The sequence below is a fragment of the Oncorhynchus kisutch genome, linkage group LG4 (genome assembly GCF_002021735.2).
Source record: "Oncorhynchus kisutch isolate 150728-3 linkage group LG4, Okis_V2, whole genome shotgun sequence".
Taxonomy (NCBI): domain Eukaryota; kingdom Metazoa; phylum Chordata; class Actinopteri; order Salmoniformes; family Salmonidae; genus Oncorhynchus; species Oncorhynchus kisutch.
This window is the reverse complement of record NC_034177.2, coordinates 61022924-61167102: the sequence shown is the minus strand read 5'-3', so window position 1 is coordinate 61167102 and position 144179 is coordinate 61022924. Positions and strand designations below refer to the sequence as shown.

The window sequence follows — 144179 nt, the reverse complement described above, 5'->3', positions numbered from 1 at the left end:
AAATGAATCACCTGGGACAAGCTCAGAGCAGGTTCAACTTGCCCGGCAGCTCAGTTCACTTTCCCCAGGCAATAGAGCAACCCTTAGGTCAATACCTTTAACACATTACTATATGGTCGCAGTGATCAGCTCTCCGAGCAGCTGTGTGAACTATTATGTGTTCGGATCCTATGTCATCAGTCTGATCTGCGGACCGTTCACGACCCTGATAAATGGTTTAAGACTATAGAATGAATGGGACAACTCTTCCATTGATGTAGGCCTATTTTGTCCTACCATCATTAGGGAAAATGATCCCTTTGTCGCATTCCTCTTTCACAAGTTTATTCCAAATCTGTTCATGTAGCCTATACAAAAACTTTGACTTGCAAGGTTTTGCATGCTCTTCAGGCTCACCCACACCACGGACGACGATAACTATAACGATAGACAAAGCTATACTTCTTTGGCGAGCTTTCACACTTGAGGACAGGACAGTTTATCGTTTTACAGTAGCCTACACCTGTCAACCAAGTGATCAACACATTCTACTGCAAGCTGTATAAGGTGTTTTCAGACCAAACAGTGCTTTCAGGGTGGTCTGTAAACAGTCAACTAAAAATAATACTAATAATAAATAATACACAAAATAATCATAAAATAATAATGTACATAATAAAAACATTATATGGAAACTCGTATTTAAATGTATCAAGAACAGCCCACTGGGTAAAAATATCTGATGGCGTTGAGTTAATGTGAAAAACTGATTGGATTTGCAAAAAGTCATCAAGCGAAGGGCTTTTGGTCTTTTTTTTCACCCGACTTATAACCAATCAAATTATATTGTGACATTTTTTTGTTGATTTCACGTTGAATTCCCGTTAGTTGAAAACTCAATCAAATGTAACAGGTGATGGGCAGGAGCATCATATTTGCTTTAGTTTTTGAGATGACCGGTCCCTTGCGGGGGAAGAGCTGTTTTTTTACATAGTGTATATTTAGTTATTACCTACCCACATCCTGGTTTACTCTCTCCACCTGCCCATTACTCTCGGGGTGAAACCCTGAAGTAAGGCTGATCGAGACCCCCAGATGTTCCATGAACGCCTTCCAGACCCTAGACGTGAACTGGGGACCCTGATCAGACACTATGTCCTCAGGCACCCCGTAGTGCCGGAATTTCCGGATTTCGCAGTCTGTAGGGCCGTAGGGAGACTGGGCAGAGGGAAGAGATGACAGGACTTAGAGAAATTATCCACAACGACCAGGATCACAGTGTTACCCTGTGAGAGTGGAAGATCAGTTAGAAAATCCACCGAAGGTGCAACTAAGGCCGTTGTGGAACGGGTAAGGGATGTAGCTTACCTCTGGGCAGGTGCCTAGGAGCCTTACGCTGGGCGCACACCAAGCAGAAGGAAACATAAACCTTCACGTCCTTAGCCAAGGTTGGCCACCAGTACCCCCCACTCAAACAGAGCACTGTCCGACCGATCCCAGGATGACCAGAGGAGGGTGTCGTGTGGGCCCAATAGATCAACCGGTCACAAACAGCAGACGGGATGTACAGACGCCCAGCGGGACACTGGAGGGGAGCGGGTTCTGCACGTAACGCCTGCTCTATGTCCGTGTCCAGCTCCCACACTACCGGTGCCACCAGGCAGGGGGCGGGGAGTATGGGAGTGGGATCCATGGGCCACTCCTCTGTGTCATACAGCCGGGACAATGCGTCTGCCTTCACGTTCTGGGAGCCTGGTCTGTAGGACAGGGTAAACACAAAACGGGTGAAAAACATGGCCCACCTTGCCTGGAGAGGTGCCCGGATGTAATCCAGATTGCGGTGGTCAGTCCAGATGAGAAAAGGGTGTCTAGCCCCCTCAAGCCAGTGTCTCCACTCCTTCAAGGCCTTGACGACAGCCAACAGCTCCCGGTCCCCCACGTCATAGTTTCGCTCTCCGCTGGGCTGAGCTTCTTCGAGAAGATGGCACAGGGGCGAAGCTTCGGTGGCGTACCCGAGCGCTGAGAGAGCACTGCAGCCCTCAGTTGACTAAAAGCCCTGTCCGCCTCAGCCGAGGTAATGGGTGCCACTACCTGACCAAAACCTTGGATAATCCTCCGGTAGTAGTTGACAAACCCTAAGAACCGCTGCACCTCCTTTACCGTGGTGAGTGTCGGCCAATTACGCACGGCTGAAATGCAGTCTCCATCTCCACCCCTGAGGTGGAAATGCAATACCCTAGGAAGGAGACGGATTGCTGGAAAAACAAGCATTTCCCAGCCTTGACGTACAGGTCATGCTCCAACAGGCAACCAAGCACCCTGCGCACCAGGGACACATGCTCGGCGCGTGTAGCGGAGTATATCAGAATGTCATCAATATACACTACACCTAAAAAGGCTTGGAAGACTGATGGCGCATTCATCAACCTGTATGGCATAACAAGGTACTCATAGTGCCCTGAGGTGGTAATGAAAGCCGTCTTCCACTCGTCTCCCTCTCAGATACGCACCAGGTTGTAAGCGCTCCTGAGATCTAGTTTGGTGAAGAAGCGCGCCCCGTGCCTTGACTCAATCGCTGTGGCTATGAGTGGTAGCGGGTAACTATACCTCACAGTGATCTGGTTCAGACCCCAATAGTCAATGCACGGGCGTAGACTTCCCTCCTTCTTCACAAAAAAGAAACTCGAGGAGACGGGTGAAGTGGAGGACAGAATGTACCCCTGACGCAGGGATTCGGAGACATATGTTTCCATGGCCTCTGTCTCCGCCTGTGAGAGTGGATACATGTGACTCTTGGGAAGTGCAGCGTCTACCAGGAGATTTATCGCGCAATCGCCCCGTCAATCGGGTGGTACCTCTGCAGGCCAACTCCCGACGGATGTCCTCGCGCAGACTGCAGCAGTAATGGTCGATCAGGGCCCTGTCGGTCCATCCCGCGCCGGCAGCCAGGGTTCTAAACTCCAGGGCGAACTACTGGGCGCTCCTCGTCTCCTGCCTCAGCCGCTCTACCCTCAGGCGGGTGGTCGAAGACAGTGGGTGAATTCCTCAAACTGGTCCAACGCTGCATCTCCCTCTCTCCACACGGCGTTGGCCCACTCCAGGACTTTCCAGGTGAGGCAAGAGACGAGGGCGGATACCTTCTCACGGCCCTACGGAGCCGGGTGGACGGTGGCCAGGTATAGATCCAGTTGTAGAAGGAATCCCTGGCAGTTCACAGCCTTTCCATCGTATTCCTGGGGCAGGGAGAGACAAATCCCACTGGGACCAGGATGAGGAGGGGAGCTCAGTGGAGACCCTGGTTGTGCTGGTGGAGGTGCTGGAAGAAGTCCCTGTCTCTCCCAGCGGTCGATTGTCTGGACAACGTGGTCCATGGTGGTGCCAAGATGTTGGAGCATTGCTGCATGCTCTCGGACGCGCTCCTCCTCCCCGATACCCGGGGTACCTGCTCCTGCTGACTCCATAGTTTTGGTCCGTAATTCTGTAATGCGATGCTACTGGCGGCAGAGAAGTCAGGCACAGGAGAGCAGAAACTGATTTACAATGGTTGTGTTTAATAACCACAATCCACCGTCAACAGAACAATACAAATGGGTCAAACAAAACCCGGTACATACCAGCAGACCGTGCATAAGCACTACAACAAACAATTACGGACAAGGACATGGGGGGAACAGAGGGTTAAATACACAACATGTAATTGATGGAATTGGAACCAGGTGTGATGGAAGACAAGACAAAACCAATGAAAAGTGGATCGGCGATGGCTAGAAAGTTGGTGACGTCGACCGCCGAAGTCGTGACAATTGTTCTTTAATTGCGCCGTGATTGACTCAGTGTTCTGTCACTTATGGGGACACTACACTGTTAGTAGCCCATGTGCCTCACCCTAATAATTTGGTCCTTTCCCCCACATGACGCCTATAGCCTATTTTAGAGAAATGTAAACATTGAATATTGTAAGAGCTTTCATTGTCTGCTTATTTACTCCTTTTGTACAGGGAGAATACTTGTAAGAATGGACAATTTTCTGAATTCTGCTCGTTGTCCCCTTATGCCATAGTTTGTACTTCTCTATTGTCAGTAGAAACCACATTTGTTTAAGCCAGCCAGCTGTACCAGCTATTTTTTTTTTAAAGGCCGTAAATAAGGCTGAATGAACTGTTTTGCTGCCAGACAAGGCTCCGCTGATAGTCAGGTGTAGCAGTGGTAAGGATTCACTACATGGTGATGAAAATAAAGCTCTGCTGTTGGGACAGATTTATGTAGACACTATTTAAAGTGCAATTAATGTATTGTTTAGTGTTGTGTTGTGCAGTGGCTTTGCTGGCATCGATTTATTTGTTTTTTTTGTTTGACCCACCAAGATATACATGCTAAAATCCCCACTGGACACCACACTCCAAAAAGCAGTTTCTGCAGGCTCCAGATGAGGTCTTATCTTGATTATTGTCCAGTCGTGTGGTTGAGTGCTGCAAGGAAAGACCTAGTTAAGCTGCAGCTGGCCCAGAACAGAGCGAAATGTCTTGTTCTTCATTGTAATCAGAGGACATGTATAAATACGATGCATGCCAGTCTCTCTTGGCTAAGAGTTGAGGAGAGACCGACTGCATCACTTCTTATTTTTATAAGAAACATTTGTCACTCCCTGACCTGAGATATCTCTGTTTTCTTTATATTTTGGTTAGGTCAGGGTGTGACTTGGGTGGATATTTGTATTTGTATTGTCTAGGGGTTTTGTATTGTCTAGGGTTTTTTGTATGTCTAGGGTTTTGTAGGTTTATGTATTTGTATGTTTATGGTGGCCTGATATGGTTCCCAATCAGAGGCAGCTGTTTATTGTTGTCTCTGATTGGGGATCATATTTAGGTAGCCGTTTCCAGCAGCATACCACCCTGCATACCACTGCTGGCTTGCCTCTGAAGCTAAGCAGTGTTGGTCCTAGTCAGTCCCTGGATGGGAGACTAGATGCTGCTGGAAGTGGTGTTGGAGAGCCAGTAGGAGGCACTCTTTCCTCTGGTCTAAAAAATATCCCAATGCCCCAGGCCAGTGATTGGGGACACTGCCCTTTGTAGGGTGCCGTCTTTCAGATGGGATGTTTTCTGTGCAACTGGTGATTGAAAATCGGCACCTGGTAACCCAAAATGAAAAAAAAATTGTTCTAAATGCATTTACCGGGGTTCCTCATCTTCAACCCTACTACGGCCCTTTATCAATGGGTGCCGGCCTGAGTGATTTATGGAAGGTTTCAAAAAAGTCTAGACATGTTTTCTGTGCCCCTTGCGAGACCCATGGCACTTATTGTAAGAGTAGGGGTGTTAACCCTGGTGTCCTGGCTAAATTCCCAATCTGGCCATCAAACCATCACGGTCACCTAATAATCCCCAGTTTACAATTGGCTCATTCATCCCCCTCCTCTCCCCTGTAACTATTCCCCAGGTCATTGCTGCAAATGAGAATGTGTTCTCAGTCAACTTACCTAGTAAAATAACGGATAAAAAATAATATTTCCCCTGTATGTATTGATGTGTAGGCTACATGTGTCTTTTAAACATTTTAATGTAGTTCTGTCCTTGAGCTGTTCTTGTCTATTGATGTTCTGTATTCTGTCATGTTTCATGTTTCGTGTGGACCCCAGGAAGAGTAGCTGCTGGTTTTGCAACAGCTAATGGGGAAGCTACTAAAATACCAAATATGAAAGTTTTGCTTTGAAATGTTTTTTTTCGCCTGATCACAGCCAACGTATGTGATGTGCACTAAAGTCCACAAGTGAATGGAAAAGGTAAGAGGAGGAGAGAGTGTATATGTGAGAAAAGATTCTAAAATGGCCAAATTGATCATGCTGTTTGTATGTGGCTGCTATGAAAGTGAATTGTGTTTGCATGTGATCAGGGGTGTATTCATTTAGCTGATTCTGTTTAAAAACTGTTCTTAAACGGAAGCAAACAAAATGAAACAGGGATAAATGTACCTGAATTTTTCCAATGGAAACTCTTTTGCAACTGTTGCACTAATGATTCCACACTAGATCGGCAAGAGTGCCCAAGGCGGTATTGAATGTCTCACTGTCTGTCACCTTGATTACTCAAATTTTTCTCTCAATATGTGCAGCTACGTAGTAAACTTTCGTTCATAGGCTAGGATGTAGCAACCTCATGATAGGCACACAGAAAATTTGAGTATCATGTAGTAGCCTAAACCTATCGATGCTACATTGAGCTGGGTGAATGGAATATAATTGACAGTCATCCAATGGGCTGTAAGGCCATGCTCATACATTTTTTTAATCATCCTCCCTCATCTTTAACATCACTGACCACCATTGCCGTGCATATAGCCAAGTTATCGTTACTCATTGTGTATATAAGGGCCTATACGTAAGCATTTCACTGTTAGTCTACACCTGTTGTTTACGAAGCATAGGACCAGTAACATTTGATTTGAACAAGGCCTCTTTAGTTCAACTAAAATGTCCATGTCTTCATCTTGCAAACATTTTGCTAAAGTATTTCTCTATCTTCCTACCTTTCAACGTCTATTTTTAGTCAACATGTTTATTTGACACATTTCTTCCACCATGTGTTATGTTTCTCTTACTCCCTAATGTAAAAAAAAATATGAAGATAAGGCCATTTCCATTTGGCCTTGAAATGTTATGTGGGAAAACCTAATGAACCTCTGTTCATTCCCAAGCGCCAGTGTTCATTTCCATTTTATATTTCTCCTGAAGTTTGTTGCTATATACAGATAGGGAATAGCACCAGCTAGTCAATATCCTGATGGTGACATCAACAGAGTTTCTATCAAGCATTCTGACACGTCCCTGCCACTCTCCCAGAGTCCCTCTCCAGATGCTGTGACGACGCTGATGTTTACACCTGTACCAGTGTTGCCACATTATTGTCAGACTAGAGGAGGAAAAGAGGGAAAGTAAGGCAGAAACAATAACAAAGAGCCTTGGCCTGTATTTTTAAAAAACAACACAGAGTAGGAGTGCTGATCTACACTAGGATCTGGTTTACAGTGTCTGGTTTTTGGGGATGGATCTCTTTATAAGAGACCAGAAATGTCAAGAGATTAAGCCTAACATAACATTCCCCCACAATCTCTACTCTCTGGGGGTTCAGGGAAATATGCTTTTAATTATTTTTTTACTGAGAATTATGGTGACATTCCTGAATAAGTTAGGATTTATTTTACATGTGCAATGTGTTCTCTCTGTCTGTCTTAAATTTACAGTTTGTAAATGTATATAGGCTTGAGGCCAGCTTTGGAAGGCCAGCTCTGCCCTCGGCCTCCGTTACTGGAGGGTCTAATGTGCACATTCATTCTCAGGCTGAGAGTAAACATTTCACAATGTTCTCCACTGTACTGTACTTAGGTAGGGACCAACACAATGTGGTTATTGGTCAATTCTCTAAAAGTGAGCAGAGAGGAGCAAAGAGTTGTAAGAGGGTCTGGAGAAAGGGGGGCATTGTGTGTAGTAAACACTATCTTGCTTTGCGGCCATGTCCCAAAATGATTTGCATGGTGACCTGCCATCTTATAACTGGTCAATAGACCACACATTGTGACCTACACTGCCTTGCAAAAGCATTCATCCCCCTTGGCGTTTTTCCTATTTTTTTGCATTACAACCTGTAATTTAAATGGATTTTTATTTGGATTTCATGTAACGGACATACACAAACAAGTCCAAATTGGTGAAGTGAAATTAAGAAAAAAAATATATTAAAACTATTTCAAAACAGAAAAGTGGTGTGTGCATATATATTCACCCCCTTTGTTATGAAGCCCCTGAAGAAGATCTGGTGCAACCAATTATTTTCAGAAGTCACATAATTAGTTAAATAAAGTCCACCTGTGTGTCATCTAAGTGTCACATGATCTGTCACATGATCTCAGTACATATACACCTGTTCTGAAAGGCCCCAGAATCTGCAATGACTTAAATATTGCTCGACACCTGCGGAACCCATCCTATTTGAAGGAGCATGAGCAGTTTTGCCTCGAAGAATGGGCAAAAATCCCAGTGGCTAGATGTGCCAAGCTTATAGAGACATACCCCAAGACTGCTGCAAAAGGTGGCTCTACAAAGTATTGAGTTTGCGGGGGTGAATAGTTATGCACGCTGAAGTTTTCATTTTTTTGTCTCATTTCTTATTTGTTTCACAATAAAAACGAATTTGCATCTTCAAAGTGGTAGGCATGTTGTGTATATCAAATGATACACCCCCCCCCCCCCCCCCAAAAAAAAACATTTTAATTCCAGGTTGTAAGGCAACAAAATAAGAAAAATGCCTTAGTGGGTGAATCCTTTCGCAAGCCACTGTATATCTATCTACAGTACTACTGTAATGGAGCTACTGTACAATAGTGTGCTACTGTATTTACAGTTTTGCTGTCATCAGTGGCGGATGTTGATTTAAAGCTGGTCCTTAACTATGCTAATTGCTACTAAAGTATACTGAACAAAAATGTAAAACGCAACATGTTGGTCCCATGTTTTATAACCTGAAATAAAAGATCCCAGAAATGTTCCATACGCACAAAAAGCTTATTCCATTCCTCCCAAATGTTTTTACATCCCTGTCCGTGAGCATTTCTCCTTTTCCAGTCCATCCACCTGACAGGTGTGGCATATCAAGAAGCTGATTAAACAGCATGATAATTACACAGGTGCACCTTGTGCTTGGGACAATAAAAGGCCACTCTAAAATGTGCAGTTTTGACACACAACACAATGCGCTATACATCCAATCGGCCTCACAACTGCAGACCACGTGGATGGCGTTGTGTGGGCGAGCGGTTTGATAATGTCAATGTTTTGAACAGATTGCCATATGGTGGTGGTGGGGTTATGGTATGGGCAGGCATAAGCTACGGACAACTAACAATTGCAATTTATCGATGATCATTTGAATCCACAGAGATACAGGGATTAGCTCCTGAAGTCCATTGTCATGCCATTCATTGGTCACCATCACCTCATGTTTTAACATGATAATGCACAGTCCCATGTCGCAAGGATCTGTACACAATTCCTGGAAGGTGAAAATGTCCCTGTTCTTCCATGGCCTGCATACTCACCAGACATGTCACCCATTGAGCAAGTTTGGGATGCTCTGGATCTAAATGTGCACGACAGCGTGTTCCAGTTCCAGCCAATATCCCACCACTTCGCACAGCCATTGAAGAGGAGTGGGACAGTATTCCACAGGCCACAATCAACAGCCTGATCAACACTATGCGAAGTAGATGTGTCGCGCTGCATGAAGCAAATGATGGTCACACCAGATACTGACTGTTTTTTTTTAAAGGTATCTGTAACCAACAGATACCAATCTGTATTCCCAGTCATGTGAAATCCATAGATTAGGGCCTAATGAATTGATTTAAATTGACTGATTACCTTATATGAACTGTAACTCAGTAAAATCTTTGAAATTGTTGCATGTTGCGTTTATAGTTTTGCTCAGTATAAGATGGCACAGTGATGTCTGGCACACATCTGCAAGAGAAAAAAGAAATACAGTAGTAATCTGTGAAATGAATGAGTGAGCCATCCCATAAGAATGACTGTGGTTGTCCGGTGGTACCACTCCGTAACTGCTATTTTGCCATGGGAATTGGCAGGATAGTCTTGATGGTGTGGTAGAGTGGTGACAGTGCACTAGGCTAAGTGAGGCTTCAGGCTAGTGTCACAGTGAGGCCAAACCAAGGCCCTGACTTTAGCTCTGACTCAGAGAACCATGGAAATCTGGAAGCTGGTAAACTGTTGCAGAGAGTTAAAGGTGCCTTCGGTTGGGTCGTAGATTTACTCCTGTAAACTCTTGGCCCCAAGCAAAGTCTGGTTCTCATTAGATATGTGTTAAAGTCTCAGGGAACATGCTTTTCTAACATTCTTCAGTTTAGGAATTCTGCTTATATTGAGATGTTGGACAAACTACTGTCAGGCCTCCCACTGGGCACACACACACTGGTTGAATCAACGTTGTTTCCACATCATTTCAATGAAATTACATTGAACCAATGTGGAATACACATTGAATTGACGTTGGTGCCCAGGGGGCTGTTCCTACATCTGTTAGTGGCATCTTATGATAATTGTTGCTAAGACAGCGCAAACAGATCTGTGACCAGGCTATGCCAGGCCTACAACCCCCCCCCTCAATACCACTTCTAAAAAACATTATTTTGGATAAGCCTCCTGAAATACATTTGTGTGGAGTTATCCCTGATATGATCATACTGAGGCTTCCTGTTTCTCTGCAAGCATGCTAGGATGTCCGTGGGGACCTCATTTGTCATTCCAGTTGGTATTTACGGAAGTCCCCTCCCTCCCCCCTCTTATCAGTATGGTCAGTAAATAATTCCAAGGATGGAGAAAAATGACCATGGGATCATTTTGTTTCTGCAGTCTCCCTAAATTCCTTCCTGACCTAAAGCACAACCACTGGTATCACTTGTGCCATCAGGTCATCTTGAACAGAAATCCATGAATTCCTCCATATACCGCACATTCAAACTTAGTAGGCCACCATCTTCACATTTTGTCCAACCTGAACTTCGTCAGACGGTCTCCATGTATGCCTTATCTGCTTTAGATTGCCGTATTGTGTGGTTTCACTCGCAGTAAAGCAATATGCCTGGGACATCTGGTATTGTATCCTCAGCCGCTTCGACTCAGGCAGAGGGCTCAACAGTTCATTAGCAGTCATGGCAGCTTCCAGCTGCCAGCTCACAGACACGTTTATTAAACGTGGTACTTTTTAGTCCTTCTGTCCTTTTTAACCATGGGGTTGTGTTATCTGAGAAAGTCATGCACAATCTACAAAAACAGTTTGTTTTATGCTTCATGTCACAAAATTAGATTACTGTCTCAGACAGGATTGACTAAAAAAAGGCATGGAAATATTTGAGCCACAAAATATGCTTTCATCTAAATGCATATATTCAATCTCCAAACGTATTCCATGTTGTTGCCATGCACTGACAATGCCTTTGCAATTAATTGTCTCTTGGGGATTACAGTCAAATTGAATTAAATTGAGCAAAAAAAGCAGCATCTGCTGTGTACGTATACTGTAGGAGTTTACATTCCATAAACAGTGGTCTTAATTGGGGAGTAGGCAATATTCTCCACAGGTGGCTGGTGGCGCCTTAATTTGGGAGAACATTATAGTAACAGCTGGATCTCCATTCCAGACATTATTATGAACCATCCTCCCCTCATTAGGTTTCTGTGATATTCACAAATTTATGTGATATTCACTCATTTATATAGACTACTAATTTTTTAAATATTTTTTTTATTGAACTAGGCAAGTCAATGACGGCCTACCCTGGCCAAACCCTAACCCAGACAACACTGGGCCAATTGTGCACCGCCCTATGGGACTCCCAGTCATGGCCGGTTGTGATACAGCCTAGAATTGAACCACCGTCTGTACTGACGCCTCTAGCACTGAGATGCAGTGCCTTAGATCACTACGCCACTCGGGAGACCCCTACTAAACATGACTCAGCATGCAGCCATCCATTACTGTTGCATTCTATCTCCTATATTCATCTCCAGTAGGCTGCCGTGAGACGCTGGGTGTTCACTTCCCAGGGCTGGTAATCTACCATGTACATGTAGATGCATGAAAAAGGACCTGTACAAAAAACAAAGTGAGATATTTTGGATGGGGGGGGGGGGGGGGGGGGGGGGGGGGTTGTACCTGCCCTAACTTGTCTAGTGCACCCAAGAACACTCAAAAGGACCACATGACCTATAGAACAGACTTTACCTAAATAGACAATAGATACTTTCAGTTTACGCCTGTAGTGGTGTTATTTCTGTCCTGACCCGTGAAACGAACAGACCGACATTATCTTTCAAATTTAGTATAAGCTGATAGGCATAGACACAAGAACTAGTAAAAAAATGTTTTACAATCATACATTATTCACAAAGCATGTCATTATCACTCAATAGTGACTGGGACAGAAGTGTAAATGTATTTTCCCTTAAACTCCAGTATGTGTCAGAGGCAATCTGAGCGGGGGTTACTAGGTGCACGCTACAGATACTTCAGCCTTTTATTTTATTCAGAGCCAGTGAGGGTGTGCAGAAGAACAGAGACAATGAGCACGTGCGGTGAAACTGAGTGTGTGCAAAAGACAGGAGCACTGAGAGGGTATACAAATGAACTGATCATGCACAAGTAAGGGGATTTGATGGGTACCCACTGGGCACAGACGTCAATTCAACGTCTATTCCATGTCGGTTCACATGGAAACAATGTTTGATTAAACTAGTGTGTGTCCACTGGGTAGGGGCATTAGCGTAGGTTATCAACGCAGGGCATGAAAGGGGGCATTGATAGCAAGTCTGTCTTATAATTGAGAGACAAATACATTCTTATCTTCACTATCTGACTTACAATATTAGAACTGTTCATTGAGTTATATTATTAGAATAAAGACCATTTGATTATTCAACCCAAGATCCAATGGTTCATCCAAGCATCCCATTATCAGGCTTACACCATTACACCAGCCCTGGACGTGCATTCATAAAGCATCTCAGAGTAAGAAGGCTGATATAGAATCAGTTTAACCTTTTAAATCATAATGAATAAGATCATATGGACATGGGGGGGGGGCTGATTCTAGATCAGAACTCTTTCTTTGAGACGTTTTATAAATACGGGCCTTAGTTAACTGTGGTTTTATGGTATTTATGATGGGGTGGGTGAGGGATTGCACTTTTATAGTTTGTTTTAGTACACTAGGCCCAGTGACAAACAATCCTAGTTAACTTAATGGTTCAAAATCACTCCTTTGGGCACAGGTAAGGAATGTGCACAAGAACATTCATACAGTCTATCAACAAGTTCCCATGTTGTGCATATCCTACCAAGAGAAGACAGCTCTAAGTAGTGAACCATCAATACGAATCAAAAGGTAATAGCATAACTGTCCAAATGGACAGAGGTCATGTATTCTCTTGAGGGCAAATGTAATCAGCGGTATGACAGATGTATTGAATAACATGAAAACAGACATACAGGGCTCTATTTTAAGAAACCTAAAGGAATGGTAATTGTAAGTGCTGGTAAATCTTAAGTGCTGGCGGCAGTGCTATAGGTCAGGGGGTGTGACTAAAATATTTTATTTTGCTATTTTCACAGCTGGAATTAGAAGTGCAATATTTTGAGCTGGGTTTTGATGAATAAACATGTTACTGGTCAATCAACGCATTCCATGGCTTAGTACTGCATGCGTTTGTCTCAACTTCTGCAGGTTATTGACGGTCTTTGCGTTGTCATCACCTCTAATTCGACAGGGGGCACGGACTATGCTACAGTTTATTAAAAAACATAGACAAGTAATAGCAAAAGTTTAAAAAAAGAAAACTCCAGTGGTTACTCAATAGCCTATGTCTGGAGTGTTGGCAGGATATTGTTGTAATTGGCTTCAACGAGCCTAGCCTACATGTCTTTACGCCTCGCACTTCCCTTAAAATAAAATCAAAATAAGCTCACGTAAATTGTATTGTATGTGTGACGCACATAATGAGCAAAATATACACAGGCTTGTGACGTCAAAATTTGCTGCCGGTAGCAACTAAATTAGCCTCAAACTCAGTCTGTGTGTGATTTTAAAGTAATCGTTTGAAGGACATACAGTACATACATTTGGTGAAATAAAAAAATACAATTTTTCTTTAAATATTATATCTCCACGAAAATCACCATACTCCAATTGACTATAATGAAGGATCTTGTTTTCTGGAAACAATTGTCTGAAGTAGCACAGTTGGCCTTGAACATGAAATCCTTACTGCGAGGGGGCAGTCATTCTCCCCTGATCCAACCATTTACAGATTGGATTAATTTAGAAACATTTTAGTTATTTATCTTTGTATAGCATAAGTTCAATGAATTAATCAATGTGCATGAGGAAACTGATATTAAAACAAACTATTCGAGAAATGAACCTGCAACAAAGCATGCTGGGAAATATGATAATGTGGCCCCTTCCCTTTTCACTCAGAGAGTTAATGGAAATGAACTCAACACAGTCGAGGAACAACACAATGCAATTGAAAATATTTATGGAATCAAATGTCCTGTTCAGTTGTGCTGAAATGTAGGTAAGGTGACAGACATTCCTAACATTGATTTGAATAAAAGGCATGGAAAGTCACATACTTTTTCGAATGACTAAATGCACTCTAAACAAGACAGTAAACACAAAACACAAAAAAAGTCAACACAAAATCGGAACACTTAGGTGATATAGGTGTTCTCCTGGTTGGAAACAGACTGGAAAAATGGACTAATCATGTTTCATCTTGCATTCTAAACGTCTGTGTTTAAGATGAGAACACTTCTTTGCAAATCTAAATACCTAACGTTTAAGTTTTAAGCACTGATGTTTAGGTTATAAAAGTGTCACGTTTCATGGTATTACGGAAAACAAGCAATCGTTTTTTTTTAAACAAGAAGATTAGGCCCATTTCTAAATGTGGTCAAAAGCATGATTTCATACTCGCTTTTCTCGTTCCATGGCACTGTGTGCATATGTAGGCCTAAATGTCTTTACACATAACATTCACACATCTATGCAAAATACTAGGCTCCTGTCAATTGTATCGCTGCCTATGTGCTTGGTAGATTCTCCCAAAGAAATCTGTTGTTGATATGGCATTATAGGAGGACTGAATGGTTTGGAGTAGCGTGCCTTTGGTAATCAGATGAGGGGCACTCTATGAAATTGGGATGGAGATCCTACTTGCCTATGAAATGAAGTATACAGGTATGTGAATTGTGAATAATGAAAAAGCACGAGGGCCAAAACCATCAAAATCTTTCAAAGCAGTCTCAGTTGACTATTTAAAACCCCTTTATTCATATGCTAATTGGCTATGACCAGGGAAAAAATATACACCTATGAGATTAAGGGGAAGGTAGGTTATACTTTTTTTATTTTTGTCAAGTTAAAGGAAATGGTGGGAACCCAATCTTTTTTTAATGTTTCTAAATACGAGATTCACCTCCATGATCTCTCGTTCATGGGTACTGTGCGTCACGGCTGGATAGGCTGTGCTTCCGCTCTCAAAATCCAAGCCTTTATCAACTGCGTTATTGTTAAGATCTGTGTTTTGTGGGTCTTAAAACTTCCCATTAGTGGTCCATGAAATTGTCACTTTTGCGTTTGTTTTTAAAGACACACCTCATATTATGGCAATTCTTACACCTCAGTGCAAGCGAACTGATGTTAGGTGTTAGACAGGTAACCCACTAAGCATTTTCCGACGGCTACGTCTTTTTTTGGTCCTGCCCTGACTTGATTCAGTCCGGACCGGCCCATATTTGGCCCAAACACAGACGTCTATGATTGGTTCAGATTTGGTCTGGTCCGGACCAAATCTAATCCAATCATATACATCTACTCTACCGGTCAAAAGGTTTTGAAGACCTACTCCCGAGTGGCATAACGGTCTAAGGCACTGCATCTCAGTGCTAGAGGTGTCAATACAGACACCCTGGTTTGAATCCAGGCTGTATTACAACCGGCCGTGATTGTGAGTCCCATAGGTCGGTGCACAATTGGCCCAGCGTCATCCGGGTTCGGCCGGTGTAGGCCTTCATTGTAAATAAGAATTTGTTCTTATTTTAAAAAAATACTCATTGAAGGGTTTTTCTTTATGATGACTATTTTGTACATTGCAGAATAATAGTTAAGACATCAAAACTATAAAATAACACATATGGAATCATGTAGTAACCAAAAAACAAATAAAAATATATTTTAGATTTCAGATTCTTCAAATATCCCCCCTTTGCCTTCATGACAGCTTTGTCATCAAGCATCCTCTCAACCAGCTTCATGAAGAAGTCACCTGGAATGCATTTCAATTAACAGGTGTGCTTTCTTAAAAGTTATTTTGTGGAATTTCTTTCATTCTTAATTATTTTTTTACCTTTATTTAACCAGGCAAGTCAGTTAAGAACAAATTCTTATTTTTAATGACAGCCTAGGAACAGTGGGTTAACTGCCTGTTCAGGGGCAGAACAACTGATATGTACCTTGTTAGCTTGGGGATTTGAACTTACAAACATGTGGTTACTAGTTCAATGCTCTAACCACTAGGCTACCCTGCCACCCCAGGTTAATGGGTTTGAGCCAATCAATTTTGTTGTGACAAGGTAGGGGGGTATACAGAAGATAGCCCTATTTGGTAAAAGACCAAGTCCATATTATGGCAAGAACAGCTCAAATAAGCAAAGACAAACAACAGTCCATCATTACTTTAATACATGAAGGTCAGTCAATACAGAACATTTCAAGAACTTTGAAAGTTTCTCCAAGTGCAGTCGCAAAAACCATCAAGCACTATGATGAAACTGGCTCTCATGAGGACCACCACTGCAATGGAAGACCCAGAGTTACCTATGCTGCAGAGGATACGTTCATTAGACCAAATAAATGCTTCACAGAGTTCAAGTAACAGACACATCTCAAAATCAACTGTTCAGAGGAGACTGTGAGAATCAGGCCTTTATTTCACCTTTATTTAACCAGGTAGGCTAGTTGAGAACAAGTTCTCCTTTACAACTGCGACCTGGCCAAGATAAAGCAATTCGACACAAACAACAACACAGAGTTACACATGGAATAAACAAACATACAGTCAATAATACAGCGGAACAAAGTCTATATACAGTGAGTGCAAATGAGGTAGGATAAGGGAGGTAAGGCAATAAATAGGCCATGGTGGCGAAGTAATTACAATATAGCAATTACTTGATAGCATTTGTTTGAATTGCTGCAAAGAAACCACTACTAAAGGACACCAATAATAAGAAGAGACTTGCTTTGGCCAAGAAACACGAGCAATGGACATTAGACAGATGGATATTTGTCCTTTGGTCTGAAGTCCAAACTGGAGATTTTTGTTTCCAACCACTGTGTCTTTGTGAAACGTAGTGTTGGTGAACGGAGGATCTCGGCACGTGTATTTCCCACCGTGAAGCATGGAGGAGGAGGTGTTATGGTGTGGGGGTGCTTTCCTGGTGACATTGTCTGTGATTTATTTAGAATTCAAGGCACACTTAACCAGCATGGCTACTACACCATTCTGCAGCGATACTCCATCCCATCTGGTTTGGGCTTAGTGGGACTATTGTTTGTTTTTCAACAGGATAATGACCCAATACACCTCCAGGCTGTGTAAGGGCTATTTTACCAAGAAGGAGAGTGATGGTGTGCTGCATCAAATGACCAGGCCTCCACAGTCCCCCGACCTCAACCAAATTGAGATGGTTGGGGATGAGTTGGACCACAGAATGAATGAAAAGCAGCCCATAAGGGCACAGCATTTGTGGGAACTCCTTCAAGACTAGAAAAGCATTCCAGGTGAAGCTGATTGAGAGAATGCCAAGAGTGTGCAAAGCTGTCAAGGCAAAGCGTGGCTATTAGAAGAATCTCAAAGAAAAAATATATTTTGATTTGTTTAACACTTTTTTGGTTACTACATGATTCCATATGTGTTATTTCATAGTGTTTATGTCTTCACAATTATTCTACAATGTAGAAAATAGTAAAATAAAGAAAAACCCATGAATGAGTAGGTGTTCTAAAACTTTTGACTGGTACTGTCCAGTATATATTTAATTATTTCATCTATTAACTATTTTTCTTCAATCACAGTATTTTCAGTATACAGTTATTAGGAGCGCTATTTAGCGGATTTTGTTGATTTATGAGCATAACGTTCTTCACCAAGAAAATGGGCAAAATTTCAGGATTGACAATGAAAAAGGTGAGACTGTTGTTCCCTTGTCATATAATTGGTACATGTCATATTATCAATATAGCATTAAAAACGTTTTACAGACTGCACTTTGTCAACAATAAAAAATTGCGATCCGAATTTAGATCGCAACTGAGACAACCTGCTTCAATTGGGGTCCCGAGGCAAAACCAGTTGAGAACCACAGGTTTATTCTACAGTATTCACACACCCATTTACACAAAAGTATGTGGACACCTGCTCGTTGAACTTCTCATTCCAAAATCATGGGCATTATTTAACAGCCTACACTCTTCTGGAAAGGCTTTCCACTAGATGTTGGAACATTGCTGCGGGGACTTGCTTCCATTCAGCCACAAGAGCATTAGAGCGATGGGGACCAATGCTGGGCGATTAGGCCTAGTCAGTGTGGAACAAAGGTGTTTGATGGGGTTGAGGTCAGGGCTCTTTGCAGGCCAGTGAAGTTCTTCCACACCGATATCGACAAACCATTATGGACCTCGCTTTATGAACATGCTGAAACTGTTGGGACAAAGTTGGGAGCACAGAATCGTCTAGAGTGTCATTATATGCTGTAGCATTAAGATTTCCCTTCAATGGAACTAAGGGGCCTAGACCGAACCATGAAAAACAGCCCCAGACCATTATTCCTCCTCCACTAAACTTTACAGTTGGCACTATGCATTGGGGCAGGTTGCGTTTTCCTGGCATCTGCCAAACCCAGATTGGTCCGTCGGACGGACAGATGGTGAAGCATGATTCATTACTCCAGAGAACGCATTTCCACTGCTCCAGAGTCCAATGGCGGCGAGCTTTACACCACTCCAGCCAACGCTTCGCATTGCGCATGGTGATCTTAGGCTTGTGTGTGGCTGCTCAGCCATGGAAACCCATTTTACAAAGCTCCCGAGGAACAGTTCTTGTGCTGACGTTGTTTTCAGAGGCAGTTTCTAACTCGGTAGTGAGTGTTGCAACCGAGGACAGACAATTTTTACACGCTACGCATTTCAGCACTCGGCGGCCCAGTTCTGTAAACTTGTGTGGCCTAACACTTTGTGGCTGAGCCGTTGTTGCTCCTAGACGTTCAATACTTTACAATTACAGCACTTGCAGTTGACCGGGGCAGCTCCAGCAGGGCAGAAATCTGAACAACTGACTTGTTTGAAAGGTGGAATCCTATGACCGTACCAGGTTGAAAGACACTGAGCCCTTCAGTACAGGCCATCCTACTGCCAATGTTTGACTATGGAGATTGCATTGCTGGTGTGCTCGATTTTATACACCTGTCAACAATGGGTGTGGCAGAAATAGCCGAATCCACTCATTTGAAGGGGTGTCCTCATACTTTTGTATATATAGTGTATGTCATTCAGCTACCATCTGGATACTTTGTTAGTCAGTCAGCTACAGTCCATATGTAGAGATGCCTTATAAAATGCCCAGTCATCCATGACTCAGTTTCCATCTGTCTTATTATAAACAGATCATGTCTGGAAGTCCCATTATGGGTTTATTACAGTGTAAACTATCACAACCTCATAAGCTGACTGTTCATAGAATCTGCCACAGCCCAGGCAGGAAGGGAGCCGCTAGATGGGATATCCTGATTCTCCCACAGGACAGATCAAAAGGACATCTAAACCTCTCCCATGTGGTTTGGATTTGCCCTGGGCTGGGGGTTGGGGTGTGGCGCTATGGGTGCCGGTCTAGTCCCCTCGCCCTGCCCTGTCCAAGGCCCGGGAGTAAATCAGTGGGGCAGACACATCCGACCTGCTCCATCTGGACCTGGTTATCTGGAACTCTGGATCCAAGAGATGCTGTCAGTCAACACCGTCACCACTGACACAAGGAAAGGGATCTCTGGAAATGTATTTTATACAGAGAGAGTTTCATTTCAAGACTGTGAGAATGTGTGTGTGTGTTATTAAGGGGTTTCAAGGGGGGGGGGGGGGGGGGGTGGCTTTTAAATCAAATCATAATCAAATCTAATTTGGCACATGCCTAGTAAACAACAGATGTAGACGAGTAGTGAAGTACTTACCTACAGGCCCTCCCCAACAATGGAGAGAAAAAGAAAGAAATGATAGAAAAAGTAATACATAATGAATAAAGATAACTAGGCTATATACACAGGGTACCAGTGGCTGTGTGTGTGTGTATGTATGTGTGTGTTACATACTGTAGATGCGTGCCTGTAAATCTTGTGTGTCTGTGTATGTGCGTCATTGGAAGTCTGGAGTTTATCTGAGTGGACATGAAGCAGAAAAATTCACTCTAATGTTCTCGCCGTCCTTTTCAGAACCATACAACACATTTAACTCACTCAGGAATGCTTGAGTATTATACAAATGTTCTCTCAGTTCAAACAATACTGCTCTGTGCAAAGTTCAACCACTTACCAATCTGCTCTCTTTGCCTGATTGTGAATTAATATGTTCCATTTGGTTTGATTCAATGAGCCACTTCCACGTTTAAACAAAAGGAATGTTTTACATTTCTTTGAAATGATGTGGCTCTCTGCTCTGTTCTTCCTGAAGGCTTATTGGTCAGAGTAGTCTTAAATCACTTAATGTTCCTGAGTTATCAGGAACATTAAGGTCCATGAAATGTCTTACCAGTTCTTAATCTGTGTGGTGCGAGTGCAGCTGAACTTGGAGAGAGAGGAAGAGACAGAAATAGCGGAGGGTGTGTAGGCAGGGCACTGACCACTGGCATGCATGAGGAAGCAGCAGCCTCCATTCCACTGACCAGAGTATGGTTGAGAAACACTAAAGAGAACCAAGTCAGTGGCCCACATGCAAGTATACAGCCCTTCCCCACCTTCTGCTATCCTGGGCCACGCTGCCACTGTGGTAGTTCTAGTCAGCAACCACAGAAAGAGAGCGAGTGAGAGAAAAACATGAACTAGATGTAACAGAATTACTATAAATAATTTGCGGAAAGAACATTATTTTCTCAATTCACATGGGTACACTAAATTATGTTATGTGTGTAGGACACTTTTAGCCGTTGACACTTCAAGCTGAAAAAAATGTTATTTGGAAGATGTTTTGCTTAGTGTCAAAGACAGTTAGCTCAAGTCATTCTTCTTCTTATTTTGTACATGTCTTCACAACGCTACGTGGAGCAGTTTGGGTTGCGGGTAGACATGTCTTCACCTTGGACTGCAGGTGTTCCACAGCAGTTCACGAGTTATGCTGACGCAAAGCCGCTCTAGTGTTTATGACAGCCCCTTCTCCTTCATTCAGGCAAGGCTTTGTCTGGGTCGTATTCATTAGGGCGCACCATAGCAAAATGTTTCAAAGTGTCGTGCAACAGAAAATGGAAGAGCATTTGTAATTGGACAGGTGTAGGTAGTCCCTCCCCGTTTCAGTTTGTTTTCTTCTGTTTGTTGCCAAATGAATATGACCCTGCTGTTCTGTAATGTCTAATTTAGTCCTATCTACCTGATGAATGGAGACATAACAACCCTGTGAGATCAGATGACTCAGGTCTTCTTAATCCACACAGGCAGACAGATATTTCTCATTTTGGACCAAAATGAGACAATACAGAGATGCTAAGAAGGATATGTAGAAACCTAACAAGTTGCCTATCTGCATTGTGTGTAATATCAGATTACCATAATTGTTGTCTTACCTTGCACCCAGACATAGCGTAACGGTGTCAAATTAGGGGCTGATCTGAGAAATGGTGATCACAAAATTATGATATTTTGAAAGACATGCACTCTGCGACAGTGGTCCCAGCAGGTGAGCTTTCTCAAGTCAGTTCTGTAGGCGCCACCTGGTGGTAAAGTCTGGACGACAACGACAAGCACCCCTTGTCAACTTGACTTGTCACTTACGTTTCGTGAGTGTACAGTAGGTAAAAAAAAAACTTTGGCTAAAATAATGTAGGCTATACATAATTCTGAGGAATTGTGAGTAGATTATTCCGACAGAAATTATTTTAGAAAAAAAAAAGACCCCAAAAATATTTGGTAGTCATGGTTTCTAAAATAATGCAATTTAAAGATGTATTGTTCAGCAAAATGCTGAAAAGTCTAATCAAATTGTATTGGTCACATACACATGGTTAGCAGATGTTATTTTGAGTGCAGAGATATGCTTAAGCTTCTAGTTCCGACTGTGCAGCAATATCTAACATCAAATCTAACAATTCCACTACCTAATACACACAAATCTAAGTAAAGGAACGGACTAAGAGTATATACATATAAATAAATGGATGAGCAATGACAGAGCGGCGTAGGCAAGATGCAATAGATGGTATAAAATACAGTATATACATACAGTGGCAAGAAAAAGTATGTGAACCCTTTGGAATGACCTGGATTTCTGCAAAAATAGGTCATAAAATTGAATCTGATCTTCATCTAAGTCACAACAACAAACAAACACAGTCTGCTTCAACTAATAACACACAAACAATTACACGTTTTCATGTATTTATTGAACACACCGCGTAAACATTCACATTCACTTTATCTTGGCCAGGTCGCAGTTGTAAATGAGAACTTGTTCTCAACTAGCCTACCTGGTTAAATAAAGGTGAAATAAAAAATATAAATAAATAAAGTGGAAAAGTATGTGAACCCTTGGATTTAATAACTGGTTGACCCTCCTTTGGCAGCAATAATCTCAACCAAACGTTTTCTGTAGTTGCGGAACAGACCTGCACAACGGTCAGGAGGAATTCTGGAACATTCATCTTTACAAAACTGTTTCAGTTCAGCAATATTCTTAGGATGTCCGGTGTGAACCGCTCTCGAGGTCATGCCACAGCATTTTAAATCGGGTTGAGGTCAGGACTCTGACTGGGCCACTCCGGAAGGCGTATTTTCGTCTGTTGAAGCCATTCTGTTGTTGATTTACTTCTGTGTTTTGGGTCGTTGTCCTGTTGCATCACCCAACTTCTGTTGAGCTTCAATTGGCAGACAGATAGCCTTACCTTCTCCTGCAAAATGTCTTGATAAACTTGGGAATTCATTTTTCAGTCAATAATAGCAAGATATCCAGGCCCTGAGGCAGCAAAGCAGCCCCAAACCATGATGCTCCCTTCACCATACTTCACAGTTTTGATGAGGTTTTGATGTTGGTGTGCTGTGCCTTTTTTTCTCGACACATAGTGTTGTGTGTTCCTTCCAAACAACTCAACATCAGTTTAATTTGTCCACAGAATACTTTGCCAGAAGCGCTCTTTTGCGAAATTCAGATGTTCAGCAATGTTTTTTTTGGACAGCAGTGGCTTCTTCCGTGGTGTCCTCCCATGAACACCATACTTGTTTAGTGTTTTACGTATCGTAGACTCGTCAACAGAGATGTTAGCATGTTCCAGAGATTTCTGTAAGTCTTTAGCTGACACTCTAGGATTCTTCTTAACCTCATTGAGCATTCTGCACTGTGCTCTTGCAGACATCTTTGCAGGACGGCCACTCCTAGGGAGAGTAGCAACAGTACTGAACTTTCTCCATTTATAGACAATTTGTCTAACCGTGGACTGATGAACATCAAGACTGTTAGAGAGTTTTGTAACCCTTTCCAGCTTTATGCAAGTCAACAATTCTTAATCGTAGGTCTTCTGAAATCTATTTTGTTCGAGGCATTGTTCACATCAGGCAATGCTTCTTGTGAATAGCAAACTCAAATTCAAACTCAAAAGTGTTTTTATAGGGCAGAGCAGCTCTAATCAACATCTCCAATCTTTTCTCATTGATTGGACTCAATAGCCTAGAGGTTCACATACTTTTTACAACCTACACTGTGAATGTTTAAATTATGTATTCAATATAGACAAGAAAAATACAATAAATGATCTGTTATTAGTTTAAGCACACTGTTGTTTGTCCATTGTTGTGACTAAGATGACGATCAGATCAAATTTTAGGACTGATTTATGCAGAAATCCAGGTAATCTCAAAGGGTTCACATACTTGTTCTTGCCACTGTATGAGTTGAGTAATGCAAGATATGTAAACATTATTAAAGGGGCATTATTGAAGTGACTAGTGATCCATTTATTAAAGTGGCCAATGATTTCAGGTCTGTATGTAGGCAGCAGCCTCACTGTGTTAGTGATGGCCTTGAGATTGAAAAATAGCTTCTGTCTCTCGGTCCCAGCTTTAATGCACCTGTACTGACCTCGACATCTGGATGGTAGCGGGATGAACAGGCAGTGGCTTGGGTGGATGTTGTCCTTGATGTTCTGGAGGGCAGGTAGTTTTCCCTCTGTGATGTGTTGTACAGACTGCATCACCCTCTGGAGAGCCTTGCGGTTGTGGGCGGTGCAGTTGTCGTACCAGGCGGTGATACAGCCCGACAGGATGCTCTCATTTGTGCATCTGTAAAGGTTTCTGCGGGTTTTAGGTGACAAGCCAAATCTCTTCAGCCTCCTGAGGTTGAAGAGGCGCTGTTGGACCTTATTCACAACACTGTCTGTGTGGGTGGACCATTTCAGTTTGTTCGTGATGTGTATGCTGAGGAACTTAAACTGTTCCACCTTTTCCACTACTGTCCCATCGTTGTGGATAGGGGGGTGCTCCCTCTGCTGTTTCCTGAAGTCGACGATCATGTCCTTTATTTTGTTGACATTGAGTGAGAGTTTATTGTCCTGGCCCCACTCTGCTAGGGCCCTCACCTCCTCCATGTAGGCTGTCTCGTTATTGTTTGTAATCAGGCCTACTACTGTTGTGTCGTCTGCAAACTTGATGATTGAGTTGGAGGCATGCATGGCCACGCAGTCATGGGTGATCAGGGAGCACAGGAGGGGGCTGAGAACGTACCCTTGTGGGGCCCCAGTGTTGAGGATCAGTGGAGTGGAGATATTGTTTCCTACCTTCACCACCCTGAGGTGTCCCGTCAGGAAGTCCAGGACCCAATTGCACAGGGTGGGGTTGAGACCCAGGGCCTCAAGCTTAATGTTGAGCTTGGAGGGTACTATGGTGTTGAATGCTGAGCTGTAGACAATGAACAGCATTCTTACATAGGTATTCCTCTTGTCCAGATGGGATAGGACAGTGTGCAGTGGACCTCTTGGGGTGGTATGCAAATTGAAGTGGGTCTAGGGTGTCAGGTAAGGTGGAGATGATATGATTTGATCCTTGACTAGCCTCTCAAAGCGCTTCATGATGACAGAAGTGAGTGCTACGGGGCGATAGTCATTTAGTTCAGTTACCTTTGCCTCCTTGGGTACAGGAACAATGGTGACCAACTTGAAGCATGTGGGGACAGCAGACTGGGATAGGGAGAGATTGAATATGTCCGTAAACACATCAGCCAGCTGGTCTGTGCATGCTCTGGGTGTAAAGTCCATATTCGTTTAGAAATTAATTACAGAGCCATCTCTGGCTGGTCCAAAGAGCCAGTATGAAACACATGCTTTCCGTTGTATGGCTTGGAATGTGTATGGCTAGCAATGTGTTAGCATAGAAGATTATGTTAAAGAAAATCACTTATTGTGTTTCAAATCTCTTAAAAACAATGCAAACCTGCACAAATTACCACAACCAAGTGCTGCTGCTTCTCTCTCTCTGTGTACATCCATGTATGTGTGATTTACACACACAGAGACAGACAGACGGACAGACAGAGCGAGAGAGACAGTCATGGGGAGCTCACAAAATCAAAAGTGTGGCATACGTAATTGATGTTCAATGCTGCAAGAGAAATGCAAGGCCACCGTCCCTGACCCATTGGAGAAAAGGGAAATATAAGACTCTTCATTCCCCTAAAGGCCTGCTGCCAACAGGATTCAGTCCCTTGTCTATGTCAGCGTAAGGCCACTCGCATGTACAAGTCACGGTGAGGACTCCTACATTAGACCACCGTTTATTCGGTACTTCAATTAAACGCATTGCTACTAATACCAATAGACGACAAACGTGTGCCCAGTGAAGTTACAATACATACATAACCTTCAGCAGCTGCCGCTGAAATAGCCACCTCAGCGATTCACAATGACATTGTCTGAGGTTACCTTTATGACCACTCGTTGGCATGTAGCGTGATAAGAGTAGACAGTGTATAAACTCTACTTCTCGGTCAGCCGCACCATCTGCCTGATAACAAGTCAACCCGTTTTCCTTTTCGTTGCATCTTTGCGTGTCACGTTTTAACAGTAACTGTCTGCCAAGAGAAAACGGGAGATTGGCACTGGCAGACGTTTAAGGTAGTGCAAAAATAAAGCTTTCTGTGTATATGTATCTGTGTGTGTGTGTGTGCGTGCATGCGTGCATGAGACAGATACATAGATGCAATGCCACATGCAGCCATAGACACCGAGGGGCAGTGTTGTCTTTAGTCACAGCATTGAATTGGCTTTCTCAGTACACTCCAGAGACACGGTATCAATCATACACTTGTCAGGAGCTGTCAGAGGAATTTACTGCCAAACATGTGTCACGACTTCTGCCAAAGTCGTTGCCTCTCCTTGTTCGGGTGGTGCTTGGGGGTCGACGTCACCGGTCTTCTAGCCATCATTGATCCATTTTTCATTATCCATTGGTTTTGTCTCGTCTTTCCACACACCTGTTTTCAATCCCATTCATTACCTGTTGTGTATTTAACCCTCTGTTTCCCCTCATATCTTTGTCAGAGATGGTTTATTGTCAGTTGTGTTTATTGTATAGGTGCGTGACGAGTCCTCGTACCCATGTTTGTTTATATTCATTTCTTATTAGTGTTATGGAGCATGTTACGTGGACATTCATTAAAAGACTCCATTTTACACTCTGTTTGACTCTCCTGCGCCTGACTTCCCTGCCACCTCTACACAACATGCTATTTTAACGTGCCATTTCTGCTTCATCATGTTGGACCTATGTTATTGACACAGCTCGATGGTCTATAGTTTGATTGACATGTAGTTGTGACATACACACTAATATTTAATAACACATTTTTCATGTAGAAGCTAACAGTGTTCCATAGGTTGACGCTTGAGTAATACAACATGCAGCCCTGTGACACACGGGGGCTGAAAAAGTCTGACAAATCACGTCATAACATAGGCAGGGGTGGCATGGGGCGACCTGCCACGCCAAGCTGTCCCAAGCTGTGCAGTGGGCGAGAGGGTCGGGATTACACGCATGATGTGCCCCGGTAATGGAGAGATGGCAAATAAACAATCAGGGCCCCTAATTTATGCAGTCATTGGTCAGGGGCAAGGCAAATCTACTGTAGTGTCTGGTGTGGCAGTTAAAACAAGATCATAGACATTGGACCCACTGTGCTCTGTGTGAACTCCTACATCTATGTGAATAAATATGATGGCAAACCAAGCATTTTGCCATAGATCTTTGCATATACGCCAAACCCAGATTCTTTTCATTAATTAATGGACATTTTTTGTCGGGTTTGATACATTATTCATTAGGGAAAATCAAGTTTGTCATTTTAAAGTGGACATTTCTAACTTTAGAATCCTTTTTAAACCTATTATATGCTACAAGTTTGCATTTCATGCCCTGCAGGACAATTCTCAGCAACAAAAGAGTAATCAAATGAAGTCCTACATCTGTAAAAAAAAAAATATATATATATCACAGATCCATCATTCAAGAGACCATCAAACGTCAATGTAATGCTAAAACGGTCACCTCCTCTGCCTTTGTGCTAAAGTTAATGTTTCTGCTGCTTAGATACATAATGTATATGACATTTCAAATCAAGGGGTTTGTGTATGCTGATTTTTGTTTTGGTAATGGTTGATCTAGCAACTGTACCCAACATGCAGCTTTAAAGTAAGGCTAAGATCATCAAGTTTGTTAAGACACGGATGCCCTTTGCAACCACATACCTATTTGAGAGTGGATTCTCGGCCCTCACTAGCACGAAAACTAAATACAGGCACAGACTGTGTGTGGGAAAATTGATTTAAGACTGAGACTCTCTCCAATACAACCCAACATTGTAGAGTTATGTGCATCCTTTCAAGCACACCCTTCTCATTAACCTGTGGTGAGTTAGTCACAATTTTCGATGAACAAATACGGTTTTATATGTAAGATGGCTAATTAAAGAGCAAAATTATTGATTATTATTATTAGTGCCCTGGTCCTATAATAGCTCTTTGTCACTTCCCACAAGCCAGGTTGTGACAAAAACTCACACTCAAACTTATGTTTAATAAATGTATCGTATAGTGTGTGGCAGGCTTACAATGATGCCAAAAAAACAGCGTTTGAGAGTGCACTGACCCTGGGGCTAGAGGGGGTATGGAGCTGGTGTCACGTTTTGACCTTTATTTCCTTTGTTTTGTCATTATTTAGTATGGTCAGGGCGTGAGTTGGGGTGGGCAGTCTATGTTTGTTTTTCTATGATTTGGGGATTTCTATGTTTCGGCCTAGTATGGTTCTCAATCAGAGGCAGGTGTCATTAGTTGTCTCTGATTGAGAATCATACTTAGGTAGCCTGGGTTTCACTGTTTGTTTGTGGCTGATTGTCTATGTCTATGTTAGTTACTTGTGTCTTCACAGTTCTTATTATAGCTGCACGGTCGTTATTTTGTTTATTGGTTTTGTACAGTTTACTTCGTGTTTTTCGTCATTCAAAAAAAGGAATGCATTCATACCACGCGCTTTGGTCCGCTTCATACGACGATCGTGACAGCTGGAGGTTGAATGTTTGAAGGGGTACGGGACTATAAAAAGTTAGGGAACCACTGCACTAGAGTTTTGTTCCAGGCCCACAGCCTGATTTCTTCCAGCCTGAGGGAACAAAACCCCCACCTGAAACTCAGAGGCATGGCGTAACAAAAAAAAAAAGCCTGGCCTTGGACTTGCCCCACAGACACAGATGGACTGATAAGAAGAGAGGCATCCAGCCGTGGCCTCGTCTCCATCGGGTCAAAGTCTGCAGATAAGGGGCCATCGTCAACAGACATCTATTATCCATCCACGGCAGGCAGCTGGCCAAGGCCTCATGCCACTGAGGGGGAGAGAAAGCAGTCGGATTCACCTCATGCACAGAAATAGGCTCATAACTGTTGTCAAACGATATACATGTAAGAGGATGAATTCAGCCATTGCTATCAGTCACCTGGTGAGAGACCACAAACTTTCAGGTTGAAAATCCCGCCTCAGAATCACATATTGGGGTTTCACCAACTTACATTAGGTGGGTTACCTCAGTTGACCAAACACTTCAGCATCACTTGCCTGCCATGTACTGGCGGTATTCATTTAACCATAAGGATGTGCTAGGCAGGTGTTGTAATACTACAGGCATTTTATGATCTATATTTCCCCCTCTCTGTGTTTGGGAGAAAGCATGCTCACGCTCATTCCATTGATGTCTAGCTTAACCTTACCTTTCAAAAAAGATAAATTAACTGTTTGAAAAGGTGAAGAATATGTCTAAATGTGAATCACATGTGTATTTGGCCTATTTACATGCATTGCATGTTAAAAAAAAATCGAATTTGTTTTCTATTTTCCCAAAACTTTCAGCACACGTCCAACATATATCAGGTAGACAGACGTTCAGTGCCAGAAAATGATCATACCCCTTGACTTCTTCCACATTTTGTTGTGTTACAGCCTGAATTCAAAATGGATTGAATCCATTTTTTTCCTCACTACACACAATACCCCATAATGTTTTTAGAAAAAAACAGACCATGAGTCAATACTTTGTAGAAGCACGTTTGGCAGCAATTACAGCTTTGAGTCATCTTGGGTATGTCTGTATCAGCTTTGCAACATCTGGATTTGGGGAGCAGGGTTGAACAGATTTTCAATGGGATTCAAGTCTGGGCTTTGGCTGGGCCACTCAGGGACTTTCTTGTTTGGAAGCCATTCCAGCATTGTTGGCTGTATGCTTGGGGTCATTTTTGGAATGCAAATATTCGCCCCAGTCTAAGGTTGTTTGCACTCTGAAGTAGCTCCTCAAGGATTTGCCTGTATTTGGGTCCATGTATTGTTTCCTCTATACTTACCAGTCTCCCAATCCATGCCTTTTAAAAGCATCCCCCTAGCATGATACTGCCACCACCACGCTTTACGGTAGGGATGGTGTTAAACGGGTGATGAGCTGTGCCTGGTTTTCTCCAGACATAGCGCTTTGCATTCAGGCCAAAGAATTAAATTATTGTCTCATCAGACCACAGAATCTGACCACAGAGTCTTTCACATGCCTTTTTGCAAACTCCTGGCGTGCTGTTGTGCCTTTTTCTAAGGGGCGACTTCCATCTGGTCACTCTCAAATAAAGCCAAGATTGTTGAAGTGCTGTAGAGATCATTGTCCTTTTGGCAGGTTCTCCCATCTCAGCCAAGGAAGTCTGTAGTTCTGTCAGAGTGGTCATTGGATTCTTGGTCACCTCCTTGACCATGGTTCTTCTTGCCCGGTTGCTCAATTTAGTCGGACGGCCAGCTTTATACCCTTCCCCAGATATATTCCTCATCACAATTCTCGGAGATCTACTAGTGATGTTACATTTGATACCTGAGCTCCGAGGCGTGCGTCGAAATCGCTAAACAGTGTACTCTGAAGCAGTGTGCTGATGCCTGTATCATTTTATCAGAAGCACGTGATAAATGATGTCTGAAGCTTTGTTTTGTCAAAAAACCACCTGATTGGTTAGGTATTGGTTTGGTGTAAGACAAAAAAGCTATGCTGCGCATGCGCTATGGAGTGTGGGACATCAACAATAATACTGCTAATAATAATGCTCTAAATTATTTTTACCAGCAGGTGCCACTAGTGCACACTTTTGATCAAAGCCTCAATAGTTCAAATAAAGAAAAACCCTTGAATGAGTAGGTGTGTACAAACTTTGGACTGGTACTGTATGTAAATGAGGTATTTCAGTATTTCAATGCAATGAACCAATGCAATGAACCATACACAGTAGTGATCATTTTGATTAACCTTCTATTACAGAATACTTGTAGAAATTGTATTTGCATTCCAAATTATATATTTAAAAAAGTGTTTAAAATCCATGTTATTACTACGTTGTTCATCTCTATTGTTCTCTGTAAAATGTTCAATGTTGATTGTATGATTCTGGAACTTGTTGACTGATTTACTTATGCATCTAATTAATTATGTTGCTTGATGTTTAAATTATCACATAACCTATTTTATTTTGACAAAATAACAGGTGTTTCGTTATCAATCATAGAGATAAATGGACTCTAGATGGATAACTCATTTTCAGTATAGACATTGCCATTGAGGGCTTCCACCATTTAAAAGTAGTCAACTGGGTGGGGATTTCTTTCTTTTTGGAATATGTGTGTTTTGTTTGTATTGCTACATATTAAGGCACTTTTGGAACTACAAACGAAAGCATTTTCGCTGTACCTGCAATAACATATGCTAATCTGTGTACCTGATCAATAAACGTCTAGTATTGTAGGAGTATAGTTCAGTAGCACACAGTACGTTACAGTCCAGGACATTATACACGTCTATGTTATGGCCAAATAGATTGGGTTCTTGAAGGGTTTGAGCCCCTCTGCTGGCTATGCATCTCAATATCTACATTTTTCCTGAAGTGTGCACTTGTCCGCTACCCACATGATAAGCTCAGTTGGTAGAGCAAGGCGCATGCAACTTTTAAATGGAGATAGCCTCAATGGTGCTGCCGAGCTGTTACAGATGCCATAATGGCACTGATACAAAGATGAGGCCACTATATATCTCTATGCTGTCAATTGTTTCCGTTGTGACCATTTTGGTTTGAACAATTTTGACTCTTTTTACTTTAAAAGAATCCCCATACCTAACACATGACTGGATCTCTTTAATTTGGACAAATGTACAGTGGCTTGTGAAAGTATTCATTCCCTTGGCATTTTTCCTATTTTGTTGCCTTAAAACCTGGAATTAAAATAGATTTTGGGGGGTGGTTTGCATCATTTGATTTACACAATATTCCTTGCACTTTCAGCATGCATAACTATTCACTATACAAAGTTAATAGTTTGTAGAGCCACCTTTTGGAGCAATTACAGCTGCATTCTCTTGGGGTATGTCTCTATAAACTTGGCACATCTAGCCACTGGGATTTTTGCCCATTCTTCAAGGCTCCTCCAGATCCTTCAAGTTGGATGGGTTCCACTGTTGTACAGCAATCTTTAAGACATACCACAGATTCTCAATTGGATTGAGGTCTGGGCTTTGACTAGGCCATTCCAAGACATTTAAATGTTTCCCCTTAAACCACTCAAGTGTTCCTTTAGCAGTATGCTTAGGGTCATTGTCCTGCTGGAAGGTGAACCTCTGTCCCAGTCTCAAATCTCCGGAATACTGAAACAGGTTTCCCTCAAGAGTTTCCCTGTATTTAGCACCATCCATCATTCCTTCAATTCTGACCAGTTTCCCAGTCCCTGCCGATGAAAAACATCCCCACAGTATGGTGCTTGCCACCATGTTGTTCTCGGGGTGATGAGAGGTGTTGGGTTTGCGCCAGACATAGCGTTTTTCTTGATGGCCAAAAAGCTCAATTGTAGTCTCATCTGACAAGAGTACCTTCTTCCATTTGTTTGGGGAGTCTCCACATGCCTTTTGGCGAACACCACATGGGTTTGCTTATTTTTTTTTCTTTAAGCAATGGCTTTTTTCTGGCCACTCTTCCATAAAGCCCAGCTCTGTGTAGTGTACGGCTTAAAGTGGTCCTATGGACAGATATTCCAATCTCCGCTGTGGATCTTTGCAGCTCATTCAGGGTTATCTTTGGTCTCTTTGTTGCCTCTCTGATTAATGTCCTCTTTGCCTGGTCTGTGAGTTTTGATGGACGGCCCTCTCTTGGCAGGTTTGTTGTGGTGCATATTCTTTCCATTTTTTAAATAATGGATTTAATGGTGCTCCGTAGAATGTTCAAAGTTTCTGATATTTTTTCATAACTCAACCCTGATCTGTACTTCTACACAACTTTGTCCCTGACCTGTTTGGAGAGTTCCTTGGTCATGGTGCCGCTTACTTGGTGGTGCCACTTGCTTAGTGGTGTTGCAGACCCTGGGGCCTTTCAGAACAGGTGTATATATACTGAGATCATGTGACAGATCCTGTGACACTTAGATTGCACACAGGGGGACATTATTTAACTAATTATGTGACTTCTGAAAGTAATTGGTTGCACCAGATCTTATTTAGGGGCTTCATAGCAAAGGGGGTGAATACATATGCACACACCACTTTTCCGTATTTTAATAAAAAAATAATTTTGAAACAAGTTTTTTTCACTTCACCAATTTCATGTATGTCCATTACATGAAATCCAAATAAAAATCTATTTAAATTACAGGTTGTAATGCAACAAAATAGGAAAAAATCCAGAGGGGATGAATACTTTTGCAAGGCCCTGTACATCCCAGAAAACATATATTTTAGTCCCGACAACGTACTTTACATATTTCTTGATAAATTAAATGTTCAGTAGTGACAGTTCTTAAAAATATATGAAGATTTACCAAATTGTTCACTAATTTTCTCCAAAATGTATGCAGACATGCTTCTCACCATGTGGCCATGCTGGAAAGGGGTGCAATCCCATTACCTGGTGACATTTGTAAGGGTGTGGCACATTCATTCTATAGTCTTTTAATGTGTGTGTTTCGGTAATGACATCAAAAGGTGGGACAGCATTTTTTGGAGAAAGATGTTTGAAAGATAAACAAAACTACTCAAGATGATCTATTGAAATAATATTACATTTTATATTTTCTTCAAAAATCATTAATTGCTTTATTTATTTTTTATTAACATGAAGAGTTAGGGTTTGGGACACTCACCTCTCAATAGAAATAGATGTATAAACAATGATTTTGTACTATATTAATTAAAATATATATTTGTTATTGCCTTGGATTGAATTAGAACCTAGCATGTAAATACATGTCCTAAATTAAGAGACTTAACTGTTTTTTAAAATAGACATATAACTGGGGAAGGGTATAACATAAAGTTTTTGCACCACATCTGTAGAATCACACAACCTCCAAAATAATTTTGGGTTGGTTAATTTAAAAAAGTACATTATCATTCAAGGTTATGGTTATGAAATCCATGTTATTCAAAAAAAAAACTTTTAAAAGGCTACGTCATCAAATTGAGACAGTATTATGTAAATACAATTTTAAAGGGGCTTGATTGAAATCTTCCAATGAGTACTTTGAGCCCTGTAGCAGTATTACTGTGGTGCAGGTGAGATGTAAATATGGTGGGCAGATTAACCAGGAGATAGGCAAACTGAAGTGATGTTGTGACAGACAAAGAACAATTGTGTGGGCTATTTTGCACCAAAAATAAATAAATATATATATTTAATTTTTAAATAGTACACTTTTTCAAATCTGATCCTACCACTCTTGTTTCTGATGTTTCACAGTGCAGAATGTTCCTAGAACTGTCTGTTTGAAATATCAACATTTCAATTTTGATACCATAGCGTCGCATAGGTAGCCTAATGGTTAGAGCGTTGGACTTGTAACCGAAAGGTTGCCAGATTAAATCCCTGAGTTGACAAGGTAAAAAAAATATGTCGTTCTGAACAAAGCAGGGGCAGAACCCACTGTTCCTAGGCCGTAATTGAAAATCAGAATTTGTTCGTAACTGACTTGCCTAGTTAAATAAAAGTACAAATTAAACACCCTTTTATAACCCTGAAAGGAAAAGCTGACGAGGACAGCGCCGCTTGAACTGACTGCAGGTTCAAAGTTGATCAGATTAAGTGCATTTGTGATCCTCACTCGTACACACTCTGCCTGGGCACAGTGTGAGAACAGCTCCCAGAGAGAGACAAAAATCCCTTTTGGAGGTGAGTTGCCATTGTTTGTTTTGCAATGTATTCATCTTCTTATCCCTTTTAAATGAATAAGGGGTGTTTTCCAAGTTGATCAATAACATGGCCATGATCAATAGCATGGCCTAATGGGGACTGATTTTTGTGAATATGGAATTTCAGCTGTAGGCTTCCTTGAACCTATATTCTGAATTAACTTTATTCTGCAAAAATGCTATTTTCATTAAGATAATATGATACTGATTTGTCAATGGATTCAGAGACTGATCTCATTGACTGTTCTCAGGGTGCAGTCTGGTATTCACCTAGTTAACACCGAGGTACATGGGGGTTGTTGTTGTTGTTGGAGTGCACTTTGGCCATTCAGTTGAGCCGCCGGATTAGTCTTTTGCTCAAATCTATTATGACAGTCTCTGTTTTCCAGCAGATCTTTAAACCTCAACCTCTGAACTGTTTTAGAAACGCAGTAGTCCATCATTGTAGGATCAAAGACTACAATAGTATTGTTAGTTTAAACGCCACATGTAACCTTCCCACTGAGCAAAAACTGTTTGAATCAAGGTTTCCACATCATTTCGACAAAAATAATGCAGTGATGATGTTCTGTGGAAAACGGATTGGATTTTCAAAAAGTCATCAATGTAGGGGAATTTAGTATTTTTTTTCAACAAACTTTTAACCAAATTCAAATGAGAGGGGGAAATATTTGGTTGATTTTAAGTTTCATTCGCGTTAGTTAGTAACTCAATCAAAACGAGACGTTGAACTGGCATATGTGCCCACTGTCCAGTGGGTTGAATGACATGATACAATAATTATTTGAGATATCTGGGGTTAATAATATCCAGAAAATGTATGTAGTAGACAGCTAAATATAAACACATTTAATATCAGCGATAGCTTACTCCCAATGATTACCCAATCAATGTTTTTTTATACAGAATTGGCACAGTGGTCTAAGGCGTCACTACAGACCCTGGTTCGATTCCTCTATCCCCGTGCTGTATCACGATCGGCCGTGATGGGGAGTGAACAATAATAAAAATGGTGTGGCTACTCGCTTCTATCTGAGTTGTAGAGGAACACATGTAGTACGGTTTTCAGGTTGTTACATTGCAAATGCCATAATCATCAAAGGACTTGACAGGTTTGATGCGTTAGAAAGTATCACCATATCACCCTACCTTGATCGGTAAACTGACACAGTCATTGCGGTTGAGGTCGGAACATTTCGATGGTGTTTCAACCTCTCCTGATAAGACGGAATATTTGGTTGTTGCACATAAATAATACTCAAACTACAGAAACTGCAGAGACTGCTCGCTTCTCCGCAGTAAGGTCAATGACAGCTACAATTTCTACATTTTTTGGGAGTTGAATTAATATTATTTTATTGAACCTTAATTAAAGTGTTTTACATTTAACTGTAGTCAAGTCCACAACTATGCGATAATATAAGGGGGCCACACTCAAATGCACAGCTTTATGTTGAGCTAAAGCTACTTAAGCTAGCGATCTATTTTCTCTGTGCGGTTATAGTAAACAACACATCGTGAACACCATTGCCAGGCATTAGTTCGCAAGCTCGGTGGCTCTGTCCATGCCATTACGTGCCCTTTCTTTGACATTATTCTGTTCCGCTAACTGACTAGCTTGAGTGTTAGCTGAACCAGTAGGCTTGAGGAGACGAGATCCAGGATCCTTAAATTCAGCTCTGCAAACGTTCTGACGTGAAAATACGATCGGTACTCAACAAAATATAGACTTTCCTATTGTCAATACTGCCGTTACTTCCAAAAAAGGTCTAAATTAAAATGATTGTTTTTGGCCAAGTGCGCATGCGCCAAATCTAAGGCTCTATGTACACTATCCCGAATGGATATTGATTTAATTTTTATTTAGACCTTTTTTTTCTTCCGAAGTACATGCCGCACGGAACGGCGGTAAGGACGATAGTTGCTGTGCAAAACTCAATATTCTGTTGAGTACCGAACGTATTTTGACATAACGCTTGCAGAGCTGGTTTGATGGGACTTTGAATTGAAGGATCCCTGGGTGTCAGATGAGATCTCGTCTCTTCAAGCCCAGGTACTGATTCAAGTGTTAGCTAGCTAGCTAATCCTGTTAACGTTAGCCCTTCGTGCAAACGTAACTAGCTAGTCTAACACTGAGGTGAATGGGAGGACCCAACAGAAGAGTGACTAATCCCTCCCCATGACGTTGCCAGCTTTAGCTTGACAGCTTGCTACTAGTCACTAGGTCACTTTCTCAAACTGTCACTGGCTGGTGGGTTTCAGAAGTTAAGTGGCTTTTTGCTTACATTTCTATACCCCAAAATAGTTTGCTTGACTTTTCAGCTGAGGCTCTCCACATTTGACAGCTAACCCAATCGGTCACTTTACTATGCTGTCCTAAACAATGCCCTGATTTGTCTGTTAATTAAGTGTCCTTAATTGGCTTGTGGTCCTCTTAGCTGTAGGCTTTATCAGCAGGTCTTTTCCCAGTGTTTGTGGAAACCGTTAAGAGCTTAGCCAAGTGGCCTAAATTGTATTATTTAATAGGCACAGAGAATTTAGCTGCTCGTGTGACAGGAACTATCAAATCAGTTGGCATGTAGACTGGTAGGAAATGGACATTGGACTTGTTAATGATTAGAATGGAGGTGCGAATTTGGTTAAGATCAGAGGTCAAACTCTACAAGTAACAAGAGCTAAGGGCTGACCAACTCAGCTCCTTGCTCAGTCAACTCTGATGAACCTTTTGCAACGCTTCTTTCTCTGCTGCGGGATACTCAAGTAAACAATTCCTAAAATCAGAAGTTGTCACTGCACAACAGAGCAAATTCATTATTAATATGTGTCATTTTCATTCCTCCTCTTTCTCTCCAGGTTGGCACGATGGCCCAGTCATCAGACAACAAGGTTCTGGTCCTGGGTGTGTTGGCTGGAGCGGCTGGCCTCAGCCTGGGTGCTGTGGCATTGTACAACAGCCGGAGGGCCATGCCACAGAGTGGACACAGTGAGCAGTACCTCAGCAGTAATGACCAGCGGGCGGCTGGATCCAGTATGGTGGTGGGGGGGATGCTGGGTCAGGCTGAGGTTCTAGATCGTCTCGGAGCCCTGATCCAGTGTGTGTCAGAGCTGAAAGATGAGGTGCGGGCGCTAAAGAGTGCCATCCCAAAGCTGCAAGACCACGTGAGGGATGAACTGAGAGGACGCGGGGGCGAGGGGGGCGTGGCTCGCATCAGGGCAGGCCCACCAAACCGCACTATACCCACACGCAGGAGGAGAGTAGCCAGAACTGAAGGCCAAAGCTCAGAGGAGGGGGCTGAGAGTGAAGGAGGGTGAGTCCCATCTTTTTCTCTGGCATTGTCACATGTTGGTTGTTTCAGATACAGGGGGGTGAAATCCACACATCACAATGATTTCATAGAAAAAAAACAAGGAAATGTTCACAGTATTTGAGCGCCACACGCCCAGTCATTCTCCATCTACAGCCAAATAGCTTGATCACACGACAGGCTTGAATAACATAAACAACAGATGTCTGCTTTTAAATGCACTGCCTCTTAAAATTCCTCTTTATGAAAACAATATATTAACAGGTAAGTAGTGACTATTAAAACAAGGCACTTGTGTTAACAGTCAGGCTTAACTTGCACAGCTTTTCTTGGGCATGAATGCATTCAGAATGTCTTGTCTTAAAGCTTTGTGGGAAATTTCCTGCCTATTGCTTGATATTCATATTATTCACATAGGCTACTGGACTTTTTAAAGGGCTGGATCAGCATTAATATTGCAGATAGATTGTAGCTTCCATCAATGTAATTGTCTGAATAATTTATAATCCCCCATATATTTTTGAGGTATATACAGTTGAAGTCAGAAGTTTACATACACTTAGGTTGGAGTCATTAAAACTTTTCAGCCACTCCACAAATGTCTTGTTAAAAATTATAGTTTTGGCAAGTCGGTTAGGACATCTACTTTGTGCATGACATAAGTCATTTTTCCAACAATTGTTTACAGACAGATTATTTCACTTATAATTCACTATCACAATTCCATTGTGTCAGAAGTTTACATACACTAAGTTGCCTGGGCCTTCAAACAGCTTGGAAAATTCCAGAAAATGATGTCATTTGCTTTAGAAGCTTCTGATAGGCTAATTGACATCATTTGAGTCAATTGGAGGTGTACTTGTGGATGTATTTCAAGGCCTACCTTCAAACTCAGTACCTCTTTGCTTGACATCATGGGAAAATGAAAAGAAATCAGCCAAGACCTCAGGATAAAATTGTGGACCTCCACAAGTCTGGTTCATCCTTGGGAGCAATTTCTAAATGCCTGAAGGTACCATGTTCATTTGTACAAACAATAGTACGCAAGTATAAACACCATGGGACCACACAGCCGTCATACCGCTCAGGAAGGAGATGTGTTCTGTCTCCTAGAGATGAATGTGCTTTGGCGCGAAAAGTGCAAATCAATCCCAAGACAACAGCAAAGAAACTTGTGAAGATGCTAGTGGAAATGGGTACAAAAGTATCTATATCCACAGTAAAACAAGTCCTATATCGACAACCTGAAAGGCCGCTCAGCAAGGAAGAAGCCACTGCTCCAAAACTGCCATAAAAAAGCCAGACTACGGTTTGCAACTGCACATTGGGACAAGATGGTACTTTTTGGAGAAATGTCCTCTGGTGTGATGACACAAAAATAGAACTGTTTGGCCATAATAACCATCGTTATGTTTGGAGGAGAAAGGGGGAGGCTTGCAAGCCAGAGAACACCATTCCAACCGTGAAGCACGGGGGTGGCAGCATCATGTTGTGGGGGTGCTTTGCTGCAGGATGGACTGGTGCCCTTCACAAAGTAGATGGCATCATGAGGGAGGAAAATTGTGGATATATTGAAGCAACATCTCAAGACATCAATCAGGAAGTTAAAGCTTGGTCACAAATGGGTCTTCCAAATAGACAATGACCCCAAGCATATTTCCAAAGTTGTGGCAAAATGGCTTAAGGACAAGAAAGTCAAGGTATTGGAGTGGCCATCACAAAGCCCCGACCTCAATCCTATAGAAAATTTGTGGACAGAACAGAGAAGGTGTGTGCGAGCAAGGAGGCCTACAAACCTGACTCAGTTACACCAGCTGTCAGGAGGAATGGGCCAAAATTCACCCAACTTGTGGAAGGCTACCCGAAACGTTTGACTCAAGTTAAACAATTTAAGGGCAATGCTACCAAATACTAATTGAGTGTATGTAAACTTCTAACCCACTGGGAATGTGATGAAATAAATTAAACCTGAAGTAAATATCTCTCTACTATTATTCTGACATTTCACATTCTTGAAATAAAGTGGTGATCCTAACTGACCTAAGACAGGGAATTTTTACTAGAACACACAATTTTTTACAGGAACACACAATCCCTCCATTAGTCCTCACACTGTCCGCAATAGGCTGAGAGCGGCTGGACAGAGGGCTTGTTCACCTGTTGTAAGGAAGGTCCTCACCAAACATCACTGGCAACAACGTTGTTATGGGCACAAACCCACCCATCGCTGAACCAGACAGGACTGGCAAAAAGTGCTCTTCACTGACGTGTCGCGGTTTTGTCTCACCATGGGTGATGGTCGGATTCACGTTTATTGTCGACGGAATAAGCGTTACATCGAGGCCTGTACTCTGGAGCGGGATCGATTTGGAGGTGGAGGGTACGTCATGGTCTGGGGTGGTGTGTCACTGCATCATCAGACTGAGCTTGTTGTCATTGCAGGCAATCTCAAGGCTGTGCGTTACAGGGAAGACATTCTCCTCCCTCGCGTGATACCCTTCCTGCAGGCTCATCCTGACATGACCCTCCAGCATGACAATGCCACCAGCCATACTGCTTGTTCTGTGCGTGATTTCCTGCAAGACAGGAATGTCAGTGTTCTGCCATGGCCAGCAAAGAGCCCTGATCTCATTCCCATTGAGCCCATCTGGGACCTGTTGGATCGGAGGGTGAGGGCTAGGGCCATTACCCCGAAAAATGTCCGGGAACTTGCAGGTGCCTTGGTGGAAGTGTACATTTATGCACATTTCTGTTTTGGTGAGTAGAGTAAATCTGAATGTTGCATTTTCATTCATTTATTTTACCAGGGTGAATTGACTGAGAACATATTCTCATTTACAGCATCGACCTGGGAAATAATTATAGGGGACTGAATGACCCAATTGGAAGCTGTGGATGATTAGGTAGCCATGATGGTATGCGGGCCAGATTGGGAATTTAGCCAGGACACCAGGGTTAACACTCCTACTCTTACTATAATTGCCATGGAATCTTTAGTGACCACAGAGAGTCAGAACACCCTTTTAACGTCCCGTCTGAAAGACGGCACCCTACACAGGGCAATGACCCCAATCTCTGCCCTAGGTCATTGGTATATATTTTTTCAGACCAGAGGAAAGAGTGCCTCCTACTGGCCCTCCAATACCACTTCCAGCACAGTCTCCCATCCGTTGGGTATGAGGATTACTCTGACGTTGCTACAAGAATGACCTAACGGCCATCCAAGTTATGGCTTTCCCTTTTTCATGTCCAATAAACATACATGATGTTTGTAACTACAAGCCAACACCAGATGGTTTCTAGTGGAAGACTGCAATTATGGTACTATGTCCCATTTACACAAAACAGAAAAGATGAGAGTGAGGCTATTCTGTTACGCGTATTTGCAGAATGGTCTTGATCTCTGAAAAAAAACATATGAAAGCGTGTCTGTTTTCTAGTGGTGATAGTGATGTTCCTGAGACTTCCCTGTTTTGTTTTTTTTGGCCGGGTTTATATACATTTTACGGACACGATCTATTTTACAATAGTTATATTTTGTTTTGTTTTTAGTCTACTGTGGCTTATTACTTTTGAAAAATGTTGCAGTCTGTTTTTGAATCTCTTGCGATTTAGAAAAACCTAGAATGAGGAATCTTGCATTTATGCACGTTTCTGTTCACAATGCTGTGGATTAATAACTTGTTATAGCGTCACAGGACATTGCTCTGACTATGGGAGCATCACCTGGATTGACTTTCCCCGTACTTTCGCTAAGCATGCATAATGTAGTGTTCTAAGAAAAACAAGCACCCTACCTGGCCTGGCATCCAAACCCAAAGAAAGTGGGCGGGGCAGAGGAGTGTAATGGGCTGCAGATCAGAGCTGGATCATGGCACCTCCCTCCCAGTTAGGTTAGCTCCAGATTTGTATCCTGGCAGAAATCTTGCAGCAGTCGCCTGGGAGCAAGTCTAGTTGTAACAACATAACAAGCAGGCCAACAGCCAGCCAGAACACTCTGGGTAGTTAATTACTGTTTGTGTTTTGCTGTCTTCAGTGTATCGGTCTCTTTGGCTTTGCCTCTCAGTTTACAGACTTTGAGGTCCTTAGTTTGCATTCTTACTCAGGCCATAATTTACTGTATGTTGTTGTAGTTCGACTGATGGAATCAGGCCATACTTGAGTGATACAATAATCAGGTGGTCTATGGTAAAGCGTACTACTCTCCTATCTTTGTAGTGAAAAAGCTCCTAGACTGGAAGTTTAGGCCTAATATAAGTTTCATGGGGTATAAATTACTGTACCACATGAGGACTAGGTTATATCAGGTCATTGGTTCTTCCACCTCTGTAATCAATGGAGTTTCGTTTATCCTCCTCCCTGTTGGAGAAAGAGATGCAGACCGAAGTATGGTGCCACAGCCTGCCCTCCAGCAGATCCAGCAACTTGCTTTGAGTGGCAGCTGTCGGCCCCATCAAATGTTCTAAATTACGTCCCGGGTTATTATGGTTTGAAAGAAATCAAATCACGCACACACCTACCGTAATTAAAGCGCCTTTCCCTCTCACCTGTGATTTGTTAGAGCGGGAAGGGGGGTGAAGGTGCAATGGACAAATTCTAGCCCTTAGGGAATGCTTGACACTCACCCAGAGTTGCCAGCTACACCCATAGACCTCACATCACCTACATTTAAAGAGCTTTGGTTGTCTGTTGCACCGTCGCTTGGAACTGTAGGCAATAACAGCACTTGACTATATCCTTCACTGCTGAGATATCTTTATTAGAAAACCATGCTATGGTGGTTGTGGCAGGCTTTTTAGCATTCTCGCTGATTTAAAAAAATTTTTTTATTGAGGCAATGAATTATGGAGTTTAGAATGCAATGATTTATGTAGTTTAGAGGCATGTCCTACAGCGGAGCCCCCCCCCCAAATCACCCCCTCAAAGTAATATATATATATATATATTTTTTTTTTTTCTTCTTTTTTTAAAATACTAAAATCAGGAGAGGGTTTGGGTGGCAGGGATGGCCTTGGGCGGCTTGGTTGGGTTGTGTTTCAGAGGACGCACGACTCTCAACCTTCACCTCTCCCGAGTCTGTACGGGAGTTGCAGCGATTGGAGAAGATTGTAACTACCAATTGGATACCACGAAATTGGGGAGCAAAAAAATGATATTCAAACAATGACCAGCGGTGATATATTTGCAGGTTGTGTTTGGTCTTGCTGAAACACAAAGCGGCTGTAATGGGGTACAGACAATACGGCGTACCGCACAGATATGCGACAATATATATGCCATTTAGCATACGTTTTTTTCCAGTCATTCATGTATACATTTTAACTATGGGGGGGGTCCTGGGATTCGAACCCACTACCCTGACATTACAAGCACCATGCTCTACCAACTGAGCTACAAAGGACCGCAAAGAAGAAGGATCAATTATGGAGCAGGTCAAAGTTGATAAGGATTGTGTTTGCTCAGTTTAGCAACACACACTCGCAAGGTGGATAAGCTCAAACAGTTTGCACTGTTCACTTTTCATTTGTCAAAATCGCTTCCTCGAACTTCCCACCTCAACCGAGCAGGCCCATCAATCTCCCAGTCTGTATGCCGAGCTGTCAAAGGTCTCATTGTAAAGTGTCATGTCGGAACTTGTCATTCCTCAAACAGTTCCCACTGCCGTTTATCCACGTCATGCTGTTTACCAGTAGCTAGAGGGCATTATAACGTTTTGTGTTTAAAATGATAGCGTTTGGCATTGGATAGTTGCTGATTTTTAAGGAGAAGACTTTTGTTTATTTAGTACCGGGCATGTCTGATCACACAGAGGTTTTTTCAAGGGAAAAATGACCTTGTCTGTCTTTTGTAATTAAAAGCTTAGAATGTAAAAAGTGTCATGATTTAGTGATGGGTGTCCAGGCCAGTCACATTTTGTGTCTCTCAGTCTTTCGCATTCTGAACTTCATGGAAGGCACTATTATACAGTAGTTGTTTCCTAGAAAGTGCGGCCTACATGTTATTAAATAAAAATCTTGCAATCAATGCACTGTTGACTTTCTGATACCCCCATTCCTGTGAATTTTCGGCAGTTTACCTTCTACGTATAGTATGTCAGTCTACAGGGCATGGTAGACCCCTCCACCTGCATACTGTACCACTTGGACTGTGACCACCCCCATTGTCACAGTTTCCTTTCAGTTTTCTTCTAGCGTAACACTAACGTGCTTGGCTCCAGGCTTCCCTATTATGCTCCGTTAGTATCACAGTTTATTTGTCACATGCTTTGTGTACAACCGGTGTGGACTAACCGTGAAATGCTTAGTAATGTACCCTTCCCAACAATGCAGAGAGAAAGAAAATAAAAGATAGAAAAGTAAAACACGTAAGTAATAATGGATACACAATGAGTAACGAACGATAACTTTACTTTAGTTTATCACATTGTTCTCCGCAGATCCTCGCAAGATCTGTCAGGTTAGATGGGGAGCGTCGCTGCACAGCTATTTTCAGATCTCTCCAGAGATGTTTGATCAGGTTCAAGTCCAGGCTCTGGCTGGGCCACTCAAGGACATTGAGACTTGTGCTCTTGGAAGGTGAATCTTCACCCCAGTCTGAGAACCTGCTCCAGAGTGCTCAGGACATCTGTATTTTGCTCCATTCATCTTTGCCTCTCCTGACTAGTCTCCCAGTCTCTGCCGCTGAATACAAACCTACAGCATGACGCTGCTACCACCATGCTTCACCGAAGGGATGGTATTAGCCAGATGATGAGCAGTGCATGGTTTCCTCCAGACTTGATGTTTGGCATTCATGCCAAAGATTTCAATTTTGGTTTCATCAGACCAGAGAATCTTATTTGTCATGGTCAGAGTCCTTTTGGTGACTTTTGACAAACTCCCAAGTGGGCTGTCATGTGTCTTTACCTTAGGGGTGGATTTCTTTCTGGTCACTTTACCATAAAGGCCTGATTGGTGGATTGCTGCAAAGATAGTTCTCCCATCTCCACAGAAGAACTCTAGAGCTCTGTCAGAGTGACCATCAGGTTTTTGGTCACTTCCCTGACCAAGGCCCTTTTTCCCCCGATTGCTCAGTTTGGCCGGGGGGCCAAGAGTTTTGGTGGTTCCGAACTTCTTCCATTCAAGAATGATGGAGGCCACGGTGTTCTTGGGGACCTTCAATGCTGCAGAAATGATTTGGTACCCTTCCCCAGATCTGTGCCTTGACATAATCCTGTCTCAAAGCTCTATGAACAATTCCTTCGACAGGCTTGGGCCTTTACAAATCATATCCAATCAATCATATTTACCACAGATTGTAGAAACATCTCAAGGATGATCAATGGAAACCGGATGCACCTGAGCTCAATTTCGAGTCTCCTAGCAAAGTCTGAATACTTATGTAAATAAGGTATTACTGTTTTTTATTTTTAATACATTTGCAAAAATGTCTTAACCAGTATTTGCTTTGTCATTATGGGGCGTTGGGTGTAGATTGATGAGGAAAAACATGTATTTAATCCATTCGAATAAGGCTGTAACATAACGAGATGTGGAAAAAGTGAATGGGTCTGAATACTTTCCGAATGCTCTGGATATACACTACCGGTCAAACGTTTTAGAACACCTACTCATTCAACGGTTTTACTTAATTTTTTACTATTTTTTACATTGTTGAATAATAGTGAAGACATCAAAACTATGAAATAACACTATGAAATCATGTAGTAACCAAAAAAGTGTTTAATAAATCAAAATATATTTGATTTGAATAGCCACCCTTTGCCTTGATGACAGCTTTGCACACTCTTGGCATTCTCTCAACCAGCTTCATGAGATAGTCACCTGGAATGCATTTCAAATAGCAGGTGTGCTTTCTTAAAAGTTAAGTTGTGGAATTTCTTTCCTTAATGTGTTTGAGCCAACCAGTTATGTTGTGACAAGGTAGGTGTGTATACAGAGGATAGCCCTATTTGGTAAAAGACCAAGTCCATATTATGGCAAGAAGAGCTCAAATAAGCAAAGAGAAACGACAGTGCATCATTACTTTAAGACATGAAGGTCAGTCAATACAGAAAATGTCAAGAACTTTGAAAGTTTCTTCAAGTGCATTCACAAAAACCATCAAGCGCTATGATGAAACTGGCTCTCACGAGGACAGCCACAGGAATGGAAGACCCAGAGTTACCTCTGCTGTAGAGAATAAGTTCATTGGAGTTACCAGCCTCAGAAATTACAGCCCAAATAAATGCTTCAGAGTTCAAGTAACAGACACATCTCAACATCATCTGTTCAGAGGAGACTGTGTGAATCAGGCCTTCATGGTCAAATTACTGCAAAGAAACCAATACTAAAGGACACTGTTGTGTCTTTGGCATCATTAAAACTGAAGACTTATTTATCAAATAACTCTCTCTTATTACGCAATTAAACTGATTAATCATTTAACTGTAATTAACTAGGAAGTCGGGGCACCAAGGAAAATATTCAGATTACAAAGTTATAATTGTCCTAATATAACTTTCAGATATTTTAATATCTGATCAATTAGTCTGCGAAATAATGAATTATTATTGTCTTCACTGAGTCATCCATACATCAATTGTCTTAAATCATTTGTTTAGTAACTAAGTAATTCACAGAAATGCATAAACAAACAGTAGATAGTTACAAGGAAATAACGGAGTTTCCCTAGTGGGAAAAAACGGTATCGCGGCTTGGTGGACAAAAAGGGAAATGGGGATCAACTGAGATGAGACACAACAAAGTTGATAATTATAACAATTGAAATGCTAATCCTTTGCACATGAACGTTCACTCATTCGGGAATAATTGCAATCAATATATATATTTACGCTCAGTGTGTCGTCGGGATCTCTGTTGAAAAGTTTGTTTCTGTTGGAGAGTTTGTCCACCCTCCCTTTCTCTCTCTGTCGTGGTTAGAATGGATAGTTCAGAGACATTCGTTCATGCGTTATAGAATAGATGTTTCGGCGGTTGTTGCTCTTCGCGTTCAATGATACCGAATTCCTAGCTGCGGACTAGTAATTAATATCAAAGACTTGTTCTTATTCTGTCTTTCTCGATAGTCTAAGAGTTTAACCACGTGGGATGGTTAAAAGATTCAGCAATCTACTCAAACCCTTATTTCCCTCTGCGATAGAGGTACTGGTCTGGTCTCAAACCGTGGCCCCCTCGTTATCGAGGTAAGCTGGTCTGGGGATAGAAAACCCAGGTGGGGGTTTTATTTGGAACATAGAAAGGGCTATCTCATGACGCCAGGTCCTGTCTGTGCTCCTAGGGGCGTGCCAATGACTTAGTGAAACTTTAAACAGAAATACAATTCTCACACATTAACATCATCACGTCATTTCACAAATACTATCATCTTTACTCATTCATTTTATACAACAATTAATGTAAGCCTCATAACGCTGTTTATACAATCGCCTCAGTTATGGTAATGTGGCCATATTGTCTGATGAGTTTCACAAAATTGTATCAAACGGACCAGTTCGTAGCTGGATTCTTCACCAATCTTTTATACATTCTCCAGAACATAAATACTGTTCGGATCTCCAGTGCTGTGAGGTGGAAGAAATTCCTTTGTTCTCTCTATGAAAAGTCACTCTCTCTATACTGTCTGGCCATGAGTCAGGATCTTCTCTAGGAATTTACGACCTCTCTGACCACAGCAGCCTGGGTGTGGGAGACAGAGGTAGGGGGATGGTGCATAGAAAAGGGCTGGTGCAGAGGGAGGGGGGAATAGTGCTCGCTGTACCCAAAGAGGGCAACGTCATGACAACACCAATTAAAAAGAAGAGACTTGCTTCGGCCGAGAAACACAAGCAATGGACGTTAGACCGGTGGAAATGTGTCCTTTGCTGTGGAGTCCAAATTTGATATTTTCGGTTCCAACCGCTGTGTCTTTGTGAGACGTGGTGTGGGGGAATGGATGATCTCTGCATGTGTATTTCCCACCATGGAGGAGGATGTGTTATGGTGTGGGGGTGCTTTGCTGGTGACACTGTGATTTATTTAGAATTCAAGGCGCACTTTAACCAGCATGGCTACCACAGCATTCTGCAGCAATACGCCATCACATCTGGTTTTGGCTTAGTGGGACTATCATCTGTTTTTCAACAGGACAATGATGAAGGGCTATTTGACCAAGAAGAAGAGTGATGGAGTGCTGTGTCAGATGACCTGGCCTCCACAATCCCCCGACCTCAACCCAATTGAGATGGTCTGGGATGAGTGAAGGAAAAGCAGCCAACAAGTGCTCAGCATATGTGGGAACTCCTTCAAGACTGTTGGAAAAGCATTCCAGGTAAAGCTGATTGAGAGAATGCCAAGAGTGTGCAAAGATGTCATAAAGGCAAAGGGTTATTTGATGTCTTCATTATTATTCTTCAATGTAGATAATAGTAAAAATAAAGAAAAACCCTTGAATTCGTTGTTCTAAAACTTTTGACCGGTAGTGTACATACTGTATATCTAACAAAGTGACATGGTAAAGAGTAGCACCAGCATATGCAATGTGTCATATACGTTAAATGGGTCAATGCAGAAAGTCCTGGTAGCTATTTGGTTAACTATTTAACGAACTGTGTAGCAGTCTTATGACTTGTGATAGATTCTGTTCAGGAGTTTGTCTTTGGTGGCTGGAATCTTGGACAATTTTTGACACTGCCTGTTTGCCAAGAGGTTTCCATAACAAGCGTTTAAGCAGCCAATCAAGATACTCTCAATTGTGCAGCTGTAGAATCCTTTGAGGTTCTGAGGGCCCATGTCAAATCTTTTCAGCCTCCTGAGGTGGAAGAGGTGTTCCTGTGCCCTCTGCACGACTGTGTTGGTGTGCTTGGACCATGATAGATCCTTGGTGATGTGGACACCAACGAACTTGAAGCTCTTGACCCGCTCCACTTCAGCTCCATCGATGTGAATGGGGGCGTGCTTGACCCTCTGTTTCCTGTAGTCCACGATCATCCCCTTTATCTTGCTGACGTTGAGGGAGAGGTTGTTGTCCTGGCATCACACTGTCAGGTCTCTGACCACTTCCCTATAGGCCCCCGTCATGTCTTCGGCAAACTTAATGATGGTGTTGGAGACGTGTGCGGCCACTCTGTTGTGGGTGAACAAGGAGTCCTGTCAGGATGTCAAGGATCCGGTTACAGAGGGAGTTGTTCAATCACAGGGTCCTGAGCTTAGTGATAAGCTTGGAGGGCACTATGGTGTTGAACTTTGAGTTGCAATAAACAGCATTCTAGGAAAGGGTGGTGTGGAGTGCAATATAGATTGCGTCAACTGTGGATCTGTTGGGGCGGTATGCGAATTGGAGTGGGTCCAGGGTGTCTGAGATGATGGTGTTGATGTGAGCAATGACCAGCCTTTCAAAGCACTTTCATGGCTGCTTCAAGCGTGTAGGTATTACAGACTAGGTCAAGGAGAGGTTGAACATGTCAGTGAAGACACTTGCCAGCTGGTCAGCCCATGCTCAAAGTATGTGTCCTGGTAATCTGTTTGGCCTTGTGAATGTTGATTTGTTAATGGTCTTACACACATCAACTAGGCAGAGCGTGATCACAGTCGTCGGGAGGAGCTGGTGCTCTCCTGCATGGTTCAGTGCTGCTTGCCTCCAACCAAGCATAGAAAGCATTAAGCTTGTCTGGTAGGCTCATGTCTATTCCCTTTTGTAATCTGTGATTGCGCCGACAGAGAGAAACACCTCTGAGAAGAGGAAGCACGTGGCTGTATGCTTTATGATTAACGACTCATGGTGTAATCATATTCAAATGCTGGCTTACAATCAAATCCAGGATACTATATACCTGGAATCTACATTTGTAGCTGGGGATTTTAGCAAAGCAAATTTGTGAACAAGGCTACCTAAGTTCTGTCATCATGAAGAGCTTTGAAAGACTAGTTAAGGATCATATCACCACCACCTTACCTGCCACCCTAGACCCACTTCAGTTTACATACCGCCCCAACAGGTCCACAGATGACGCAATCGCCATCACACTGCACACTGCCCTATCCCATCTGGACAAAAATAATACCTATGTAAGAATGCTGTTCATTGACTACAGCTCAGCATTCAACACCATAGTACCCTCCAAGCTCATCATCAAGCTGGAGGCCTGGGTCTCAACCCCTTCCTGTGCAACTGGGTCCTGGACTTTCTGACGGGCCGCCCCCAGGTGGTGAAGGTAGAAAACAACATCTCCACCCCGCTGACCCTCAACACTGGGAACCCACAAGGGTGTGTGCTCAGCCCTCTCCTGTACTCTCTGTTCACCCATGACTGCGTGGCCATGCACGTCTCCAACTCAATCATCAAGTTTGCAGACGACAGGAGTGGGCTTGATCACCAACGATGAGACAGCCTACAGGTAGGAGGTGAGGGCACCTCTCACTCAATGTCAACAAAACAAAGGAGATGATTGTGGACTTCTGGAAACAGCAGAGGGAGCACCCCCCTATCCACATTGAAGGGACTGCAGTGGAGAAGGTGGAAAGTTTTAAGTTCCTCGGCGTACACATCACAGACAAACTGAATTGGTCCACCCACACAGACAGTGTTGTGAAGAAGCAACAGCGCCTCTTCAACCTCAGGAGGCTGAAGAAATTTGGCTTGTCACCCAAAACCCTGACGATCTTTTACAGATGCACAATCGAGCGCATCCTGTCCGGCTGTGTCACAGCCTGGTACTGCAACTGCACCTCCCTCAACCGCAATGCTGTCCAGAGGGTGGTGCGGTCTGCACAACGCTTCACTGGGGGCAAACTACTTGCCCTCCATGTCACCTACTGCACCCGATGTCACAGGAAGGCCAAAAAGATCATCAAGGACATCAACCATCCAAGCTACTTCCTGTTCACACCGCTATCATCCAGAAGGCAAGGTCAGTACAGGGACCGAGAGATTGAAAAACAGCTTCAATCACAAGGCCATCAGACTGCTAAACAGCAATCACTAACTCAGAGAGGCTGCTGCCTACATTGAGACCTAATCACACAATGCCACTTTAAATAATGCCCCTTTAATAATGTTTAAATTATTACATTACTCATATCACATGTATATACTTTATTTTATACATATATTGTACCTTGCCTATGCCGCTCAGTTATCGCTCATCCATTTACTTATATGTACATATTCTCATTCACCCTTTTAGATTTGTGTGTATTAGGTAGTTGTTGGGGAATTGTTAGATTACTTGTTAGATATTGCTACACTGTCGGAACTAGAAGCACAAGCATAGAAACTACACTCACATTAAAATTTGCTAACCATGTGTATGTGACCAATAATATTTGATTAGTTTGCAAGCCCTGACACATCCGAGAGCATCAGAGCCGGTGTCGTAGGACTCGATCTTAGTCCAGTATAGTCGCTTTGCCTGTTTGATGGTTCGTTGGAGGGCTTAGCAGGATTTCTTATAAGCATCCAGCCTTTCGCTCAGTGCGAATGTTGTCTGTAATTCATGGCTTCTGGTTGGGATATGTACGTACGGTCACTGTGGGGATGTCATCGAGGCACTTATTAATGAAGCCTATTACTGATGTTGCTAACTTTAGCTAGCTGACAGTACGCTTTAATGTGAAATTAAAATGACTTTCTGACAAAATTATAGACTTATAATATCTCAATGTAGCTAGCTAGACTCTCTTACCCGTACACATAGATGGATGCTTCTTTCTCTCTGTCACGGATGCCATGGTTGCCCTTAGTTTGAAGATGTAATCCGGAGACAGGTGTTCTATAGAAAAGCCTTCTGTGTGTTGTCTTTTCGACTTCTGCATATTTACAATCAAATGGCAAAATGTTCTCCATCTCCGTAGCTATCATATTCCAATTCACAGGGCATTCCACTGCCTTCAAAACTTAGTCTTCCAGAAAGTGGAGAGCAACACTTTTACTGTTGTACATGATATCTTTCAATAAAGACACGTTAGAAAGGATTACCTGCACATACTGTCCAGCTCATGTTATCGACAGAAGCGTGCTACCTGGTAGACCAATCTGAACTCATCTCTCGGCATGGCCAGCCCATCCATTATCTCAGACAATCATGGCTAAAACAACTAGACTCGTAATTTAACAATTCTTACTTATTTTCAGGTGGCATACAAGTTTGTTATTAAGGCACATAAAAGTTCACATGTTCCAGAAGGCATTTCTTTCTTTTTTTACCCCCTTTTCTCACCAATTTCGTGGTATCCAATTGTTAGTAGTTACTATCTTGTCTCATCGCTACAACTCCCGTACGGGCTCGGGAGAGACGAAGGTCGAAAGCCAAGCGTCCTCCGAAACACAACCCAACCAAGCCGCACTGCTTCTTAACACAGCGCGCATTCAACCCCGAAGCCAGCCGCACCAATGTGTCGGAGGAAACACCGTGCACTTAGCGACCTGGTTAGCGTGCACTGCGCCCGGCCTGCCACAGGAGTCGCAAGTGCGCAATGAGACAAGGACATCCCTACCGGCTAAACCCTCCCTAACCCGGACAATGCTTTGCCAATTGTGTGTCGCCTCACGGACCTCCCGGTTGCGGCTGGCTGCGACAGAGTCTAGGTGCGAACCCAGAGTCTCTGGTGGCACAACTAGCTCCGCCACCCGGGAGGCCCCAGAAGGCATTTCTGAATAAAAAAGTTCATGTTCAAATGCCTCTCCTGTGACATACATAGTTCCCTTAAACGAGTCACCATATTGCAGTCTGTGCTAGCGAAAGTCCTGTAGCTTAGCATTCGTTTCATCGGACCAGTTCCATATTGTGTGTCACTGGTACTTCTTGTTTGAGTTTTTGCTTGTAAGCACGAATCAGGAGGATAGAGTTATGGTCATATTTGCTAAATGGAGTGCAAGGGAGAGCTTTGTCGTCATCTCTGTATGGAGTAAAGGTGATCTATAGTTGCACAGGTGTCATGCTGGTAGAAATTAGGTAAGACTAAGTTCAGTTTTGCTGCGTTTAAGTCACAGGCCACTAGGAGCATCGTATCTGGATGAGCATTTTCTTGTTTGCATTTGGCCCTATATACATTTTTCAATATATATGGAAACTCTTGGTAAATATTATGATCTACAGCTTATCATGAGCTATTCTAACTCCGGCGAGCAGAACCTCAAGACTTCCTTAATATTGGAGATTGTGTGCACCAGTTGTTGTTACAAAGAGACACACACAGTGCAGATGTTGCATGTAATCCATCCATCTCGACCCGTTGAAGTAGAAATATTAATCCAATCATTCTGATGTCCAGAAGCTCTTTTCGGTGGGTGGAAACATTTATGTAAAACATTTTTTTTTAAGATCAGCTCAAAAATACACACAAAATAGCAGGGACTGGTCATGAGCCCGTTTCTACTATTGCTTTAATTGGCATAGTTCGATTGTACTCTCACGTGGTCCCTGCAAAGCAATGGCATTGCTTAGAGGGGAAAAGCCTTTGTTAGTTGTTTCACTTTGTCATCTGTCTTTTTTTGCCATCATTGCACGTGCAGTAATCAAGTTGCAGGGACCCCCCCCTCTTTGTTTGTGTATTGTTGGAAAGAAGCTCTTGCCTTAAGGCCTTTTGGGAAGCCTCTTTATGAGAGTGAGGCTTCCTTTTAATAAAAGGTTCCTTTTGTAGAGGTGATCTAAGGTTAAGGCTATTTTAGACTAAAGGGTGACAAATCACTAATCAATTCAACAATCTTGTTGCCGCTCCATTGAATTGAATAATAATTATTTGGTGGGTGCTTATTTGTCCTATTTTACGTGTACAAGTGTGTACTTATGTGAATTAGAAATATGTTTTTTGCATATCCCCACTCTCCCTGAGACACCTGTGGAAGGTTGGGGTCAGAGCTGGGGGCAGCCATTATTAACGTCATCTGGAGCGAAATCGGTTAAGTGCCTTGCTCAAGGGCACAGGAGCATATTTTTCACATTGTTGGCTCTGGGATTCGAACCGGCGACCTTTTGGTTATTGGCCAAACGTTCTAACCCCAAGGAATACCTGCCAACCGTATGCTAAAACTGCCTGTAGTTGCAATCGAAAGGCTGAAGGGACAAATTACTTATCAATTTACAAGCCTGCTGGAGCTCCATTAAAGAAAACAGCCTTTAGCTGTGATTCTCAATATAGCCTAGTATTAACATAAAAGTGAAAGAAAAGGCACAGCATTATTAATGGCCTACGTACAGTAGCCTGCACATAACAATTTAACTTCCTTGTTACTGTAATGCGGTCATACGTTTGTTGTATTGGCCAGGTTCTGTGCCACAGCAAGAGGGCATGATGGCTTCACTTGAAAGGGAGTTGAGAGTAGCTGAACGCCGATACCGATTATTGGAGGACCAAAAAAGCCGATAACGATTAATCGGGTGATTTTATTTATTTATTTATTTATTTGTAATAATGACAATTACAACAATACTGAGTGAACACTTATTTTAACTTAATATAATACATCAATAAAAATCTATTTAGCCTCAAATAAATAATGAAACATTTTCAATTTGTTTAAAAAAATGCAAAAACAAAGTGTTGGGGAAGTAAAAGTGCAATATGTGCCATGTAAAAAAGCTAACGTTTGAGTTCCTTGCTCAGAACATGAGAACATATGAAAGTTGGTGGTTCTTTTTAACATGAGACTTCAATATTCCAAGGTAAGAGGTTTTTAGGTTGTAGTTAATATAGTATTTATAGGACTATTTGTCTCTACCGTTTGTATTCCATATACCTTTGACTATTGGATGTTCTTATAGGCACTATAGTATTGCCAGTGTAACATTATCTTCCGTCCCTCTCCTCGCCCCTACCTGGGCTCGAACCAGGAACACATCGACAACAGCCACATACGAAGCAGCGTTACCCATCGCTCCACAAAAGCCACGGCCCTTGCAGAGCAAGGGGAATAACTACTCCAAGTCTCAGAGCGAGTTACGTTTGAAACGCTATTAGCGTGCACCCCGCTAACTAGCTAGCTATTTCACATCTGTTACACCAGCCATTATGCTGATAGGCTTGAAGTCATAAACCACACTGTGCTTGCGAAGAGCTGGGTGGCAAAACGCAATGAAAGTGCTGTTTGAATGAATGCTTATGAGCCTGTTGCTGCCTACCATCGCTCAGTCAGACTGACAGACATCGCTCAGACAGACATCGCTCAGTCAAATCATAGACTTAACTATAACATAACGCACAGAAATACGAGCCTTTGGTCATTAATATGGTCGAATCCAGAAAATATAATTTCGAAAACAAAGCGTTTATTCTTTCAGTGAAATACGGAATCGTTCGGTATTTTATCTAACAGGTGGCATCCCTAAGTATAAATATTCTTGTTACATTGCACAATCTTCAATGTATGTCATAATTATGTAAAATTCTGGCAAATTAGTTCGCAATGAGCCAGGCTGCCCAAACTGTGAGAAAAGTTCACTGACCATTTCACTCACCCTAGCAGTGCTGGTTAGGCTGTTTTTATGTTATTCAGAGCGTCGGTGACTGTAACTGTATTGCTGGCAACAATTTAATTATGCTTTTTTTTGCCATCGTTTACTGACACTGGCCATATTCAACGGGTGTTGAGCGTTCATAAATGTGTCAGTTATTCTGCGCTCTGGTACACTCAGACAAGAGTGCGCTGAAATCGGAGAAGTCTATCGACAGTTGTCGCAGTGGCATCATGAACGTTGTATTGAAATGGTTACTTGCATAGTGGAGTCTTTTTTTGTTTAGTCCTGTAGTTAGCTAGCTAAATAATTAACCCTAATCCCCATTCATAACATTACTACCCTGCATGAATCTGCAGGTGGCTAACCAACTAGGTTCAATGTTAGCTAGCTTGCTAACATTAGGCTATAACTAGCAATGCAAATGGCTCTGAGATACAGTACATACACATAACGTTAGATAGCAAGCCAGCCAGCTAACGTTAGCTAGCTACCTAACAGTACGCTTAAACTTGAAATGTAAACTGCTTTCTGACCATTTGTAACGTGTAATATCTGAAAATGTAGCTAGCTAGACTCTTATCCGTATACATGGATGGACCCATCTCCCTCTTTCACAGATGCCATGGCTGCCTTTTTAGTTTGAAAACGAGACAGGTGTTTTTTACAGCCTTCTGTCTGTTCTCTTTTCAACTTCCTCTGCATATTTACAATCAAAGGCCAGAATTTTCTCCGTCTCCTTAGCTATCATACTATTATTCCACCATCTCGATCCACTGATTTCAAAAGTCGGTCCTCCAGAAAGTAGAGAGCAACACAAAAAATAAAAAATAAAATAAAAGTTTGTTCAAGTGGCTTATCTGTGAAGTAGTGACACGCCTAGTTTCCTGATACCAGTCACATATTCGGTCTTGGCAAGACTTTTGATTATGGCATTTACAAATACATTCATTTGGTGCAAAGGGTAATGTAGCATTACATCAAAGTACAGGCCAACTTTTGCATCATGTTTAGGCCTGTATTACACTAATTAGTGTGTGCTCTACACATACAGTGTGGTTAAAAACATTGGACCCAGAGGATCGGTGAATGGTGGCCCTAAAGGTGTTAACTACTGTCACTGTTTCATCAAAGTAGTTAAAGCAAATTTATTTCATCCTTCATCGCAAATATGCTCCACAACCACTGTGATGGCATGACAACATTACTAGAATGTTCTATGTATTCACAGTACATATCAATCTATGGAGCCAGTGCTGAAAATGGCCAGTTGGCCCCTTGAAGATTTTAGCGGTCACATGTTGCCTTACCCTTTCTCCTCGTCCCCTAACTAGACCTGAATCAAACTGTCACGGCACACAGTCAAGTTAGAGAGTGTGTGTGTGTGTGTGTGTTTAAAAAAAATTGTATTTGTTTTTTTTAACACAGTGTTGAAATAGGACCACAGGCCCTGTGATGTTTGTTCTGTATCTGTAAATGATGGGCAGATAATGATGGTATATAAACACACATAAATGCATCCTGTTTTTTTTTCTTTCTGTCTCAACTCCAGTGATTCATGGGCCATGGAATGGCGTTACAGGAATGCACTGATCACTCAGTACTACCCGTTGCTGCTTCTCTCTCACCACTTTTCATTGAGTAAACAAGCCCAGGGAGGCAAAAGAGAGGGTTGAATGAATGGAAGTATAAACGGATCAATCAGTATACGAACAAATTAATGTAAGACGATGCATTGGGGTTCTCTCCCCTAAGACAATGTTGAGAATACACTCAATGTACTACAATGTACTAACTTTTTCAGTTGGTGGCACCTGCACATGATTTTGGTCGCACCAATTTTCTTCAAATAAAATAGTTGATAATGACCTGGCCTGTATCCCATAATGTGCCTGCTTTCCATACAGATCCAAGCTAATAATGACTAGCTGTCTTTCAAGGTAGCATGCCCTTGTCTTCTTACATTGATTTGGATACTGTAACAGCAAAGACAATATACTTAAAATAAAGTGCAACATGTGTTTATTGCAGATTTCAAAGTGCCATGTTATTTTCTGTGAAATCCTCTAGGGGGCAGGATTTACCCGCAGCAACAAACAAAAAAATTGGGGAAGGATTGATTTCAATTGTTTTTTTTACATTTCTAATTTCAGAAACACGCTTTTTTAAATTATAAAAACAACTAAATTGATGTTCCAAGGCCATAGCAATACTTAAACCACATCAGGGGACCAGTTGTTATAATATCTGATGTGATCTTGTTGTGTAGTTACCTTTTTAATTCAGGTGCGCACCAGCCAGACAGTTGAGTTTGTCTAGCTGTGTTTCTGCAGCGCATTTGTAATGGAGTTTTCAAAACAAATATCCACTGGATTGATTGCAACAACCAGCTGTTTGAGAGCTGCGCGCTCTCTCCGACCAATAGATTATCTATAGGCTATATATGTGCAACGCGCATGAATGAACAGATTCGGGAATCCATATTATTATTATTATTATTATTATTATTATTTTATTTTTTTTACAATTATTTAGCCTAGAATAAAAATAACATTATTACAATATTATTTTCACTGGCCCAAGCTGGCCACTGACGGGATGACCCGGAGGGTTTCTAAAACATCCCGTGTTGAGCACAGTCTGGCATTCCTGTACTGTTGTTGCCTCTTCATAAAGTTGGTTTATTTTTGGTCATTTTCACATTTTACTGTTAGAATAAATCATGATGATAAAAAAAAGGAAATTGTGAACTAAAAGGGATGGTGCCAGGTTTCCTCCAGATGTGACCCTTGGCATTCAGGTCAAAGTGTTCAATCACTGTCTGAGAATCTTGTTTCCCAACGGTCTGAGTCCTGAGGTGCCTTTTCACATGACAGCCCAACTCCAAGTGGGCTGTCATGTGCCTACCATAAAGGCCTGATTGGTGGAGTGCTGCAGAGATGATTGTCCTTCTGTTACTGGAACTCTGTTAGAGTGACCATCGGGTTCTTGATCACCTCCATTGCCAAGGCCCTTCTCCCCCGATTGCTTAGTTTTCCAAGGCAGCCAGCTCTAGGAAGAGTCTTGGTGGTTCCAAACTTCTTCCATTTAAGAATGGCTAATGTGTTCTTGGGGACCTTAAATGTTGCAGACATGTTTTGGTACCCTTCCCCAGATCTGTGCCACAAAACAATCCTGTCTTGGAGCTCTACGGACAATTTCTTTGACCTCTTGGCTTGGTTTTTGCTCTGACATGCACTGTCAACAGTGTGACCTTTATATAGACAGGTGTGTACCATTCCAAATCATGTCCAATCAATTGAATTTACCACAGGTGCAATCCAATAAAGATAGATGTAGATGCATGTCAAGGATAATCAATGTAAACAGGATGCACCTGAGCTCAATTTCGGGTCTCGTGGCAAAGGGTCTGAATACTTATCTAAATAAGGTATTTCTGTTTTTGCTTTGTCATTGTGGGGTATTATGTGTAGATTGACGAGAGGTATTTAATACATTTTAGACTAAGGCTGAAACGTAATACAATTTGGAAAAAGTCAAGGGCTCTGTATACTTTCTGAATGCTCTGTAAAAGGGTTCAGCACCAGCCTGCATGAGCTTACTCTGAGGTCACTGTGCAGAGATTAGGAATCTGGGTTTGTAAACAAGGCCACAGCTCCAGATCCCAGGAACGCCAATAGCCAGTGAACTGTACCCTGTGGTACAACGGTTCTATGTCTATTCATTAAAATTTTGTAATCTGCGTTTTTTGGGGGGATAAAGATCGTAGATTGTCTTCCTTGTCAGATTCATTCATTCCCTGTTCGTATGTTGCCCCCAGATTTTTGTTAGAGTTTTTAGATGTTGTATTTAAACAAGTCTTACCCTATTTTGGTAACGTAAGATAATTCAGTTTAGAATGAATGTCTTGTGAATCAATCGGCCGGGCTTTTCACTGTGTGTTGTATGAGTGAGTGAGTGGGCCAGATTCTTGGCTAGGGCCGCAGTGTGTTTTCTTTCTTCTGCTGAGCGGTGTGTGTGGACAGATTAAGAGCTGTGGTCTCGAGCAAACAGCGGCAATAAAGCAACAAGCAGAGGGAGTCTGAGCTAACATGCTGGGCTCCTTGGCCACACAAATGGCAGAGGAGAGATTGACAGCAGCATAATCCCTACATAAAGCACTTCCATGATTGGGTGTGTTTCCATTTTTACTGAGTGGTCCAATTAGATTGGAAAATAGGGGAAAATAGGCCTATAGCCATGATATTCTTGCGTTGCATAGACTGTTGTCTATTTCAAGACAATAAGTGACACACTATCCCTGAAGTTTTAGGTGTTGGATTTTCTTAACTTTTCTGAGGCATTGGGTAGGCGTTGTTTGAGAAGGTTGTTATAGGCAGCCTAAGTAAGAGACCGAAGCATTCCCTCATTGCTTAGTCATGTTGTTACAACGTCATTGGATTTTACTGCGGAGAAGCAATGTTGCTGTTTTCCTGCATATACTGTACTTTAGTCTCCTCTGGCACAGACTTAAAGCTGCAATATGTAACTTTTTGGGTGACCTGACCAAATGTGCATAGAAATGCGAGTTAGGTCTGTCATTCTCATTGAAAGCAATTCTAAGAAGCGGTAGATATGTTCTATGTGCACTTTGTTTCCCGTTAAGTTTAGTTTTTTTAAACATCTTATACACTAGCTTCAAACAGCTGAAATTACAACATTTTTGGTTAAGGAAAATCTAGTTCACAGCGGTTTAAATGGTACAATGATTATCTGCACTATGCTTGCTTGTTTTCTCACAAACTGAAATTGTGCAAACTATTTTAAAATATGTAGCAACCAGGAAATGGCGGAGCGATTACTGCGTAGTGCATCTTTAAGTAATCATCTATTCAGGCCTGACCTAAGTTTTGTGAGTTGGGAGCTATTTAAGATGGGGCTTCCACCACTTGTGGGCCCACGATGTGCCGGTCAGCGGCCCACTCCAACACACCTCCCCCTAGCCCAGAACCATCGCTCGCAGACCCAAACGTTTCCTTAACCACCGATGATGTAGCTGTTGCCAGCACTTAATGGAGGCCTTTCAGGTTTAAATCTTTTCACTTTGTCTTCCATTTCTTTGAATTTCTACCTATGTCATTAATACACACTGTTTTCACCTCCCCTACTCAAGTGTTTGCTGAGGGTGTTAGTGTGTACTTACAGTAATTGAAAGGGGACATTTTTGGAAGCGGTAAACCGGGGCTAATGCAGGGACTTTATGTGCCACGCCATGACGGAGACAAACCAGTGTTCGGTACTGGAAACCCTTCAGGTATCTGTGTCAAGACTTCTTAACTAGGCAGCGTTTATACACAATTAAGTAACCCACTTGTGTAATCAAACGTGTTGCTTGTTGTTTGCGTGTAAACCAACAGGGAATGTTCATCTGTTATTGACAGCATCTGGCAGAGAGGGGGTAATTAAAGGCACTTGTTAACTAAGACTCACATTCTGAGACATTACCAGAGGGATCCCATTCTGGAGATACTCCCACCCCTCTTCACTATTTATGAATGGCCTGATGCCAGTACACTTTGTACAGTCTTGGCACACTAAGGCGTAGCCTATAGGCTACATTTTATACGGTAACCCAGTCATTGCGTAGGATCACTGGTTCCCACTCAGACCAAGTGCTCTGCTAGGAGTAGAATTGAAGCAACCACACAAGGGATTTTATGTTTTAACCGCCCACACTTTCACACTTTCAGTTTATCTTCCTAGCACTTAACTTAACTATGAAAACATGCCAAGGAAACTGAGATTTTAGGCTGTGACCCTAATGAATGCTTCCCCATGTGTTTCAGGTACATTACGGCTCTGACAGACTCTGAGGAAGAAGAGAAGAGTGAGGCTGATGAGAGTCAGGAGGAAGTGACTGTGATCGAGCCTCTGGACGAGTTCTCAGCCCTCCTGGAGAGGATGGATGCTCTACACAATGGCACGGACAGAGACAAGAGGGAGTGCCTCCGCACCATGCTGGATAAGAGGACAGAGGTGGGCTTCTTCAACCAACAGTCCTAGTCTTTAGTTTGGATGTCCTAGGCCTAGAAGAAATGTCCAAGACTGCCGCACAGAAGAAATGCCAGCCCGCGCAGCCAGAAATGCACAATATTGAAGCGTTACTGAATTTATTATAGTTCGCCCCATTATTTTACACTATACTTAGATCAACGTTTCCCTGTGAGACTTGTGAATCAACATAATATTATCCCCCTTTTTAAATTCATCAACCAAAACAAATCTTTGCAAGATTGAGTTGGTGACTTTGCTGAAGGCAACAGAGTATAATTCTACTAACCGGTAGCCTACGAGCCGTCTTCCCATCACCCGAGTTTGCGAGTTGATGCGCTTTTCAGGTCAAAGTGCAGAGCCACATACACATTAGTTAATATTCTTTGCTAGTTAGCGAGTTATTTGCCCAGTTAGGCTGTAGCTAATTATTGGTCAGAAATGGGGGAGTGACTGCTTCCTACAAGAGCACAAAACTTCTACATTTCTAGCTGTCTTTGAAAAGCAAGTCAGGTAAATGGCTTTTATACAGTGCCTTGCGAAAGTATTCGGCCCCCTTGAACTTTGCGACCTTTTGCCACATTTCAGGCTTCAAACATAAAGATATAAAACTGTATTTTTTTGTGAAGAATCAACAACAAGTGGGACACAATCATGAAGTGGAACGACATTTATTGGATATTTCAAACTTTTTTTAACAAATCAAAAACTGAAATTGGGCGTGCAAAATTATTCAGCCCCCTTAAGTTAATACTTTGTAGCGCCACCTTTTGCTGCGATTACAGCTGTAAGTTGCTTGGGGTATGTCTCTATCAGTTTTGCACATCGAGAGACTGAAATTTTTTCCCATTCCTCCTTGCAAAACAGCTCGAGCTCAGTGAGGTTGGATGGAGAGCATTTGTGAACAGCAGTTTTCAGTTCTTTCCACAAATTCTCGATTGGATTCAGGTCTGGACTTTGACTTGGCCATTCTAACACCTGGATATGTTTATTTTTGAACCATTCCATTGTAGATTTTGCTTTATGTTTTGGATCATTGTCTTGTTGGAAGACAAATCTCCGTCCCAGAATGGTCCTGTATTTGGCTCCATCCATCTTCCCATCAATTTTAACCATCTTCCCTGTCCCTGCTGAAGAAAAGCAGGCCCAAACCATGATGCTGCCACCACCATGTTTGACAGTGGGGATGTTGTGTTCAGGGTGATGAGCTGTGTTGCTTTTACGCCAAACATAACGTTTTGCATTGTTGCCAAAAATTTCAATTTTGTTTTCATCTGACCAGAGCACCTTCCACATGTTTGGTGTGTCTCCCAGGTGGCTTGTGGCAAACTTTAAACAACACTTTTTATGGATATCTTTAAGAAATGGCTTTCTTCTTGCCACTCTTCCATAAAGGCCAGATTTGTGCAATATACGACTGATTGTTGTCCTATGGACAGAGTCTCCCACCTCAGCTGTAGATCTCTGCAGTTCATCCAGAGTGATCATGGGCTGCATCTCTGATCATCATCTCTGATCAGTCTTCTCCTTGTATGAGCTGAAAGTTTAGAGGGACGGCCAGGTCTTGGTAGATTTGCAGTGGTCTGATACTCCTTCCATTTCAATATTATCACTTGCACAGTGCTCCTTGGGATGTTTAAAGCTTGGGAAATCTTTTTGTATCCAAATCCGGCTTTAAACTTCTTCACAACAGTATTTCGGACCTGCCTGGTGTGTTCCTTGTTCTTCATGATGTTCTCTGCGCTTTTAACGGACCTCTGAGACTATCACAGTGCAGGTGCATTTATACGGAGACTTGATTACACACAGGTGGATTGTATTTATCATCATTAGTCATTTAGGTCAACATTGGATCATTCAGAGATCCTCACTGAACTTCTGGAGAGAGTTTGCTGCACTGAAAGTAAAGGGGCCGAATAGTTTTGCACGCCCAATTTTTCAGTTTTTGATTTGTTAAAAAAGTTTGAAATATCCAATAAATGTCGTTCCACTTCATGATTGTGTCCCACTTGTTGTTGATTCTTCACAAAAAAATACAGTTTTATATCTTTATGTTTGAAGCCTGAAATGTGGCAAAAGGTCGCAAAGTTCAAGGGGGCCGAATACTTTCGCAAGGCACTGTATGTCTTAAAGGGGCAGTGGTGTATTTTGAGACAGGCTTGAATATGCAAAGAAGCCAATAGGCAGAGGGTAGCCTACATTTTTCTCTGATTCTCTGTATGGTAATAATAATGACTTTTATTTTGTAAAGTGGTTTCTTGCATCATATGACATAATACAATGCAATTCCCACTCACCTATTTGGCCCATGTTGTTACAGACCAAGTAAAAAAATCTCTCCTACTTGTCAAAAGGTTAACATCAAGCCCTTCATAAAACATGTTATGTCTCTAACTTAAAGGGTTACAGCCTCAGTGTTCAAAGTAAGCACATGCTGGAAGTTGCACGGAATTCTCACAACGTTCAACTTTCCACTCAAGAGACCTTAAAATTTGCTCCATGCTGACAATAATTAGATGGGATATTGCATAGAAGAAATCTATATTTTTCCAAAATAGCAAAAACAAATACTATTTGAATCCAAGTCTGAGCAGTGAAGTTCCTCGGTGAAGCCTGCCTCTTGGAAGTCAATTTGTGAAATTTATTGACACTCCTCTTTTCTTTACAGTTTGGACAGAACACTACTTTCTTATGGCGACTAGTTCGGGCCTATGTGGATGTCCACGACATCACTACCAACCTAGAGCAGAAGAAGACCCATGCAGAGACTGGTAATCACTCATTCATATATCTTTATGTACATATTCTTTATCCCCTTACACTGTGTATAAGACAGTAGTTTTTTTTTGAATTGTTAGTTAGATTACTTGTTGGTTATTACTGCATTGTCGGAACTAGAAGCACAAGCATTTCGCTACACTCGCATTAACATCTGCTAACCATGTGTATGTGACAAATAAAATTTGATTTGATTTAATAAACCACATACTGACCCCTTGATCTCCAGTATTCACAGCATGTACCAAAGATTAGGGTTATACAATTCCCAAAATTTCCCAAAATGTCTCGGTTTCTATTCCCCAAAATGCCCAGGTTTTTCAGAGAGTCTGGAAATGTGCAACCATAGCAGTTCCTGGTATTGGAGACATGTATGTTCATTTGCAGAACTGGTTCTGCAGGCCACCCACATGTTGGCAGTGTCCACATCTCAGAGTGGTCTGGAAGTAGTCCTGGTGTTAATCAGCAACTGAATGACACCTGGAAAACCAACCAGTTGGCATGAACCTCTAGTATTGATAATATGACCTCAGTAAGCCAATTTCAAATCTGGCCACAAAGATAACTAGCAGGATCTGGTGAGCTTTGGCGAAGTCTGTGAGCACAGCTGTATTCTGTCAACCGTAGGCTTATGATGAAGTGCTCTACTTACAGCTAGCTATATGTGCATTAGCAATAATGCACAATGAGCCATTCACAGGGTCTGTTGCGCCACGTTAAGTTGTCAGTAAGACACGGTTGTGCATGGACTTATTTCCCACATGCAACCTAGCACAATGGCCCATTTGGCCAAAACAACACTACATATAACAGTTCACTTTTCATGCTCTTCACATGTCTAGAATGACGTAATGCTGTTGGCAAGAAGAAGGCAACCGGCCTACATGACTATAGACCTTTAGCACCCACCTCGTCATCATGAAAAACTTTGAACACCTGGTTCTGTCCCATCTCAAAACCACCACCGACGCCCTCCTTGACCACATGCAGTTCGCCGACAGAGCCAATTGGCCTGTGGATGATGGCGTCAACATGGGCCTTCACTACATCCTTCAACACCTCAACAACCCGAGGATATTGTTTGTGGACTTTAACTCAGCCTTCAACACCATCATTCCGGACCTGCTACAGCATGAACTCACACAGCTGAACGTATCTGACTCCATCTGCCGGTGAATCACTGACTTCTTCTGACCAACAGGACACAGCACTTTAAGATGGGAAAACATCTCTCAACACAGGGGCGCCACAGGTTTGCATGCTCTCTCCTTCCTCTTCTAACTACACAAATGACTGCTCCTCCAACGACACATCCGCCAAACTACTCAAGTTTGCTGATGACACCAACCTGGTCGGTCTAATTTCTGACGACAAAAATCCAAGTACCATGGAGAGGTTGACCGCCTGGTGCAATCGCAACAACCTGGAACTCAACACAGTCAAAACCATGGAAATGGTGGTTGACTACAGGAAATTCCCCCCACCATCTTTCTCCCTCGAGATTGATGGCTCAGCCGTCAGCACTGCCGAGTCATTCAAGTTCCTGCGAACCATCATCTCTCACAGCCTCAAGTGGGCGGACAACATCAGTGGTGACCAAGAAGGCTCAACAGAGGCTATCACCGTCTGGTTCTGTCTGCTTGTTGCAAGGGCAAACTGCAGCGCATCGTCCGGTCTGCGGAGAAGGTCATCGGGCTGTCACCTTCCCTCCATGAAGGACTTGCACACCTCCAGTACAAGACCATTGCTGACCCTGCCCACCCGAAATACCCCGTCTTTCAAAGACTGGCAGACGGTTTAGGTCCACCACTTTAACCTTTTCTTCCCCAATGCTGTGGCCCTCATCAGCCGGCTATTGGGCACATAGGGATTAAGTGACTTTGCATTGGACTGATTACTGCATTGTCATCAATGACCTGAAATAGTAATCTGCATTATACTCCATTTGCCCATAATGTTTGTACCATACAGCTGTGGTGGCATATAGGGTTGTGGCGGTCATGAAATTTCATCAGCCGGTGATTGTCAATCAAATAACTGCCAGTCTCACGATAATTGACCGCTAATTAACATACACACTTAGTATCTCCTGGCTTCCACACATAGCCTACAAGCCACTACTGCAGACCTTTGGAACAAAAAGTCTAATAAATCCATGTAATATAGCCTTCAATATCAATTGAATATCCAATTTGCGCATATTAAAGATAATTGGAACAACTGTCCACGTTTATTTTTTCGTCAGCCAACAAGTTGAGTAGGCCTAACGAACAGCAAAAGCACTAGCCTATGTCAATCTACTATCCCCCATAGTACAAAAGTTGACCTATTCTGTGCGAGAAAGAAATATTACAAACATAGTCTGGGACAGTTATGGGATGGGGATAGATCCCAAAGTATTACAAACACTAGCATCCCAAAACTTTTTAAAGTAATGGGACTGACTCAACAGATCAGAAGGTTTAGCTATAAATGTTGAGAACTATTAGGCTATTTCTTCACATAAGCGCAGCAATGCGCACATGGCAGTAGGCTATAAGCACAAATGTTCCATTAGTGGGAAAACGCCATTCTCAAAAGTGACCGCAAAAGCGATTTATGCATGTAATGCTTTTATTATGAAAGGTCATTTTTACAGTGGAAATTATTTTTTTAGGTTCTACACCAGTTGTAAAGCGGATTAATGTGCTTAACTTCTTAAAATTATTTGGCAACTTTATTTGTGATACAAACCGTATCAAAACATATAGGTCTATGGGCTAGGCTACATGAGGTGTGCAACTATGATTTTTTTTTTTTGTCGTTAAAAAAGGGTATGCATTTCTTGCCTTACTGCACACAAGCTGGTGATGATATCATTCACAAGTGATAGGCTAATATTCCCTGTGGTTAATTTTCCTGCCAGCCAGGTAGACTAATAATCCTGTTGTAAAGAGAAGCAATGTGCTTAATGTTAGGAAAGTTGAGAAATAAATATAGTAAGCCTATTAACGTTGATGGGATCCTCTTTTTAATAGAGCCCAATCACTCTTTTCTCACGCAATTGCATAGCCTATTGCCTCACAAGTCCTCAACTGGCAGCTTCATTATCTAGTACCCGCAAAACACCAGTCTCAACTTCAACAGTGAAGAGGCGACTCCAGGATGCTGGCCTTCTAGGCAGAGTTCCTCTGTCCAGTGTTTGTGTTCTTTCGCCCATCTTAATCTTTTAATTTTATTGACAAGTCTGAGATATGGCTTTTTCTTTGCAACTCTGCCTAGATGGCCAGCATCCCGGAGTCGCCTCTTCACTGTTGATGTTGAGACTGGTGTTTTGCGGGTACTATTTAATGAAGCTGTCAGTTGAGGACTTGTGAGGCATCTGTTTCTCAAACTAGACACTATGATGTACTTGTCCTCTTGCTCAGTTGTGTACCGGGGCCTCCCACTCTTTCTATTCTGGTTAAAGACAGTTTGTGCTGTTCTGTGAAGGGAGTAGTACACAGCGTTGTACGAGATCTTCAGTTTCTTGGCAATTTCTCGCATGGAATAGCCTTCATTTCTCAGAACAAGAATATACTGACGAGTTTCAGAAGAAAGTTCTTTGTTTCTAGCCATTTTGAGCCTGTAATCGAACCCACAAATGCTGATGCTCCCAATACTCAACTAGTCTAAGAAGGCCAGTTGTATTGCTTCTTCAATCAGAACAACAGTTTTCAGCTGTGCTAACATAATTGAAAAAGGGTTTTCTAATGATCAATTAGCCTTCTTAAAATGATGAACTTGGATTAGCTAACAACGTGCCATTGGCACACCGGAGTGATGGTTGCTGATAATGGGCCTCTGTACGCCTATGTAGATATTCCATTAAAAGTCAACCGTTTCCAGCTACATTAGTCATTTCCAACATTAACAATGTCTACACTGTATTTCTGATCAATTTGATGTTATTTTACTGGGCAAAAAAATGTGCTTTACTATCAAGGACATTTCTAAGTGACCCCAAACTTTTGAACGGTAGTGTAGGTGTTCACTCAAATCGCTAATTTAAAAAAAAACTTTCAGCTTGCATGTTTTTATTTTCTCCCTGCCTTTTTCACATACTCCATCCCCTGCTGTGCTTGTAAGCAGAGTTACAATTAACTCACAACACTCTTTGCATGTCTCGTGTAACTGTAGCAATATGTTGGCCATGAGCCTCGGCTTATTACGTGCAGCACTATACCATTTACCATCTAGACTAGAGTCTTTCTCTTTTTCTCAACTGAGACTGTTGTGTGATTGTGCTGAAAAGTACAGACTGGCTTGACCCGTTTCTTCATACAGTAATCCTTCCTCATTAATGGGCCTCTAATCAAGGCTGGCCAGGTGCTTTCCGCAAAAGGCACCATTGTCAATTGGTTTGGAAACAGACGGAAACAGGGCGATGCAGTGTTGGCTATTTTAAAGCAACAAAGACATCAAGTTTATGGCCCTGTTGTCTTCCTGGATTATCTTTCATATCACTGTTGATTTTTATTTGTTCATCTCATGCCCAGTCTCTTCTCGCGTTTTGTGTGGCGTCTTTTTGTTTTTCGTGTGATGCGTGTTATTGAATGATGTCCATGTAATCCGTGTGGTTCTGTTGAATCTCCTCTTCTATTAAATGTAGGTACATTCCTATATGTTTGTATATACTGTATGACGTGAACAAACGTGCCAGTAGTGTGTATACTGAGCTCACGTTTCAGTGCAGTAGCTCTATTCATGTCCTCCCTCTTCACTCCCCTCAGGGAAGAAAGTTGGAGAGGAAGCCGTGAAGATGGACCCTATGTGTGCCGAAAGTCATCAGTGGTGAGTCTTTTTTTCTAATAGCCATATGTTACACATACATCCTCTTAAACCTATGTTGCAGTCCTAGTTGGGCAACTCAATTAGTTTGTAGCCATTCAGTTATGTCATTTATGGCTAGGTGCCATGTCCGTCTAGCCACTTAAATGCCAAAGAGTGAACATTGTTACCTCTCCTTGGATGTCCGCTCCACTGACTCCATGCGTAGTTGTTGCCTTGATGTTGTGTCCGTATGAGGACACAGACTACCAGGCCCTCACTTCCTCCCAACACCCATCCATGACCACATTGGCTGTGTGGTGTGTGTACTGTGCACACACACCCACCCTTGCAGAAATGGGTAAACGGAGACTAGTGTTACGATCTATTTGAAACATGGTTCGTAAAGTAGCCTAAGTGTTTGTGTGTGTCTTCCTTCTCCCTTGAACAACTGTGTGTCCCTGGAACTTTATCCAAATAAAATGTTATTTGTCACATGCTTCGTAAACAACAAGTGTAGACTTAAGGTGTATGCTTTCTTCCCAGGCGAAACAGTTTAGTAGAGTTCATGCATATAATATGACAACGTTTAGATTATTAAAAAAAATTGGACTTCGGAGCTGTTCGGGCACACATTTTTTTTTTTTCTGGAGGCAAGCTGAAGTTCGGAGCCGAAGTCTACGCCTCTTCGTCGGTGATTGGCCAACAGTAGGGATTCTTCATTATAAAGTCTTTGTTGTCGTTCAACAAGAGACAACTCGTTTGCATGCACATTTTTTCATTTGAAAAATATTTGGCCAAACCGCTTACAATAGTTAATGTAAAATTGTTCAACTAAGATTGCTTTGGCAAAAACGTCAAAATGAGCGACAGATTTCTTTGGTTAATTCAGAATTTTGAGGAAGTGTATACTGGCTATGGCATCTCAAAATGGACAAACGGTACTATTGCTACGTTTTTCAAGCGAAGGTTTCAGCTAGCCGTGGAAATCCTTACTTACTGCAGCGAGAAGAAAATATAAATAATTTTTACAAAAATAACATGAGGAATAAATAACCAATGAGTGGTCAACAGGATATATTATAAACAGGAGCAGCATATGTGATGCTTTAAAAGAGCAAAAAGGGTCAATGCAGAACGTTCAGGTAACTATTGGTTAGCTAATTAACTAACTATTTAGCAGTCTTAGAAGCTGTTCAGGGTCCTGTTGGTTCCGGACTTGGTGTATCGGTACCTCTTGCCGTGCAGTAGCAGACGGAACAATCTATGACTTGGGTGGCTGGAGTCTTTGACAATTTTTAGGGCCTTCCTCTGACACCGCCTGGTATAGAGGTCCTGGATGGCAGGTTGACTGTCTGGTGCAATCACAACAACCGGTTTTGACTGGAACTCAACAGTCAAAACCGTGGAGTGGGTGGTTGACTACAGGAAATGCCCCCCAGTGATGTACTAGGTCATACACAGTACCAGTGGTGGAAGTACCCAATTATCATACTTGAGTTAAAGTAAAGATATGTTAATAGAAAATGATTCAAGTGAAAGTCACCCAGTAAAAGTCTAAAAGTATTTGGTTTTAAATATACTTAAGTATCAAAAGTAAAAGTATGAATCATTTCATATTCCTTATATTAAGCAAACTAGACAGCACAATTTTATTTTTTAAATTTACAGATAGCAGGGGCACACTCCAACGCTCAGACATATTTACAAACAAAGCATTTGTGTTTAGTGAATCCACCAGATCAGGTAGTAGGGATGACCAAGGATGGTTTCTTTATAAGTATGTGAATTGGACCATTTTCCTGTGTTGCTACTCATTCAAAATGTAACAAGTACGTTTGGGGGTCAGGGAATATGTATGTAGTAAAAAGTACATCATTTGCTTTAGGAATGTAGTTAAATAAAAGGTAAAGTTGCCAAAAATAGTGAACTACAAATACAACAAAATCTGCATAAGTAGTACTTTAAAGTATTTTTACTGAAGTACTTTACACCACTGCGCATTACCCTCTATAGCGCCATGCAGTTTCCATACCAAGTGGTGATGCAGCCAGTCTGAAAAACAGCTTCTATCTCAAGGTCATCAGACTGTTAAATATCCATAACTAGGCGGCTACCACCCGGTTACTCAACCCTGAACCTTAGAGGCTGCTTCCCTATGTACATAGACATCACTGGTCACTTTAATAATGTTTACATACTGCTTTACTCATTTCATATGGATATACTGTATTCTACTGTATTTTAGTCAATGCCACTTAAACATTGCTCGTCCTAATATTGATATTTCCTAATTCCATTCTTTTACTTTTAGATGTGTGTACTGTTGTGAATTGTTAGATACTACTGCACTGTTGGACATAAGAACACAAGCATTTCGCTACACCTGCAATAACATCTGCTAAATATGTGTATGTGACCAATAAGATTTGACTATAACGCATTTTATCCTTGTAACTGTGAATCAAATATAATGATCATGAACGTTGATACTGTAAATGACACGTTTGGAAATATTAAGTGCACATTTGGACTCGAGGGTGTTGGGTTTTGCTTGTATGACGTCAAAGTGGTATTTATTATAATCCTCAACATCTCGTCTTTCAGAACCCATTGACTCCTCAATTTACAGCATTTCCCTCTGTCAACAACAAATGTGCAAAAGTAGCCCAATTTAGTGGGAGGGATAGGGGCATCTCGTCATGTGCGGTGCTCATGTTTAAAACGTCTGTCAGTCAAAAACTATACCGCGCTGTGAAGCGGAGAAACTGAGCTCTGACGGGGCTGTGAGTGGAAAGGCCTATGTTAATTAAGGGCCTGAGACAGAGTGAAAACATGCAGCTTGAGTTGCCTCGGGACAGAAGTTCAGAAGCCTATGGTTTTGGGTGAGTGACAGAGTTGTCCTGCGGTCCCTAGAATAGTGACTCAGGCCTTTTTGCGTTGCAATGTGTGTCCGGAATCTTGTCCTTACAAGCATCTGGGTTTAGAGTGCATTGCAATCCCTGCCAGTTAAAATAGGACAAGGCCAATCATCACAGATTCAGGAAAATATTCCCCAGACAGATTGATTTAAGATTGTGTATGCGTGCGTGTCTTCGTTATGCTGCCAAAGCACACCAGGCCATGGCAGGAGATTAGCTCATACAAATCAGACAATCTTGATGATAACCTCATTTATGTTGGGTTAACCCCATGCTAGTGAAACTGGTGCACTCTGTGTAGTATTTAATAAAGACTTAAAAATTACATCTTGCAAATGAGGGCCAATTTTGAGACAGCTGACATGTTTTGCAACGATAATAATATAGTGGTGTGTTTAACTCAACATAGCATGCAGTACATTTGGAAAGTTCATAATTTTCATACTCCTTCCCTTTTTCCACATTTTGTTACGTTAGTCTTATTTTCTAAAATGTATTAAATCATTTGTTTCCCTCATCAATCTACACACAATACCCCATAATGATAAAGCAAAAACATGTTTTTTGATATTTTTGCGAATGTATAAAAAAAATAAGAAAAACCTTTTATTTACATAAGTATTCAGACCCTTTGCTATGAGACTCAAATTGAGCTCCGGTGCATCCTGTTTCCATTGATCAACTTGATAAGAGTCCACCTGTGGTTAATTCAATTGTTTGGACATGATTTGCAAAGGCACACACCTGTCTATATACAGTGGGGCAAAAAAGTATTTAGTCAGCCACCAATTGTGCAAGTTCTCCCACTTAAAATGAGGCCTTTAATTTTCATCATAGGTACACTTCAACTATGACAGACAAAATGAGAAAAGAAAATCACATTGTAGGATTTTTAATGAATTTATTTGCAAATTATGGTGGAAAATAAACTTTTGTTATTGACCAAATACTTATCTCAATACTTTGTTATATACCCTTTGTTGGCAATGACAGAGGTCAAATGTTTTCTGTAAGTCTTCACAAGGTTTTCACACACTGTTGCTCGTATTTTGGCCCATTCCTCCATGCAGATCTCCTCTAGAGCAGTGATGTTTTGGGGCTGTTGCTGGGCAACACGGACTTTCAATTCCCTCCAAAGATTTTCTATGGGGTTGAGATCTGGAGACTGTCTAGGCCACTCCAGGACCTTGAAATGCTTCTTACAAAGCCACTCCTTTGTTGCCCGGGCGGTGTGTTTGGGATCATTGTCATGCTGAAAGACCCAGCCACGTTTCATCTTCAATGCCCTTGCTGATGGAAGGAGGTTTTCACTCAAAATCTCACGATACATGGCCCCATTCATTCTTTCCTTTACACGGATCAGTCGTCCTGGTCCCTTTGCAGAAAAAGACCCCAAAGCATGATGTTTCCACCCCCATGCTTCACAGTAGGTATGGTGTTCTTTGGATGCAACTCAGCATTCTTTGTCCTCCAAACACGACGAATTGAGTTTACCAAAAAGTTATATTTTGGTTTCATCTGACCATATGACATTCTCCCAATCTTCTTCTGGATCACCCAAATGCTCTCTAGCAAACTTCAGACCGGCCTGGACATGTACTGGCTTAAGCAGAGGGACACGTCTGGCACTGCAGGATTTGAGTCCCTGGTGGCGTAGTGTGTTACTGATGGTAGGCTATGTTACTTTGGTCCCAGCTCTCTGCAGGTCATTCACTAGGTCCCCCCGTGTGGTTCTGGGATTTTTGCTCGCTGTTCTTGTGATCATTTTGACCCCACGGGGTGAGATCTTGCGTGGAGCCCCAGATCGAGGGAGATTATCAGTGGTCTTGTATGTCTTCCATTTCCTAATAATTGCTCCCACAGTTGATTTCTTCAAACCAAGCTGCTTATCTATTGCAGATTCAGTCTTCCCAGCCTGGTGCAGGTCTACAATTTTGTTTCTGGTGTCCTTTGACAGCTCTTTGGTCTTGGCCATAGTGGAGTTTGGAGTGTGACTGTTTTTGGTTGTGGACAGGTGTCTTTTATACTGATAACAAGTTCAAACAGGTGCCATTAATACAGGTAACGAGTGGAGGACAGAGGCTCTCACAGGTCTGTGAGAGCCACAAATCTTGCTTGTTTGTAGGTGACCAAATACTTATTTTCCACCATCATTTGCAAATAAATTCATTACAAATCCTACAATGTGATTTTCTGGATTTTCTTTTTTAATTTTGTCTGTCATAGTTGAATTGTACCTATGATGAAAATTACAGGCCTCTCTCATATTTTTAAGTGGGAGAACATGCACAATTGGTGGCTGACTAAATACTTTTTTGCCCCACTGTATATAAGGTCCCACAGTTGACAGTGCATGTCAGGGCAAAAACCAAGCCATCAGGTAAAGGAATTGTCCGTAGACCTCCAAGCCAGGATTGTGTCGAGGCACAGATCTGGGGAAGGGTACCAAAACATTTTTGCAGCATTGAGGGTCCCAAAAAACACAGTGGCCTCCATAATTCCTAAATGGAAGAAGTTTGGAACTACCAAGTCTCATCCTAGAGCTGGCCGCTCGGTCAGGAGGAGAAGGGCCTTCTTCAGGGAGGTGACGAAGAATCTCATGGACAACCATCTCTGCTGCACTCCACCAATCAAGCCTTTGTGGTGGAGTGGCCAGAAGGAAGTACAGTGCCTTGCGAAAGTATTCGGGTCCCCTTGAACTTTGCGACCTTTTGCCACATTTCAGGCTTCAAACATAAAGATATAAAACTGTATTTTTTTGTGAAGAATCAACAACAAGTGGGACACAATCATGAAGTGGAACGACATTTATTGGATATTTCAAACTTTTTTAAATAAGTTCAGGACTAAAACATTTGCTTAACAACTTACATAAACGTTGGAAGGACTCGCCCGGTGTGCAATAATAGTGTTTAACATTATTTTTAAATGACTACCTCATTTCTGTACCCCACACATACAATTATCTGTAAGGTCCCTCAGTCGAGCAGTGAATTTCAACCACAGACCAGGGAGGTTTTACAATGTCTTGCAAAGAAGGCCACCTAAAAAAGAAAAGCAAAAAAGAAAAGCAGACATTGAATATCCCTTTGAGCATGGTGAAGTTATTAATTACACTTTGGATGGTGTATCAATACACCCAGTCACTACAAAGATACAGGTGTCCTTCCTAAATCAGTTGCTGAAGAGGAAGAAAACCGCTCAGGGACTGAGTTTAATGGCTGTAATAGGAGAAAACTGAGGATGAATCAACAACATTGTAGTTACTCCACAGTACTAACCTAATTGACAGAGTGAAAAGAAAGCCTGTATAGAATTTAGAAAAATATTCCAGAACATGTATCCTGTTTACAATAAAGTAATAATTGCATTGCCACACTTGTTGCAGTAACGTTTTGTGCTGAATACAACGTGTTGTGTTTGGGACAAATTCAATACAAGACATTACTGAGCACCACGCTTCATATTTTCAAACATAGTGGTGGCTGCGTCATGTTATGGCAGGGTCTGTATGGTCCTGGAAAAGTTATGGAATTTGAGAATCTTGTTTTCCAGGCCTTTATATTTTGGAAAATAATAATATCACAATGGTTTTAGAAAAGTCCTGGAAATTAGTTGAATCATTTATATTCATGTAGTTCGTTAAGACAAACTTAAGTATTTTATCAAAAAAGTGAAAATATACATAATCAGAATGAATTTTGAATTTTGGTCGATTTTTGGTTGCGCTAGCTGGTCTCCGTAGCTAGTTCTAGCTTGCTAACAAACCAACTAGCTAGCCAGGCCGGGTAAATAAATGTTCCTTCAACAATGCTTGGCTACACATGCCAAAGTAAGACTTGTGACTGGCGCAAGTTCAAAACCCAGCACATGTAAAATGCAACGTGCAGTGAAGATTTTTACGTTTCGAACATGGGGAAGGCAGCGGTAACTAGCCACATGAAAGGGGGGGGGGGGGGGGAAACACCTCAGTGCTGTTGCGCGCAAGATGACGAGCTCGACACTGACCCCCCCCCCCCATCAATAGCTTCTTCAACCCGGGGTTAGCAGCAGGATCAGCCGCCGTATCCACCACCACCTCTGTTACCAAGCAAATATCGATAGTGGTAAACAAGAATGAAGTGCTAGCAGCCAAAGTATGGTGGGCCCTGAAAGTGGCGAACTCCCACAAATTCTTAAAAGTCATGTGAAGAGGTGAATAGAAAATACATTGGCTCTGAATTCATGGGACATTCCTCTGCTGTCGATATACTTAGCTCCGATTCTTATTTTGCTAAGAACCTGCTGCAACTTTCACTTGGAAGTCCCAATGTCAACTGGAAGGTGTTCAACATACTACAGAAGAACATGTTGAGAGATGTCAACAAATCACAGATCAACATTGGGTCCTGTGTATTGTACATCCTGCATAACGCATTCCTTGATAGATGCAAAGCCGCTGACTGGGATGTAGAACACACACTCAAGTCTTTTGTATTTTTTACAATTTCCCTGCATGTAACGTAGACTTGGTAGGAGCCACAGGTTGTAGCACTAGCGTGCTTTGGTTCTGCGAGCACTGGATAGAAAATGTCAATGTTTCAGGCTGCGGACTGCTGCTCTGGCCTCACGGGAAACAGTACGTGGAGATGGTGAGAAAAGGAGAACTACCCAATCCAAAGTGCAAGTCTTTTGACTTAGTGAATGACAGCTGTGCTGCTTTCCCTGTGAAAGTAGGCATCTTCAATGGCATTGCCAGACAAATCACCCCCTTCCTCACCATGTACAAACCCAAACTGCCCTTCCTGAGTGAGGACATGTTAAAAATGACGAAAGGTAAAGAAATATGGATAATTATTGATAAGTTGACCACAATTTGTATGTGTGTGATACGATTGATACAGTATTTACGGTGCTTTGTCTTCCAAATACATGGGACAGAAAGGATCATTCCTCGTGCTGTTTACTAAAATAAAGTATTAATCAAACAATCGTCACATTGTGATTTATTTGGGCTGTTTTATGTGTACATTAATGGAATGAAAACAGTGTTAAAATGTCATCTAGAATCCAAGTTTCCTATCTGAGCTTAAACTAAAGAACAATATTCAATAGCTCACAGCTCATGGAACGCTTGTGAAGAAAAACACCTTGAAAGAAGCCACCTCAACACGGAAGCTCCTCCAAGTTCCATTTGAGGGACAGCAGTCAGCGCAAGGACAGTTCAATGATTAACACTGGATTTGCACCAGAAACAACCCTACATCAATTCAAAGTTTCCAGAAAGATTACAGAGAGGCAGGTGCTGGAGATCAAGATGGACTGCAGGAGACTCGTGATCACACTGCTGGAGAAGGTCATGAAGAAGGCTCCAGTGCACCACCATATGGTGAGAAGCATGCAGTGCTTCGAGCCAAGACGGATGGCAATATCCAAACAGCTGTGCGTACCACAGATAAAGAGAATACTGCTTACACTCGTTACTGCCAACCATGTGGAGGAGCCCGTGTGTGACGATGTTCTGAGAGAGTTCAGAGAGATTTGTGACGCTGCTGCACTCCAAGCCAGCGTCAGAGATTTTGACCCCAAGACAAACCGGGTGGACACACTCCTGCAGGAGACCATGGGATCAAAAGATGCCTTCTCCAGGCTGTGGGATGTTGTTCAGATGCTGTTTGTCCTGTCTCATGGACAGGCTAGTGTTGGAGAGGTGACTCTCAAACTATAAGGAGGTTGTGGTAGAGAATCAGAAGGAGAACACACTGGTGGCTCTGAGGCTCATTGTTGATCACGTCAGAGACGTTGGGGGTGTAACCTAGTTACAGGTAAGCTGTCGTTTTCATGAATTGTTTGTCTGTTTCAACTGTTTATGCCATGTCTCTTTTGACGTGGACATTTTCTGTACACAGAGTACGTTTCTGGAAAACAGACAAAGTAATCTACAGATCACCAAAGAGCTGTTGATGTCGGCCGCAGGAGCAAGGCTGAGGTACCATGGGTGCTTGGATGAGCAGAAAAGACTGAAGGAGAGACAAGTCATCGACCTGAAGAGAATGGGTCTTATTGATGAGCTGGATGACTTGAAGAAGAAGAGGCCCAGGGTGGGAGTGCTCTTGAAAAATCAGTTGAGGGATATGCAGAGAAGGCAGATGCTACAAGCAAACGGGCTTACATCGCAAAATCCATCCGTTTCTGAAGGCATCTCTGCTGGAGATTGAAAAACAGATCAAAGAGAAACTTGTAGCAATGAAAAACTAAGCTGCCAAATACTCTTCAGTTTATCTCTGGACATTCAAGAATAAAAAAACACTTGGAATGTGTGTTCAGTTTATCAGGCTGAAAGTTGTGTGTTTTCCAGGGGCATGAGGGTTGTCCTAACCCTATCCTTGCTGTGTGTGTGTGTGTGTGTGTGTGTGTGTGTGTGTGTGTGTGTGTGTGTGTGTGTGTGTGTGTGTGTGTGTTCCAGGAGCATGAGGTTTTTCATAACCCTACCCCCTGCTCTGTCATCAGCGTTCGTGCGTGTAAAAAATATCTCTGGCACTATCCGGGACAGTCAAAAAATGTTAATAGTAAGTTAAGTTTAAATGTGAAACAACTTCTTCAGGTTTGCGTGTGTGTTTTTAAATCCAACTGTCAGACCACAAAAAGAAAGCACTTATATTGTATCTGTTAAGGTATTCCTGTCCACAAATAATTTACAAGTGTTTATTATTTTAATCAAGCTGTTAGAAATAAGCCTTGCATCATTTGACACTCATTGACTAGTGTCAATACCATATTTTTTTATGAACACAGAGATGCCACCAATGATTGGTCATAGAAATGTGGTTAAAAGTCATGGAAAAGTCCTGAAATTTAATCTGTCAAAATATGTATGAACCCTGCATTGGTATGCTTGTAATCATTAAAGAATGGGGAGTTTTTCATGATGGAAAATAAACTGAATGGAGCTGAGCACAGTCAAAGTCATAGAGGAAAAACTGCTTCCGTCTGCTTTTTACCAGACACTGGGAGATGAATTCAACTTTCAGTAGGACAGTAACCTGAAACACAAGGCGAAATATACACTGGAGTTGCTTACCAAGTAGACAGTGAATTTTCCTAAGTGGCCAAGTTAGCTTTTCAAGCAGATTTAATTAAAAACTATGGCAAGACATGGAAATGGTTGTATAGCAATGAACAATAACCAATTTGACAGAGCTTGAAGAATTTTTGAAGAATAATCGGTATATACAGTTGTAGTTTACATACACCTTAGCCTAATACGTTTAAACTAAGTTTTTCACAATTCCTGACATTTAATCCTAGAAAGAAATTCCCTGTCAGTTAGGATCACCACTTTATTTTACAAATGTGAAATGTCAGAATAATAGTAGATAATTATTTTTATTTATTTATTTATTTATTTAACCAGGTAGGCTAGTTGAGAACAAGTTCTCATTTGCAACTGCGACCTGGCCAAGATGAAGCAAAGCAGTTCGACACATACAAAACCACAGAGTTAAACATGGATTAAACAAACACAATCAATAATACAGTAGACAAATCTTTTAACAGCATGTGCAAATGAGGTAGGATAAGAGCGGTAAGGCAATAAATAGGCCATGGTTGCAAAGTAATTACAATATAGCAATTAAACACTAGAATGGTAGGAAGATGACTGCAAGTAGAGATACTGGGGTGCAAAGGAGCAAGATAAATAACTAAATAAATACAGTATGGAGATGAGGTGGATTGGATGGGCTATTTACAGATGAGCTATGTACAGGTGCAGGGATCATTGAGCTGCTCTGACAGCTGGTGCTTAAAGCTAGTGAGGGAGGTAAGAGTCTCCAGCTTCAGAGATTTTTGCAGTTTGTTCCAGTCATTGGCAGCAGAGAACTGGAAGGAGAGGTGGCCAAAGGAGGAATTGGCTTTGGGGGTGACCAGTGAGATATACCTGCTGGAGCGCGTGCTACGGGTGGGTGCTGCTATGGTGACCAGTGAGCTGAGATAAGGCTGGGCTTTACCTAGCAGAGACTTATAGATGACCTGGAGCCAGTGGGTTTGGCGACGAGTATGAAGCGAGGGCCAGCCAACAAGAGCATCCAGGTTGCAGTGGTGGGTAGTATATGGGGCTTTGGTGACAAAACGGATGGCACTGTGATAGACTGCATCCAATTTGTTGAGTAGTGTTTGAGGCTATTTTGTAAATGACATCGCCGAAGTCGACGATCGGTAATATGGTCAATTTTACGAGGGTATGTTTGGCAGCATGAGTGAAGGATGCTTTGTTGCGAAATAGGAAGCCAATTCTAGATTTAATTTTGGATTGGAGATGTTTAATGTGAGCCTGGAAGGAGAGTTTACTGTCTAACCAGACACCTAGGTATTTGTAGTTGTCCACATATTCTAAGTCAGAACTGTCCAGAGTAGTGATGCTGGACTGGCGGGCAGGTGCAGGCAGTGAACGGCAGAAGAACATGCATTTAGTTTTACTTGCATTTAAGAGTAGTTGGAGGCCATGGAAGGAGAGTTGTATGGCATTGAAGCTCATCTGGAGGCTAGTTAACACAGTGTCCAATGAAAGGCCAGAGGTATACAAAATGGTGTCGTCTGCGTAGAGGTGGATCAAATATCTCCAGTAGTTAGAGCGACATCATTGATATATACAGAGAAGAGAGTCGGCCCGAGAATTGAACCCTGTGGCACCCCCATAGAGACTGCCAGAGGTCCGGACAACAGGTCCTCTGATTTGACATACTGAACTCTTTCGGAGAAGTAGTTGGTGAACCAAGCGAGGCAATCATTTGAAATCAAGGCTGTTGATTCTGCCAATAAGAATGTTGTGATTGACAGAGTCGAAAGCCTTAGCCAGGTCGACGAATACGGCTGCACAGTAATGTCTCTTATCAGTGGCGGTTATGATATCGTTTAGGACCTTGAGCGTGGCTGAGGTGCACCCATGACCAGCGGAGAAGGTACGGTGAGATTTGAAATGGTCGGTAATCTGGGCTTTCAAAGACCTTAGAAAGGCAGGGTAGAATAAACATAATGATGGGTCTAGAGTGTCTCCCCCTTTAAAGAGGGGGATGACCGCGGCAGCTTTCTTATCTATGGGAATCTTAGATGACACAAAAGAGGTTGGTTGAACATGCTAGTAATAGGGGTTGCAACAATTTCGGCAGATCATTTTGGAAAGAGAGGGTCCAGATTGTCTTGCCCGGCTGATTTGTAGGGGTCCAGATTTTGCAGTTCTTTCAGAACAATCAGCTATCTGGATTTGGGTGAAGGAGAAGTGGGGGAGGTTTGAGCGAGTTGCTGTGGTGAGCGCAGGGCTGTTGACCAGGGTAGCGGTAGCCAGGTGGAAAGCATGGCCAGCCGTAGAAAAATGCTTATTGAAATTCTCAATTATTGTGGATTTATCAGTAGTGACAGTGTTTCCTAGCCTCAGTGCAGTGGGCAGCTGGGAGGAGGTGCTCTTATTCTCCATGGACTTTAGTGTCCCAGAACTTTTTTGAGTTTGTACTACAGGATGCAAATTTCTGTTTAAAAAAGCTAGCCTTAACTTTCCTAACTACCTGTGCATATTGGTTCCTAACTTCCCTGAAAAGTTGCATATCACAAGGGGCTATTCAATGCTAATGCAGAACACCACGGGATGTTTTTGTGCTGGTCAAGGGCAGACCGGTCTGGAGTGAACCAAGGGCTATATCTGTTCCTGGTTCCATTTTTTGGGAATGGAGCATGCTTATTTAAGATGGTGAGGAAGGCACTTTTAAAGAATAACCAGGCATCCTCTACTGACGATGAGGTCAATGTCATTCGAGGATACCCCGGCCAGGTCGATTAGAAAAGCCTGTTCGCTGAAGTATTTTAGGGAGCGTTTGACAGTGATGAGGGGTGGTCATTTGACCTCAGACACATTACGGATGCAGGCAATGAGGCAGTGATCGCTGAGATCTTGGTTGAAAACAGCAGAGGTGTATTTGGAGGGTGAGTTATTTAGAATGATATCTATGAGGGTACCCGTGTTTACCGATTTGGGGTTGTACCTGGTAGGTTCATTGATCATTTGTGTGAGATTGAGGGCATCCAGCTTAGATTGTAGGATGGCTGGGGTGTTAAGCATGTCCCAGTTTAGGTCACCTAGCAGCACAAGCTCAGAAGATAGATGGGGGGACAATCAATTCACATATGGTGTCCCGGGCACAGCTGGTGGCAGAGGGTGGTCTATAGCAAGCGGCAATGGTGAGAGACTTGTTTCTGGAAAGGTGAATCTTTAGAAGTAGAAGCTTCAATTGTTTTGGTACAGACCTGGATAGTAAGACAGAACTCTGCAGGCTATCTCTGCAGTAGATTGCAACGCCGCCCCCTTTGGCAGTTCTATCTTGGCGGAAAATGTTATAGTTAGGGATGGAAATTTCAGGGGTTTTGGTGGTTTTCCTAAGCCAGGATTCAGACATGGCTAAGGCATCCGGGTTGGCAGAATGTGCTAAAGCAGTGAATAAAGCCAACTTAGGGAGTAGGTTTCTAATGTTAACATGCATGAAATGAATTATTTATTTCAACTTTTATTTCTTTCATCACATTCCCAGTGGGTCAGAAGCCTTTAAATTGTTTAACTTGCGTCAAACGTTTCGGGTAGCCTTCCACAAGCTTCCCACAATAAGTTGGGTGAATTTTGACCCATTCCTCCGGACAGAGCTGGTGTAACTGAGTCAGGTTTGTTGGCCTCCTTCTCGCACATGCTTTTTCAGTTCTGCCCACAAATTTTCTATAGGATGAGGTCAGGGCTTTGTGATGGCCACTCCAATACCTTGACTTTGTTGTCCTTAAGCCATTTTGCCACAACTTTGGAAGTATGCTTGGGGTCATTGTCCATTTGGAAGACCCATTTGTGACCAAGCTTTAACTTCCTGACTGATGTCTTGAGATGTTGCTTCAATATATCCACATAATTTCCCTGCCTCATGATGCCATCTATTTTGTGAAGTGCACCAGTCCCTCCTGCAGCAAAGCACCCCCAACAACATGTTGCCATCTCTGTGCTTCATGGTTGGGATGGTGTTCTTCTGCTTTCAAGCCTCCCCCTTTTTCCTCCAAACATAATGATGGTCATTATGTTCAAACAGTTCTATTTTTGTTTCATCAGACCAGAGGACATTTTTCCAAGAAGTATGATCTTTGTCCCCATGTGCAGTTGCAAACCGTAGTCTGGCTTTTTAATGGCGGTTTTTGAGCAGTGGCTTCTTACTTGCCGAGCGGGATTTCCAGGTATGCCGATATAGGACTCGTTCTACTGTGGATATAGATACTTTTATACCGGTTTCCTCCAGCATCTTTCCAAGGTCCTTTGCTGTTGTTCTGGGATTGATTTGCACTTTTCGCACCAAAGTACGTTCATCTCTAGGAGACAGAACGCGTCTCCTTCCTGAGCGGTATGACGGCTGTGTGGTCCCATGGTGTTTATACTTGCATAATATTGTTTGTGCAGATGAACGTGGTTCATTCAGGTGTTTGGAAATTGCTCCAAAGGATTAACCAAACTTGTGGAGGTCTAATTTCTTTCAAATTTCTTTTGATTTTCCCATGATGTCAAGAAAAGAGGCACTGGGTTTGAAGGTAGGCCTTGAAATACATCCACAGGTACACCTTCAATTGACTCAAATGATGTTAATTAGCCTATTAGAAGCTTCTAAAGCCATGACATCATTTTCTGGAATTTTCCAAGCTGTTTAAAGGCACAGGCGTAGCCTAGTGGTTAGAGCGTTGGACTAGTAACCGGAAGGTTGCGAGTTCAAACCCCCGAGCTGACAAGGTACAAATCTGTCGTTCTGCCCCTGAACAGGCAGTTAACCCACTGTTCCCAGGCAGTCATTGAAAATAAGAATGTGTTCTTAACTGACTTGCCTAGTTAAATAAAGGTAAAATAAAAAATAAAAAAGTATATGTAAACTTCTGGCCCACTGGAATTGTGATTCAGTGAATTATAAGTGAAATAATGTCTGTAAACAATTGTTGGAAACATTACTTGTGTCATGCACAAAGTAGATGTCCTAACCAACTTACCAAAACTATAGTTTGTTAACAAGAAATTTGTGGAGTGGTTGAAAAACGAGTTTTAATGACTCTAACCTAAGTGTATGTAAACTTCGTACTTCAACTGTAATGCAAAGCTTTTAGACTTACCCAGAAATAATCACGGCTGTAATCACTGCCAAAGGCGAACATTTATTGACTCAAAGTTGTGAGTATTTATGTGAATGTGATACTTTTGGTCATGTAGTGTATGTGGATACCTGGAATTAATATAGAATTGGTCCCACCTTTGCTGCTATAACAGTCTCCACTCTTCTGGGAAGGCTTTCCACTAGATGTTGTAACATTGCTGCGTGGACTTGCTTCCATTCAGCCACAAGAGTATTAGCGAAGTCGGGCACTGATGTTGGGCAATTAGGTCTGGCTCACAGTCTGCGTTCCAATTCATCCCAACGGTGTTCGATGGGGTTGAGGTCAGGGCTCTGTGCAGGCCAGTCACATTCTTCCACATCGATCTCGACAAGCCATTTCTGTATTGACCTCGCTTTGTGCATGGGGGCATTGTCATGCTGAAACAGGACAGGGCCTTCCCCAAACTGTTGCCACAAAGTTGGAAGCACAGAATCGTCAAGAATGATATTGTACACTATAGAGTTAAGATTTCCCTTCACTGGAGCTAAGGGGCCTAGCCTAAACCATGGATAACAGCCGCAGACCATTATTCCTCCTCCACCAAACATTACAGTTGGCACTATGCATTGGGGCAGGAAGCTTGCATGCGCCAAACCCAGATTCGTCTGTAGGATTGCCAGATGGTTAAGTGTGATTCATCACTCCAGAGAACGCGTTTCCAGTCCAATGGGGCGAGCTTTACACCACTCCAGCCGACACTTGGCATTACGCATGGTGATCTCAGGCTTGTGTGCGGCTGCTTGGCCATGGAAAACCCATTTCATGAAGCTCCTGATGAAGTGTTTATTGTGCTGACATTGTTTCCAGAGGCAGTTTAGAACTCGTTATTGCAACCGAGGACAGACAATTTTAACACGCTTCAGTGCTTGCCGGTCCCGTTCTGTGAGCTTGTGTAGCCTACCACTTCGCGGCTGATCCGTTGTTGCACCTAGACGTTTCCACTTCACAATAATAGCACTTTGACCAGGGCAGCTCTAGCAGGGCATACATTTGACTAACTGAAGAATCTTGGAAAGGTGGCATCCTATGACGGTCCTACGTGTTGGAAGTCACTGAGCTCTTCAGTAAAGCCATTCTACTGCCAATGTTTGTCTGCAGAGATTGCATGGCTGTGTGCTCGATTTTAAACACCTGTCAGCAACGGGTGTGGCAGAAATACCAGAAACCACTCATTTAAGGGGTGTCCACATACGTTCGTATATATATTTGCTAACATTTCTAAAAACATGTTTTAATTTTGTCATGGGGTACTGTGTGTAGATGGGTGAGGAGCAAAATATATCAAACCCATTTTGAATTCGGGCTGTAATGTGGAATAAGTCAAGAGGTATGAGCAGTTTCAGAAGGCATTGGCTAAATAGATTTAATGTTGTGTGGTTATACTTGTTGTTTTGGTGAAAGTTGTATTGGTTCCTCATGTGGCTCCCGTGTCGTCATCTACCTTCTTCTCAAAGAGAGTCCTTCTCAAGCAAAGTTTGATATTTAGTTAGTTTTGAAAATTCAACCACCTCTCCTTATATCACCTCTGTGGCACATCACTTCCTGAAAAGCTAAAGTAGACATAACCCCCACCTGGTTTTGATTAAAAAATGTACCACCTTGCTTGGTGATTAGAGAAAAATCCCCTTGCTTTTAATTCGTTCTCTGGAGTAGAAAGTAACCACATGGATCCTGTTTGTTTGTGGAGGCCCCAATGCTGCATTCCTCATCTGAAACACTGGGGCCTGTCCGGACTTGACTGCTCATCATAGACCAACGAATGGAATACAGCTATAGTAGATTGTACTAGATTAAGCCCTCTGATTCTCCTGAAACTGTAAAGTTATTTCCCATAATGCACTGCTGAAATATACAAATTGCCACCAATATAAATGGTTTGTGCTACACATGTTAATCATATTTTGTTGACCTGCAATATTGCTATTTATTCATCTCCCTCACATATAGCATAAGGAACCGATCAAACCTGCTATACGGTCCTCACCAGTTTTAATGTCATGACCCTAAACAAACTGCAAATGAACCTAAACGGGTTTGTAGAGTTGCAAGCGTGATGTAGTCATTGAGTGCATGGCATATGAGACCATATACTCACATTTTGACTACTTTAATACACTAATTTGTCCAAATACTTATGATTTCGTCAAACAAGGGGAGTAGATACTGTGGTATCCCGGGAGGTCTATCCCGGGAGGTATACCCCCGGAGGTTGGCTGATAGAGGGGAGTTACGTGTGACGACATTGGCTCCCTCTGCTGGGAGTAACTGTGCTGTACACCCCGATGCTGACGGCACCAATTAAGGGAGAGTGTCAACCAATACAAAACCTCCGATTTGGTCGCGTACGTAGCCCAGCTGAAAGGTGGTACATCCCAGGAGTCTAGCCCGACTCAGTTCCTGGTCAAGTTAATGGAGGAAGATGACGTGGAGACTTATTTGTGCACCTTCGAAAGGACAGCGCAGCGTGAAGGGTGGCCCAAGCGGGAAAGCCTTTTGGCACCCTACCTCTCCGGGAAGGCCCAGAAGACCTACTTCGACTTGAACGCTGACCAGGCAGAGAATTATGAGGGACTCAAACGTGTGATCCTGAGTCACCTTACTCAAGGGCTGTCTACTGACTGACGTACTGTCCCTCCCAATAATCTATAAGGTTGTCCTGGATCGGTACGTTCGGGGCCCTCTCCTACGAGCATGCAGGACCCCCAAAGCGTGGACGATTTGCTGACTGCGGTGGAAACCCACCGGAACACCCAGGACCTGCTGAAAGGGCCCCGGGCAGAGAGCGCAGACGCGGGGAGGGGGAAGAAAGGTACCGAGAGAGATGAGGGGCTGAATGGGGCCCAGATGGAACCAGCCGTGGCCGTGAAGCTTGCGTGGAGCTGCCCTGGACGGGAGGAGTCCATGCCCTCCGCGCACTGTCGCCTGTGCAACCCATACCCAGCCGCGAGAGGTCTCCACTGTGGGCCCGAGTCGGACCAGGGGGGAGACGTTATTTTGTTACGTTTATTTTATGTTTCCCAGTAAAGGCGTTTTTCCTGACTAAGAGCCTCCCTGTCTCTGTGTCCATCTCTGTGCACTCAAACCAAACACCCCACGGTTTACCACAATACATAAAGTGCTTTTATGTCTAAAGAAGATATGTATGAAAATACTTTATTATTCCCTTGTTGATCGTTCGATCTCAAATCAAAAATGCTTGAGCAGAGACAACATAAAAATGTGAGCTTCACTGTCCAAATGCATATGGCGAGGACTGTACCTTGCAGTATGTTATGTGTACTTGCAAATGCATTGTTTTAAGAAGGCTAATCTTTTCCCCAGTACGTGCATTTTCTAGGATTTACCAGTGAAATTGTCATTTGTGAACCAAACCATTCATCTTCGGTGAATGTTATTGGCCTCTATAAATTGCTCTGTGTATTTTTCCCATGGAAAAGTGTCACAGGGTGCCTTGTGCCTGCTCTGTGAGCCAACAGTCCTGTTTGCCTTGCTCGTGTGGAAATAATTAGCATTAGCTCATTTACTTGACAACAGTGCGCTGTGGTATGTGTGAGAGGGAGACATTTCCGGGTTTGTTTAGTTAATTAAGAACAACAGCTTTATGCTTAACCCTATATCCATTAATGGAGTTTGTAAGAAACTTAAAGCAGTTTGGGTCCATGTCCCGGTTTAATGGACAGATGGGAAATGAGATAAAGCTCTCAGTTTGAGGTTGGAGTGCGAGCGTAAGTGTGGGGGACGGGCAATTAGGGCCAAACAGTTCCGGTGTTGCAAGATAGTTTATAAATCTGGGTTAACAATGTTTATTCTACTTAGCATTTCCGTGAGAACTTTGTCGTTTCCTCAGACTTCTCAAACTTTCCCCTTGGCAGGTGTTGATTTTATACTTGTTAATTATGATTTACATTTCCTCACACTATAAAACGACTGTCATGGTGTTGTCCCCCCCCCCCCCCCCCACAAAAAAAATACAGAAACACTATCCACTTGTTCCATTGCTCTTTTCTAAGAACATTAGCTCATCTACTCCCAAACACAGGTTGCCCAGGATTCAGAGTTCATCCACCCCTGTGCTGTTTAGGTTTAGCCTGGGGTGCTGTCTGCCTGCTGGTCCTCTCTCTTTCAATGAGTTTTCTATGTTTGGATCTTATGGCTGAAATGAATCTGCTGCTTCTGCCAGGCAGTTGACACTTGCCCCCCCCCCCCTTTGTCTTTGGCCAGTGGAGTGGGGGATTTCAAGGAAGAAGTGGATTGTAATAACCTTGCGCAATGTCCTGGCGATGACAGTGCTTTTCTCTGTTTCATGTGACGCCCTCTACCTCTTGATCTCTCCCTCCCTCGCTTCCTTTCTGTAAAAAGTTTTGGGAGATATTGTTTCGGCAGGGGGGAAAAAAACAAAACATGGGGCAGGCCCCTGGGGCCAGGCACACCACTTCTCACCCTCGCATCCACCCCCCCCCCCCCCCCCCTCTCTGCCTCTAGAGTCAAGGTGCTGTTTCACACATCGCAAATGTAAACTTTAAGCATGGGCTTATATTTCCACTTGGGAAATTGGCTTACGGTAGAGCTGCTGCCAGAAAAAGAAAAAAAAAACGGATCTCAAATGGCAGGTGCAAATACCCTTCTTTGACACATTCTAACCTACATCCTAGAGACCTTTATCGGACAGTCATATCCAGAAAGACTCACTGTAAAGTGTCTTGATGAAGATTGTCATCAGTGGCGCGATGCAGTGCCTTCGACCGCTGCGCCACTCGGGAGGCGATATCAGTAGTTTTTGATAACTTCCCTTGTTCCAAATAGCCCTAGTCTCCCTTGTGCACTCACTGTGAATTGTGGAGTGCTAAATGCATTTAAACCTAATATTAGGAAGTTGACTGCTTTCAAAAGTGTTTTTCCCACAATTGCGGGAACCCGCTTGTTTGTGAGGAGACGCACAAGAAATGGTACTCCGTAGACTACGACAAAAAATATGTAAGGGAAGTTCTAAGATGTCACACAGGCTCTTTTCAGAGGAAAAGTCCATGTGGGCTGTTCCATATTCTCTGGGTTTTGCGACAACAGTTTGGCAGATGCGGTGCACCACTGCTAAATGAATCCAGGGAAAACACTGCGTAAGTAGCAACATGCTCGGAGTTTACCAAACATTTTCAATATGAGTTGTTCATTAGCACGGAGTGTAGGTGAAGTCTATTGGGGTCAGATCTTGATCTGAGATCTAAAGGTAGGATTATAACTGTTTAGGTGGCTGCTCTACACCAGGATGGACCTTTTAGCCTGTGCTACATGGATGAATTGATTTGCAAAAATAAACAGACCATGAAATGTAGCAATTGCTGGTGTCGCCCCACCTTTCTGGATCTCTTCCAGCCAAAATGAAAGTTCCCCCTGTAGAGGGAATCTCCAGAATGGGTTGGTGAGCCAACAACATTATGTGCTCGGCCGATCATGAGCAGCTTTGCCGTTTTGTACTGGCACCTCCAGATCCACGTACTTCTCGTTATGCACTGCCAGAAATCTGATTTAAACTCTTCTCCACCATTTACGATGGGAGTTGTGCGGCAACTAGTGTGGAGCTCCGACGTCACATAAAATTAGCACGACATTGATCTGTGTAATTGCTGTCTTTTCTTTGGGCGCTGAAATCAGTATTTCAAATCCAAATCCGTGGTATCCAATTGGTAATTGTAGTCTGGTCCCATCTCTGCAACTCCCGTACGGACTCGGGAGAGGCGAAGTTCGAGAGCCATGCGTCCTCTGAAACACCACCCTGCCAAGCCGCACTGCTCCTTGACACACTGCTCCTTGACACACTGCTCCTTGACACACTGCTCCTTGACACACTGCTCGCTTAACCCGTAAGCCAGCCGTACCAATGTGTCGAAGGAAACGCTGTCCTACTGGCGACCACCGTGTCAGTGTGCCCGCCACAGGAGTTGCTAGTGCGCAATGGGTCAAGGGCATCCCGGCCGGCCACACCCTCCCCTAACCCGGATGACTTTGGGCCAATTGTGCGCCACCTCATGGGTCTCCCGGTCGCGGCTGGCTGCGACACAGCCCAGGATCTAACCAGGGATCTGTAGTGACGCCTCTAGCACTGCGATGCAGTTCCTTAGACCGCTGCGCCACTCGGGAGGTGAAATCAGTAGTTTTTGATAACTTCATTTTATGTGACATCAGAGCTCCAGTCCGCCCACGCTTGTTGCTACTCCATTGAAAATCATGGAGTTGAGTTTAGTTGGCTATGCCAGAGCAGAGTTACATGCTGAATAATTATACTTAACTTGGCCTAACCACTGAGAGACAGGAAATTCCTGCGGTTAATATTGAGAAATCCACCATGCTCCTTCACAGCCCTCACCTGTGAGATGTTCCATATGAACTGTGATTAGTACACACCTCTGTTATGCTACTCTGTGTTTCTCAACTTCACTCCACTCTCCTGACGTCACTTTAGATTTATAGCTGTTAATCATATTATATTGAGTAGGACTACATAAAAGCAAATTCAAGAGTTGTTGTTTTACCCTAGAGTGTTTGCACTCCTGACAATCGCTAATGTTCCTCGACTAAAACTATAATTTGTACAGTTTATTCTACGCGGTTAGACACTGCTTCTTTACAGGCTTGTTAGACACTGTCACTCCATCAACTTGTGGTTATAAATATGTTATGCATGGGTAAATAGGGTTATAGGGTTTTGGGGCATGTTGGCTCTGAAAGGTGTTACCCTCGAGGCTCCCTAGATACTAACTGTTGGGACCTTTTTAGGTCATCTGGCAGACTACTTTACCTCCCCTAACCTTAATAGTCAGTATTTTATTTTGGATTAGATGTTGCAGAATCAGCAGCTACTCTTCCTGGGGTCCACACAATACATAAAACATGAAATTATGCAGAACACCAATAGACAAGAAGGTCTGAAGGACAGAACTGCACACATTTAAAATAAGAATAAAGTCCTACTGACAGTTACCCACATCAGTTACCCACATCAGTTACCCACATCAGTTACCCACACCACTGACAGTTACCCACACCACTGACAGTTACCCACACCACTGACAGTTACCCACACCACTGACAGTTACCCACACCACTGACAGTTACCCACACCACTGACAGTTACCCACATCACTGACAGTTACCCACATCACTGACAGTTACCCACACGTCAATACATACACTGAGTCTACAAAACATCAAGAACACCTGCTCATTCCGTGACAGACTGACCAGGTGAAAGCTGTGATCCCTTATTGATGTCACTTGTTAAGTCTACTTCAGTCAACGTAGATGAAGGGGAGGAGACTAGTTTAAAGAAGGGTTTCTAATCCTTGAGACAATTGAGACATGCATTGTGTGTATGTGTGGCAAGATTTAAGTGCCTTTTGAATGGAGTATGGTGGTAGGTGTAGTAGGTGCCTTGCACACCGGTTTGTGACAAGAACTGCAACGCTGCTGGGTTTTTCACGCTCAAGTTTCCCGTGTGTATCAAGAATTATCCAGCACCCAAAGGACATCCAGCCAACTTGGCACAACTGTGGGAAGCATTGCAGTCAACATGGGCAGTGTAGAGTGTGGAATCCACATGCCCTGACGAATTGGAGCAAAAGAAGGGGCGTGCCACTCTATTAGGAAGGTGTTCCTAATGTTTGGTGTACTCAGTGTATACATGTGCCTAAGATCTATCTATCTATTCAGATAGGGGAGAAGCAAACTATTTTATCATCCATCCACCAGCCGTATTTATTCATTAACAGATAGCAAGTTGGTCAGTGGTGTAGGACTTGCGAAAACATATCATCACACACCAGAATGTTTTCATTGGAAGCCAGTCGGCTAAAAGCTGCAGATAGCATCTCCGCTATCTCATCGCGCTGCCATAAGAAAATAAACAATTACAGTTTTGTTACAGTTATATACAATTCACCCGCCAATGCTTTGGCAGATAATAGATAAAGATGCTTTTGTGAGTGTGGTGTGGGTGGCACTTTATTTCTCGCTGTCTTATTTTGCAACACCCACTGTATAGGTGGTATACATTTTAAAGCACGTATGAATCACATGGAGCATATGAAAATCAGTGCACTGAGCATACACAAAATTCTAATACTTTCCTTCTAATCAGGCAACAGAATTTGAGCATTGGCGGTTGGCGCAACACACTTTTCTCAGAACCCACAGCTACAGGCTGCGGATAAAACACACACCATCTTCCACGGTTTTATTTAGCCCCTTCCTTGTTCCCAGTGTCCCTTGTATATTAAAGCTGCATTCTGGGATTCAAAAAACAACTAAACACTTCACTTGTTTTGGACTAACAATCCAAGAGATTATTTTGACCATATTTTGGAGCTATACCCTGGAAACAATTCTAGAATTGAAATGACCATTGAACAGCTTCCCAAAGTACAGATTGGAGCTTTAATTGGGATATTGAACAATGAAAAAGAGGGAAAGCAGCTGATCTTATCTCTCCTTCTCAAGTTGTTTAATGGGGAGCTTGTCTGGGAGGTTTCGCTAACATTGCTAAATGTGTACAATTTGATTTGTTGGCTTCCAGCCCCTCCTGGGTGGAGTGGTGGCTAGTGACCCAGGTATTGAGTGGTGTGAGTCAGGGGCGGCAGGTAGCCTCAAACTTAGAGTGTTGGGCCAGTAACCGAAAGGTTGCTGGTTCAAATACCAGAGCCGACAAGATGGGGTAAAAAAATCTTTCGCTGTGCCCTTGTCGGATGAGAGGGATTTTGTTTCACTGAGTCTTGGCTGAATGACGAAATCAATAACATACAGCTGGCGGGTTATACACTGTATCGGCAGGATAGAACAGCAGCCTCTGGTAAGACTAGGGGTGACGGTCTATTTATATTTGTAAACAACAGCTGGTGCACGATATCTAAGGAAGTCTCAAGGTTTTGCTCGCCTGAGGTAGAATACCTCATGATAAGCTGTAGACCACACTATCTACCTAGAGAGTTTTCATTTATATACTTCGTAGCTGTCTATTTACCACCACAAACCGATGCTGGCACTAAGACCGCACTCAATGAGCTGTATACAGCCATAAGCAAACACTCATCCAAAGGTGGCGCTCCTAGTGGCCGGTGACTTTAATGCAGGGAAACTTAAATCCGTTTGACCTAATTTCCTGCTGCGCAAAATGTGCAACCAGATGGGGAAAAAACTCTAGACCACCTTTACCCAACACACAGAGATGTGTACAAAGCTCTCCCTTGCCCTCCATTTGGCAAATCTGACCATAATTATATCCTCTTGATTCCTGCATACAAGCAAAAATTAAAGCAGGAAGCACCAGTGACTTGGTCAATAAAAAAGTGGTCAGATGAAGCAGATGCTACAGGACTGTTTTGCTAGCACAGACTGGATATGGATATTCTAGGATTCCTCCGATGGCATTGAGGAGTACAACACATCAGTCACTGGCTTCATTAATAAGTGCATTGACGACATCATCCCCACAGTGGCTGTACGTACATACCCAAACCAGAAGCCATGGATTACAGGCAACATCCGCACTGAGCTAAAGGGTAGAGCTGCCGATTTCAAGGAGTTTGACTCTAACCCGGAAGCTTATAAAAAATCCTGCTCTCTGACGAACCATTAAACGAGCAAAACATCAATACGGGACTAAGATTGAATCGTACTACACCAGCTTTGACGCTCGTCGGATGTGGCGGGGCTTGCAAACTATTACAGATTACAAAGGGAAGCACGGCTGAGAGCTGCCCATGACACGAGGCTACCAGACGAGCTAAATAACTTCTATGCTTGCTTCGAGACAAGTAACACTGAAACATGTATGAGAACATCAGCTGTTCCGGACGACTGTGTGATCACGCTCTCCACAGCCGATGTGAGTAAGACCTTTAAACAGGTCGACATTCACAAGGCCGCAGGGCCAGACTGATTACCAGGATGTGTACTCCGAGCATGCGATGACCAACTGGCAAGTGTCTTCACTGACATTTTCAACCTCTCCCTGTCTGTGTCTGTAATACCAACATGTTTCAAGCAGACCACCATAGTCCCTGTGCCCAAGAACACTAAGGTAACCTGCCTAAATGACTACCGACCCATAGCACTCACATCTGTAGCCATGAAGTGCTTTGAAAGGCTGGTCATGGCTCACATCAACACCACTATCCTAGAAATCCTAGACCCACTCCAATTTGCATGCCGCTCCAACAGATCTACAGATGATACAATCTCTATTGCACTCCATACTGCCCTTTCACACCTGGACAAAAGGAACACATATGTTAGAGTGCTATTCATTGACTACAGCTCAGTGTTCAACACCGTAGTGCCCTCTAAGCTAAGGACCCTGTGACTCAACACCTCCCTCTGCAATTGGATCCTGGACTTCTTGTCGGGCCGCCCCCAGGTGGTAAGGGTAGGTAACAACACATCCACCACGCTGATCCTCAATACAGGGGCTCCTCGGGTCGGGTGCGTGCTCAGTCCCCTTCCGTACTCCCTGTTCACTCATGACTGCACGGCCAGGCACGACTCCCAACACCATCATTTAAGTTTGCTGATGATACAACAGTGGTAGGCCTGATCACCGAGAATGACGAGACAGCCTATAGGGAGGAGATCAGACACCTGATCGTGTGGTGCAAGGACAACAACCTCTCCCTCAACATGATCTAGACAAAGGAGATGATTGTGTACTACAGGAAAAGGAGGATCGAGCAGGCCCCCATTCTCATCAACGGGGCTGTAGTGGTGCAGGTTGAGAGCTTCAAGTTCCTTGGTGTCCACATCACCAACAAACTAACATGGTCCAAGCACACCAAGATAGTTGTGAAGAGGGCACGACAAAACCTTTTCAGGAGACTAAAAAGATTTGACATGGGTCCTCAGATCCTCAAGGTTCTACAGCTGCACCATCGAGAGCATCCTGACGGGTTATATGTCTGCCTGGTATGGCAACTGTTCGTGCTCCTACATCAAGGTACTACAGAGAATAGTGCGTACGGCCCATTACGTCACTGGGGCCAAGCTTCCTGCCATCCAGGACCTTTATACCAGGCAGTGTCAGAGGAAGGCCCTAAAAATGGTCAAAGATTCCAGCCACCCTAGTCATAGACTGTTCTCTCTGCTACCGCACAGCAAGCGGTACGGGAGTGCCAAGTCTAGGTCCAAGAGGCTTCTAAACAGCTTCTGCCTCCAAGCCATAAGACTCCTGAACATCTAATCAAATGACTACCCAGACTATTTGCATTGCCCCCGCCCCCCTCTTACGCTGCTCCTACTCTGTTATTATCTATGCATAGTCACTTTAAAAACTCTACCTACATGTACATATTACCTCGACATTGACTCTGTACCTGTACCCCCTGTATATAGCCTCAATATTGTTATTTTACTGCTGCTCTTTATTTGTTATTGTAAATGTTTTCATTTAAATAGGTATTTTTGATTTGAGCAACGCACTTAGTCCTAATTGCTCCATGGGTGCTGTAAAATGGCAACGCTGGCCGTGACCCCACTCCCTACAGGTGTCTCAGGGCAAGTTGAGATATGCAAAGAAACGCATTTCAATTGCACACTTGTGTGTAACAGGACAAATATAAGCACCTCCAAATTTCTCTCTTTGTTATGGAAAGCCTAAATTAGTTCAGGAGTAAACATGTGCTTAACAAGTCACATAATAAGTTGCATGGACTCACTCTGTGTGCAATAATAGTGTTTAACATGATTTTTTGGAATGACTACCTCATCTCTGTACCCCACACATACAATTATCTGTAAGGTCCCTTTGTCCAGCAGGGAATTTCAAACACAGATTCAACCACAAAGACCAGGGAGGTTTCCAATGCCTGACTGAGCATACAAGTATCTGACTGAGCGGTGGTAGGCAGAAGCAGGCGCGTAAACATTCATTCAAACAGCACTTTCGTGCGTTTTGCCAGCAGCTCTTCGTTGTGCGTCAAACATTGCGCTGTTTATGACTTCAAGCCTATCAACTCCCAAGATGAGGCTGGTGTAACCGAAGTGAAATGGCTAGCTAGTTAGCGCGCGCTAACTAGAGGGACGGAAGCTATACTGTTACACTGGCAATACTAAAGTGCCTATAAGATTATCCAGTAGTCAAAAGGTTAATGAAATACAAATGGTATAGAGGGAAATAGTCCTATAATTCCTATAATAACTACAACCTAAAACTTCTTACCTGGAAATAAGACTCATGTTAAAAGGAACCACCAGCTTTCATATGTTCTCATGTTCTGAGCAAGGAACTGAAATGTTAGCTTTCTTACATGGCACATATTGCACTTTTACTTTCTTCTCCAAAACTTTGTTTTTGCATTATTTAAACCAAATTGAACATGTTTCATTATTTACTTGAGGCTAAATTTATTTTATTGATGTATTATATTAAGTTAAAATAAGTGTTCATTCAGTATTGTTGTAATTGTCATTATTACAAATACAGTGGAGCAAAAAGATATTTAGTCAGCCACCAATTGTGCAAGTTCTCCCACTTAAAAAGATGAGAGGCCTGTAATTTTTGTCATAGGTACACTTCAACTATGACAGACAAAATGAGAAAAAAAAATCCAGAAAATCAAAATGTAGGATTTTAATTAATTTATTTGCAAATTATGGTGGAAAATAAGTATTTGGTCACCTACAAACAAGCAAGATTTCTGGCTCTCACAGACCTGTAACTTCTTTAAGAGGCTCCTCTGTCCTCCACTCGTTCCCTGTATTAATGGCACCTGTTTGAACTTGTTATCAGTATAAAAGACACCTGTCCACAACCACAAACAGTCACACTCCAAACTCCACTATGGCCAAGACCAAAGAGCTGTCAAAGGACACCAGAAACAAAATTGTAGACCTGCACCAGGCTGGGAAGACTGAATCTGCAATAGGTAAGCAGCTTGGTTTGAAGAAATCAACTGTGGGAGCAATTATTAGGAAATGGAAGACATACAAGACCACTGATAATCTCCCTCGATCTGGGGATCCACGCAAGATCTCACCCCGTGGGGTCAAAATGATCACAAGAACAGTGAGCAAAAATCCCAGAACCACATGGGGGGGACCTAGTGAATGACCTGCAGAGAGCTGGGACCATAGTAACAAAGCCTACCATCAGTAACACACTACGCCGCCAGGGACTCAAATCCTGCAGTGCCAGACGTCCAGGCCCGTCGGAAGTTTGCTAGAGAGCATTTGGATGATCCAGAAGAAGATTGGCAGATGAAACAAAAATATAACTTTTTGGTAAACTCAACTCGTCGTGTTTGGAGGACAAAGAATGCTGAGTTGCATCCAAAGAACACCATACCTACTGTGAAGCATGGGGGTGGAAACATCATGCTTTGGGGCTGTTTTTCTGCAAAGGGACCAGGACGACTGATCCGTGTAAAGGAAAGAATGAATGGGGCCATGTATTGTGAGATTTTGAGTGAAAACCTCCTTCCATCAGCAAGGGCATTGAAGATGAAACGTGGCTGGGTCTTTCAGCATGACAATGATCCCAAACACACCGCCCGGACAACGAAGGAGTGGCTTCATAAGAGGTATTTCAAGCTCCTGGAGTGACCTAGCCAGTCTCCCGATCTCAACCCCATAGAAAATCTTTGGAGGGAGTTGAAAGTCCGTGTTGCCCAGCAACAGCCCCAAAACATCACTGCTCTAGAGGAGATCTGCATGGAGGAATGGGCCAAAATACCAGCAACAGTGTGTGAAGACTTACAGAAACCTTTTGACCTCTGTAATTGCCAACAAAGGGTATATAACAAAGTATTGAGATAAACTTTGGTTATTGACTAAATACTTATTTTCCACCATAATTTGCAAATAAATTAATAAAAAATCCTACAATGTGATTTTCTGGATTGTTTTTCTCATTTTGTCTGTCATAGTTGAAGTGTACCTATGATGAAAATTACAGGCCTCTCTCATATTTTTAAGTGGGAGAACTTGCACAATTGGTGGCTGACTAAATAATTTTGCCGCACTGTATATTTTTTTAACCAGCCGATTAATCGGTATCGGCTTTTTTGGTCCTCCAATAATCGGTATCGGTGTTGAAAAATCATAATCGGTCGACCTCTATCAATACACCCAGTCACTACAAAAGATACAGGCGTCCTTCCTAACTCACTTGCCGGAGGAAGGAAACTTCTCAAGGATTTCACCATGAGGCCAATGGTGACTTTTTAAAACAGTTACAGAGTTTAATGGCTGTAATGGTGGAAAACTGAAGATGGATCAACAACATTGTAGTTACTCCACAATACGTACCTAAATGACAGTGAATAGAAGGAAGTCTTTACAGAATACAAATATTCCAAAACATGCATCCTGTTTGGAACAAGGCACTAAAATAATACTGCCAAAAATGTGGCTTAGCAATTCACTTTTTGTCTAGAATACAAAGTGTTATGTTTTGAGCAAATCCAATGCAGCACATTCATGAGTAGCACACTCCATATTTTCAAGCGTAGTGGTGGCTGCATCATGTTATGGGTATGCTTGTAATCGTTAAGGACTGGAGTTTTTCAGAATAAAAAATAAACGTAATGGAGCTAAACACAGACAAAATCGTTGAGGAAAACCTGGTTCAGTCTGATTTCCACCAGACACTGAGTTTAATTCACCTTAATCAGAACAATAACCTTAAACACAAGGCCAAATCTACATTGGAGCTCTTTACCAAGTAGACCATGAATGTTCCTGAGTGGCTTAGTTACAGTTTGAACTTAAATCTGCTTGAAAATATATGGCAAGTTATATGAAAATGGTTGTCTAGCAATGATCAACAAACAATTTGACAGAGCTTAAAGCAATTTCAGGGAGAAAAAAAAGAGGCAAATGTTGCACAATCCAGGTGTGGAAAGCTCTTACAGACTTACCCAGAAAGACTCACAGCTGTAATCGCTGCCAAAGGTGCTTCTTCTACAAAGTATTGAAATAGGGGTGTCTCTCACTTTCAAAAGGCTTTATTGGCATGACAAAAATGACATATTCATATTGCCAAAGCAACATTGTCGAGCAATTCTCTCAATTCTCTGTTTCTCTAGGTACGCCATAATGTGTGGAATCATGACAGAGTACGAGACTGTGCAGAACAGGATAAAGAATGGCTACATCTTCAAAGTAAGTGATTTTTTTTGACGGACCGTCTACACATAAAGCCATATCTTTATGTAGTCACTGATTCAAGTGTTTGTTTTGTGTGTACTTGAAGCATGTCAGACCTTACCTACATTAGCAGCACCTGAGGTGATGGCAGGCACACAGATGGAATGGTGGAATTTAGCAATAATAAGAGAGGGTAACTGAGGTGAGGTCGGGGCGTGTGCTTTTCCAGAACTTCCCCTGTGGTCTCGCTCAGACAGTGTTGATTCCCAGCTATGTCGAGGGTCCTCCCCTGGCATACAACCACAAGTTGACAGCTGAAGAATCACCCTCGGTCTTATTTAGGTCAGGTATCCCTCAAATTAAATGTAAAAAGTGTTCCTATACATACGGTTATTGTCAGTACTTATATACACTGACTGCTGTACAGGCGTTAGCCTTATTGACTGTGGGCTCTATTCAGATCACTCCCCTCACTGTCCAGCAGCATACGACCCTACATCCCACTGCTGGCTTGCCTCTGAAGCTAAGCAGGGTTGGTCCCTGGATGGGAGTCCAGATGCTGCTGGAAAGTGGCACTCTTTCGGAGGAGGCACTCTTTCATCTGGTCTATAAAAAAAATCCCAGTGCCCCAAGGCAGTGATTGGGGACATTGCCATGTGACGGGTGCTGTCTTTCGGATGAGACGTTAAACGGGTGTCTTGACTCTCTGGTCACGGAAGATCCCATGGCACTTATAGTAAGAGTAGGGGTGTTAACCCTGGTGTCCTGTGCTAAATTCCCAATCTGGCCCTCATACCATCATGGCCACCTAATCATCCACAGCTTAAAATTGGTTGTTTTCTCTCCCCTGTAACTATTCCCCAGGTTGTTGCTGTTAATGAGAATGTGTTCTCAGTCAACTTACCTGCTAAAATAAGGGTTAAATAAATAAAACACCCAGATGCATGGGTTGCATAATGGCTGAACCGCACGCAGCATATATATATATATATATATATGAGAGAAAGAGGATTTTGCGATTGAGTGGAAAAGAACAGTGGGAGGGAGAGGGTTGCATGACAAATAGGAGCTTGTGATGCATGTGCGTGTGTGAGAGATTTTTGTGGCATAGTTGTGGGGAGCTGTGGAGCAGGGCAGATCAGGTCAGAGGAAAATGTGTGGTGTCATGAATCAACACTTAATGCTGTCTGTCCTCTTCTGTGTTCAGGATCATCTGGATAAGGCCATCGAGCTGAAACCTCAGGATCCTATGTCTTACTACCTGCTGGGCCGCTGGTGCTACGCTGTATGTGACATACACACACATTAACCCAAGTCAACCATACAGTGAGGAATACACTCCCTGAAAAGTGATCAATGTAGGAGCTTTGAGAAGGAGTCATTAGCAATACACACTCATTGACACACACTCATTGACAGACACGCACACAAGCACCCTCCACATACCCTGCCATGTGTAGCTAGCTGCAGTCAAAGATGAGTGGCTATTTCTCCGAAGAAGGAAGAAAAAGTCACACCTGATGATTTGTGAGAGTGAATTTAAAGGGCGTTCTGCTCTGTGTTCACGTTAAACATTGATCCGCTGTTTACGTTCAGGCACTGGCCCCTCTTTGAAAGGGCCCACGGGGACGGCAAGGCAGTGCTACACCTACAAATGCACATTTCTAAGATGAATGGGGCGGGGAAGGAACAGTGCGTGCGTTTGACCCAGCAAGTCCATCACATTAGGCCCATTATCTTATTCCTGTAATCAAGTTTTATGGAAAAGGTGTGTGTGTGTGACTGCTTATCATGATGGGTTGGTTTGTGTCAGGATTAGAAATTGCTTCCATTGCGGGTTATATTGTCTCCGCATCCTGAGTGACGGGGCTTTAGGAACATTAGTTAGTATTTTGGAAGTGTCTTTCCATAGTGACTTCTTTTTTTTTTTTAAGATGGGGGGGGGGAAAAGTAATTTTCAGATCCTTTACTCCCATGACCCCCCCTCCCCCCTCCTGTTTAAATGCTACTTGCACTGTTTACGCACTGTAGTATGAGAGTCATGTTCACACCATGTTGTTTTAAATGTTTATCTGATTCACCATGTTCTGAAAGGGCTCTATACACTGGTTCTGTTCAGGTGGCTCAGCTGTCCTGGATCGAGAGGAAAATTGCTGCTACATTGTTTGGAGAGCCTCCAAGTGCCACGGTCCAAGATGCGCTGAAGAACTTCCTCAAGGTATTGGGATTCACCTTGCTACCATAGATTGTGGTGTGTTTGGCAGTACCTGTTAGTGTGGAGTAAAGCATGTCAGGCCTTGCAAATGTAATTTACCAGTACATTTCTCATTTGCCCGACTGCTATATTTGAATATGGACAGCTACTCTGTTTCTGTTACTTTAGCCTGTTAGAATCATACAGTCCTTTCAAGTTTTTTTTATTTAACTAGGCAACTCAGTTAAGAACAAATTCTTATTTACAATGACGGCCTATCAGAGAACAGTCGTCCTGCCTTGTTCAGGGGCAAAACGGCAGATGTTCTTTTTTTTTTACCTTGTCAGTTCTGGGATTCGATCTGGCAACCTTTCGGTTACTGGTCCGACTCTCTAACCACTAAGGCTTTCACATGCCGCCCCAAGTTCTATCTCTTTAACTCAGCTTTTCTGATCACTGTACATTTCAACTCGGAGAACTCCTCCCTGTGTTCTGCGCACTTGCTGTTAGATTTAAGATTTAAAGACCAAACCACAAGTATTTCGAGGCTTAATCTGTGTTCCCACATTTCACATGTTTATATAGAGAGATGTGAAATTACTCCTGTCCAAGATTCTCTTGCATCATGCCTCTTCCTCATGTCTTGTGTATCTCACCCATCAATGAATGAATTTAAGTGGTCTCTGTTGTAACTTGTTTCTTCTGGCCGCAAGGACTCTGGTAGTGGCTGTTTAGCTTCAACAAACACATCCTGCTGTTCTACAACTTGTGCCATTATAACTAAGTACACAAACAGTAACTACACACACTACCTAGTGCCCAGGTGTTGCCCTAGTATTCTTCTAATTGTACTATTAATACTCAGGCTATATAGGGTCCGAATTTAAGGTAGAGTCATGTGAAATAGAATTGTCTACAGCTAGAGGCAGAATAGTGCTTTGGTTAGTCCTTTCTGTAATTGTGTGTGCTGAGCAGGTTCTATGTTTCAATTGCAGTCATTTGCCCAAATCGTGTACCAACCCCCGTACCTGTCCTGGACTGATCTGATGCCATTAGAACGTAAACTGTGAGGCAGTGTTTTTGTCAGCGGTTGTGTTTTTGGTGCCGGTCCAATGGAAGAATACAGACGTTTTTATTGTGCTATAGGAGGACAGGCTCATTGTAAAGGCTGGAATGGAATCAATGGAACGGTATCAAACGTATGGAAACCACGTTTGACTCACTTCCATTTATTCCATTCCAGCCATTACAATGAGCCTACTCCTCCTATAGCTCTTCCCACCAGCCTCCTCTGGCCTTATGGTAACACTTAACTCAGACACTCTCAAAGCTTGCGGGGGAGATTTGTGCTTACAATGCAGGGCTACCTTCTCACAAGAGTATGACTCAGAATACAGAGATTCTGGACAAGGAGAGGGCATTTTGTTCCAGCCTCAGGAAGCTGAACTCCAGAAAGAGTTGATTATCAGCAAGTACAAGTGTTCTCGTGTTTTATAATATTTTCACTCTTTCACAGGTGGAGGAGATCCGTCCCAAGTACTCCAAATTAAACTATGTGTTTTTAGCCAAGGTAAGTCGGACTGCCCATGTTGTAATGTTTGCGTCTTAGATTAATCTACAGTATATCCAATAATCAAACGGACTCTGTATGTGCACCGATGGTGATAATGATGAGGAGGAGGAATGTGTTTTTGATTGGTCAGTGTTACAGAGACCTGGGGCAGAAAGGTCAGGCCAGGAAGATGTGGGATGCTGCTGCCTCAATGGAAACTGTTTCCAAAGAGGTGGGTACTGACTGTATTGTCACTGGCTTATTCTTGTGCTCTAAAGTCTTAGTTCTCTGACGTTTGTCATTGTTGTGTGGTTCAAAAAGAGATTGATTGTCTCTTTTTATTTCTCTCTCTCCAAGGATGAGGAGGCACAGAAGGAGCTTGACTACCTTCTCCCTGCGCTAGGTGTTTATTGAGGACATTTAGAAATGGTTATGTCCTCTCGCTAGGGAGAAAACCAGGATCATCTTCACTGGAAGCCACACTATGAATGGAATCCAAATCAATGTCTTCTTTGATTACTGATGGGACAGTACCTTCAATGGGGGCTTCAACATTTCTGAAATACTGGACTCTTGCTAATCCTCTCTGGGACTGGAGATGACTGGATTGGCTGTGCATGCTAGGGAACAATGTTCTGGAGAACAAGTTTATCACAGACACATCTTGATGTCTTATAAAAGCAGATATCGAAATTATTTGACATCTGTTTGCTAAAGAGATTGTGGTAAAAAGGGACAGTTTTGACCTATCAGCAAGCAGTTACACACCCAGAATCCAATTTCATTGGCTGTTCCCATCTTTGATGCAAGTCAATCAATGGTGTTCAATGGGATGTATATTATCTCCCATATCTTGAAGCAATCTGCAGTCGAGTGTGGAGGACCAGGCAATACTGTAGCTAGAAAATGTTTTAATAATTATACTCACCCTGTTGGTGTCATAAATGAATATGGTCCCCTGTAAACTGCATATGTATCAATAATTATTCTTGATTTGTTTTTTTTATTACACTGAAATAGCCTAGCCTAAGAACTGCTTTAAAAAAAAAAAAAATTGATGCCTGTTTTTCCTGTTTTAACCCACCTACCAATAAGTGCATTGGAAAACATCACTGGTCTTTGTGGTTGAATCTGTTTGAAAATCACTGTTCGACTGAGGGACCTTGTAGATAATTGTATGTGTGGGGTACAGAGATGAGGTAGTCATTCAAAACATTATGTTAAACACTATTATTGACCACAGTGAGTCTTCTGTGACTTGTTAAGCACATTTTTACTCCTGAACTTATTTAGCCTTGGCATAACGGAGGGGTTGAATAGTTATTGACATTTCAGCTTTTCATTTTTTAATTAAAAGTGATTTAAATAAATAAATAAATAAAAGGCTATAACATGACTAAGTGGAAAAATTCAAGGGGTTTAACTACTTTCTGAAGGCACTATAACTATATGTTACCCTATTTCCTATAAAGTACACTACATTTGACCAGGGCCGTAGTCCACTAAATATGGAATAGGGGCTCTGGTCAGATGTAGTGCACTAAATAGGGAATATGGTGCCATTTCAGATGCAGACTTGGATATTTGTTTAAGTATTCTTTGAACTGCACTGAGTGGGCCACTAGTGTAGCTCTGCTGGTTGGCAAGTTTTGTGTTCCTGTCACTGTCTGTACATAGACTGAGATGATGGTCCCATCGGATAAGAGGAAGGACTTGATAGGGAAAGAAACCTGACTCCTAGGCAGAATCTCAATGTCATACTCATCGCGTCCTCTCTCTCCTCTTCTCCTTCTCAATTGGCGGAGGTCAGAGGGAAGGGACCTCTGGCTTTCTCATCCGATGGGTTTTGAAAATGAGGCGAGGAAGAAGGACTCGAGGAGTATGAAATTGAGATTCTCCCTAGGAGTCCAGTTTCCTTCCCTATCAAGTCTTCTGGAAACCATGAACTGGTGCATAGGTGAAATACAAGAATGGTATCATTTCTTTTGCCTCAGATTTGTCTCTGTTCCAGTAATATGAATGTATGCTTTTGTTGTGTCTAGGGTTGTACACATTGTACCCACTGGTTGAATCAACGTTGTTTCCACGTCATTTAAATGAAATGACATTGAACCAACTTGGAATAGATGTTGAATTGATGTCTGTGGGCAGTGAAGTACATTTTAAGCGAAAGGACCGAGGGGGTGTGGTATATGGCCAATATACCACGGCTAAGGATTGTTCTTACACACAACGCAATGCGGATTTCCTGGATACTGCCCATTAGCTGTGGTATATTGGCCATGTACCACAAATCCTGAGGTGCCTTATTGCTATTATAAACTGGTTACCAAAATAATTTGAGCAGTAAAAAGACATGTTTTCTCATACCCGTGGTATATGGTCTGATATACCACGGCTGTCAGCCAATCAGCATTCAGGGCTCTAACCACCCAGTTTATAATATCTTGTAAATTAAATAAGGTACATTAAATATTATAGACACTACGCGAGCCATGTATTTAGAAATGAAAATGCATGGCTCTGGAAACTACTGTTCTATAGACACTACTGATCAATGTTATTTGAGTCTGCCATTTTTCAATAAATATGTGGAATCGTGTGTGTGTGTGTGTGTGAGGGGGGGGGGTGGTGTTGCTGAAATACATGCGCACACACAACTATTTTTGTACACAACACTTGATTAAAATCTAATAGGGGCATTTTCATTCTATTATCAACCAAATATTTAGCCTGGTCTCGGGTCCAAATGTAATGGAATAGCAAGGTATGAAAGCATGTTCTTGCTTGATTACCAAAGGTGACGTGTGGTGTTTTATTTGTAAGCCCCCCTTCCATTCTACTTTTTGTGCAGACTGTATAGTTTGTTCCAGAGCCAATTTTACATTTGTCACTGGATCAAATTCAGTCCAACTTCCCTCCAGTCTGGTCATGTTTCAGGTTATTGTTATGGCATAGACTCATTCAATTACCTCCTAAAGGAACACAGGTGTTTGTTCAGTATTAAAATAACTCAAAATAAATCCTTGGAAAGTTGGTTTTGCCTCTTAATTTTCTAAAGTGGACTGAAAAGTTCATGTTAATGTCTTAATCACAACCCTGCTGCAAACCACAATCACTAACTCTCCCTAACGTACTATGCTTGTAGGCCTTTCTAATGGACCTGGCCCTGGTATCCTGGAAGGATATCGACCTCATCCCGTCAGTAGAGGATGCCTGGTTATATTTTTTAAATGCTTTCCTCGCCATCTTAAATAAGCATACCCCATTCAAGAAATTTAGAATCAGGAACAGATATAGCCCTTGGTTCTCTCCAGACCTGACTGCCCTTAACAAACACAAAAACATCCTGTGGCGTTCTGCATCAGCATCGAACAGCCCCCGTGAAATGCAACTTTTTAGGGAAGTTAAAAACCAATATACACAGGCAGTTAGAAAAGCCAAGGCTAGCTTTTTCAAGCAGAAATTTGCTTCCTGCAACACAAACTTTAAAAAGTTCTGGGACATTGTAAAGTCCATGCAGAATAAGAGCACCTCCTTCCAGCTGCCCATTGCACTGAGGATAGAAAACTCTGTCACCACCGATGAATCCACTATAATTGAGAATTTCAATAAGCATTTTTCTACGGCTGGCCATGCTTTCCACCTGGCCACCAGTACCCCGGTCAACAGCACTGCACCCCCCCACAGCAACTCGCCCAAGCCTTCCCAATTTCTCCTTCTCCCAAATCCAGTCAGCTGATGTTCTGAAAGAGCTGCAAAATCTGGACCCCCACAAATCAGCCGGGCTAGACAATCTGGACCCTTTATTTCTAAAATTATCTGCCGAAATTGTTGCAACCCCTATTACTAGCCTGTTCAACCTCTCTTTCTGGTCGTCTGAGATTCCCAAAGATTGGAAAGCAGCTGCGGTCATCCCCCTCTTCAAAGGGGGGGACACTCTTGACACAAACTGCTGCAGACCTATATCCTACCCTGTCTTTCTAAGGTCTTCGAAGGCCAAGTTAACAAACAGATCACCGACCATTTCGAATCTTACCGTACCTTCTCTGCTATGCAATCTGGTTTCCAAGCTGGTCATGGGTCCACCACAGCCACGCTCAAGGTTCTCAATGATATCTTAACCGCCATCGATAAGAAACAATACTGTGCAGCCGTATTCATTGACTTGGCCAAGGTTTTCGACTCTGTCAATCACCACATCCTCATCGGCAGACTCAACAGCCTTGGGTTCTCAAATTATTGCCTCGCCTGGTTCACCAACTACTTCTCCGACAGAGTTCAGTGTGTCTGAGGGCCTGTTGTCCGGGCCTCTGGCAGTCTCTATGGGGGTTCAATTCTTGGGCCGACTCTCTTCTCTGTATATATCAATGATGTCGCTCTTGCTGCTGGTGAGTCTCTGATCCACCTCTACACAGACGACACCATTCTGTATACTTCTGTCCCTTCTTTGGACACTGTGTTAACTAGCCTCCAGACGAGCTTCAATGCCATACAACTCTCCTTCCGTGGCCTCCAACTGCTTTTAAATACAAGTAAAACTAAATGCATGCTCTTCAACCGATCGCTGCCTGCACCTGCCCGTCCGTCCAGCATCACTACTCTGGACTGTTCTGACTTAGAATATGTGGACAACTACAAATACCTAGGTGTCTGGTTAGACTGTAAACTCTCCTTCCAGACTCACATTAAACATCTCCAATCCAAAGTTAAGTCTAGAATTGGCTTCCTATTTCGCAACAAAGCATCCTTCACTCATGCTGCCAAACATACCCTCGTAAAACTGACCATCTTATCGATCCTCGACTTTGGTCATGTCATTTACAAAATAGCCTCCAACACCCTACTCAACAAATTAGATGCAGTCTATCATAGTGCCATCCGTTTTGTCACCAAAGCCCCATATTCTACCCACCACTGCAACCTGTACGCTCTCGTTGGCTGGTCCTCGCTTCATACCCGTCGCCAAACCCACTGCCTCCAGGTCATCTACAAGACCCTGCTAGGTAAAGTCCCACCTTATCTCTGCTCGCTGGTCACCATAGCTGCACCCACCCGTAGCACGCGTTCCAGCAGGTGTATCTCACTTGTCAACCCCAAAACCAATTCCTCCTTTGGCCGCCTCTCCTTCCAGTTCTCTGCTGCCAATGACTGGAACGAACTACAAAAATCTCTGAAGCTGGGAACTCTTATCTCCCTCACTAGCTTTAAGCACCAGCTGTCAGAGCAGCTCACAGATCACTACACCTGTACATAGCCCATCTATAAATAGCCCAAACAACTACGTCTTCCTCTACTGTATTCATTTATTTATTTTGCTCCTTTGTACCCCAGTATTTCTACTTTGCACACTCATCTACTGTCAAATCTACCATTCCAGTGTTTTTAATTGCTAAATTGTATTTACTTCACCACCATGGCCTATTTATTGCCTTACCTCCCTTATCTCACCTCATTTGCTCACATTGTATATATACTTATTTTTCTACTGTATTATTGACTGTAAATTTGTTTTACTCCATGTGTAACTTTGTGTTGTTATATGAGTCGAACTGCTTTGCTTTATCTTGGCCAGGCCGCAGTTGTAAATGAGAACTTGTTCTCAACTTGCCTACCTGGTTAGTTATAGGTGAAATAAATAATAAAACAAAACATAAAACTTGTCTCGTGATCCTCAAAGGCCAAACAAATATACCAGTGGCTCAGGGAAATCCTTAAGGGTTAACATCTCATCTGAACAACATAGTTACATAATTGGGAAACGTTCTCCTTTCCCTTCTCACAATGTCCTAACTGGATATGTTGTTTGCGGTAGTTAATCATCTTGAAAGTAAGGTTTACTGGAAAACTTCTGCTAATGTGCACATTGCCCGTCTGAGAGGTTGGTCAACTATATCCTACTTTTGAGGAACTGTCATGAATTTATGATTGGCCATCACAGACACGACTGTCTTTTTGGATAATGGGACAATGTGACGTAATGAGTCACAAAACCAAACTGTCATCAGTCATGCTATCAAGGATGAGGTCATCTTCCTCACCACCTACACAAAAAAATGCTGGGTAAAATCAACACAATTTGGTAACCCAGCGCTGGATAAATATTGGACAGAACACCCGTTTGGTTATTTTGATCCAGCCAGTGTTGCATGAATAACCCAACATATTGGGTTAATTTAACCATCAATTGGTTTATATTCACTTTCATACCGAGTTGACCCAGCAGTTAGGTCTTTTTTTAATGTAATCCATAGGTTATTTTCAGTAGGTGTGGCTTTCAGATAGCTATTTTTTGCCACCTGTGACAGTAAATGTCATTATTGCTCATCATATTAGATTGGTACCCTGCTAATAAAAAATGTAATGAAAACATTTTTACTCATTACATATTGTAATGTATTATTAATTACATAATTGTTAACATATTATTACAAAGTGGTAACTTTCCCAACATTGGGATTTGCGTAAGCTTTCTAGGAACTCTTACATTTTTGTAAGCTTCGTTAAAGTTACAAAACTGTTAACAATGTAATAGAACAGAAGAACCGGAATAACATTTACTCTCACGGATGGCAAAAAATAACTAACGGAAAGTCACGCCGCCAGTTATTTTTCTTTTTTTGTGAGCAACTTTTTATTATTATAATTTTTGGGGCGACGGGTTCAAATCACAAACCGTCTATAATTTTCAAAATGTACATGAATCCCCCCCGGCGACCAGAGAAAACCTTTCCCATACCACCCCTTCCCTGTGGGCCTGAAAATTTTACAAAATTAAAATAGTGCCTTCAGAAAGTATTCACACCCCTTGACTTACAACCTGAACTTAAGATTGATTACATTTTTTTTTTAAATCTCACTGGCCTACACACAATACCCCATAATGTCAAAGTGGGAATTGTTTTTAGATTATTATTTTTTTTTTTTTACAAATTAATAAAAAATTAATGGCTGAAATGTCTTAAGTCAATAATTATTCAACCCCTAGGTTATGGCAAGCCTAAATAAGTTCAGGAGTAAGCATTTGCTCATCAAGTCACATAAGACTCACTCTGTGTGCAATAATAGTGTTTAACATAATTTTTTAAATGACTACCTCATCTCTGTACCCCACACACAGGTATCTGTAAGGTCCCTCAGTCGAGCAGTGAATTTCAAACAGATTCTACCAAAAAGACCAGGGAGGTTTTCCAATGCCTCGCAAAGAAGGGCACATATTGGTAGATGGATACAAAAAAAGCAGACATTGAATATCCCCTTGAGGTTGATTAAGTTATTAATTACACTTTGGATGGTGTATCAATACACCCAGTCACTACAAAGAAACGCGTCCTTCCTAACTCAGTTGCCGGAGAGGAAGGAAACCGCACAGGGATTTCACCATGAGGCCAATGGGGGACTTTAAAACAGTTAGAGTTTAATGGTTGTGATAGGAGAAAACTGAGGATGGATCAATAACAATGTAGTTACTCCACAATACTAACTTAAATGGCAGAGTGAAAAGAAGGAATCCTGTACAGAATCAAAAAATCAAAAACATCCATCCTGTATGCAACAAGGCACTAAAGACATACTACAAAATATTTGGCAACGCAATTAACTTTTTGTCCTGAATACAAAATGTTATGTTTGGGGCAAATCCAACGCAACACATTACTGAGTATCACTCTCCATATTTTCAAGCAAAGTGGTGGCTGCTTCATGTTATGGTTATGCTTGTAATCGTTAAGAACTGGGACGTTTTTGAGGATAAAAAATTAACAGAATAGAGCTCAGCACAGGCAAAATCCTAGAGGAAAACCTGGTTGTTTGCTTTCCACCAGACACTGAGAGATGAATTCACCTTTCAACAGGACAATTACCGAAAACACAAGGCCAGATCTACTGTGCACTGGAGTTGCTTACCAAGAAGACAGTGAATGTTCCTGAGTGATTGTCTTGCAATGATCAACAACAAAATTTACAGAGCTTGAAGAATTTTGAAAAGAATAATGAGCAAATATTGTACAATCCAGGTGTGCAAACCGCTTAGAGGCTTACCCAGAAAGACGCACAGCTGTAATCGCAGCTAAAGGTGATTCTAACATGTATTGACTTGGGTTTGTGATTACTTATGTAAATGAGATATTTCTGTATTTCATTTTCAATAAATTAGCAAAAATATATAAAAACATGTTTTCACTTTGTCATTATGAGGTAATTGTGTGTAGATGGGGCAGCCAACCTGACAGAGCTTGAGAATATCTGTAGAGAAGAATGGAAGAAACTCCCCAAATGCAGGTGTGCCAAGCTTGTAGAGTCATTGCGAGGGTTTGAGGCCATTATATGGACCGATATCAGTGCCAACAGAAACTATTTGAATGTAAAAAATATTTTAAGACATTGAATTTGAATTAAATATTTTTGCATTTGTAATCCACAAATGGAATAATTTAATTCATGAATTGAACTTGTAGTTCATGATTTAGAATTGAGTTGAAATAATATTGCATTCTGTTTTAAAATTCAATTTCAATGTATTTAAATATACAAATTCAATATTTATATATTCAGTTTCAGGGATGGAGCAGAGAGAGAGACACAGCTGCATGTGAGCTCTCACATTTTTCAATGTGTTTTTTTTTACAAAAGGATAGGTCTAGATTAGCACGAAGGTGTGAAGTGAGAGGTGTTCAATGCCTTTGGGCCCAACAAGTGGCAGGAGTCATTGAAGCCATCCACTGGCATTATTTACAAGAAAGCTGCCTCCAGAAATAAGACCCAAGTGGGTCAGACATCTACTCCCGCTGCCTGCTGCACTGCTGCTTGGATTCCACCTGCCGATCTGTTCATGGTCTGTCCTGGCCTGTCTCCCCCTGTCTGGTACAGGTACCCCCCCCACCTCCAGCACACAGGCACTGTTGGGGTGAGTGATTCTGAACTTACAATGGCTAGCCCCAAGTCGTTATATATTTTTTTAATTCTTCAGAATTTGAGCTTGGAGAAAACTGCTGGTTTACCTGGAAAACAAGATGAACTGGCACAGACAGACAGAAAACACAGGTATAAATACACAGGGGATAATGGGGGAGATGGGCAACACATGGAGGGGGGTGGAGACAAGCACAAGGACAGCTGAAACAAATCAGGGTGTGACAAGTGCTCCAAGAAAGCCCCACCCATATACATTCATCCTTATGAAAAAAATATTTATCTGAATAAAATACCAAATACAGTGAGTGCCTTCAGAAAGTATTCATACCCTTTGATTTATTCCATATTTAGTTGTGTTGCAGCCAATTCAAAATGGATGACCTTTATATTTGTCACATCCTTCTACACACAATACCCCATAATGCTAAAGTGAAAACATGTTTTTAGAAATATTTGCTAATTTATTGAAAATTAAATACAGAAATATACATTTACATTAGCATTCACACCCCTGAGGCGATACATGTTAGAATCACCTTTGGCAGTGATTACAGCTGTGATTTTTCTCTGAGTAAGTCTCTAAGAGGTTTCCACACCTGGATTGAAAAATAATTGCACATTATTGTTTAAAGAAAATGTTCAAGCTCTGTCAAGATGGTAGTTGATCATTGCTAGACAGCCATTTTCAAGTCTTGCCATATATATTTTTAAGCCAATTTACATAAAAACTGTAACTAGCCCACTCAGGAACATTTAACCTCGTCTTGGTAAGCAACTCTAGTGTAGGGCTTTGTGTTTTAGGTTATTGTCCTGCTGAAAGGTGAATTTGTCTCCCAGTGTCTGTGGAAAGCAGACTGAACTAGGATTTTGCCTATGCTTAGCTCTATTCCTTTTATTTTGGGGCAAAAAAAGTCCCTAATCATTGCGATGACAAGCATACCCATAATATGATGCAGACACCACTGTGCTTGAAAATATGAAGAGTGGTACTTAGTGATCTGTTGTGTTGGATTTGCCCCAAACATTACACTGCATTCAGGACATAAAGTGAATTTCTTTGCCACATTTTTGGCAGTTTTACTTTAGTGCCTTAATGCAAACAGGATGGATGTTTTGGAATTGTTTTATTCTGTACAGGCTTCCTTCTTTTCACTCTGTCATTTAGGTTGGTATTGTGGAGTAACCACAATGTTGTTGGTCCATCCTGTCACAGCCCCATTAAACTATGTAACTCTTTTAAGTCACCATTGGCCTCATGGTGAAATCCTTGAGCTGTTTCCTTTCTCTCAGGCAACTGAGTTAGGAAATACACCTGTCAATTTGTAGTGACCTGCTGTATTGATACACCATCCAATGTGTATTTAATAATTTCACCATGCTCAAAGGGGTATTCGATGTCAGTTTTTTATTTTTCAGGAAGTTCCCTGGATTTTCAGAGGTGTAAAGCTTCTTCTTTCATTTGCCAGGTCAACACTAATTACTCTCTCCTGGCTTGTGTGGGTAATAATGTAACAGTAGACTGTTGCCTGCCTTCCTGTAACCCAAGAGGGGTTAGCAGAGCCTGTATTGTGATCCAGTAATAACCCTGAAGCTGACATTGTCGGGGACAGTAGCGACCCATCATTCAGGGCAGGTGGGGCTGAGTCCCACCTGTTTTGTGCACTGTTTTGAGCACTAGCTCAGTGTTTTCTGTGGTGGGTATAGCCAGCAGAAAATATAGAGCGTTGCGCTCAATCATTGGCTCAGTTTTCTGTCATGATTGGCTCAGTTTTCTGTCACTCATGGGACAGTACATCATCCCCAATTCTAAGGTTGCCCCTTGGATTCTGCCATAGAGTTATATTAGAAGTGCCCATCCAAGAAGGCTCAAGGTCATTGGCTGGCCATAGATAGAATGACATCAAATCACATTATATCTACAGTAGCTTTGATTTGACTGATTATGTCAACATCTTACTTTCATAGTCTTAGCAAGCAGTCACCATCAGTTGTCATTAAGCCGCCAATATGCTGGCAAATCCTTTTTAATCCTTGCCATATGAAGAGAAATAATGAAGAGAAATTATAGATAAAACATATCGGTGCTCATCGGCCATTGCACATAAAGATTACACAACAAGTTGGAAATTGCAAATTCAACAATGAGTTGTTTGGAGGGAATCAGTAGCTAACTGCAAGCATGGCAAAGAAACCACTAATATTAGCCTGCTATTCAATGGAGTGGCTGTGTTTTTTTTATGAGTTCCGGCCATAAATCCAGAGAATGCTAGACTTTGATGACAAAGTTTGATGACAAGATTTGCCCACAAAGGACCGCTGCGCCACCTTCACAAGGTGAGTCCAAAAATGTCTCGTATGCTGCTGAATTCATTATGTAATATGCCAGGGATAAATGTATAATGTAGCCAAGAAAGTAATACTAAGTGTATGTTGTGTAGTAAGCTGTTAGCAGCCCATGTGCCTCACCCTAATAATTTGGTCTATTTGCACCAACACAGTATTGTAAACACATAACGTTAATAGTGGTGGCGCTTGGTTTGCACGTGCAAATTCAGCACACACAACATTCTATAATAGAATTGTGTTATTTGACATGTCAAATTAAAAGCTTATTTAACATGTCAAATCGTGTTATATGACATGTATCTTTTTTGACAGGCAACGACCCAAACGGCGTCCAATGTGCCTGACCCTAATCATTTGCTCTATTTTCACCTTTTAATTTGCCTACTGTTCTGACTTGGGGATGCACAAATAGCCTATAAAATGCCCCATTTATTTATCCCACGGTTCTGACTTGTACATGGAGTACACTGTAATAGGCTGGCCACACCGCTCGTGTTGCCAATGGCTAAAATAGAAGTCCTGTCTATTTCTGACGCAGATCGCGCTCCAAGTCCTGCCTCTCCCATCTCCTCATAGGTTTATAGAAGCAGGTACCCACATGCCATCTCCTTATTGGTTATACCCACGTGGGTGATTGAAAGACGAACTGTATTGCCGGTCGGTGTAGTAATACTATGAAAGTTTAGATGCCAATCACCATATAAGTTCAAAGATGAAAATGCCTGGAAGGAGGAGAGATGACTAGAAACGATTCGGTTGACCGTTTTTATGGGTGGATTAATTGTCGGAGTAGAGGACCTTGTGCATTTCAGGTAAAATAACAACTCAATGTTTATATCCCTGGACAAATTAGCTAGCAACAGCAAGCTAGCTAAATAGGACAAATTAGCTAGCAAGAGCAAGCTAACTAGCTAATTTGTCATAAATGTTTAATGCTTTTCGACCTGTTCCCAAATTAATGTAATTGGTTCAGAGTTTGTTTTGATATTTTAACCTGCTTGTCGTGATCATGTTTGGTGTAGGGGGACAAAATACATTTACGCACAATGGCGCCCGGGCGCAGCCGGTTTGGGTTCCGTGTTAAGAATGGCCCATGTTCTGAATTCTGTCGCTGTACAGTACATTTCAAAAGTGCTGAACAAATAGTTATATTGACTAAGTCCGTCGTCGCTTGCTCGTTCATGTGTTAATTGAAATCACTGATTGCCTCTTATCAGCTTGTCGTCCCCTTATTTAAGCAAGTCTGCCATATCAGCTATGTTTTTTTAAGGCACCAAATGAAATCGTTTCGCTGACAGACAAGGCTCTGCTGAAAGTGGTAAGGTGTTGGGACTCTGCTGTTGGGACAGCTTTATGTAGGCCCTAACAGTTTGTTGGCACCGTTTGTCACCGTTATAGCGCAATTAATGTATTGTTTAGTGTTGTGTTGTGTAGTGGCTTTGCAGGCATGCATACCACTTTTTTGGGGGGCCCACTAAAATGTACATGACAAATATGATGTTGAAGGTGCATTCAACATGTCCCCGACCATCCATAGGGTCATGTGTGCCGGATGAGGACTGATGAGAGTTTTGAACCCTGAATGCGTAGTTCTGCCTTTACGTTGGAATATGTAAATATGTAAAAAAAAAAAAGAAGCCTTTCCAAAAATCAAACCCTCACAACCACGCCATTATTTCACGTGCCGTATTTCCGAGTCTTGTCTATCTACGCTTTTCCTTCACACTGAGATCTGAGGCAAATCGTTTTCTTTGACTGTCTGTTGGGTAAAAGGGAGAGCATAAGGGAGTAGCGTATCAGTGATCATCTGTCTTTATCTGAATTTGTCACGCACTCCAAGCTGGCTGTCTGGCTGCAAGTATCTCTCTGATGAAGTACAGGATGTTCTGGGTGAGCGAGATAAAAACGTACTACAGGGAAAGGACTCTCCCCATTTGTTGCAACATGACATGGCTATGTGCCCGTAATACAATACAATACATTTGCTCGCTGAAATAAGAAAGTAATGAAATCTACTGTATCAAACTAACCAGACAAAGTGTATTTCTAATAATAATTCTGTCATTTCAGAAAATACACAAAGGTTATTCTATTTTCGGGAACAATTGAACCGGTCATTTAAAAATAGAGAATCTCGGCCATAGTGAGTTTGAGATATGGAAGTGTTGAGTGACATTGTATATAACCTTTGTGTATTCCTAAACATTGCAGTATCAGCATTCTATTTTTATTCCACCTGCCCACGTGACTTTTTATTTTGGTTCGAATGAGCCCCTACTTACTCAAAAGCTGGTTAGATATATACCTCCTATTCTGAGGCATGTGTTAAAATAAACCAAACGCAATCTCTTGTTCCTCCAACTCATATCAGTATAATAAATACACTAGTTACAAATCAAGCAAGAATTAAAATGTCCTTTAATTTAGTGTTACTGTATAATATCACACATATTACCTTTACTCATCAACTCAATGTCATCCGTTCAGATAGATATCGTAAAATACTCTCACCGGAGCAACATCACAGTTGCAGTAACAGAATGATTATGTTCTGTATTCAATACAACATGGAGAATAAATCATTTGATAACTGGTATCTTAAATGAAGAATCTTAATAATATGGTATATATGAATAACTTTTGCAGAGCAGCCTTTTGAACGTTCAAGCGCATGAAGACATAACACACACTCGAAGAGAACAAAAAGACAATGAAAAAGAAAACGCTATTCAAATATAGATTTTTTTAAATTACCATTTCAATTTAACAAATGTACAGTACCAGTCAAACGTTTGTCCACACCCTACTCATTCCTGGGTTTTTCTTTATTTTTGACTATTGTCTACATTGTAGAATAATAGTGAAGACATCGCAACTATGAAAGAACACACATGGAATCATGTAGTAATCAAAAAAGTGACAAAGAAATCTAAAAGTGTTTTAGATTTTAGATTCTTCAAAGTAGCCACCCTTTGCCTTGATGAGAGCTCGTTGCCATATTTTGTTTTTTAAAGTTGACTCAATTTTTTTTTTAAAGCACAACAATCTGAGTTTTCTGTAAAACCTGAGTGCAAATGTCAAATGTAGAGTAGGGCTGCTCATTAGAATTACCAACACGATGTCACTTAAAACATAATTATTGTTTTTAATAGTAATAAGGTTGGTATTACTATCTACCTAGTTACCTATATTTACATAAATCACGATTCTCTCTGTATCATATTGACCTTGTTGGGAGGTCATTTGGGCCATAAAATGTACACTCTCTGAGGTGGTGGGTGCAAGCAAAATAACTCCAATTGGTCAATATTCCAGTAAATACAGTCAAATGAAGTGGCAAACAAGTGTAAAAGAACATGCCATCGCCCTAAGATGAACACTGCACGCTTTTTTTTTAATGTTCTGGCGTGTTCCAGTGAAAGATATACAAACATCAGTGCAATAACCTATTAAAAACAATCTTTAAAAGTTTAAAAGTTTGAGCCATAGTCATATGAGTGATTACCTGTAAAACAAAGAAAATAAAGATGTATATGAAGGGTATTTTGCCTGAGTGTTCAGTTCATAAATACATGTTTTAATTATATAGTAGCTGATACCTGATAGCACATGAGGAAGAATTTCAGTTCATGAATCTACTTCTTAAAAGCTTCATTTACCGTTTTTGTAATGCTTTTGGCAACTATATTCTCAGTCTGATCTGGAGTTGCCTGTGTCCTCCTGGGTCTCCCCATAGAAGGGCTTTTGGCTAGCCTCCTCCAAGACGTCCATGGTGTCCCGTAGATTTACTGCTATGGAGAAGTTATTGGGCTTCAGGGTCAGCCCATAGGTGTAGTCAATGGTGGGCAGCTTGTCCGGGTCGGGACTAAAGTGGGCCTGGTGTGCCAGCACTGCAGTAAATAGGAACAGCTGCATCTTGGACAGCTCTTCTCCGATGCACCGCCTCTTTCCCAAGGAGAAGATGAGCACACTGCTGGCCAGGTCCTTGTTCAAAGAGCTGTCCTGGTCCAGGAAGCGCAGGGGGTCAAAGGTCTCTGGTTGTGTCCACCTGGCGGGGTCGTGGTTGCTGGACCACTGGTTGATGAAGATCACTGTGTCCTTGAGGATGGTGTAGCCCATGATGGTAGTGTCGGTGATGGTGCTGTGGGGAATGGTGAGAGGCACAAAGCTGGTGAAGCGCATCACCTCGTAGATAAAGGCCATCACGTAAGGCAACTGAGACTGGTCTTCGATGGTGGGCAGGCGGCTCCGGTAGACCACTTTGTCCACTTCCTCTTGGAGACGCAGCTGGATATGAGGAAACCTATATAGGACATGGTCAAAAGTGAACACTCAGAACACAGGTATCTTTGTTCATTGAGATAATAATTTCCTATTGGGAAGCTAACCTCCATTTCAACACTGAGGGCATACTCAATACATTAATATTTTTTGATGGGTAACTATGAGCAGCAGGTTATTTGGCAATTTGTTATTTGGGGATTTGGTAGCATGGTTACAGTTGCCAACATGCTAAGAATTCCTAAGTAAATACTAAATACTGGACAAAATAAACATGAACTCCTATCGAAACTGTTTTATTTCTCCCGCGCAAACTGTCAACTCACATCATGATGTTCTGCGGCTCAGATTACTTTATCAAGCGAAATGTCAGTACAGCGTAGCCCTCATGAGAGGCTTCCAATACCTGCCTGGGCACTTCTCCTATTTAAGACTATTACCTAACATCCTAGTTCTGCTACTGACGTGCGGGACACAGGAGCACGTAAAGGAGTAGGCTGCCAGCAAAAAAGAGCAGAGCATAGTACTCTTTCGTTGTTTGATGTTGATAGTGAGACAGTGGCATACTAGTACATTAGGTTGGATCATTCTCCCAAGACAAAAAATAGCTTGTTCTGTTTTACGCATAGGTTTTCTCAATTTAAAGCATATATGCTATTGTGAATTGATGAATGCACTTAGTGTAAGTTGCTTTGGATAAGAGCGACTGCTTAATGACTAAAATATAATATGTATTGTTAATAGAACATATTATAGTCTATGGGAAAACGAGAACTTTAATTACACTTTAGCTGATTCAAAATTAATACGTAGGCTATTACCTCACAAGTATCAGAATGATCCATTGGAGTGCAGTAGACAGTGTGTCTTGGCTTGCTCCAAAAATATCACCAATAGTAGGTGGCACATAATCTTTGCCTGGTGAGACTCCGGGCGAGCTGTCCTGAGAATGGTCCAATGCCATGATGAAAGCATCTGTCATGTCCCGGATTGTGCTTGGCTGAATGGTCTTTCGATGCTCGACAACCTTAGTAACGATAAATTTACTGAACTCCCGGTTGAGCTCTTTAAAATTGTCAAAAATGGTTTTTATTGGGTTGGGAAAATACTGGAGCCAAGGCATCACATCAACGATGCTCCCAGCCCCTACTGTTTGGGTGAATTGATCATTTCGTCCCACAACTTGCGCAAACTCTGCGTCGTCGTAGGAATACCTCTTTCCAAAGCACACCGCGGTCATTATGTTAGCTGTTGATACCACCAAGTATGTCATCGGCTGGAAATATTTGTGCTCTTGCGTTTTTCCCAGGAAAAGACGGAGCAGCTCCCTAACCTCGCAGACAACGTGGTTTTCGAAGGTCTTTTTGGAGTTCATGTTGCCGGTGGAAAACATCCGAACAGTAGATTGGGCTACTTTTCGGTGCACTTTCCACCATTCGCTGAATTTTCCAAAAGCAATGCCATCGCCATTGGAAACGTATTGAAAAGAAGTAAAGTCCGGTCTGCCTGCGAAATCATATCCCTTTTTGATGAGCGCCTGCCTGATTGCGTCGCCATTCAGCACCACAACGTCCCGGCAGCCGAGTTTGATTCGAAAGACGTCCCCATATTTCCGTGCCATGCGAGAGAAATAGAGGTGAGGAGTTTTGCCAACCTCTACTGCGTTCCCAATGACCGGCCAAGCGAAGGGTCCAGGCGGGCTGCATACGTCCCAGTTCCGCCTGATCCTGCGCCACAGGTGCACGGCAAAGACGACAGTCAAAGACGCCAATAATATACTCCGTGGCGATGGCCAGGTCATCTCCTCGAATATAATGTGCATGTCCATTATGAAGCCTATAATATATTGAGAGAAAGCAATGTTATTTCTGGGGGAAAAAATATTAACACATTCTAGGGGAACACACAAGTAAAATTAAGAATATAGTGGTAATATTATTGCAGCACAAAATATGGCACAACATATCCTATTGTTAACGGGTCAAATATTGAGGATGGAAATACACCACCTTGCAGTCAATTCGTTGCTTCTTCCAAGTAAAGAACAGCCTTATGTTAATTGCAGTCTGTCGGTTACTAATCGATGTTTTGATGAATAAGCTCCTGTCCTTTGTCCCGTCGATGTCGATGGTAAGACTACATTTTAATATAAATGCAAGAAGCGCGGTAATTATAGGTCACGTCTTTATATAGCGGATCCCGTGATTGAAAGTAAGGATTATTGGAGAATAAAATCCTCATAACCTGCACAATAGACAAGAAAGTAACCCATTATACGTCCAGTAACTTAATTTGTCATTTGGTGCAGTTCTAGACCTTCCACACTCCACATCCGAATAGCCTTCTGCTGTCCGGAGTTAAATGATTTATCACAAACAGAAGTGTCAAATAACATCATAGCTCGTCAGCGTCTGAGTCCTGGTTTGTTGTAAGGGGTGTCTGCTCCCCTCCCTCCCCCTCACACACTTACACACTTACACTTACACACACACACTTACACACACACACACACACACACACACACACACACACACACACACACACACACACACACACACACACACACACACACACACACACACACACACACACACACACAGACACACACACACACACACACACACACACATTCTCACGCGCTCTCACTCACTCTCTCTTCCTCCCCTCTTCCTCCCTTCCCCCTCCCCTACTCAAAAAGTAGCGCGCCTACTTTTTGTTGTCAAACTGTTTGTGTTGTCCATTCCCTCGTTGCAATTGGAGGCAGAATGCAATCACCACTAGCCACTAGGAACTCAATTCTTTGCTGGATAAGTTTTGTCAAGGGATTATGGATGTCCAATCAAATCAACGTATTCATTTGTTTTATTTAATTGGTTACCATTCACCAAATATGCCTATATTTGGGCCTAGGCTTTAGCCTCATATGTAGATGGTTATATGTTTAGATTTAATGCTAATAGCCTAACAATAACTACAACCATGATGAAATATCAACAAAAATTAATGATCATATGATTTTAGCAGCCTAATACTAGAAGATATAACTACCATACTACTATTAATGTAACATTATTATTATTAGTAGTAGTTTTTTGTATTTATTATTTGTTTGACCTAATATTATTCGAATTATCATTAGAAATTGTATACTATTATACTATGAAGTTATTATCGGTTACAGCTTGAAAGTACAAGGAATAGTATTGTATTGAATTGAATTTATAAATGATGATTAGTGTCTGCGGAAATGTAGGCCAATGGTTTATTAAAATGCAATATAGTGGGTCTTATCATGCAGCAAATGAGAGAGGCCTTGTTTCATTTGAACTATATTCGACTCCTGTTCCTTTTACGCAAATAAATCGTGTGTTTATCCATTCATACTGTCAAATGATTTGATATTGCAATTTATGAAGGATTCATACGAATGTGTGTGTAGGGGACACGTTTTCCAGAATTATGTGGTGCTATGCTATATTTCGTGAATTATTCCCCTAATGGATCTAACAACATGCATTTTTTTAATGTCCTTTAATGTGTTTACATAAAGGCTACTGCGGATCATACACATCAATAGAAATAAACGTTTTTGTAGACTGACCGAGTGTTTCTGGTATCGTTGTATTTCTTATTTTACGGGATACAGTTTCCAACAAGTAAAATGTGTCCGTTTTAATTTATAATGATAAAGAATTGTTAATTATGAGAGGTCTATAAAAATATTTGACTTATTATTACTCATTATTAGCTGATGCTTTATTCCGTTATCGAGGCCTGATACGTGACAGGAGCTGGGTTTTCAAGCATACCTGCAATCACGTACTAACTGTTGATGAAGTACATTTTATATCGTAAAACATAGGTGCTTAATTTATATATCATTTGTCATTTAGGCTATTGCACAGATCTGCATGAATTCTGGCAGGACACAGAGTAAACTGTATGTAAATATCAAGTTGTTCCATGGCATTTTTGTTTCCCCACATGTCTTGCCTCCATTTAATCTTAAGAAACATTTGACGTTTGATATATTTAATATTTGTTAATGGGTTATTGGTCATATTTTGTCAAAGCATATGCAATTATGATAGGCCTGTCAAACGTTGTTCATTAGACAAATGGATTAGGCTGCTTGTCCAATGTATACCACCAGGAGGAGACTGTCCCTATTTTATTTTAGAATTTCACGAATTACAAGACATTACAATTGTATTCTAACTATTTCCCAAGGCATGTATTTGAACGGTTATCTTGGAACACAAGCTATTGGAATAATGGTTTACAAGTTTTGTCTACACAAAAATCAAAATAAGCATGATTGAGATAAAGGCATGGCGGCTACATGTTATTGTTTTTTTAAAGGATGTCTTCCGCATTTAACCCAACCCCTCTGAATCAGAGAGGTGCGGGGGGCTGCAATAATCGGCATCCACGTATTCGGCGCCAGGGGAAGTGCATGACACAGATCACTACATTTCTGTGGATTTATGTCCATTCTACTCACTGTTGAGCATCACATCTCACAGCACCGTCCACAAATCACACAGCACAATCGTGTTAGTCAGAACGAAGAGATTTGTCACTTGTTTTTTTATATATTTTTTATTGGAGCAAAACATGTTTTTGACATGAAGTTGCTGGCATTGTCTGTTGTTTCTTGCTGTTATAATCGATGCGTGACGTGCAGGACCTTTGGCTATAGTTTTAAGACTTCAGTACCACGGACAGCGCATACAAGATAACTCCGTGTTTATTTGCGACAGCTAATATTTCAATTATATAACCTAATGCTTTTGAGTTTGAAATCGAAAACTGAAATGGGTAGTTTCATTTCATTCTCATAACTGTTCATGAGCACTCACTTGAAATACAATGCAAAGCATACATTCACTATTCAATATACACTACATGACCAAAAATATGTGGACACCCCTTCAAATGAGTGGATTCGGCTATTTCAACCACACCCGTTGCAATCTCCATAGACAAACACTGGCAGTAGCATGGCCTGTACTGAAGAGCTCAGTGACTTTCCACGTGGTTCTGTCATAGGATGTGTGTAAAAATCGTTGCAACACTCACTACCGAGTTCCAAACTGCCTCGGGAAACAACGTGAGCACAAGAACTGTTCGTCGGGAGCTTCATGAAATGGGTTTCGATGGCCGAACAGCCACATATAAGCCTAAGATCACCATGCACAATGCCAAGCGTCGGCTGGAGTGGTGTAAAGCTCGCCGCTATTGGACTCTGGAGCAATGGAAACGCTGTCTCTGGAGTGATGAATCGTGCTTCACCATCTGGCAGTCCGACGGACGAATCTGGGTTTGACGGTAGGCAGGAGAACGCTGCCCGAACGCATAGTGCCAACTGTAAAGTTTGGTGGAAGTGGAATAATTGTCTGGGGCTGTTTTTCATGGTTCAGGATAGGCCCCCAGTGAAGGGAGATCTTAACGCTACAGCATGCAATGACATTATAGACGATTCTGTGCTTCCAACTTTGTGGCAACAGTTTGGGGAAGGCCCTTTCCTATTTCTGCATGACAATGCACCCTTGCACAAAGTGACGTCCATGCAGAAATGTTTTTTTGAGATCGGTGTGGAAGAACTTGACTGGCCTGCACAGAGCCCTCACCTCAACCTCACCGAACACCATTGGAATGAATTGGAACACCGACTGCGGGCCAGGTCTAATCGCCCAGCATCATTGCCCAACCTCACTAAAGCAAGTCCCCACTGCAAAGTTCCAACATCTAGTGGAAAGCCTACCCAGAAGAGTGCAGGCTGTTATGGCAGCAAAGGTGGGGGGACCAACTCCAAGAAGTTAATGCCCATGATTTTGGAATGAGATGTTCGACAAGCAAGTGTCCACATACTTTTGGTCATGTACTGTATCTCCTTCTAGAAGATATCTTTCTATTTTTTATTTTAACATGCCTACATAATTTTACTCTCAAAATGGACTCTTTACCTTTATATTGAATAGTTTGCACGCTTTGAAGATGGCACCGAAGAACATGGCTGACGTTTTACATTCCCCCAACCAATTGTGCAATTTTTTTGTGTGTGTGGGGGGGGGGGGGGGCATTTTGTGGTAACTTATTTTTTAACTTATTGTGTACGTAATGTTGCTGCTACCGTCTGTTATGGACGAAAATATCTTCTGACATCAGAAAAGCGTTTACTCACCACGGACTGGAAGAAACTTTTTCCTTTAAAACTTCTTAGGGCTGAGATCCCGCTAACGGCATCGATATGACAACAGCCAGTGAAAGTGCAGGGCGCCAAATTCAAAACAACAGAAATCCCATAATTAAAATTCTTCAAACATAGAAGTATTTCACACCATTTTAAAAATACACTTCTTGTTAATCCCACCACAGTGTCTGATTTCAAATAGTCTTTACGGCAAAGCACCACAAACGATTATGTTAGGTCAGAGCCAAGTCACAGAAAAACAGAGCCATTTTTCCAGCCAAAGAGAGGAGTCATAAAAACACAACAGAGAGAAAATGAATCACTAACCTTTGATGATCTTCATCAGATGACACTCATAGGACTTAATGTTACACAATACATGTATGTTTTGTTCGATAAAGGTCATATTTATATAAAAAAATCTCATTATACATTGGCGCGTTATGTTCAGTAGTTCCAAAAACATCCAGTGATTTTGCAGAGCCACATCAATTTACAGAAATACTCATAATAAATGTTGATGAAAATACAATACATGGAACTTTAGATACACTTCTCCTTAATGCAACCGCTGTGTCAGATTTACAGAAAAAGAGTACTGCGCTCAGAGACCAAACAAGCCAAAAAGATATCCGCCATATGCAGTCAACAGAAGTCAGAAATAACATTATAAATATTCACTTACCTTTGATGATCTTCATCAGAATGCACTCCCAGGAATCCCAGGTCCACAATAAATGTTTGATTTGTTCGATAATGTCCATCATTTATGTCCAAATAGCTACTTTTGTTAGCACGTTTTGTAAACAAATCCAAACTCACGAAGCACGTTCACTAGGAGCAGACAAAATGTCAAAAAGTTCCATTACAGTCCGTAGAAACATGTCACAATGTACAGAATCAATCTTTAGGATGTTTTTAACATAAATCTTCAATAATGTTCCAACCGGAGAATTCCTTTGTCTTCAGAAATGCAATGGAACGCGAGCTAACTCTCACGTGAACGAGCGTCACGAGCTTGTGGCACTCTGCCAGACCACTGAGTCAAAGAGCCCTTCTGATCCCCTCCTTTACAGTAGAAGCCTGAAACAATGTTCTAAAGACTGTTGACATCTAGTGGAAGCCTTAGGAAGTGCAACATGACCAATATCCCACTGTATCCTCAATAGGGAATGAGTTGAAAAACTACCAACCTCAGATTTCCCACTTCCTGGTTGGATTTTTTCTCAGGTTTTTGCCTGCCATATGAGTTATGTTATACTCACAGACATCATTCAAACAGTTTTAGAAACATCAGGGTGTTTCCTATCAACATATACTAATAATATGCATATATTAGCAACTGGAACTGAGTAGCAGGCAGTTTACTCTGGGCACCTCTGGGCACCTTATTCATCCAAGCTACTCAATACTGCCCCCAGCCATAAGAAGTTAATGAGTCCGACGAGAAGGATATCCTGCTTTCACTGGAACAGGCCCAGATCCAAGCCTTTTGCGTGAAGAAAAGATGCCAGACATGGGGACGCAGATCGGGGATCCTTTTGAGAATCCGGAGGCGAGCGAGCAAACTCCCAATGCCTTCCAATTACCTACTATTAAGATTATCCTACCAACGGGACATTAACAACTGTAACATCTTATGTTTCACCGAGACATGGCTGAACGAAGAAGCGGACAATATAGAGGTGGACGGATTTTCCATGTACCAGCAGAACAGAGACGCTACCTCTGGTAAGACGAAGGGTGGGGGTGTGTGTCTTTTTGTCAATAACAGCTGGTGCGCAATGTCTAATATTAAAGAAGTCTCAAGGTATTGCTCGCCTGAGGTAGAGTACCGTATGATAAGCTGTCGACCGCACTATGTACCAAGAGAGTTGTCATCTGTATTATTTGTAGCCGTCTATTTACCACCACAAAGCGAAGCTGGCACAAAGACTGCTCTCAACCAACTCTATAAGGCATAAGCAAAGAAGAAAATGCTCACCCAGAAGCGGTGCTCCTAGTGGCCGGGGACTTTAATGCAGGCAAATTAAAATCAGTTTTACCACATTTTTACCAGCATGTCACATGTGCAACCAGGGAAAAAACTCCTAGACCACCTTTACTCCACACACAGAGATGCATACAAATCTCTCCCCCACCCTCCATTTGGCAAATCTGACCATAATTCTATCCTCCTGATTCCTGCTTACAAGCGAAAAGTAAAGCAGGATTACCAGTGACTCGCTCAATATGGAAGTGGTCAGATGACGCGGATGCTACACTACAGGACTGTTTTGCTAGCACAGACTGTGTGTTCCCAGGATTCATCCGAAGGCATTGAGGAACACACCACCTCAGTCATCAGCTTCATCAATAAGTGCATCGATGACGATGTCGTCCCCACAGTGACTGTACGTACATATCCCAACCAGAAGCCATGGATTACAGGCAACATCCGCATCGAGCTAAAGACTAGAGCTGCCACTTTCAAGGAGTGGGAGGTTAATCCGGATGCTTATAAGAAATCCCACCATGCCCTCAGACGAACCATCAAACAAGCAAAGCGTCAATGCAGGATTAAGATTGAATCCTACTACATCCTCTGACGCTCGTCGGATGTGGCAGGGCTTGAAAACTATTACGGACTAAAAAGGGAAACGACGATACCATTTATGCTCACTTCGAGACAAGCAACACTGGGTGACTGTGTGATAACGCTCCCGGTAGCCGGTGTGAACAAAACCTTTTAACAGGTTAACATTCACAAAGCTGCTGGGCCAGACGGATTACCAAGGACGTATACTTAAAGCATGCACGGACCAAATTGTCAAGTTTCTTCACTGACATTTTCAATCTCTCCCTGACCAAGTCTGTAATACCTACATGTTTCTAGCAGACCACCATAGTCCCTGTGCCCAAAGAGGCAAAGGTAACATGCCTAAATGATTACCGCCCATGGAACTCACATTGGTAGCCATGAAGTGCTTTGAAAGGCTGGTCATGTCTCACATCAACAGCATCCTCCCGGACATTCTAGACCCACTCCAATTTGCATACTGCCCCAACAAATCCACAGATGACGCAATCCCAATCGCATTCCACACTGCCCTTTCCCACTTGGACAAAAGGAACAGCTATGTGAGAATGCTGCTCATTGACTACAGCTCAGCGTTCAACACCATAGTGCCCACGAAGCTCATCACTAAGCTAAGAACTCTGGGACTAAACACCTCCCTCTGCAACTGGATCCTGGACTTCCTGACGGGCCACCCCCAGGTGGTAAGAGTAGGCAACAACATGTCTGCCACGCTAATCCTTAACACTGGGGCCCCACAGAGGTGTGTACTTAGTTCCCTCCTGTATTCCCTGTTCACCCACGACTGCGTGACCAAACACGACTCCAACACCATCATTAAGTTTGCTGATGACGCAACAGTGGTAGGCCTGATCACCGACAACGATGAGACGGCCTATAGGGAGGAGGTCAGAGAACTGGCAGTGTGGTGCCAGGACAACAACCTCTCCCTCAATGTGAGCAAGACAAAGGAGCTGATCGTGGACTATGGGAAAAGGCAGGCCTAACAGGCCGCCATTAACATCGACGGGGCTGTAGTGGAGCGGGTCGAGAGTTTCATGTTCCTTGGTGTCTACATCACCAACGAACTATCGTGGTCCAAACATACCAAGACAGTCGTGAAGAGGGCACAACAAAACCTTTCCCCCCCAGGAGACTGAAAATATTTGGCATGGGTCATCAGATCCTCAAAAGATTTTACAGGTGCACCATCGAGAGTATCCTGACCGGTTGCATCACCTCCTGGTATAACAACTGCTTGGCATCTGACCGTAAGGCGCTACAGAGGGTAGTGCGAATGGCCCAGTATCTCACTGGGGCCAAGCTTCATGCCATCCAAGACCTATATAATAGGAGGTGTCAGAGGAAAGCCCATAAAATTCAGACTCCAGTCACCCAAGTTAAAGACTGTTTTCTCTGCTACCGCATGGCAAGCGGTACCAGAGCACCAAGTCTAGGCCCAACGTACAATGTACATTGACCCCCATGTAAACAGCTGCTACACACTGTTTGAGAGCTCTGTTGAATTAGTAGGGAATCCTGAATGAACAAAATTACTGAATTATAAAACTTACTGAATTAAGATCTTCCAGTTCTTCTGTTCTCCTGTTTTTGTGGAATTCTTCTTAGCAAAGTACAAGTGGTACTTCAGATGATGATTCATATGAAGCATTAATGATACGCTCAAAGGCAAACATCTCATCATCAGAAAATAAAATATCCAGATTCAGGAAGTGAGCTGAACCATGACAGAAGCGTGTGTGCGTGTGTGCATGTGTGTACGTGTGTGTGTGTGTGTGTGTGTGTTTGTGTTTGGCTCAGAGGGGTGTGTGACTGCTGAGACTACTGAGCCCGCAAAGCCCAGTCAGTGGTCAAACTGGTGATCCTGAACATCCCTGGTCATGAGAAACAGTGTGCGTGTGTCTATTCTAACAGGCTTGGGATATTTACGGTTATTCTGTGTAATTGGTGAGAGGGGTGCAAAGCCGGAGCTTCAGAGAGGGCTGCATGAGATGAAGTGGAATCTATTCACAAGGTAAAATACAACAACCCAGAACCCCCCCTGATCTTATTGACCTTTAACTGAGTAAACTCAATGACTCAAACTCAATGAACTCAACCAATTTATGTCATCATCATTATGTCATTGATTTAGTGAACTGACTGCTATGAGCTGAGTAGTCCTGAATAGGTGAAATAGCAGGCCAAACTCTAGTCAAATTCTCAATGGTAAAATGATGGCCTCTTGAGTCATTTTATTTCCAACACAATTTCCTACCATCCACAAGCCGCATCGCGAGCGCCTATTACCATGAGCTACGACTCAGGGGATTGCTGATTCAATAGCAGTGCTAGGCACTTGTTGTTTTTTAACCCTATCCCAAACCCTTACCTTAACCACTCAGAATTAATGCCCTGTTGCCTAAATTTAACCAAAAACTGTTTCAGTTTCAGTTTTGCACAGTTTGACTGACAGCTAACATATATCAAAATACGCGTAATTAAAACGGCCACACAGTCCATAATCTACAGACAGCACCACAGACGGCCCCACACACCATAAATGGGATCGCGGGTTCAATCGCAGTACTATGCGATCCGCTAGCTACAGCTCTGAGGATCGCGGTTGAATCCCAGTCATTTGCAGTCATTTACATTTTTTGTTTTTTTGTTTAAACCCTATCCTAAACATGAACCCTTACCATAACCATTTGGAATAAATGCCTCAGGTTAACACTGTTAACAAAATTTTACAAAAATGTAAACTTAACAATCAAGGTAAATATCTGTTTCACTTTTACGCAGTTTGACTGACAGCTAACATACGTCAATATAAACCATATGTCATAATTAAAACAACCACACACTCCATAAATCTACAGACAGCACCACAAACGGCCCCACATGCCATAATTAAAACGGCCAGCCATATCATATCTCTATTGCTGAGAGGGATGGCATCTTCTTTGGAGCTTGTGTTAAAAAGTTAAAGGGCAACTCATTTTCAACCGCATTTTCAACATCTCCAGCACAAAACCAATGTCAACATATGTGAAAAAAGTTTTGTAGAAAAGAAAGAAAGTTCACCAGTTCACTAACGATTTACTTTGACTACATATCCATAAATAATGTATCACACAACTATAAGCATTTATAACGGTCCCAACCACATTATTAAAGGTTAATGAAATATATCCATAACATATCTATAGCGCATTCATGTCATTCTATGCAAGAGCTCATATTTAGGTATCTTAATACATGCATAATTACAATGACAGCGTTGTGTCATCATTATGGCTGTTCTCAAAAGTGAGCTTCTGCCATACCAATGTTAGTGAATATGTCAAAAGGCCAAACCACCTTAAAAGTATTATGCTGATATACACTGAGTGTACAAAACATTAGGAACACCTGCTCTTTCCATGACATAGACTGACTAGGTGAATCCAGGCGAAAGTTATGATCCCTTATTGATGTCACCTGTTAAATCCACTTCAGTCAGTGCAGATGAAGAGTAGGAGACACCCCAAGAGTCGATTTCTGCGCCCCGCGGAAATCTAATTAGCACAATAAAAAATGCCCCGTAAACTCTAACAGTTTAAAGTGGAATTTCACTCTGGCTCTGCCACAGCATATAGTCATTGGTATATTAACAATATTACGTTTTTATCATAAACATCACAATTTTCCAAACCACAAGCTAGAACTAGCACATTTTCATTTCACTGGTAGAATTGGGAAGTGTCAACTCCCTGTATATTCGTCTGCTCATAGTGAACCACAAAATTCCTAGCGAATCCTGATACCGCCCGCTAGGTAGATGGGGTGTTCCCACAAACTTGAATAATGGCGTTGTTTACTTCGAATGACCAACAAACAGTAATCTAAGAACTTCTCTAGGCAAGATTTTTGTTGAAAACGTAAATTTTTCACTAATGTTTGTCATCATGCCCGTGTTGTGTTCTGTGCTAAGTATAAACAAATGTGAAAATGTGTTATCTTTCACCGATATACCTACCAGCGAGTCACCCAGATTCTGCCAGTGGCTTGCGTTGCGGCTATCAAGAATGATGCAGAGACCAAAGATATTTCAGAGGGAATAGCTAAAGTTACAGTTCTAATTTAGCTAGCTAGCTAGCTAATGTTACAGTGCTGATAGCTAACTCATATAGCTATCTTTTCTGGTATGCACACTGTCAATCAATTTTGCCTATGCCATTGTAGTGCTTGACTGGTAGCTACCTTCAGCAGAATAAACATGTTTGTTCTATAAGGGCACAGGGCGAGACCCAGAGTCAGACACGGGAGGCAGATGGTTAGAGTCTCTGATATTTATTAGTGTCCAAGGGGCAGGCAAGAGAATGGTCGTGGACAGTCAAAAGATCAAAACAAGGTCAGAGTTCTGGAGGTACAGAGTGGCAGGCAGTATGGGCAGGCAGGCAGGTTCAGAGTCAAGGCAGGCAAGGGTCAAAACCGTGAGGACTAGCAAAAAACATAGAAAAGGAAAAAGCAGGATCACGGATTTGACTTGACAAAACAAGACAACTGGCACAGACAGACCGAAAACACAGGTAAAAATACCCAGGAGATAATGGGGAAGATGTGTGACACCTGGAGGGGGTGGAGACAAGCACAAGGACAGGTGAAACAGATCAGGGTGTGACATGTTCTTCCTTTGACTGATGTTAGCTAAGATAAACCAGCTAATGTTACCAAAAACAAGTCTCAATTTGGTAGCCATCTATTCCACCCTTGTCTGGAAAACACTCCGTTACCAAAACTAGAATTGTAGATATAGCTAAGTCACTCTCTGTTTGTGTGTTGGTAGCAATCATTAATGTGTATATGTCGTCTATGGTTGGTTGGTTAGTTGGTTCTCAGCCAGTGTCAGCTGGCCTGCCATGAGTTAGTTAACAGCAACCTGAAAATATTGAAATCCATGTTAGGTATGCATAGCTAGCCAGTCTAATAGAGATCAATACAATTAGTGGGGGGGGGGGTTAATTGTGTATTGTTGTGTATTATTGCGCTAAGACCATAATCATGTCTTTCCAGAAGATGTGCAGTACCAGCAAATCTTCTGCAAGAGGACCAAACAGTTGGTGGTTAAGAAGCCCTACACCACTTTAAGCAGTCTTATCCAGCTGGCCGTTCACCGCAGACACGACAAGATCATCGCCATAAGCACAAAGAGTCTCAGCTTCCCCAGTCAGTCCACCTTTGCGTAACAACGTTCTTATGCCAGCGTTTTCCAAACTCGGTCCTCGGGACCCCAAGCTTGATTAATTGTTTATTTGAATCTGCTGTGTAGTGCTAGGGCAAAAACCAAAACGTGCACCCCTTGGGGTCCCCAGGACCAAGTTTGGAAACCCTGGCATAAGACCCAGAGCTCCTCTACTCTGGGTTTTCTAGAAATCAAATCGGGAGAGACAACTAAAGGTGTTGACCCTCTACATCTCTCAAGACACTGGATCACTGGGCCATCCATTCTTAAATAGCACCCACTTACAAGATGGCAACCAGCACAGGTGTAACACATACTGACTAATGAGGTGACACCAATCGGTGCACCCTACATGCTAACGTGCTAAAATGCAACCTCAAAATATAAATGGAAAAAAACAAACATGTAACACCATGATTAAAAATGATCTGTGCTACACCAAACAGTACATATCCTGTAACACCCAGTAATAGATATGGTGATCAGCAGATGATGGGAGAGGTGGTCATGATGAAACTGCCATTCCAAAGACAGTTCAGCGAGTACTTGGGAGCTGTGGGAGAAGTGTTATGATCATACAGACATTCAGTTCCACATGAGTCATCTGCTTGAAATCGAGCATAATGTCTAATCCCATGAAAGGGATACAGTTCACGGGATACAGTTCTACTACAATGACACTCACAGGCAAAGGAATTCAGTGTCTGTATCTGGAATTCACTCCAGGAAGAAGCCCAGGCACCCATGGTATTTTCTGTAAGATAAAAAAATAAACAACATTATATTCTGTTGTACTGTTTGAACAACAGTTAAACCATGCCAGCAGAATGCTTAGGCAAATATTTGTATACTAAAACCAGGTTCAGTTTTAGAGATTTACAACAGTAAATTATTGTATTATTGTTTCTCCTCACTATTTGATAGTAAACTTATCTAGCTAGCTATTTACATCTGTTTAGAATCCTATATTGCATCATGTCTATGATTTTGTGATTGAAATGCATCCTAGGTCATAATCATAACCGATGTCAACCCTCGTCAATTACGTTACATAGCTAGCTAGTAAATTATTTACAGTTGCTAATGCGACACATTTGCTAGCAAGTTACAAATGTGAGGCGTGGCACATAACAAGTTAGCAGGTGCCAGGCTAATGAGCTAGCCAACTCCACTCATGTGCTAAAATTAGCTGGTAAACCTAGCTTTAGGTGGCTGGTTGTAATGTTGTAGCTTGCTGTTTAGTAGCTAGCCAGATCTACGACTAAAAAGAGAAGAGATTTTACAATTGAGATACAAAATATAACGGTAGTTGTGAAGCTAGCTAACATAGTTACCTAGTTAGCTAAAGATTATTAGATCTCCCCCACTGTAACGCAGTAGATTGTTAACCAGCAATACACAATATGGGTTTCAGTGGATAAATTCAAGTTTGCTAGGTTGCTTGCAGGAAAAATAACTTACTTCGCTAGACACCATATTTGTCATCTGCCCTCTTGGTGCTGGATTTTGGTGTAGCTGAGCTTCTAATGTTAGCTAAATCCAAATCATTTTTTAGAATCCTCTTCGCTATATTTCAGTTTAAACATGTATGGTTGAATGTCACCATGTAGCTAATAGATGCTCCATCATCTAATTCGTGTTGATGAGAGGAATCACTTGAAGTTCTTTCAGTTTTGCCCAAAGGATTATTGTTAGTATCCACCTTGTAGTCTTTCAGAGACTGGAGAAAATGTATCTGCTTGTATATTTAGCATAATTTTGCCTCGATTCTGACTAGTTTCCCAGTCCCTGCCACTGAAAAACATCCCCATGATGCTGCAACCACCATGCTTCACCATAGGGATGGTGCCAGGTTTCCTCCAGATGTGGCGCTTGGCATTCATTCCAAAGAGTTCAATCTTGGTTTCATCAGAACAGATAATCTTGTTTCTCATGGTCTGATAGTCTTTAGGTACCTTTTGGCAAGCTCTAAGCGGACTGTCATGTACCTTTTACAGAGGAGTGGTTTCCGTCTGGCCCTTTACCATAAAGGCCTGATTGGTGGAGTGCTGCAGAGATGGTTCTCCCATCTTCCCAGAGGAACTCTAAGGTTCTGTCAGAGTTAACATCGGGTTCTTGGTCACCTCCCTGACCAAGGCCCTTCTCCCCCAATTGCTCAGTTTGGCCGGGTGGCCAGCTCTAGGAAGAGTCTTGGTAGTTCCAAACTTCTTCCATTTAAGAATGATGGAGGCCACTGTATTCTTGCGGTCCTTCAATGCTGCAGATATTTTTTGGTACCCTCCCCCCAATCCTGTCTCGGAGCTCTACGGACAATTCCTTCGACCGCGTGGCTTGGTTTTTGTGTGCCTTTCCAAAGCATGTCTAATCAAATGAATTTACCACAGGTGGACTCCAATCAAGTTGTAGAAACATCTCAAGGATGATCAATGGAAACAGGATGCACCTGACCTTAATTTCATGTCTCTTTGCAAACGGTCTGAATACTGATGTAAATAAAGTATTTCTTTTTTTTTTTTTTATATTTTATAAATTTGCAAAAATGTGTGAAAACCTGTTTGTACTTTGTCATTATGGGGTATTGTGTGTAGGTAGATTGCTGAGGATTTAAAAAATGTTTATGCATTTTAGAATAAGGCTGTGAACGTTAAAAACCTCGAAAAAGTCAAGGGGTCCGAATACTTTCCGAAGGCATCGTAGACTGTCCATGAATCGACGCATGTGAACATGAGTATATATAACCTTGAAAACAACGGTTGGACATCTTGGATGCAGTCTCCAGTTCTTATTATACCTCAGTGGGGTAGCTGCATCAAGGGGCTAGGCTTCCAGTCTAGAAGCACTGTTTCAACTGCTCTTACAGTTTTTCTTCAGTACTGCAGTTTAACTGACGCCCGGCCCAGACAGACAATGTCCATAGTCATCACCTTTGTGAGGAATGTTTATAAATGCTTTATAAATTGGAAAATATAAATGACGTTACACTGACTTAATAGAATTCATACAATAGACCTTTAATGGTGGTGTTATAAATCAGAGTGGCAAACGCCACAGTTAATTGCCATGAAGTGCTTAGCTATAAATGCTTTCTTTATAAATGGATACATAGATTTGACTTTTGACTGCATAGAACTCAGACCTTTTATTTGTGCGTTTTTTGACCAGTATTACCAACGTAATTGTGATGTGGAGGAGGGCTGTTAATGAGTTACGAAGGAGTTATGATATGACCCTCAGCTACACGATTTGATCCGTAAAATGTGCCCTGAGGATTCAACCCTGTGGGGGTCTTCATGCACTATTGACCTCAGTGAGAAGAAGAAGAAGAAGAAGGTAAGTCACAAGCCTATACTGGTCAGTGGGGGAAATGGGGCTGGTACAGGCTGACTATATATCAGAATAATCTTTCAAAAGTGGTTTGGCCTTTGGGCATAGTCAGTAACACTAGTATGGCAGAAGCACACGTTTGAGAACAGCCATAATGACGACACTTCACTGTCATGCATCTATTAAGATACTTAAAAGTGAGCTCTTGCATAGCATGACATGAATGCGCTATAGATATGCTATATTATGATATATTTCATTACCGTTGACAAGGCAGTTGGGATCTGTTATGTATAACACGTTCATGAAATGCATAGAGATGTGTAATGAATGAGTTATGGTTATGTAGTCAGAGTAAATCGTGACCAAAAACAGTGATTTTCAAACACTATGAGATCCACGGTGACGTGAGGAGCAAGAAAATACACCCCCTTGGGCTAGAAACTCGTTGCAGGTTTTGAAAATGACCGTTTAAAAAAAAACTTTTCATCATACACCGTGAAGTCACAGAGAATACGTTTTTTTTTTCTAGGACCTTTTTTCTTCTTTTTTTTAATAACCACAGACACTGGTTTTGCTGCTGTAGATTATGAATATGAGGTTGAAAAGTGGCATAATTGCCCTTTAAGTGCAGGTAATCCACTGACCAAGTAAACTTACAGTCGGGGCCTTTGGTGTAGCGATAGTGAGATGGGAGAGGAGAGGACCAGAGGAACCGGATGCAGAGCTGTGATTCGGTTTGAGTGGTTCCTCTGGCCCATACCTTGGCTGGCTAGTCTGTCCCTCCTCTTGTGACTGCAGACGGACAGACTGCTTCACACAGGTGCTGAGCTGATCTACTAGGGAAAGGCTTTGAAGATCAGTCAGACTTCCACTTCACATCAACATCAGTAAATCAACACGACATGTGAGGATTTCCCTCATCCACGTGTTCACACGAACACATCAATCACTGCAGAGATACACAGGCGGTCTTACACAGTGTTACAAAGACAGGGACTTTTTGAAAGAAAAAACTGCTCATATTCACTGTACATGCTTGAAAGCCAAATTAATATCTGCTCATTTGGGATAGAACGAGAAGGTGAGTTCATAATCATTTATCATGGTCAATTATTTTGTGTCAAAACACACAAAATGCATATAAGATAATTTATTTGAACTTAAAGAGATAAATTGCTATAGGGTCTACATCCATTTTTTGGACTTTGATATGCAGTATATACCCATTGATTCTTCAAGAATACAACTTAGAAGTGCCTCATGAGCTTATTCAACTGTCGTACTCCATCAGAACCCAAAATGTAAGGTTGTTTTACTCCATCGTTTTTAAACAATGTCATTTTAAACAAACGCTGTATAGGCTCAAAACATGGTTTAAATAATTGCGATCTCCTTGCGTCCATAGCTCTGTCTATGAATTTGAGAGCGGTTGCATTTCTCCAGCCCCATGTCTCAGCGCTTTACCAAAACAGAGGCAGGTCAGCGCTTTTGTTATTGTTTGAACTGCAGATTGCCCCTTTAAATGAAATTGACTGATCTCTCTAGGAATGCCTATGAGGAATTGTTTTGACTTTTGTCAGCATTTCATTAAAGGAGCACCCGCACCCTGACTAGGTCACCAGATGCAGAACAGGCCATTTTTCTTCTTCTCGCTCTTTCAATTGCTGAGATTGCGTGTGAGGGAGTGCTTGGAATTCAGAGGAACTGCAAGCAATGACAAGACCCACACTAAGCTGGGAGACCTCAAGTTACAAGGTTAAAAAGTCAATATCTCATACAGTTAATATATTCAGGTGCTTGGCTTTTGTTATAGGCTTGTGTCACTTGTGTCACACACACAAACAAAATATATGTTTTGCTGTCGGTCTAGCCTATATTGAATCAGAGAGCAAGATACATGATTAGTAAATAAAATACAGAAAAGGGCCCTAACTTTGATTTTATGTGAGTAATTAGTGGAAGTGCACACGCACCCTAGGAAGGGAGGTGTGCACTTTTACCGTGCTTTAGAGAAGGCTTATCTTCATCTCTCAATTGACGCTGTGAACTTCTGGGGGGGGGGGGGGGGGGGGGCGAGAGCAGAGGGGACAGCCGTGGAGCTGTCACGCACATGCAGTTCATCATGGGGGTGTCTACTGAAAGGGAAACGGCGCTGACAACCTCCCTAAAACGTACTGCTGCTAGGTCGGCTACGTTGTCAGCAGTTGTCAGGGTTAATACAATGCCATTGTATCCTTTTGAGCAACTGTGTTGACGAGGCTGGTCATGGTGAAATACTCTTATGTCGTAGGCTTACTCTCAGCAATTGAAAAAGCCTGCACTTTAGGCAAGTTGAAATAGGCATGGGATAGCCGACATGGCCTTAAGGAATACAATCAATATTTATTGGTGAGGAATAATGAAATACAGTATATATCATTCCCCACTAAACTGGCAAACAAATTGTAGCGAGTTCAGGGGCAACCGGACCGGGACTCGAATCTTGGTCCAGCGACTGTCAACCCAGCACCTTAGCCATTACACCAAGAGATCTAAACCTTTTGACAAGGTTGCTAGATGTTGGGTTAAGGTTGACATTGGAGTTGGAGTAGTGCATTGGAGTTGGTGTCGATGTGCACATGACGTTATAGCTTAGATGTGTAATGATGTTTCTAATGAAACTAATTTGTTACATAATGCCTACAGGATTCATTGGTTTTTGCTTGACCATGTCATGGCTCCTGAATGTTAGGCTGGCTCCTGAATGTTAGGCTATGGATGCCCCTGGGGTTCTCCCCAGCGGATGTTCTCCTTGGTGCATGTGTCACCGGTGTGACAAAAGCCTCAATTGCTTATCGTGCACGCTTCTGCATTGTTAGTTGAATGATTGATTCAGAATCCTCACTGGGCTGACTGTTTCCTTTAAACACGGTGCTTTTGGGTGTTTTAAGGTGCAGCCACCCGGGGAAAGGTGCTGGTGAGAGCGAAGTGTTTGTCGTGGGTCTGGTAAGTGCTGGCTAAGCTTGACGGTATTGTTAAATGTCTCTGTGTATGGATACGATGAAACTTAAGTTGAAATGTTAGTTAGTGCTTCCCTCTGATCTGCACCAGAACCTGTATCTTTGTTGGTTTGATTATTTAATAACAGTCTTGACCAGGCCGACACGTGATTTAATTTTGGACTCTGAACCCGTATGTGTTGGGCCGAGCTCCCAATGCTGTTGTTTAAACCTGGGGTGGCATTGTATTGCAGTTTGACACATGCTCCATGGAAAAGGAAAAGGATGTCTGAAACTATTTTTTCCCCCCTTGATTACCTTGTAGGAATGTTCTGCATTCATGTTAATAGAATTTCCTATATACCTTTAGGGTAGCCTATATCACCGTTGAATGCATGTGTTTCTGTACCTACTCAAGCAATCTAACCAAGTTATAACTACTTCTGACATCATTGCACGTGGTTTACTTTGTACTTTTCTACTCGTGTTGGCTTGTTAAAATTACACACTTATTGGAAGGTCATTTCACTGTTATCGGAGATGTAAGGCTCATATTGTAACACACAGAGCAACTACAACTGCTCCTCTCTTTCTCTTGCCTCTATTTTTGCCCCAGTCTTCAAAGTGGGTTTGCCCATCCTGTTAATTGTTTACCATTCGAGATGAGGTTAGTCTTGGGACGAGTCGGTGGCCAAGCCGCCCGCTCAGCGGCCCCTCATTACGACTGAATGACCCCTGTGACTCCATGTCAAAGTGCCTCACAACACCCCCGCTCGCCCTCAAAGCTTCCAGGAAGACTATAAATCCAGATTTTTACCCAAGTTAATGAAAAGAGAACGATGCTAATGAGTGCTCGAAGTATCCTAATGATTTTGCAGATTAACAGAGGTACCTCTATCTGCGTGGTCTTTTTTTTTTTGTGTGTCTGGCCAACTGTTCCTGAGGCCCTTGCCAAAGCGTAGTCAGCAGCCCGTGAAGGCGTCTCCCTCCATCCTCACACTAAAAGGGCATTTTACCCCTGAATTCTGAATTGGCGTGCAGACTTTTGTTTTACTGGAGGAAAAACCTTTGTCGCAAGTATGTGGAAACCGGTTGAACTCCTGGTACTTTGGGAAGAATGGGAGCCCAGCCACAGAATGTGTTCTACTGCATGATTGCGCTTTTGAAAACACGTCAACTAAGAAAGCTGTGTCCGCACTGATCCTTTTTTTCCGCTGTTGCCATCAGTCATTGTTTTTATTGTCCTACTAGAAAACACAGACGAGACCTATGTAGAGAGATTAATGAGAGTTAATGGAAGACAGGTCCTAATGAGATCAGAACGACTTTGTTTTGGAAATGTACTTTGTGAACTGATTGTGAAAATAAAGTCAGGTTAGTATGAACCAGTCGGAGCTAATATAGTAATATTTACATTTTCCTTGAATGTCAGTTTCCTAGGATGTTAGCTTGGTGTCGGATACAAAAAAGTACTTATCATACAGGGTAGAATGCAGGGTAGAACGTGAGAATGCTGTTAATTGACTACAGTCCAGCGTTCAACACCATAGTGCCCTCGAAGCTCACCACCAAGCTAAGGTCCCTGGGACTGAACACCTCCCTCTGCAACTGAATCCTGTACTCCCCGTTCAGACACGGCTGCGTGGTCGCGCACGACTCCAACACCATCATTAAGTTTGCCGATGACACAAAAGCTGGTAGGCCTGATCACCGATGACGATGAGACAGCCTATAGGGAGGAGGTGTGGAGCCAGGACAACAACCTCTCCCTCAACGTCAGTAGGACAAAGGAGCTGATCGTGAACTACAGGAAATGGAGGGCTAAGCACGCCCCCCTTCATATCGATGGGGCTGTCGAGTGCTTCAAGTTACTTGATGTCCACATCACAAGGATCTATCATGGTCCAAACACGCCAACACAGTCCTGAAGACAACGCCTCTTACTCTTAAGGAGGCTGAAACGATTTGGCATGGGCCCTCAAAAAGTTCTACAGCTGCACCATCAAGAGCATCTTGACTGGCTGCATCACCGTGTGGTATGGCAACTGCTTGGCATCCGACCGCAATGCTTTACAAAGGGTAGTGTGTACTCCCAATACATCACTGGGGCCGAGCTCCCTGCCATCCAGGACTTCTATACTAGGAGGTGTTGGAAGGCCCCAAAAATTGTCAAAGACTCCCGTCCCCCAAGTCACAGACTGTTCTCTCTGCTACGGCAAGTGGTACCAATGCACCAAGTCTAGAACCAACAGGACCCTGAACAGCTTCTACCCCCAAGCCATAAGACTTCTAAACAAGACTGCTAAATAGCTACTCAAATGGCTACCCGGACTACCTGCATTGACCCTTTTTTGCACTAACTACTCGCCATATAAAATCCAAAGAAGAGAAAGCCTGGAAGGAGGAGAGACGACGAGAAACGATTCAGTTGACCGTTTTATGTGTGGATTAATTGTCGAAGTTGAGGATCTTGTGCATTTCAGGTAAAATAACAACTCAACATTTATATCCCAGGACAAATGAGCTAGCAACCGCAAGCTAGCTAGCTAAATTGCCATAAATGTTTAATGCTTTTCGATCTGTCCCCAAATTAATATAATTGGTTCAGAGTTTGTTTTGATATTTCAACCTGTGTGTCGTGATCGCGTTTGGTGTGGGGGGACAAAATCAATTTACACACGATGGCGCACACGTGCACTTCCGGTCTGGGCATGGTGTTAGTCGACACCTGTTGTCTACGAAGCATGTGACAAATAAACATTTGATTTGATGTAAGTTACTGTAGATTGTTTCTGTTTTGAGCAATCCTACAAACTGAAGCTTGACGTGTATATCAGTTTCCAAGTCAGAAAAAATAACATTCTGATGAACAATAGATAATTGGCAATACTTTATTTGTACAAAACAATCAGTAAGAAATGTCCCAATGGAATAGTCTGTTTTGCTTCCTTCAGAAAGTACTTACAGGCAAAATTATCTTAGTTTGACCCTTAGTAGGCCTGTTTAATGAAAGCTTATATCCCCAGACTCCATTTGAAGTGAAATTTAAAAAACTACACATCTACTCCGTAGCAGGTTACCCTTGTTCAACATCACTGCACACACAGAAACTTGTTCCACGGCAACTGAGAGGCTTTTTAGTGTGCCTGATGAGCCCTAATCATATCTAGGCTCTGCATGATGACAGTGTTGCTATTCTAACCCTAACTGAGTTTGTCATTAAAAGTCACTGAAGCTTAGCTGTCTCCCCCCTTCTGTTTATCTGTCTCCCCCTGTGAGAGGTCAGAGGTGAAGCAGTGCTCAAAGAGAAGCTAAGCCTCCCCTCCTCTACCCCCTAACCAGGCCCATATTTGGTGTTTTTACAAGCAGGTAATGATGACGGACAGTCACGCACAATCGGCCATGGCCTGCAAAGGTGGAAGTCAGTCAAGGTGCTGCGTCGTCTTGTCTGTGATCCGATCTGCAGTGTACTTGAGATGAGAAAGTTGTTTGTAGTGCTTTATAATGCCTTATAATATAGTATGAGCTATTATATTAGTGTACTAAAGAGCCCAATGTGTGTAATAGCGATATTGCCTGTGTTTTCTAACCACTATGGCTACGTAACATTATTCACTATAGTCTTATAAGCCATTGTAGTTAATTATCGACACAACATCAACCCGCTTACGAGTTATTATGGACACTTATAGTCAGTGTTATAACACATTATAATGGATGTTATAAAGCGTAATATGCATGCACTTCATAGAAAGTGTTACCAAAAATGTTTGCTAAGTGTTTGCGCCAGTTTTTTCAGTATGGCACGAAACAGTACAAACAAACTTAAAACATGAACGTCTTCATTTACACATGATCTATCTAACTTTGTCTTTCTCCAACCTCTATTTGACATTTTGTTCTGTCCTCAATATTTAAATCCCCGGCACGCGTAGAGTGACGCAGGTCTTTAGATGTTGTACACGTGAAATTGTGTCATTCCGAACTTTATCAGCAACGTTATATTCCATTTGGTTGGACTTGAGCCATATTCTTCCATGCGCGAGCACGTACATTCTTACTCGTTTCTTGTATCAACACAATGGGAACGAGAAAGAACGCACATGCTCGCACGCGAAGAAGTATCGTTTGAGTCCAACAAAATGCAATATAACGTTGCGGGTGAAGTTTGGAATGACACAGTTTCATGTGCACAACACCACCATACGGAGAGCGTTGCCGTTCCTAAAATGACGTAGTACGATGTTTTTTAAGCTTTTGTTTATGTTTTAGCAGTGCACTGGCACTGCAGAATGAGTATGAGACAGTCTATAGCTGGTTTGGGTAAGTTTATTAAAACAAATGTGTGAAATCGTCAAAAAAGAGTCTGGCCATATACATCAAAAATAGAGATTTGGTTTGAAAAATGATGAACTTGTCCTTTAAGTTATTTTAGGGATCTAGAAACCATCCAGACGGACACAATACCAATCTACTGATGCAGTAAACTGTGACTTACTTAGCCATTCATGTGAAAACAAACACTGTATAAAATGTGCAGCCATCAATGCAAGAGAATCTGTGCGGAAAGCCAATATTGTTGACATTGGATTAGTATGGTGGTCTGCTTATCTCTGAGCTAGAGGAAGAGAATGAAGGTCTCCTTTCCCATTCAAAGGAATAACATCAATCCATTTTGTTATTTCAGAACGGCACCCTGGATGATATGGATGTATTTTTGGCGTTTTTGCACCCCAGAGACATTCACTTCAAACTCTCTTATGGGTCGTCCAACTTCTCAGTAACAATACAGGTGACGACCCTGGAATAACACATGATCTGGTCTCTGATATCCGTCTCAGACGTTTGCTGATTTTTTTTATGGGATTGGAGAGGAAAATTCTACCTCCAGATTAAATCAAATATTTGAGCTTACTGATTCGTTGTTAATCCTCTGCTTTGGTCATACTGGGTAGGGGAAATGCATCGACTGACTGAGGACCTTTGACAATCAGGACATTGTCATTACTAATATTCTGTCACTTCCAGCTCATTTTTTTTGCGGGGGAATTAATGTTTTGAATCCTGGGTGAAATGTTTAACAAACTCCAAATAGTTTTTGCGTTGTACAAGTTTTAATAGGAAGCTTAGCAATGTGTCGGCTACTTATGGTTGCATTGATTATTCAGATACCGTGGATTTCTGTGGCATCAGCTCATTCAAAGATAAAAGTGCTGCTTTTGAATTCAACCTAGATGTGGGCACCATGTAGCTTTGCGGTTTATTAAGAGCTTTGGGCCAGTAACTGAAAAGTTGCTGGTTCAAATCACCGGGGGAAAATATGTCGATGTGCCCTTGAGCAAGGCACTTAACCCTAATTGCTCCTGTAAATTGCTCTGGATAAGAATGTCTACTAAATTAAGTAAATGTAAAATGTCATAATTGCCAAAATCTTTCTTAGTCATATGTGGTTGTCCCACCTATTGACCTTA

The 144179-nt window shown here is 42.2% G+C and overlaps 2 protein-coding genes and 1 long non-coding RNA gene across 6 annotated transcripts; 2 read left to right on the top strand and 1 right to left on the bottom strand.

The window, feature by feature from the left end:
- Positions 1–34265: 34265 nt before the first annotated feature.
- On the top strand, positions 34266–105919 carry LOC109889799 (regulator of microtubule dynamics protein 2). Of its 4 annotated transcripts, none has more exons than XM_031823357.1 (11): positions 34266–34549; positions 37423–37877; positions 61128–61317; positions 64001–64103; positions 68862–68922; positions 99077–99152; positions 100345–100422; positions 101257–101355; positions 102848–102901; positions 103035–103115; positions 103241–105485. In XM_031823357.1, exons 2-11 carry the CDS (start codon positions 37432–37434, stop codon positions 103295–103297), a joined length of 1245 nt encoding a protein of 414 aa, XP_031679217.1. In that variant the 5' UTR covers positions 34266–34549; positions 37423–37431; the 3' UTR covers positions 103298–105485. The 4 variants fall into 4 exon arrangements, with proteins under 4 accessions (XP_031679217.1, XP_031679216.1, XP_020337107.1 ...); XM_031823356.1 differs by lacking the exon at positions 34266–34549 and adding an exon at positions 35754–35867 and having other exon boundaries at positions 103241–105919; XM_020481518.2 differs by lacking the exon at positions 34266–34549 and adding an exon at positions 35774–35872 and having other exon boundaries at positions 103241–105403.
- On the top strand, positions 75836–78724 carry LOC116374015 (uncharacterized). The gene is made up of 2 exons (XR_004209813.1): positions 75836–77623; positions 77708–78724. It is a non-coding gene; the product is annotated as an uncharacterized LOC116374015 (long non-coding RNA).
- Positions 105920–116541: 10622 nt separating the features above from the next.
- On the bottom strand, positions 116542–120831 carry cyp1b1 (cytochrome P450, family 1, subfamily B, polypeptide 1). The gene is made up of 3 exons (XM_020481515.2): positions 120433–120831; positions 119245–120259; positions 116542–118445 (listed from the first exon to the last, which is right to left on the bottom strand). The coding sequence occupies exons 2-3, from the start codon at positions 120249–120251 to the stop codon at positions 117833–117835; spliced, it is 1620 nt and encodes a 539-aa protein (XP_020337104.1). The 5' UTR covers positions 120252–120259; positions 120433–120831; the 3' UTR covers positions 116542–117832.
- Positions 120832–144179: the final 23348 nt, after the last annotated feature.

What these genes read in the sequence shown, in the direction of transcription:
- cyp1b1 (XM_020481515.2), bottom strand. Translation starts at nt 120,251, where the DNA reads ATGGACATGCACATTATATTCGAGGAGATGACCTGGCCATCGCCACGG. An exon ending in ATCATTCTGATACTTGTGAG is followed by an intron (nt 118,446 to 119,244) that starts GTAATAGCCTAC and finishes TGTCCTATATAG; the next exon opens with GTTTCCTCATATCCAGCTGC.
- LOC109889799 (XM_031823356.1), top strand. Translation starts at nt 35,769, where the DNA reads ATGGTGTTTCAACCTCTCCTGATAAGACGGAATATTTGGTTGTTGCAC. An exon ending in GAAGACCCATGCAGAGACTG is followed by an intron (nt 64,104 to 68,861) that starts GTAATCACTCAT and finishes CACTCCCCTCAG; the next exon opens with GGAAGAAAGTTGGAGAGGAA. An exon ending in ACTATGTGTTTTTAGCCAAG is followed by an intron (nt 102,902 to 103,034) that starts GTAAGTCGGACT and finishes TTGATTGGTCAG; the next exon opens with TGTTACAGAGACCTGGGGCA.